The sequence below is a fragment of the Podarcis filfolensis genome (genome assembly GCF_964270895.1).
Source record: "Podarcis filfolensis genome assembly, chromosome: 16".
Taxonomy (NCBI): Eukaryota; Metazoa; Chordata; class Lepidosauria; order Squamata; family Lacertidae; genus Podarcis; species Podarcis filfolensis.
In genome coordinates, this window is record NC_139620.1 from 2612648 (window position 1) to 2736591 (window position 123944).

Sequence of the window (123944 nt, forward strand, 5' to 3'; positions counted from 1 at the left end):
GTATGGAAGTGAGAGCTGGACCATCAAGAAGGCTGATCGCCGAAGAATGGATGCTTTTGAATTCTGGTGCTGGAAGAGACTCTGGAGAGTCCCATGGACTGCAAGAAGATCAAACCTCTCCATTCCTAAGGAAATCAGCCCTGAGTGCTCACTGATCCTGAAGCTGAGGCTCCAAGACTTTGGCCACCTCATGCGAAGAGAAGACTCCCTGGAAAAGACCCTGATGTTGGGAAAGATGGAGGGCACAAGGAGAAGGGGACGGCAGAGGACGAGATGGTGGTTCTCGAAGCTACCAACATGAGTTTGACCAAACTGCGGGAGGCAGTGGAAGACAGGAGTGCCTGGCGTGCTCTGGTCCAGGGGGTCACGAGGAGGCGGACACGACTAAACGACTAAACAACAACAACAACAAGCCCACTCACCCCACAAACTTATAACAGTCACCTTTGAGTTCTTCTGTAATTTCTGGACTCTAGGCCTTTAAGATCATAAGTGTAGGAAGGAAATAAAGTGAGTCATTTACATTCCACTGCTGTGTGTGTGTTGATGTTTTCTTAGCATTCTTAAGTCTACTTCATAGTTCAGCAGAGCAGCCTGCAATGCTTTGAATGCTGGAAAGAAATTTAGCCCAGAGGCATTTGAAAGGAGCTCAAATTGAACTAGGAACTTAACTAGTCTGTTTCGTAAAGGGTCGAACGTGAACTGGGATCAGTACCTTTTGGGGCAAGTTGAACTTGAACTAGGATTCCCTAGCTGCTCCAGAGACCTTGTGTGTAGAATGGCAAAATGCAGAGTAGTGGGACACCTTGTGCCATAAAGGGGATTTCCACAAGCTTCCTTTAAAGAGAGGCGAGAGGCTGCTCAAGCGCTAAGATCAACCCTTTGCCTGTTCCCTAGCATGAACTTTGAATCACCAGGTGTCATAGGGGCCCTGCCCATCTGCTTTTTTAAAAAAGAAGACTCACAGTAGGTGGACTGGTTTTGGATCTGGCCCTCAGGTTAAAAGAAGTTCCCCACCCCTGATATTTTTGTTAAGGCACAGAACCAAAGGAAAATGGATTGGGAGGGAAGAGAAAGAAAGCAAACTCAAGCACAAGGTTCTTAGCTGCAATAAATTAGTATATGTAAATTTGTGGAAGATCATGGCCACTGGTCCCATCACCTCCTGGCAAATAGAAGGGGAAGAAATGGAGGCAGTGAGAGATTTTACTTTCTTGGGCTCCGTGATCACTGCAGATGGTGACAGCAGTCATGAAATTAAAAGACGCCTGCTTCTTGGGAGAAAAGCAATGACAAACCTGGACAGCATCTTAAAAAGCAGATACATCACCTTGCCAACAAAGGTCCGTATAGTTCAAGCTCTGGTTTTCCCCGTAGTGATGTATGGAAGTGAGAGCTGGACCATAAAGAAGGCTGATGGCCAAAGAATGGATGCTTTTGAATTCTGGTGCTGGAGGAGACTCTGGAGAGTCCCATGGACTGCAAGAAGATCAAACCGATCCATTCTGAAGGAAATCAGCCCTGAGTGCTCACTGGAAGGACAGATCCTGAAGCTGAGGCTCCAATACTTTGGCCACCTCATGAGAAGAGAAGACTCCCTGGAAAAGACCCTGATGTTGGGAAAGATGGAGGGCAAAGACAAGGAGAAGGGGACGACAGAGGACGAGATGGTGGGACAGTGTTCTGGAAGCTACCAGCATGAGTTTGACCAAACTGCGGGAGGCAGTGGAAGACAGGAGTACCTGGCGTGCTCTGGTCCAGGGGGTCACAAAGAGTCAGACACGACTAAACAACAAAATTTGTGGGGACATACTAAAAGGAATCAGGGAACACCTATTTGGGACGCCTTAAGCCCAGAGTGACTGGGCTGTTCTCCCGAAGAAATAACACCCATCTGGGCTGAAGCAATGTAGCTCAGCAACAGATCCGCCTTGCCCTCTGTCATTTTGTGGGGAAATTTATTCCAAGTACCCATAGCGACCAGAAATCAAAAGGAATTCCGGTGCCAAAAATGGCAGATCCCTGTTGACTGAAAGCTGTGCTGATGTAACATTGCTCATAATTTTCAGGCATTTCTGTAAATCACTCCAGCAAACGCTTTGCAAAATTATGGGGTTGTGTTATCTGACATTAATTCCACTCAGAGCAAACCAGATAACTCTGGTCCATCCATTTCAATGGGTCTCCTCTGAGTAGCTTTTGCCCTGAGCACAGCGCACACTGTTTAAGAGAGGAGAGAGGGGCAGCTTAATTCTGAATACAACCTAATACATTTTGTTCTAAAATTGACATGTTAATAGGCTTAGAATAAAAAAAATGTAAGCAATAACAAAAGAAAGAAAGAAGGAAGGAAAAATCAGAATTTAACAAAAATAATTTATTATAGAATGCAAGGGGAAAAGGTAGAAAGAAATATAAAGAAGTTGAATTGCTGTGGAGGGAAGTAGAGGGTGGGAGGTGGGTTTTATAATTAAGTGTATAATTATGCAGCTGTTGTAATTTAGGTATTATATTTTATGTGAGGGAATCATTGGGAATTCTGGTTATTATGTATATATGTTAAGTTTCAATAAAGATCTTTGAAAATTAAAAAAAAAAAATTCTGAATACAGCGTGCATATTTTTGCATAGTCACACACACCCGCACGCAAAAAAACCGGACATGACTTAGATCCATTCATTTCAATGGGTCTACTCTGAGCACTAGCGCTTACCTGCCCACCTTATTGCTGGGGAGGGCGGGGAAGATGGGCAGTTTGATCTCGGATGCAAAGCCCTTTTTTACGCACGCGTTAAGGAAATAAATAAAAGAAGCGCTTCCCCCCTCCGGCTCCCTTTAAAGACGCGTGACACAGCAACGTGGGATTTTATTTCTTCATTTTGGGTGCGCCAGGCGGCTGCAGAGCCCAGGCGCGACCAGAAGAGGGCGCCGCATCAGAGACGGTGGTGCTGATGTTGGTACCCAACCTGCTGTTCCCAGAAGCGATTAAGGTTTCAGGCACCAGGAATAGAGATGCTTTGGGAGGAGGAGATAGAGGAGGCCGGAGGCTTTCTGCTTGTGATGGGCAATACTAAATGGATGTCCTGCCGGCTCCGCTGCCTCCTGTTTCGCACGCCCCCCCCCAATTGATCTTAAAATGCTTTCCCTTTTTAGTTCAAGCTGTGCCAGAAGAGCATCTTCGCTCTCCAACTGGTGCGATGCTTCCTCTCCTCTGGCGAGACTCCAGCGGGCAGAGAGAGAGAGATATCAGGTCCGACTTCCCGCATTGAAGGGGCGGGGTTGGGATGGATGACCTCAGGGGTTCCCTTCCAGTCCTGCGATTCCTTTGGAAGGAGAGCTCACCAAAGGCTTCATTTCGCCTCCGGCGGGGAATTCGACCCACAGGGTCAAGGGGGTGGAGCGTCTCCCCTGTGAGTAAAAGCCTCTGGGATTTTTTTTTTACTTTGGAGGAAAAGCGATTTATTTATTTTTTGCACTTGATTTATTTATTATTAATGTTGCAATACATATATGAAATCTTTACATGTTGACACATATACATTATATTTGTAAATCCACACTTTCACATTTCATTATGTACCAGCATTTATCCATTTCTTATTTCTTGCCCTGTGTCTTCACCTGACCTTGTTATTATTTTGTAAGTTTATTATTGAGATTGTAATTTTGTATCTTAATAATTAAACATTCAATCTTCACAGAACTCTAGCCCAATGGTTGCCATCAATTTGATTTGAATTAATTTTATAATTAAATGATTTTAGAATGATGTATTATTTTATTGTTGTTAGCCACCCTGAGCCTGGCTTTGGCTGGGGAGGGCGGGATATAAATAAAAAATTATTATTATTACTATTATTATTATTATTATTATTATTATTAATCTGCTTAGCTTAGCAGATAAACTTTGTGAAATCTGTCTATACATATCAACAAATTCTTGTTGGAGCATCTTTTGGTCATGTATTATTCTACACATAGGAAAAGCGATTAAAAAAAAAAACATAAGGGGAGTTTACAAAATGATGCTTGACCTGGAGGAAGCAGGCGGAGGAAAGCTCTTCCTCCTCTCTCATAAGACTAGGGAATGTGGACATTCAGCAAAGCGAAGATCCAGCACAGTCCTTCATAGCTGGACTATGGAACTCCCTGCCACATGAGGCAGTGATGGCTTTAAAAGAGAATTCTTGGTGGCATTGTAGGAGATGATATTGACAGATGGGGTTGTAAGCTGTTTTTATATGCAAGAATATTATTGGCACAAAAATGGAAGCAAGAAGAACTACCGACGAAAGAAGAATGGAGGATGAAATTGATGGACTATGCAGAATTAGATAAATTAACAGGAAGGATTTGAAACCTGCGGGATCAGAGATTCTTAGAGGACTGGAGTAAATATATGAACTATCTGAAAAGTAATTGTGATGAACAGATTATGCTAGTAGGACTGCAAGAAGTTGTGTAAGGTGGGTTTTCTTGAAATATTACAAGAAAGACTATGAAAAGAATTAAGGACAACTAAATGCAATATAAAAATTAAGAAATGCAGAATAAGTGATAAAGAACGGAAAATCATCAGAGGTGTTGACGGAAGTCTAAAACATTGTATAAGATGAGAAGATATGTTGTATGACTGTTGGGACTGATATGTTAAAAAATCAATAAAAAATTATAATAAAAAAATAAAAGAGTATTCTTGGAGAAGAGGGCTTTTGATGGCACGATGGCTGTTCAGCCTCCGCAGGTGCAGGCAGAAATGCTTCTGAACATCGTTGTTGTTGTTGTTTAGTCGTTTAGTCGTGTCCGCCTCTACGTGACCCCCTGGACCAGAGCACGCCAGGCACTCCTGTCTTCCACTGCCTCCCGCAGTTTGGTCAAACTCATGCTGGTAGCTTCGAGAACACTGTCCCACCATCTCGTCCTCTGTCATCCCCTTCTCCTTGTGCCCTCCATCTTTCCCAACATCAGGGTCTTTTCCAGGGAGTCTTCTCTTCTCAGGAGGTGGCCAAAGTCTTGGAGCCTCAGCTTCAGGATCTGCCCTTCCAGTGAGCACTCAGGGCTGATTTCCTTAAGGATGGAGAGGTTTGATCTTCTTGCAGTCCATGGGACTCTCCAGAGTCTCCTCCAGCATTCTGAATATTGGTTGCTGGAAACCACAGGAGGGGAGAGAGAGATCTTGTCTTGGGGTGCTGCTTGCAGGCTCCCCGTGGAGGAATCTGTTTTGAGAAAAGGACAATGCACTCTAGGAGCCTGCCTTTAATCTGACTGAACGGCCAGACGCTTGTTATGTCCACTCAGTGCTTTTTTTCCTTGTGGGGACGCAGGGGTACGCACACCCCTAAACATTTTGTGAATCTAAGTTTGGCCTCATCGGAGGGCAGTATTTCAATAGGAGTAGGGAAGTGAGAGTACCCCTAAACTTTTTTTTAGGGGAGAAGAAAAAGCACTGTGTTCACTTATGCAACTACTGTACAAAAGCTCCCTACTTGCCCTGCGTGGGAAATTTTTATTATCTTGTTCTGAGCCAGGACACGCCAATCATTGGTGTCCTGGGAGCACTTATACCTGTGCTAACGGAACAGAGTGTCCACGTTTTATTTATTTATTTCATAAAGCTTATACGCCGCTGGGTTGTTTATATACGTATTAAAAAAAAAACCTCAATGCAAAAAAAAAAAAAGATAAAGCAATAAGATTTGCCGCTAGGGAAAATTAACAGCAGGAGTGAAAGCCCTTAGGAAATAACAATAGATTTAAAAGCAGGTGAAGACCTGCATTAACTTTCTAAATGTCTGGTAGGCTGATCTCCCTGGCTTCAGTTGCCCGTGCTCTGATGACCTCCTGCTTGGACTGCTGTAATGTGCTGTATGTGGGGCTACCCTTGAAGACTGTCCAGAGGCTGAAGCTCGTATGGGACTCGGCTGCTGGGCTGTTAAAGGGGCAGGCGCATGCTCTCCAAAGTAAGGCTTTCCAAAGTAAGCATGAAGGTTTTCAGAGAGATTGCTGCCATTGCAGTCCAGGCAAAACACTCAGTGCTTCTTCTTAAGTTTCCAGCTCATGGTTTGCCTAGAGGAGACAAACCATGAACCTGGGCTGAGACGACACACTAAATCATGGCATGCTCAGAGCAGCAGCAGCAGCACCAGAGAAGGACAGCTGTCAGTTTTCTCTCCAGGAACTCTCTAAGGCATGGTTTGGCTTATTGTCATGTCAACCAGCTCACTCCAAGTAGTAACTGATATATAAAGGTAAAGGTAAAGGGACCCCTGACTGTTAGGTCCAGTCGTGGCCGACTCTGGGGTTGCGGCGCTCATCTCGCTTTGTTGGCCGAGGGAGCCGGCGTACAGCTTCCGGGTCATGTGGCCAGCAGGACTAAGCCATTTCTGGCGAACCAGAGCAGTGCATGGAAACGCCGTTTACCTTCCCACTGGAGTGGTACCTATTTATCTATTTGCACCTTGACGTGCTTTTGAACTGCTAGGTTGGCAGGAGCAGGGACCGAGCAACGGGAGCTCACCTTGTCGCGGGGATTTGAACCGCCGACCTTCTGATCAGCAAGTCCTAGGCTCAGTGGTTTAACCCACAGCCCCACTGATATATAAACTGATACATAAATGAGCGTTTATCCCATGAACACAACCCCTTCACTCTTCCCCCTTTGTGTCATTAAAGCAGGGAGTCTTTAATTAATTAACCGTCATTGAAAATAGCCAGGATATTGTACATTGCAGCAGCCTTTGGCTATGTGCAATAAAACTGACCGACTGACTGACAAGGTGTCCATTGTAAGCCATGCACTAAGGGCCACCTCTGCCCATCACTCAACAACAGAGCCGGCTCTGAAAGCCTCCCACCCCTTTCTGAGCTGGCCATTTCCCTGCAGGGACATTCCCTGAGCGACCAAATTGGATTTCTCCCCATTTTCCTTCCGCCACCTTGCAAATCTCTTTGCTGTGCAGTTCTCTTTCGCCTGCGACTTAAAACAAGGGGCAGGGCAGACAGTGATGGTTGGTCATGGTTCTCCCCCTCTCTCTCCTCGAGGAAGCTATGCTGACGTTTGTTTCTCCTCTGCCGGGTTGGTGGGGATGTAGTTATTTATTTATTTTGAAGGGGCTATAAATTAGGATAGCGAGAGCTGGGAGGAGGAGTGCACTCAGCTCTTGACAGAAGCCAGAGGAAAAACAGCGCCTGTGGAGTTTTCCTTGCTGCAGACATCCATCCTTGGGAAGCAGACATTCTCTCTTCCTCCCCACACAGGCAACCCCCTTCCAAACAAAGATGAGAGGCCTCTGTTTTTACCTGCTCTCCATCCTCTGCCTCGCCTCCTCCCAAAAGGTGCCCAGGCTGAAGCTCAATCTGCAAGGTTTGTGAGACGACTATTTTTTTATTATAATAGTGTTTGCAATTTCTTTTTTTTAAAAAAAAAAGCCAATCTTGCATTCATCTTAGATGATCTAACCAGAAACATTCCCTCCCCTCAAAGAAAAGGGGGGTGTATATATAATAGCTTTTAAATTTATTTAATGCATGGTAGTTGCGGGAGATTGGAAATAAGAACAGGTTAGAATTGCCTCTGTTCATCTTTCTGCATGAGAAACTATTTGCAGATTTGCAGAGAGGAGTTCAGGACATCCTAGGTGGTCACTCTGCGTTTGTTGGGGAGTCAGGAGGGGCTCACCCCACCAGCCTGAAAATTGGGGGTCTGTTGATCCTTTCATGGTCAGGGTCCATTTGTGGGTGTCGTCCCCCCAACCCAGCTTTGAGATACTCGGTAGAAAAACAGATATATAACCTAAGATGTTATGCATTCCTTTTGCACAGAGGCATGTTGGAGGAGGAGGAGGCGGTTGCCACGGAAACCTGTTTATCATTAAGCACATTTTGGAGAGGACCAGGTCTGGCTCAGTCACTCTGAGCCGACCAAGCTGCTTGTTTTCATCTCTCGATCTCAAGTCTGACAGGGAGGGATTTCACTTGTGGGCAGGATGGGCACCCCCATCTACTCAGAGTAGACCCATTGAAAGGATTGGTTTCGTTGGGTCCACTCTGAGGACGCCTAGCGCCGGAGACAACACATGAGAAGCTGCCTTTTACCAAGACAGGCTCATTGGTCTCTGGAGCGCAGCATGGCCAACACTGACTGGCAGCTGCTCTCCCGGGTTCCAGACCAGAAGTCTTTCCCAGCCCTGCCGGGGGATGATGCCTCTGGGGACTGCATGCCTTCTGCATGCCAGGCAAGTGTCCTGCCAACAAGCCGACTCAGAACTTCGATACCCCACGCCCTGTTGCCAGACAAAAGTCTCTTTTGAATGAAGCCAGCCGGCAACTTCCAAGGAAAGCAGTCAGGTCACAGGGTAGGGCAGCAAAGGCAAATATTATTATTATTATTATTATTATTATTATTATTATTATTATCCTTCTTTTGCTGGCTACAGCCTGACACAGCAAAGTGCATTCCAAGCACACCCCTCCCAAGGCAATTATAATACAATCTGCCCGTTCCTTTGGGTCAAGACGTTTTGTTTTGCCAGACCTGGCAGTGCACATCTTTCTCGCTGGAACCAAATCTTGCTTGCCGTGCAATGCAGATGTCTGGGGAGGGGGACAGATGTGGCTTCCAGGCAGATAATCCCGCTGCCAGATCAGAGATGGAAGGCTGGCGATGTGCCTGTGTCACTAGACAGCACTGGGTGGGGGGGTTTTCCTTTTGCACCGGAGCTTCCTGAGCAGCCGCAGTCTATCTGAGCAGCTAGAATCCTGGTTTTCCGAAGCAGCACGGAGAGGGAGGCCCAACAGGCTTCAAATATTGTTGTTGTTGTTTAGTTGATTAGTTGTGCCCAACTCTTTGTGCCCCCCTGGACCAGAACACGCCAGGCACTCCTGTCTTCCACTGCCTCCTGCAGTTGGGTCAAACTCATGCTGGTAGCTTCGAGAACAATGTCCCACCATCTCGTCCTCTGTCGTCCCCTTCTCCTTGCGCCCTCCATCTTTCCCAACATCAGGGTCTTTTCCAGGGAGTCTTCTCTTCTCATGAAGTGGCCAAAGTCTTGGAACCTCAGCTTCAGGATCTGTCCTTCCAGTGAGCACTCAGGGCTGATTTCCTTCAGAATGGAGAGGTTGGATCTTCTTGCAGTCCATGGGACTCTCAAGAGTCTCCTCCAGCACCAGAATTCAAAAGCATCAATTCTTCGGCGATCAGCCTTCTTTATGGTCCAGCTTTCACTTCCATACATGCTTCAAATATTACATAAGATAATGACAGGTTTTTTAAAAACATATCTAGGGTTGGTTGGAAGATTTGGAGCGAACGCCTTCCTTAAATCACTTTTGCAGCTTTCAGGTGTGGTCCTTGCTAGTCTGTAGCAGGGAAGGCACATTACTTGGTGGTAGGGCATCTGCCTGGCTTGCAGAAGGTCCCGGGTTCAAGTCCTGGCATCTCTAGATAGGGCTTGGAAAGATCCCACCTTCACCCGTGCCTGAAACCCTGGAGAGCTGCTGCCAGTCAGTGTAGGCACTTCTGAGCTCAATGAAGCTCTGTCTGGGTATAAGGCAGCTTCCTCTGATCCTATACTGAGCCATGAGCTCAGTGGCAAAAGCCTGAAGGAGCCTGAACATCATGAGACGTAGTGATGAGTGCTTTGAACTCTGTAAATCGGTGGTGATAGGCAATCAGGGATGCTGCAGTGCAAACAATTAGGGACCAAACTCGTTTGTGAGCTTCTCTGAGTGATCCTAGGATTAAGCATCACCATTGGGTGGGACGAAGTCAACCTCCACACCCTAAATTTAAATCACACGACTTCCCACCACTCGGGAATCCTGGGAGCTGTGGGTGACTGCTCACCAAACTGCAATTCCCTGCACCCTTAAACTACAGTTCCCAGCATTGGGCTCTAAATATAGGGTGTGTCCGAAGCTGAATTGCTTGTTTATGAAATGCCATTGTCGCCTTTCAAGACGCATACACCTTCCTAATGTACTGTGCATTTTATAATCGTGAAAACATCCATATTCGCAATTAAAAGCATTTAAACTTCAGAGGCAGGAGTCTCTTTCATTTCAGAGAAGGGAGAGGGCTGTGTCATCGTGAGATCGGCTTCCACTTCTGCGGAATGATTTCAGCAGAACTTGCTGGGGAAACAGTAGTTCAGGGGTAGAGCATCAGCAGAAGAGTCCAAGTTCAGTCCCCGGGATTTAAAAATAAAAATAAAAACCAGGTTAGCAGATGAAAGTGGATTTGGTTTCCCCCCAGCCTCAGATCCTGGAAAGATGCCGTCACTCAGAGCTGACACGCCTGCTCCAGATAGACAAACAGCCTGATCTGTGAGGAGCTGGGTTTCCTACATCCCTAATCCAAGACCCCCACAATTTTTCCTGGACCCATAGACATCTGGGGCGGGTGGCAAACGGCCTCTTGGCTTATCTCACCCTTGTGATTCACAGATGTGTGATTTGGAGAGGCGAATGCATCTTCCAGCTGCAGATCAAGAAGTTTCCATCTTGATGTTGTTGGGCAGAGCAGCGGCTCTGGGGCAGAACATCTGCTTCGCCCCACTTTCAATGGCCACCCCTCTCCCTCTGAAAACCCAAAGAGCTGCTACCAGTCAGTGCAGGGAATACTGAACTGGATGGAACCTGGCTTGCACAAGGCTGCTCTCTGCGTTCCTCTTTACACAAGCATGAGGACTGGGACCTTAGTTGTTGTTTTTAGGGGAAAGAAGCGGCCCAGCTCAGCGGCTAGCGCGATCTGCTTCGCTTGCAGACGGACCCGGGTTCAATAGCCGGGAGAGACCCTCTGTCTGAAACCCCGGAGAGGCGCTGCCAGTCAGTGTGGGCAATACTAAGCTAGATAGACCAAGGACATAAGGCCAGCTTCCTGAGGGCCCCGTGACACTAAATAGGCCATTTCGGCAGCGAATGAATCAGCTTAGCAACCCTTTAATAGAGGGGCGAGACAAATCCATGGAAGAGAAGCCTATCGTTCGCTACTATCCACACTGATTATGTTCTCCGTCCTCGGTTGGACTCTGGAGGCCAGTCACTGAGAAACACAAACGGACAGAGGTGTTCTTGCGCTCGGATCCTGCTGGGGGGCTTCTCATTGGGGCACCTGGTTGGCTGCTGTGAAAACAGGATGCTGGATTAGATGGGCCCCTCTGGGTATGATCCAGCAACCAGGCTCTTTTGGGGTTCTTGTGGAACCTCCAGGTCCAGAGGCAGTCTATCTGGACTTCTAGGTAACCGGGGGCATTTGGCTGCTGTGAGAGGCTGGACGTGGGGCCTGCCCAACATTTTCACTCTGGCTGGGTTGTTGTTTTGTTTTATTCTGGGGCTAAGGCCTCGAATGCAAGAACGCTTTGGCTTTTATTTATTTCTTGCTATTGCGTTCATGTTCCACCTTTTTCCTCTAGGGAGCTCAAAGTGGCGCACGTGGTTCTCCTCCTCATTCAATGCCCACAACAGTCCTGCGAGGTAGGATAGGCTGAGAGGCAGTGACTGGCCCCCAAGTGGACAAGTGGAGATTTGAACCCCGGCCTCTCCCAGGTCCTAGTCTGACACTCCAGCGACTACACCACATGGGGTCTTTTGGGGGGACGGGGATGGACATAAGGACAGCCCCGATGTGTCAGACGAAGGGAAGCCCACACATGAGGTCTGAAACCACCAGCTCTCTTCCTTTACGCTGCAAGGCGAGGCTCTCCCTGTGCCCTAATGAAGGGAGTAGACTGCCTTTGTAAATGGAGGTTCCATTCTGAACGACCACGGCTAGCAGGAAGAACCCTCTGGAGCGGGGTCCATCTGAGGGGGTCTGGTCTAGACCAGTTCCCCACAACGGCCATTCAGACGCTCCTGTGAAGCCCTCTGGTAGGCCCCAATGGCAACAGCCTTCTCCTGTTGCATTGATACAGGTAGACTGCCTCTGCATCTGGAGGCTCCATGGGGGTCTTCATGGGTAACTACAGCTGTTAAAACCCCCTATGCTGCCTCTCTCTCCCCCAGCTTTCCTGGCTTTTGCCAAATCATGCCTCCAAAATCCATAGCCATCTAGGAACTGGCACAACTGGGGTCTAGACCCTACTGCCCCATCCTGCCCCCTGGGATCTGAGCAATGTCTAGTAGGTAGGAAAAAATGGCCTTTGAAGAGGCCAAGCAGCTGTTTGTCCCCTTTACTGCAGAAAGATGCACTCTGCACATCCTCAGAGAATCTCTGCACATCGGGTTTTTCTCAACGCTTTGTAGAAGGTAGGAAAGGCACTCTGCACCTCCTCAGGCGATCCCTGCACACTCGGAGGTTTCCCAGACCAGATAGTGCTGCTTTCAGGCATACCTAAGGACCTGGGCATCTCTTTCCCCTTGGCACCAGAGGCAGTGCCACGCCTGAGATTGGATTGCAGGGCCTGGCTGGGAGCCAGCAAGACAGCCGCTCTCTTCCAAAAACAGGAGGCTTTTTTTTGCAGAGAAACAGAGGAGGAGGAGATTTTATAGACTGGGTCAGGCTAGACTTGGCACTCTCTGCAGTGCGGATAAAAAGAGAGCTGCGAGCTCCGAGAGGAGGGGAGGCAGGGAACACAAAAACAACGCCCCAGATTCGTTCTCCGATACGCGGTTGCCACCCGCAGGGCTCCCCCTCGCAGACCCAAATTGCACGCTGCTCCTCATCACGACACAATTGTTGGGAAAGCCCCCAGAGAAGACAGCCTGTGGATTGAACCAGCATTTCTGCAACAACAGAGACAGACAGAGAGAGAGAGAGAGAGAGAGAGAGAGAGAGAGAGAGAGAGAGAGAGAGAGAGAGAGTCTCTCAGGGACCAGGTGGGATGCTTTGGTTTCCTGCCCTTTGAATGCCCATTCTGGCTTCCCAGTTCAACGCCCCCATTTGCGGATGACAGACAGTTTCTAGCCAAGAGTGACCTATGGGGAATTTCCCCATAAATGCTCTCCCCGCTCCTCAACCCCACTGCAATGTTGTTGTTCAGTTGTTTAGTCGTGTCTGCCTCTTCGTGACCCCCTGGACCAGAGCACACCAGGCACTCCTGTCTTCCACGGCCTCCCGCAGTTTGGTCAGACTCACGCTGGTAGCTTCGAGAACACTCTCCAACCATCTCGTCCTCCATCGTCCCCTTCTCCTTGCGCCCTCCATCTTTCCCAACATCAGGGTCTTTTCCAGGGAGTCTTCTCTTCTCATGAGGTGGCCAAAGTCTTGGAGCCTCAGCTTCAGGATCTGTCCTTCCAGTGAGCACTCAGGGCTGATTTCCTTCAGAATGGAGAGGTTTGTTCTCCTTGCAGTCCATGGGACTCTCAAGAGTCTCTGCAATGTTAGCACAGGGCAAAGGAGCTAGGGAGGTTTGAAGCATAGGATTGCAAAATTGCAGACCTGGAAAGGATCCAGAAGGATCTAGTCCAAACCACGGCATTGCAAGAATCAGTGGTCCCCAAACCTTTGCTCCATAAGGTAAAAAGGTAAAGGGACCCCTGACCATTAAGTCCAGTCGTGGCCGACTCTGGGGTTGGAGCGCTCATCTCGCTTTCCTGGCCGAGGGAGCCGGTGTACAGCTTCCAGGTCATGTGGCCAGCATGACTAAGCTGCTTCTGGCGAACCAGAGCAGCGCACGGAAACGCCGTTTACCTTCCTGCCGGAGTGGTACCTATTTATCTTCTTGCACTTTGACGTGCTTTCGAATTGCTAGGTGGGCAGGAGCAGGGACCGAGCAATGGGAGCTCACCCCGTCATTGCGGGGATTCGAACCGCCGACCTTCTGATCGGCAAGCCCTAGGCTCTGTGGTTTAACCCACAGCGCCAACCCACCCCTAATGTCCCTTTCCACCTATAAAAAAGCATTATTCAGAATAGCAGTTTGCACGATAAAAACACGATCACATTCGAAACAGTAACGGTTAATTGCAAATGTAATCAAAACTGTTCAGATTAATTCATTCAATGAACGTGTTCTGGTGATGCCAGCTTTCCGGAGTCTGGTGGTCATTTACACCCCCAGTGGCCCCCCCCCACCGCCTCTTGGCACCCCCTAGGTAATTTCACCACCCTCCAGGGGGCGCTACCACTGACTTTGGGGAACCCCTCATTTAAATGTTGAGCAGGGCAGTTTGCTAGGGACTTGGAAAGGATGTTCTGAGTATGCCAGTGGAGAGGCTGGTCCATCAGGGTGAACGGCGCAGGGTCCCACTGGCCTCACTCTGCTCTCAGGCAGCTCCCTACCGGCCGGCCTGCTCACAACCGGTCCGGGGGAGAGGAACCATTAGGGGCCTTCCTCCTCCTCCTCCTCATCTCCCCCAGCATTGCACTTTTCAGAAGGAGGAGGAGAGATGCAAAACTAGAATTAGTGAGTTCCTGCCTGCCATTGGCTCTCTGGCGCCACCTACTGCCGGGCTCCTTGCCTTCCACCCAACCTGCCCCAATGGGCACCATAGATCAGGCACACCCAAACTCGGCTCTCCAGCTGTTTTGGGACTACAACTCCCATCATCCCTAGCTAACAGGAGCAGCGGTCGGGATGATGGGAGTTGTAGTCCCAAAACAGCTGGCGGGCCAAGTTTCGGGGTGCCTGGAGTAGTATTTTGTACATACAAGACAACGGCAAGAATCCACCAACGGCGTACGAATCAATATGGCTATCCTGATCCAAAACACACACCCTGCTCACACATGAAAATAAAATTCACCACAGCCAAACACAAACAAACAACCACACCCTAAACCAGGCATAGGCAAACTCGGCCCTCCAGCTGTTTTGGGACTACAACTCCCATCATCCCTAGCTAACAGGACCAGCAGTCAGGGATGATGGGAGTTGTAGTCCCAAAACAGCTGGAGGGCTGAGTTTGGGGGATGCCTGCCATAGATGGGTGGATAAGATATACGATCAATCCATGATGGGGAATTTCAGGTTCAGAGCCAAGGGTGGCCCTCCAGGTCCTATTCTCCAGCCCTGCTCACGGGGTGTAATTAAAACAGGGCAGGTTTATTTTTAATTCTATATTTTTGTAAAGAGCCCACAGACGCTCTTGGTTTCTGCGCCACCACCCACTGTTCAGTGTTCTCCTCTACCCTTTCCCCTCCTGATTTTATTTTTTAAGCCCATGTATTATGCATTAACCGCATTAATATCGCCGCCGTGGAAGAGGAGCTCTCTGGACAGATGAGGCAGCAGAATGGAGCTTGTTCCATTGTACGCGCGCTTAAGTGGAAGCCAGTTCCCGTTTTCTCTCTCCGAAGAGAGAAAGCAGAACCTTTTTTCCAGTCTGAGGGCCATGATCCCTTCTCAGCAGCCTATTTGGGGGCCACAGAGAAGGCAAATCTTCCCTCTATGCAATCATACAGCTCCTCTACAGCACGCCCCCTACCTCCAAGGAGACCTCAGGGCCCAGATCCATTCAGGCTCCAAACCGCCGTGCTGGTGCGGACAGGACGTTAACATTTCGAAAGACGGCTTTATCCCTTGCACGCCCAGCAGGTTGCTGAGGTTCGTGGGAGAGTCTCTCCGGCAAGTCGCAAAGATCTCCGAAGCCTGCTCTGTAGGAACACTGAAACCGAATAATCAGAAATCTTATAAATCTCTGAAAGTCACTAAATAATAACTTTATGATCACTCACACCTCCACCACATATGTACAGTGGTACTTCAGGTTAAGTACTTAATTCGGTTAAGAACAGTTTCAGGTTAAGAACGGACCTCCAGAACGAATTAAGTTCTTAACCCGAGGTACCACTGTAATTATACAACCTTTAGAAGACATCTGAAAGCAGCCCTATACAGTGGTACCTCGGGTTAAGTACTTAATTCGTTCTGGAGGTCCGTTCTTAACCTGAAACTGTTCTTAACTTGAAGCACCACTTTAGCTAATGGGGCCTCCCTCTGCTGCTGCGCCGCTGGAGCACGATTTCTGTTCTCATCCTGAAGCAAAGTTCTTAACCTGAAGCACTATTTCTGGGTTAGCGGAGTCTGTAACCTGAAGCGTATGTAACCTGAAGCATCTGTAACCCGAGGTACCACTGTATTGTTGTTCCTATTTCTCCACCGCATCTCCAACAAAGACCAATACGACCCCCTCTCCTTTCAGATGCCCAGAGGTTCAATTTCGGTGAACGTGAGAGACCGGCGGCCATGTTCCACGAGCCCGGCTCCAACCAAGTCCTCGTCGGAGGCCGGGGGAAGCTGTTGCTCTTGACGTTTACGGACTCCGAAGTCACTCCGAAAGAGGTACAGAGCTTCAGGTGGCGCAGTTAATCTGTGGAACTCGCTTCCACCGGAGGAACAGATTGCCAGCAATCGGAATGGTTTTAAAAGAGGGTTACACAAATTCATGGAGGAGAGGCGCATTGGTGGCTGCTAGGCCTGATCGCTGGGCTCTGGAAGCAGTGATGTTTCTAATGCCAGTTGCTGGAAAACTGCAGCTAGGGAAGAGTTGCTCTTGAGTTCGAATCCTGGTTTCCCTTTGGGGCAGCTGGCTGGCCACTGTGAGAACAGGATGCTGGACGAGACGGGCCATTGGCCTGATCCACCAAAGCTCTGTATGTTCTGAGGTCAAGGCTCAGAAGGGCTTGGGTTACTAGGGAGCACGTTTCTCCCTAGGAGGTGTCCGTGGTGCTGAAATGAACAACCAGGGAAGGGATGCACCGGTAGCTCAACTGTAGAGTTCTTGCTTTGGTTGCAGAACGTCACAAGTTCAAACCCTGGCTTCCCCAGGCAGGGCTGGGAATCTCCCTTTTCCGAAACCCTGGAGAGATGTTCCCAGTCATTGTAGATAATTACTTATTTATTTTTATTTATTATTTATACCCCACCCATCTGCCTGGCTTTCCCCAGCCACTCTGGGTGGCTTCCAACAAAATATTAAAAATACATGAAAACGTCAGTCATTAAAAACTTCCCTAAACAGGGCTGCCTTCAGATGTCTTCTAAACGTCAGATAGTTATTTATTTCCTTGACATCTGATGGGGAGCGTGTTCCACAGAGAAGGCCCTCTGCCTGGTTCCCTGTAACTTGGCTTCTCGCAGGGAGGGAACCACCAGCAGGCCCTCGGAGCTGGACCTCGGTGTCCAGGGTGAAGGATGGGGGTGGAGATGCTCCTTCAGGTATACTGGGCCATTTAGGGCTTTAAAGGTCAACCCCAACACTTTGAATTGCGCTTGGAAACGTACTGGGAGCCAATGTCGGTCTTTCAGGTGTTATGTGGTCTCCTCCCAGTCACCAGTCTGAGAAAACGTCCGGCTCAGTAGAAGGCAAATTCCTGGGTTCCTATCCTGATGTCCTCTTTCTTGTGAGCTGCATCCCGGGACCAGCGTGGAGCGAAATAGCCTCCTAGTTTTCGCGGGGGGGCATAGGGTTGGTGCCCCCCAGTTTCCTCACCAGGGTCTCTCTCCTTGCTCCAGGTCCCCCTGAAGGCTGATGAGAAGGCAGAAAAGGACTGTAAAAGCAAGCCCAGAGCAGCGTGGGTAAGGAGTTGTGGGGACCTGGATCAGTGAACTACAAAATGTTTCCTAAGTAAGAGGGGACAATGGTGGGGGGCGTGTCTCAACTTCCTGCCCCACTTGTGCTGCAGCGCCGCCAGTGGCTGGAGGGGGTACCGCAGCGCCAGCAGGGATCACGTGACGATGCAAGGAGCCAATAGGATCCCAGCTGGCCGAATTAAGCTACCGCTGACTCGGGTCTCAGTCTGCGCAATGCATCTTTTAGGGGCCACCCTGACAGAACTCCCAGCCTCCATGTTTGTTGAGGACCCTTCACAGATGTTAAGCCAACAGCTGGCACAGACCATTGTGTAAATCTCCTGGGATCAGCACCTCCGCAGCCAATTTGGGCGTCTGTTTTTGGGATGCATTTTGCTGTATAACCCACCCAACCCTTAGGGCTAGAAAGGCTGCATTAAATCACCGTGTTTTTCGCTCTATAAGACGCACCAGACCACAAGACGCACCTAGTTTTTGGAGGAGGAAAACAAGAAAAAAAATATTCTGAATCTCATAAGCCAGAACAGCAAGAGGGATCGCTGCGCAGTGAAAGCAGCAATCCCTCTTGCTGTTCTGGCTTCTGGGATAGCTGTGCAGCCTGCATTCGCTCCATAAGATGCACACACATTTCCCCTTACTTTTTAGGAGGGAAAAAGTGAGTCCTATAGAGCAAAAAATACGGTAAACAGTTGGCGCCCCCCAGTGGCAAGGAGGGCATGGTTAATCAACTCATGCTCTCTAGAAATATATTATTTTACACACACACCCATATATACCGTATATATACCTTTATTTCTTCTCTGTTTTCTGTATCCCCCTCCCCTGTTTTTTTATTTTAAAAAATGCATTTATTGCACTGAAAATGTTAAATGTAAATATTTCAAATGTGTGTGTGCATATGCAAAATGCAAACTCATGTTTTCCAGCAGCATGAGGTTATCAATGGCAAGGGGGTGGTGGCTTGAGGAACAAAGGTATTTCCCTACAACTTCCCCCCAAGAGGAACAGCGGCAATTTTAAAATTCACACTGGAGCACAGATCACTTTTTAACAGAGTAGAACTGTCCCCTACTCTAACAAATATACATTGCTGCTTTTATTGTGGTTTGTAGTGTTGCTGTTGTTGTTTTACAAATATCGATGGATTGATTATATTGAAGCCATCTTGAAGGATAATAATAATAATAATAATAATAATAATAATAATAATAATTATTATTATTATTATTATTATTATTTATTTATTTATTTATACTCCGCCCATCTGGCTGAGTTTCCCCAGCCACTCTGGGCGGCTCCCAATCAAGTGTTAAAAACAATACAGCATTAAATATTAAAAACTTCCCTAAGCAGGACTGCCTTCAGATGTCTTTTAAAGATAGGATAGCTGCTTATTTCCTTCACTTCTGGTGGGAGGGCATTCCACAGGGTGGGCGCCACTACCAAGAAGGCCCTCTGCCTGGTTCCCTGTAATTTGGCTTCTCGCAGGGAGGGAACCGCCAGAAGGCCCTCGGAGCTGGACCTCAGTGTCCGGGCAGAACGATGGGGGTGGAGAAGCTCCTTCAGATATGCTGGACCGAGGCCATTTAGGGCTTTCAAGGTCAGCACCAACCCTTTGAATTCTGCTCAGAAACGTACTGGGAGCCAATGCAGATCTCTCAGGGCTGGTGTTATGTGGTCTCGGCAGCCGCTCCCAGTCACCAGTCTAGTTGCCGCATTCTGGATTAATTGCAGTTTCCAGATGCCATGGAAGTGTAGGTCATAAATGTTAAAATAAATAAATATGCTTCTGTGTTTTTCCTCTCCCCTCCCCATCACCTTTCCTCATAGGAGGACTGTGACAATTTCATCCAAGTGATTGAGAAACTGGACAACAAAATGATGGTCTGTGGAACCAACGCGGCTTCTCCGAAGTGCTGGTTTCTGGTGAGCTTGAGAAATATCAGAGTGGTGGATGGAATCTGCAGGTGTTTTGCCTATTTTCATTTCATAAAAATTACCGTATTTTTCGCTCTATAAGACGCACCAGACCACAAGACACACCTAGTTTTTGGAGGAGGAAAACAAGAAAAAAAATATTCTGAATCTCAGAAGCCAGAACAGCAAGAAGGGATCGCTGCACAGTGAAAGCAGCAATCCCTCTTGCTGTTCTGGCTTCTGGGATAGCAGCGCAGCCTGCATTCGCTCCATATTTCCCCTTTCTTTTTAGGAGGGAAAAAGTGAGTATTATAGAGCAAAAAATACGGTATATGTTGTTTGATTCGAGGTGGGGAAATCTACCCTCAGAGCAGTTTAAAAAAGAATAAAGCAATGAAATTATCTGTAAAAACAATTTTTAAAAAACGTGGCAGGAAGGAACATGAAAATCAAGAGGCCACGAGTTCAGTTGATATGTTAAAATGCATTCATTTTTCTTTTTTGTCTCTTTACTCCAAGGTCAACACCACAACCTTCCAAACGGACAAGCAAGGCCGGAATATCACCGCTTCAGGGGAAAACATCTCACCAGCATCACCATCCCAGAACGCCGTGGTCATCACTGTAGGTACGGAGTAAGGAAAGGCACAGAGGGGTCTCCCTGGCTGGTTTTGTTCTGCTCAGATTTTGGGTTTCAAATGTTCAAACGGCAAAATGTCTTTGTTAAGTTGTGGGTGAACATATCAGACGACACAGCGATTCTTCAAACAGCTCTTGTTTATTCACAGGCCAGAACAGAACTGAACTGAAGGGTTCAGCCAGCCTGCTTATATAGAGCTCCACTAGAACGCAACAGTAACCATTTTCTGTAACTATCCAATCACTGAACGTCACTTTTGATCCCTTATTTGCATATGTGGACCTGAGTGAAAACTATCTACAGTATCCCCCTTCTGGCCCAGGGTGAGAACTTCAGTACATAACAGTCTTGGTTCACAAAGGCAGGGCCAGATTTAGGTTTGATGAGGCCCTAAGCTACCGAAGGTAATGGGGCCCTTTATATGTCCAGCTGTCCTTTGTCAACAACCAATTGTCGCTGTTTTTTTTTTTGTGTTGAATATATGCTACAGTCATACCTCAGGTTGAAGTAGCTTCGGGATAAGTATTTTCGGGTTGCGCGCCGCGGCGACCTGGAAGTAATGGAGCGTGTTACTTCCGGGTTTCGCCACTCGCGCATGCGCAGACGGTCAAAATGACATCACGCGCATGCGCGGAAGCGGCAAATCGCGACCTGTGCAAGAGCAGACGCGGGTTGCGTTCGCTTCTGGATGCGAATGGGGCTCCGGAACAGATCCCGTTCACGTCCAGAGGTACCACTGTATATGGTAATTGATGGACCTAATAGGTACCTCAAGCCATTTGCGCATGTGGCCCTGCAACCAGTCCATGCAGAATGTAGGCACCCTATAAACAGAAAGGAGCAAACCAGTGATATTTAGGGAGCAGGCTAGCAGGCAGGGCCCATGACTTACATCACAGGAGCCTACACAATACAAAACACTGTTGCTGTATGTAGGTTTTATTTTATTTGCTTTTTATCTTATATTTTGGAAATGTACATCCAGGTGTGTTTTTTCCTTTAAATTTTTGGGGGCCCCCAAGAAGAGAAGAAGAAGAGTTTGGATCTGATTTCCCGCTTTATCACTACCCTAAGGAGTCCCAAGGGTTGCGGGTGGCGCTGTGGGTTAAACCACAAAGCCTAGGACTTGCCGATCAGAAGGTTGGCGGTTCGAATCCCCGCGACTAGGTTAGCTCCCATTGCTCAGTCCCTGCTCCTGCCAACCTAACAGTTCAAAAGCATGTCAAAGTGCAAGTAGATAAATAGGTACCACTCCTGCAGGAAGGTAAATGGCGTTTCCGTGCGCTGCTCTGGTTCGCCAGAAGCGGCTTAGTCATGCTGGCCACATGACCCGAAAGCTGTACGCCGGCTCCCTCGGCTAGGAAAGCAAGATGAGCGCCACAACCCCAGAGTCGTTCGCGACTGGACCTAATGGTCAGGGGTCCCTTTACCTTTAAGGAGTCTCAAAGCGGCTAACAATCTCTTTTCCCTTCCTCTCCCACAACAAACACTCTGTGAGGTGAGTGAGGCTGAGACTTCAGAGAAGTGTGACTGGCCGAAGGTCACCCAGCAGCTGCATGTGGAGGAGCGGGGAAGCGAACCCGGTTCACCAGATTACGAGTCTACCGCTCTTAACCACTACACCACACTGGCTCCCAAGAGAGTGGGGCCCTAAGCTATAGCTTGTTTAGCTCATATGTAAATCCGACACTATACAAAGGGCTCTTGTCCGTCCCACTAATTCTTCATGGAGTCAATTGCACTGATATAAAATTCTAGCCCTCATGGTGGAAGAAATATGTAAGTTTGTTAGTGTGATCACAGGCACTGGGAGTCAGGAAGAAGGCAGTGTAGGTTTCGGCTCTCATAATTTCGAAGTTTGCAATGGGCGACTCACATTTTTTTCTTCCCCGGCATGTTCCAATTTCAGAAGACAACCTTTATTCTGCATTGTCTGGAGAAAAAAGCAGCATCCAGAGAAGCTATGGGAAGAAGAAGGGGCTGAAGACAGAAAACAGCTGGCTGCCCCGTAAGAACCTCTCTCTCTCTTCCATCCCTTTGTATATGTCTTAAAACTCCTGGTTTTCATTTATATTTTTGTTGGTTTTGGATCAACCAGGGGCAGCTTACAGACCATGCATTTAAAGCATGTGACTTCCCCCAAAGAATTCTGGGAACTGTAGTATGTTAAGGGTGCCGGGAAGCATAGCTCTGTGAGGGGCAAACTATAGTTCTCACAACTCTTCTGCACAGGAGATGCCATACGCGTCAAATGGCTTGTTTTTGAACAGTTGCTTTCACTGGCATTTTTAGGAATATTTTAGAGAAACGGCTCGGAGGTTTCGGGTCATTGGGCGGTATGGAAAACCCGTGAAATAAATACATTAAAATAAATAGAACATCGTCTGCAAGTAACAAAGGCTGGGAGTGGTTAAGGAAAACACCATTGGGGTCTCTGGCCTTTTGTAATTCTGAGGAAGTGCTGCGAGTGCAAAACACAAAATGGTTGCCGTGGAGTCTCGACGTAGCACAAAACGGCTGCCCTGTTTAAGAGGGCAGGAAATGGGCATGGCCACAAAATGGCACCCATCAACCACCCTGTAATAAACAAAAATCTGCCCTTATTCCCTTATGGGGAACACAAGAGCCCTTGTAGAGTCCTTTGCAGGTTCTCCATCGGTTGGAGAAAATAACAGAGGCCAACCAGAAAATATTGAGAAGCAAAGCAGCTAGTAAAGGTAAAGGTAAAGGTACCCCTGCCCGTACGGGCCAGTCTTGCCAGACTCTAGGGTTGTGTGCTCATCTCACTCTAGAGGCCGGGAGCCAGCGCTGTCCGCGGACACTTCCGGGTCACGTGGCCAGCTGCATCTGGCGAGCCAGCGCAGCACACGGAATGCCATTTACCTTCCCACTGGTAAGCGGGCCCTATTTATCTACTTGCACCCGGGGGTGCTTTCGAACTGCTAGGTTGGCAGGCGCTGGGACCGAGCGACGGGAGCGCACCCCACCGCGGGGATTCGAACCCCCGACCTTTCGATTGGCAAGTCCTAGGCGCTGAGGCTTTTACCCACAGCGCCACCCGCGTCCCTAAAGCAGCTAGTAAGCCTGATCTTTATTGATCTGTTGCAACAGGGTGCTCCCCTCACATGCAGGAGAAGGAGAAGGAGAAGGATCCAGAACCCAGGTGTGCCTGCCCTTATAGAGACATTTTAAATTGCCCGCACTGGAGCTCAAGACCACCCCCTCCACCAGAAACATCATACCTACATCACAGAAAGGGCAGTCTACAACAGAAATCTGAGTGCGTTGTTTATCTCGTCTGGCAGGTTACCTGTTAATGGTCACTTGATTGGATACCCTGGGGAGCCTGGCCAGTCTTTTGTAATGATAAATACTTAGTTCCTGAGCCAAGTCATAGGCTCACCCTATTCATACACAGACAAACCCTTCAGACAGGATTTGTGAAGGAAAAGACAATGGGGAGGTTTTTCCATTTGCCTTTGACCTTGCAGAGAAAACATTTGGTCAGTTTGGGAATCAAAATGGTTTCAGGGCTCTTTTCCTGTGCTGCTTCAGACATGTGGTTTATATATTTATGTACATGTTTGCTTGGTACATTTATGAACGTTTCTTATATATATAAGACCTTAATTTTTTTATTTCAGCCCCATCAATGGGGGAAAGGCACCTACATCAGCCATCGGCCGTGATTGCTCATAAAGCTAATGTCTTTGCAGCTCTCCTCTGAAATGCTTCTTCCCCCGCCATTTTGAGAACCACATTTGTTTGCAGGTATATGTCCTGGTCAGTGGCGTAGCGTGGGGGGTGCAGGGGGGGCCGGCCGCACCGGGCGCAACATCTCGGGGTTAGGGTTAGGGGGCGCAAATCCACGGTTAGGGGGCGCAAATCCACGGGTTAGGGGGCGCAAATTACTTGCCTTGCCCCGGATGCTGACAACCCACGCTACGCCACTGGTCCTGGTCCACAGGCCCAAGGACAAACATGAATGGTACCACCCTTTTCCCATCTCTCTGTCTCTCTTCCTAACACCTCCTTTTTGCTAGTCTGTTCCTTCCTGTCCCACTGGCTCTTAGGGGAAGTACAGGGGTACCTTGGTTTACAACCATAATCCATTCCGGAGGTCCATTTGTAAACCAAAACAGGTTGTAACTGTTAAGTTGTGGGTGAACATATCAGACAACGCAGCAATTCTAAAACAGCTCTTGTTTATTCACAGGCCAGGACAGAACTGAACTGAAGGGTTCAGCCAGCCTGCTTATATAGAGCTCCACTACAACGCAACAGTAACCATTTTCTGTAACTATCCAATCACTAAACGTCACTTTCAATCCCTTATTTGCATATGTGGACCTGAACTATCTACAGTATCCCCCTGCTGGCCCAGGGTGAGAACTTCAGTCCATAACAGTAACCCAAGGCGCGCTTTCGCCAATGGGGCGTCCCCAAAAAAATTGTTCGTAATCCAAAAAAAAAAAGGGTTGTGATCCAAAAAAAGTTTGCAAACCGGGACATGCACTTCCAGGTTTGACGTGTTTGTAATCCAAAACATACGCAAACCAGACTGTTTGCAAACCAAGGTACCACTGTGGTGATTGCTCTTGCTTATGAACGGAGAGCTTGCAGAGGACTTTTGGAATCTGGTTAGATACATGGTCAACAGGAATAATCGCTCGCAATACACGGCTGCCCATCAGCGGTTGGCTGCAATAATGGGGCCTCCATGTGTAGATCCAGTCTATCCCTTGAGAAGGGCTCCTCTTGTGTTTGTTTTTCCCGAGCACAGGTCTTAAATACCAGCCGTACCATTTCAATTCTCTCCCGCCCCAGCAGGAGCGGAGTTTGTTGGCGCCGCCCTGCTGGCGGAGAAGGACCAGAGCAAAGACGAAATCTTCTTCTTCTACAATGAGGTCAACCAGTCGGCCGGGCTGGACGAGGAGCCTTACAAAGCTGGGCTCGGGCGTGTCTGCAAGGTTAGAGCGAGGCAGCGACGTCTGGGAAGAGGTTTCCATGTGGAGGGATGGGGCGGGGACAAAGTTACACGGCCCGTGGGCAGGGGCTTGGGGGAGTTGTAGTCCCAGGAGCACCCGGAAGGCCGCTTAGACGTGTGCCGAGAGCAGGTCAGTAATAACTCAAGGAGTCAGTGAAGCTCTTTATTCAGAGACAAGACAGCTCAGGAAGCGAGGCCTAGTGAGCACAGCAACTTGTCACAGTAGAACTTGCCCCTATGAGGCAGTTGCGAGGACTAAAGGTCCCTAAAAGGTAAAGGTAAAGGACCCCTGACAGTAAAGTCCAGTCGCGGACGACTCTGGGGTTGCTGCGCTCATCTCGCTTTACTGGCCGAGGGAGCTGGTGTTTGTCCACAGTTTTTCCAGGTCATGTGGCCAGCATGACTAAGCCGCTTCTGGCGAACCAGAGCAGCGCACGGAAACGCCGTTTACCTTCCCGCCGGAGCGGTACCTATTTATCTACTTGCACTTTGACGTGCTTTCGAATTGCTAGGTGGGCAGGAGCAGGGACCGAGCAACGGGAGCTCACCCCGTCGCAGGGATTCGAACCGCCGACCTTTCGATCGGCAAGCCCTAGGCTCAGTGGTTTAGACCACAGCGCCACCCGCGTCCCAAGTAAAGATCCCTGCCTTCCCACAATTGCATAAGTCTGTTCCTACCCCTGGGTCCTTCTCAAGCAATCTGAGACTTCCTTGCCTTGTCTGTCTCTGCTCCACTTCATCCCTCTTCTGGGAGAACTGGTCACAGCAGGAGGGGGAGAGTCCTTGGCATACCCTCCAAACATTTCTCCGATGAAAATGGAGACATTCTATTCCGTACCCTTCAGCATTTCTCTGGTGAAAATAGGGACATCCTCATCCATACCCTCCAACATTTATCTGATGAAAATAGGGACATTCTATTCTGTACCCTCCAGCATTTTTCTGATGAAAATGGGGACAGTCTTTTCCATACTCTCCAACATTTCTCTGATGAAAACAGGGAACCAAACAGAGGGTCTTCTCGGTGGTGGCGCCCGCCCTGTGGAACGCCCTCCCATCAGATGTCAAGGAAATAAGCAGCTAACCTATTTTTAAAAGACATCTGAAGGCAGCCCTGTTTAGGGAGGTTTTTAATATCTAATGCTGTATTTTTTTTTAACACTCGATTGGGAGCCGCCCAGAGTGGCTGGGGAAACTCAGCCAGGTGGGCGGGGTATAAATATATTATTATTATTATTATTATTATTATTATTATTATTATTATTATTATTTCCTCTTCCATACCTTACAACATTTCTCCGATGAAAATAGGGATGTCTTATTCCATACCCTCCAACATTTCTCCAATGAAAATAGAGACGTCCTATTCCATAGCCTCCAACATCTCTCCAATGAAAATAGGCATTTCCTAAGGAAAAACGGGACATTACAGGATCAAATCAGAAACCAGGATTCTGTAAATCCCGGACTGTCCCTGGAAGATAGAGACACTTGGAGGGTCTGCCCTTGCTTCTTCACCAGCTGGGCTCCTCTCTGTCTCCTGGCCCCACTCCCCTCCAGCCTCCGCTTCTGCCTCGGAGTCTGGGCTGCTCTCTGCCACAGCCTCCTCCTGCTCACCAAACCCTGTTACCTCGTCCACCTCCTCCTAGTCTGCTCCCTGTGACCACCCGTTGTTGTTCCACCACCACTCCCTGAGCTCTTTCTTCTCCAGCTGGTGCCTCCCTCCTCTCCTCTGGATGCATCCAGCCCACCCATGACATCAGGTCTTCTGCCCTTCCAGGTGGACCAAGGCGGCAGGCCTGTCATGGCGGATTCCTGGAGCACCTTCCTCAAGGCGAGGCTGGTGTGTGGACACCCCACCGAGCCCATGCGCTTCCACCGCCTCCAGGACGCCTTCGTCTCCAGGAAAGAGGGCGGCAAGGGCGAGACGGTGCTGTACGGCGTCTTCTCCAGTGCGTGGTGAGTTAAGGGCAGGGCAGGATTCAACCCAGCTCCCATATCAAGGCCAGCCTATCTTAGTCGCATTAAGTGCACTACAGTCATACCTCATGTTACGTCCGCTTCATGTTACGTTTTTTTGGGTTACATCCCACGGCGACCCAGAAGTACTGGAAAGGGTTACGTCCAGGTTTCACCACTCACGTGTGCGCAGATGCACAAAATGACATCACGCGCATGCACAGAAGCGTTGAATCACAACCCGCGCGTGTGCAGACGTGCCGCTGCAGGTTGCGCTCTTTTCGTGTTGCGAACGGGCCTCCAGAACGGATCCTGTTCGCAACCAGAGGAACCACTGTATAAGGTTTCTACCCTCCGAGAGCCTGTGCAACAGAGTTGGCAAAGTTCCCTTATAAAGCCAGGAAGACAGGTAATAAAAAATTCAATAATACATCTAACTTGTTATAACTTGTTATAAGATGTTTGTTTCTTCAGCTTGCAAACCGCCTTGAGTATTGTAAGATAGAAAGGCAGCATACAAATTAAAAATGATGATGATGAAGATGATGATAATAAAGGCAAGGGCATGCAAAACCTAAACATATTGAATGATAACACCCAATCTAAAATCATGACATCCATATTTCCGTAGCCAGCATACACCTGTACATCTGAAACTAAACTATACGGAATAAAATACCACCACAACTGGGTAAAAATGGCCTGAATCTTCCTGTCCTTTAGAGACCCATAATTTGTGTGCTACTTTTTCCTGAAATAAATAAATTCCAGATTTCTTTTAATGCCACAATAATTGAGTCTGGTTTTTTAATGCCATTTCCACTGTTGTGCTTCAGCCAGCAGCATCTATGTCAGAAGCTGCTTTTGACAAAATGTCTTCGTCGCATCCATTCACAAACGTGCTAGGAGTATTCACTGCAGAGAAAAGCCGATTTTCAGTTTGTGATTTTGTGCTTCCTGGAATGGTCAGTCGGCTGTAAGACTGACATCATACCAGTGTTTTTGGTTTTTCCCCCTTTAGGGGTTCATCTGCTGTCTGTTCGTACTCGATGAACCGGATCAGCAACGTTTTCAAGACTTCGAAGTTCAAAGGGGTCACCGGCCCCATCCCTGTGCCCAGACCCGGCATGGTAAGGTCATGACTGGCCCTCTGGGTTTTTTAAAAAGCAGGAACCTTACTAAACATCTTCCAAGACTATAATGTCCAATTGCACCACAAAGAACTCATAACCCACATGTTAAGTTGTGGGTGAACATATCAGACGACACAGCGATTCTTCAAACAGCTCTTGTTTATTCACAGGCCAGAACAGAACTGAACTGAAGGGTTCAGCCAGCCTGCTTATATAGAGCTCCACTAGAACGCAACAGTAACCATTTTCTGTAACTATCCAATCACCGAACGTCACTTTCAATCCCTTATTTGCATATGTGGACCTGAGTGAAAACTATCTACCGTATCCCCCTGCTGGCCCAGGGTGAGAACTTCAGTACATAACACCACCTACTTTCAGCAGCCAGAAACATCATAGCCAGACACTGGAGAGACCTGTCAGGAGTAAGCATGGACCAATGGTACCAAATAGTATGGGAAACAGCCTTACTAGAAAAATTAACCGATAAACTGAAACTGACACGGGGACAAATAGAAGAAGACGCCTTCACCCCGGTATGGCTCCCCTTTATCACATACACAGCCCAACAAGACAACGACAAGAATCCACCAACAGCATACAAATCAATATGGCTAACCTGATCCAAAACACCCACCCACCCCACTCACACACGAAAACAAAGACCACCACAGCCAACCACAAATGAACAGCCACACTTTGTCCAACCCCAACCTCTCTCACCACCAAAGGAACACAAGTGAACAGCAGAGAAGCTGCACAAGCAACGCTGACACCAAACCCCACATATAGTACGTAAAATAGAAGCATCGCCACCCGACCCCGACCCCACCCATCTTTCCCCCTTTTCTTCCTAAAGTCTCCACAAAAGAAACTGATTTGTAAAAAATGTTACATGGGGGGAAAAATACCAGAGAGGGACATTGCACACACTTTTGTAAATCGAGAAAATCTTTAATAAAGATAAACAACCAAAAAGCAGGAATCTTTATTTATTTATTTTTGTACAAAATGTTCATTTCTCCTACACATGCGCTGACTTATCCCCGTCTACCTTTCTCTCCTCCTGCTCAGTGTGTGCCACCAGATGGTCACCCTCCGTTGCCCAAATCTACCCTGACCTTCATTAAGGACCACCCCGAAATCGACTCGGTCATCTACCCGGATGAAGAGCACCCCCTCTACATCCTCCAGAACAACGACACGTACACCCAGGTGGTGGTGGATAGCGTGCAGGATGCTGCCGGCATCTCCCGCGATGTCCTCTTCCTGGGAACAGGTGAGCTTGGCTGGTGGCCACGGAGGGGAGACCAGCCTTCCGGCACCACACTCTTGCTCTGTGGAACGGCTTGTCCGTGGGGATCATCGTGCTATAAGAAAAAACTTCTCCCTTTCCCTTATGAGGTGTTGCAAACAAAAATCTGCCCCTTTTCCCCTTATGGGGTACCCAAGAGCCCATACAGAGTCCTTACGTAGGTTCCCTATTGGTAGGAGAAGATAACAGAGGCCAACCAGAGAATATTGAGAAGCAAAGCAGCTCGTAAGCCTGATCTTTATTGATCTGTTGCAACAGGGTCCTCACTCACCACACGAAGGAGGGAGGAGGAGGAACCCAGAACAAAAGTGTGCCTGCCCTTATACAGTGGTACCTCGGGTTACATACGCTTCAGGTTACAGACGCTTCAGGTTACAGACTCCACTAACCCAGAAATAGTGCTTCAGTTTAAGAACTTTGCTTCAGGATGAGAACAGAAATTGTGCTCCGGCGGTGCGGCGGCAGCGGGAGGCCCCATTAGCTAAAGTGGTGCTTCAGGTTAAGAACAGTTTCAGGTTAAGAACAGACCTCCGGAACGAATTAAGTACTTAACCTGAGGTACCACTGTACAGTATTGCAGTGCTTTAAATGCACAGAGTGAATGTGGTCTAATGCGGAGGAAGAGGAAAATCGACAACTCTCCGTGTCGCAGCGCCTGACGTGTTAAGGTCCGAAATTCAATCCCTGGCATTTCCAGGTAAGGCAGGGAGAAATTCCTGGCTGGAATCCGCAGAGGGCCACACTAATGATCAATGTAGACAGGACTGAGGTAGATGGACCAATGATCTGACTCAATATTTAAGGCAGCTTCCCATGAACACAACTTCGCCTCTCCTTCTCTCGGTGCCGCAGCAAAAGGGAAGATCCACAAGGTGCTGAGAAGCACAGACCAGACGGTGATTGTTGCTGAGCTGAGTCCCTTCAAGAAGGAAGCCCCTGTTTCTTCTATGATCTTGGACGACGATTCGGTAAGAGTGCATATAAACGGCATAGTTGGGCAAGTGCAAGAATGTTTTCTCCCCTCCTAAAAGAACAGCCAGGCAGGGTTGCTTTTTCCAAAAAAAGAAAATTTAAAAAATCCCTTTCTCAGTGATCCATCTTAGTTTCCCAAACTAGGGGGACATCTTATGGTCCTCTCTTCCTTGCAATGGGTGGGGTCCCCTTCAGACAGCTCTTTTTCCTTCCTTTCTCCCGCCCTTGGCAGGTTAGGCTGGCCTCAACTAGAGCCAGGGCCTTTTCGGCTGTGGCTCCAATCTGGTGGAACACTCTGTCACAAGAGACTAGGGCCCTGCGGGACTTGACATCTTTCCGCAGGGCCTGCAAGATGGAGCTGTTCTGCCAGGCCTTTGGTCGGGGTCCGGTCTGACTCCCTCTCCCCTTTCATAAGAACTTGCATGAAAGTGGCCTCCCAATTTTTCTCACAGGCCCATATAAGTTCAGCACAAACAGTTGGGCCTGGTGAGCATTTAAGGTCCCCAACCCTAATCTACGGGTTGCCATCTGATTGGATTTTATTCTGATCCTGATCTGATTTGAGGATGTATTTTAATTGATTGTCTGATTTTATGTTAATGTGTTATACATTTGATGTTAGCCGCTCTGAGCCCGGCTTCGGCTGGGGAGGGCGGGATATAAATAAAATTTATTATTATTATTATTATTAATCCATCTTCTCTCCGGCAGGGCCACCTGTACGCCAGCACCGAGTTCGAGGTGGTGCGCCTGCTGTTGGCCGACTGCGACCAGTACAAGGAAAACTGCTGGAAGTGTATCCTGGCCCGTGACCCATATTGTGGGTGGGACGGGGAACAGAAGACCTGCTCCATTGTCTCCCAGGACAGTAACTCCACTGGCAGGTCTGGCCCAGAATCAAAAGGGGAAAGGAAATTTGGGGTGGCTGATCCTGATAAATCAACTTTCCAAAGCACCTCCTCCCCATACTTCGCATGTTGCTTCAGTCTAATTGCCTCATTTTCCTGTGACGTTGTATCCAATTGGACGCGGGTGGCGCTGTGGGTTAAACCACAGAGCCTAGGGCTTGCCGATCGGAAGGTCGGTGGTTCGAATCCCTGCGACGGGGTGAGCTCCCGTTGCTCGGTCCTTGCTCCTGCCCACCTAGCAGTTCGAAAGCACGTCAAAGTGCAAGTAGATAAATAGGTACCGCTCTGGCGGGAAGGTAAACAGCATTTCCGTGCGCTGCTCTGGTTCGCCAGAAGCGGCTTAGTCATGCTGGCCACATGACCCGGAAGCTGTACGCCGGCTGCCTCGGCTAATAAGCGAGATGAGCGCGGCAACCCCAGAGTCGGCCACGACTGGACCTAATGGTCAGGGGTCCCTTTACCTTTACCGTTACCTTTACCTGCATCCAATTAAGTGATACTCAAAGTTGATCTATTGAAACTGATGGCCCCTCCAGACTAGTGGAAGGTGGGGAGGGTGTTTGCAAGGGTGTTTGGCAAAATTGCATCCCAAAAACGTGTACATTAGGAAGAATTTGCACTGGAACCCTGCTAAATTTTCATGAGGACTTTTTTTAAGAAAAGCACAAGCTGATATGGAAATGTGGAGAGCTGAACTACGGCGTGGAAAAGGGAGATATGAAAACAAAATTGACATATTTATCCATTCTAACTGCTGGTCCATTTGCACCTCTGAGTACCTAGTGCTTGGGACTAAGGAAACCCCAAAACACAAGGGTGGAGCTGTCGCCCTCATGTGCTGCTTTTATACTTCTTTGAAACATCTCTTTGGCCACTGTGGGGAACAGGATAATAGAAATCATAGAATTGTAGAGTTGGGGTGGATCTACACACAGGAAAAACCTGCTATAAATACATCCAAAATTAAACCAGTAAAACAAAAGGAGGGGAAACGCTATGTTATATATATATATATATATATATATATATATATATATATATGTGTGTGTGTGTGTGTGTGTATATATATATATGTATGTGTGTGTGTATATATATATATATATATATATATATATATATATATGCTCTCCAGCACCATCAGGGCTAGATCTAAACACATCAAAGAACTGTTTTAGTTAAACGCATTGCAAACTTTGTATGAGAAATCAGGTTGGCAAAAACAGAACTCCACAGCGCCATCTGGCGTCACAGTGTTAGAATGCATAAACAAAATATATAAAGCATTTTTTCTTTGCCAGTGTAGCTGAGTCCCTAGTCTTGCATGTTTATCATGCATTCAAAGCGTTGTTTTTTGACTAACATAGCTGACTCTCTGGGACCCAGTCCAACCCATTAGTTTGTTCCAGCTGGGCTCTTCTTACACCTGTATGTTTCCTTCAACAGCTTGCTTCAGAACCTAGACTCATCGAGCACAGCTTCCATGTGTGAAAACGCTGAAGGTAAGACGATGCAGCATAGAAACCTTTTAGGCCTGTGGATGCAAACGGCTGGGTTAGATTGTCTTTAAGGGTCACAGGTGATGGGGAAATGAAAAGTATGGGTTTCTTTTTCCAACCCTCATCTCCCTGAACCCTCAGATAATTCCAGCACAGGTTTGATTGGGCCAAGTACTGAAACAATTAACTACCAAAGACTTCTGTCTGCTGCTGATTCCAAAGGGCAGGACTAGGCCTAGGCTGTATTCAGAGGGAGAGAATACTGCATTAGTTTTCCTGATTACAATGCTAGTGCTTGTGTCCCATTTTCTAATGTTCCTTTTGCAGAGCATTCAGGTGTTGGACTAAACGACACTTCAGGTTTCTTTCAACTCTGCAGTTCTGTGATTCTACACAGTACCTGTTGCGTTATGGAACCGTGGCTTATTGACCAATATACCAGCATTTCATGCTAAATTGCATTCACACCAGTGGGTGTGATATGATACAATGAATGCCACTGAACAACACTATTACACTTGCATCCTTTCTGTTTCTCCATGGAAACCTCAGGAAAGAACTGAGTGCTAACATACTGCCCCACATTTGGTCACTTTACTCCTGCAATCTTCTGGGTCCAGTGGGTTGCAAAATGAGCTTTTTCTGGAATTAGAAAACAAGGAAATGAATGCTGAGCACGTGCTATATTCCATTAGGTTTCCATTAAGTGGCTTTTACATCACATGAAAGCTCAGATATAATGGGGAAATGGAATAAACTGCTGTTTCAGTGCAAGCCCATTGGCCTTAAGTGATGCGAGGCTTGGTTTCTGTTAAATGTCTTGATGATAAGTGACGTTCTACATGGGTGCCAATTCTCTAGAACAGGGGTTGAGAACCTTTATCCAACTGAAAGCTGCCTTCCTTTCAGATCAACTTTCTGAGGGCCTTCTGGAGGAAGAGCCTTAGTTGAACCTGCAAACAAACCTAAACATGGTTTCTCCTCTGTTTTTTTCTCTTTCTCTCTCTTTAAATGTTGACCCTTGAAGAAAAGTTAGCCCAGGAGGCTCTCAAGAAAGTGAGTGTAGATCCCACTGGCTACATCTACCTGCCGTGCCCTCTGCGGTCTCACCACGCCATCTACACCTGGGTCAAAGATGACAAGACGTACCCATGCTCCATGGACGAACAGTCTTGCACCCTCCGTTTCGGGGAGAGCACCCCGATGGACCAGGGGGTCTTTAAGTGCACCTCCAGAGAAGAAGGTTACCAAGAAGAAATCACAGCCTTCAAAGTCACCCTCAACAGTGGTCAGATCCCAGAAGTCTCCGTGGCAGTCATGGCTATGGGTATCTTGTTCCTCACCATAACAATTCTCTTGCTATAGACCAGGCTGCAGATCTCTTCACACACTGCCAACTAATTGTCTGTCTGTCTTTGAAAACGAAACAAGGGGCACCAAATTATCCCGACCCACCTGCCCATTCTTGAGCATTGGGCAAATCGCACCCAATTCAACAAAAATGGCTCCATCATCCATCAACTTTCTCCAAGCCCACTATTTCATCCCACACACACAAAAAGAGAATTAATTCCCCGGCTCCTAATTCCAGAATAGCCTTTCACTAGGAAATGCTGAGAGTCAGAGGAGAATCAAGGAAGGCAAGACTTGTCATTGATTGTTTGATCTGTCCATTCCAGTATGATTAGCAATGAAAGAATATTTATTGAACCATCCTGGACTAAACTCTGGCTCAATCCAACCCCGCAAACCATTTTGTTTTCCCAGTGGCCCTTCCCAACTTGGGTAGGGTTTACCCAGAGTTTATTTCATTTTTTTAAGCAAACCATTTTCCAGTAATGAAAAGAAATGCACTCCACACTTTATTGTTACATTTCTGTTCTAGATTCTGGACATAATAACCCAAGGCTTTGTCTTGTTGCATGAGCTACACAGTCTGTGAAATCTTTACTGCTAGAAGGCATGGGACTGATTTGGGTTCCATGCCCAACTCTTAAGAATTGGGACTTCTATGTAGCGAAACAGCTTCTGGGCCTGGGCTGCCATTTTGGAGCAAATGTTGGCCAAACTTCTGCCTTACTTCATAAGCTGGATGCCAAAACAGCTGTCAACATCTGCCAGAACTCAACTGCCTGTGTGTTTGAATTCACCCGGAAGCGGATTATCTCAAAAAGATCAGAGTTGGACGCTTTTTTGCCGTCGTACCCTCACGCCAATGATTCCTAGCTTCTTTTTCCAGTTTGTCAGTGTGCAAGGCCCAGCCTATATAATGTTTACAATCCTAACAGTGCATGCAGTTAGTGCATTTTATAGATATATATAAAAATCAGCGGGAAGGTTCTGTAAAGGAGTGAGAGGAAGGATCCAGTTATGAAGGAACGCAACCGTAGGTTGATGACCAGCTGAAAGTGGAGAAGGGGTTTTGGGTTTCATAATGCATAATGAACTGAACCAAACACAAGAGGGGCGAAGGCTGCATTTGGGTGGTGTTGATCACGGCATGCTCTTTCCCAAAAAAACTTGGGAATTGAAAGAGAGGAACCAGGAAGCTTCTAAGATAACTGTGCCTCTGCCCCAGCGGCGGAGCGTATGCCCGCGATGCCCAGGGTGGGTGCATGGGGGTGCGCCCCCTTCACAAAATTGCAACTGGGGTGACAGACCCCACAGACCCTCCACGCTACGCCTCTGCTCTGCCCATAAGTTACTGGGAAAATTGGCTTTTAAAAAGTGATTGAGCAATTTATGGACAATTCCTATTGTGGGGTTCATATTTTAGGTTGAGAGGCGCCATGCATCTGAATACCAGTTGATGGGGGAGATGAGCGAGGATAGTCCTGTTTTTGGGATCTGGTCGGTTCACTGTGGGAAAACGGCATGGACGATGGTGTTAGGACAGACGCCAGAGATGCTATTTATTTTATTTAGCAAAATGTATCCGCCGCTTGATTGTAAATAGAACCTCTTAAGCGGTTTGCAGAAAAAATAAAGCGTTTAATATTGTCAAGAAAGTTTGAAAACGGTTTTTTTGAACAAAACAAACAAATGTTCCTGTGTTCCCAAGGTGGTGCAGTGGTTAGAGCGTCAGGAAAGACCCAAGGTTCGAATCACGCTTCAGTGAATGCAGTTCACTGGGCATGACATGGGGTGCCAACCTCACAGGGTCGTTGCACGGGGGAGAGAACCACAAACGCCACCTTGGGAAGAAAAAAGGGGGGCTGTAGATTTGATGAGTAAATAAATTGATTTAACGCTTGCTGTGGTTTTAACTCTTTATTTTTATTCTGCGCTGGGCATCCAGCCAGACTATATACTCAGGATAGACCTATTGAAATGAATGGGACCTTTAATTGCAATGGGAATTTTAAGTGTTGGGCACAGTCCTAATAATATTGATGAGCTCATTTCCTGCTCACACACCCTAATTCCAAAACCATTTGCTTTGTATATTCAGGTAGGTGGCCGTGTTGGTCTGAGGTAGGCGAAATTAAAAAAATAAAATATTGTCCAATAGCACCTTAGCTGGTCTCTAACGTGCTACTCGACAATTTTTTAATTTATTAATTTCACATGCTATGTGTGTAACCATGGCAACCCCGTAGGCCCAATTTTTCCCCGCAGTGCATTATGGGAAGCCAGAAACGGCAGCCTCAGCGCATCATTGGACCACTTCTGAGCCACCTGTGACGCTAAACAGTTACACCTGCGCGAGAGGACGACGGTTAGGGCTCTCTTCCCGCCCCTCTTCCCCTTCCACCCGCGGGATTGGCTGCCGTCTGGACTTCTCCCTTGCCTATTGGTCGGCTTTTAAGTCCCCCTCCTCAGGCACCTATCCCCACCCTCGCTCACAGCCCTACGCCTCGGGCGCTTTGCTTCTTCCTAATTGGCTGCTGGAATCTTTCTCCCTCCGCCCCCATAATAACTACGACCCCTCCTCCAGTTGCCTCAGAAACTCAGCACCGCTCTGCCTATTGGTCGAGGACTCGTCGGGAAGCTTGTGGGCGGGGCTTCTCCTCGCGACGCCCTCCGGCTCCTGGCGCCCAATGAAAATCTCCTCTCCTCCGCATGCGCCCAATTAAAATGGACTCCTCTCTTTACCCCCCTCCCTCTCTGAGGGGAGCGTCGAATTAGAATGGTTCATATCTTCCCGCCTCTCCCTCCCAGCATCTCGCCCAATGACAACTGTTTCTCCGCCCTACGGCTGTGGCCCCTCCCCTCGACCAATGAGGGACAAGGGGCGCGGCTAAGCAGCTGCTACGTAAGCGGGAGGGAGGAGCAGCCTGCGCTGGGCGTCGTCCTTCTCATTTGTATTCCGGCGCGGAGGAGAGCGGAGGCTCCGGGGAGGCGCTCTGGAAGGTCTCTGGGGGTGTCGTCGTGGGGAGGCCAGGGCCTCTGGCTTTGCTCATTTCACTGCCAGGTTTAATGTATTTTAACTCAAGGCAACGGGGAGGGCAAGCCTTGCATTGCATTATTTACAGGCACAGCTTTTAATTTACATTTTCATTCATTTTTCCTACCAGGCTTCTATGATCTTCTCAGAGCACAGGATTCTGCGTGGGCTTTCTATATTTTATGACCTTAAAAAAACCCAAATGAGAGATTAGGATTCTCTGCAGATGTGATTTTTTTTTATTTATAGCAAGCTAATGGGTTTTGCTTAGAGAAAGGACAAGGTTCTCCATCTGTATCTTATTCTTTATTTACTTGCTTACTAGGTCAGCTGGGAGAAATGGGAACGAACCAGGATGCTGCTCGAATTTCATTTCCGTTTTTCCGTTTTATTACCAGGTTTAGATTATTATCTCGGATTAAAAGCGGAGAGCAGGATTCTGTATGGGAGTATTCATTTCATTTTATTGTCAGGTTTATATGTCTTAACTGAGAGAAATAAGGATGACAGAGTTCTCTTTGTAGGCTTTTATTTTTTCATTCGTTTTCTTGTCGGGTTTATAGGATTTTCTCAGATAAAAACAGGTAGGCCAGGATTCTCTGTGGGTGTTACTTGCATTTTTAATTCATTTTATTACCAGGTTGATAAATTTTAAATGGAGAGAGAGAACCAAGGCCTTGTTTACATGTACTTTCAGTGTGTCTACTCTTGAGTATTTCCTTCATTGCCTATCACACTAAGAATAGCAGAGGAACACACCATAGATTTAAAGCACATGACTTCTTCCAAAGAATCCTGGGAACTGTAGTTTTCTCTGGACATAGTAAACTGCTCTTAACAAACTAAGGTTCCCAGCAGTCCTTGCTGAAACTCAGGTGCTTTGTATAGTGTCAATATCCCCACATGTGGGGAGGCTAAGATTCTGTGTGCATGTTGTCTATAATTTTAATTAATTTTATTGCCAAGTTAATAGGTTTTACAGCAGATACCTGTTGGTTCGCAGAAGGGAGCCTGTTTCATAGGCTTTACAGAAAGGCCCGCTGTCTGTTGCTGGGAGATGACTCTCTAGGCTGAGTGTCTTTAATTAATAGGTGCTATAAATTTTTTAAGTGTTTCTGGATACAAGCAGCGTATCAGACATTTTGAATAAAGTGGGACACAAATATTTTCTAACCTATGAAAAAGATCACATCATTTTTCTTCTTAAAAGCCCTACATTTTTATAATTACCTGAACCTAATTTTCTGCTCCAACAGAGCACGCCTTTCCAAGAAGCCCCCCAAATAGCTGCATTGAGGGGGGATATCAAAGCCCTCACAGGCTGTGGCTGAGAAGGGCTCTGTGTGGGGTTGGGGGGAAAGTTGTGTGTTGCTGAGCAAAGAGCAAATTACAAAAGGATAGAGATGTATGTCATGTATCTTGTGATTTCAACAAACGTTCCAAATGTTGGACCATGGCTTTTGTGTTGTTTTCAATCCCTCAGCTCTGGGGTCCTTTAAATAAAAAAGCAACAGCAGGCATTTGGGTTAATGACTGGTGTTTGCACAGAGGTTCAGAGCAATGGTGAGGCGGCAGCTGCAACCAGATGTTGCAGGGTTGCACCTCTCATTGCAACTGATGGGAGCTGTGTCACCAGTATATGGAGTTCCCAAAGGCCCACCCCCTTTTGTGATGCAGGGGCTTGCATGTAAAAAAAACAAAACCCTTCCTTGCCTTGCTAAAACATTACAGGGTGTTGGTAGTGACTCAGGGACACTGGTGGGCAGAAGGTCTGGAGCATATAGAAGAAAACGGGCTGCTGCGTAGGGTGTGTCCTGAGCTGTGGAACTCACTGCCACCAGATGTCGTGAGTGCCACAGACTTGGATGGCTTTAAAAGGCCATCAAGCCAATTCACTGCGGAGGGGAAATAATCAAGACATTGGTCATGAAGGCTAGGCAAAATGTCCACGTTCAGAGTGCTCGATATGTGAATTCCACTTGCTGGAATGAGGGGCAAAAACAGGGCTGTGCTTCACGCATTGCTTTTGCAGTTCCCAGGGTTATGTGGCCTGGCCATTGTGGGAGACAGAATTCAGTCCTTCATTCCAACCCTGCAGGGCTCTTTTGGTCTTTATGCTAGTTAGGAGTGGAACCTCCAGATACTGAGGCAGTATACCTGAGTGTTAGATGCTGGGGACATAGGAAGGAAGAAAGGAAGGCAATCCTCAACGTGTGTGTGTGTGTGTGTGAAGCTTCATGGGAACATGCTGCTGTGGGCGGGGGAAACCTGTGTTTCACCCTGAGGGCCACATTCCCCCTTCGGAAACATTCCAAGGGCCGCTTGCCAGTGGTGGGCAGAACTGGGTACGGGAACTGATGTAACTGGTTTCTGCACCCACTCAAGATGCCGCAATCCTTCATCCAGAGGCATGCTCAAGAGTTCAAGGGAACTTTAAAGTAAAGGTAAAGGGACCCCTGACCATTAGGTCCAGTCGTGGCCGGCTCTGGGGTTGTGGCGCTCATCTCGCTTTACTGGCTGAGGGAGAGGGCGTTCAGCTTCCGGGTCATGTGGCCAACAGGACTAAGCCGGCAAACCAGAGCAGCGCACGGAAACGCCGTTTACCTTCCTGCCGGAGTGGTACCTGTTTATCTACCTGCACTTTGACATGCTTTCGAACTGCTAGGTTGCCAGGAGCAGGGACCGAGCAGCAGGAGCTCACCCTGTCACAGGGATTCGAACCGCCGACCTTCTGATCGGCAAGTCCTAGGCTCTGTGGTTTAACCCACAGTGCCACCTGCGTCCCTTCAAGGGAACTTTACAGCCAGGCAAAAAGCAGAAAACCCTGGGTGCAAAACAGGGCCATAGAAGGGTGTGGCTTGGGGAAATTTATGAGGGCCAGATTCAGGGGTCCAGAGGGCCGCATTGGGTTCCCCAGGCCTGGTTAAATGGACTCTTGGCCTGTTCTGCCAGGAGTGGGTGGTGGAACTCAGCCCTGAAAGTGCATTTCTGAAACCACATTGATTCACACGCACCCTGGCTTGGCTCGGCCATCCTCTTTGAAACACAATACCTGGCACCTTCTCCGTTTCTTCCTTTCTCCCGATGTGGGGAGGGGAAACCTCTGCCCGGGACAGCAAGGTTGGCTGCAGGCAGCTCCAGGCAGCTGTCCAAACCCTTGAGAAGCAAAGTCATTTCTCAGGCGTCGGCCGGGTTGCTTCCACCGTGGCGCTGCGGTCCCTGTCTGGCGGATCCCGTCTGCTGCTGCTTCCCTGCGGGGCGATGTACTTGGTCGGCCTCTCCCGAGGGGAGATGCAGCTGAGGAAATTTTTCCCCTTCCCGTTTAGGGCGCCTCCGGCAGGGGCCATGGCATCGGAGAAGGGCTCCTGGAGCAATCTGACCACGCTGCAGAAGGTGGCCCTGGCACTTGGGGTCCCCGCCAGCGGGGCGATTCTGTACATCCTGTACCGCCGCTACCGGGAGAGCCAAGGTGGGTGTGCGCCCTGGGCCGGAGGGAAGCGCAGCTGTGCGGCCGGCATCTGCTCTGTGGGTGGCACTGGGCTGTGAACAATCGATCGCGCCTGCCTGCTGTACTCCTCTCCTGTCTGTGTGCGCCGCTCGTTCTGGGAAAGCTTCCAGAGCCTGCCCTCGAGCGTTCGCTTGACACTTGCTGTCATTTCGTACGCACATCCCATATTGACATCTTTCCGCTCTTGGGCTCAGGCAGAGGGCGGGGTCGTTGGTGAAACCCGATGGGTGGCAAATGCAGCTTTTAAGTGCTTTCATTTTTTTGTTGTTGACATACAAAATGCATACATATACATTTACACAATACACGTACACGAGACACTACTTTCATAACATAAAACATACCTACATTACTCTAGATAATACCTACCTATACTATACATATCAACGTACCTACACACCTACCGTCACACGGACACCCACCAAGTGACTTGACTTCCAGCCATTCTTTTTACGCTACTTTATTTTTCCAACTAGCTTAAACGCATTTCATTATTTCTTTAATCTCTTCTTTTATCTTAACTTTACTCTCCTTTCACTCTAATCATTTTCTGGATTCACTCAGTATCTGTCAGAAATTCTGCTTTTTCCACATGAATTTTGATGTATTCCTTAAAGATAACCCACTTCTTATTCACTTTTTGTACCATATCTCCTCTTATCCTCCCTGTTAGTTCGGCAATATGGAAGTATTCCATCATTTTAGATAACCAGTCTGTTTTAGTTGGGACGCTGCTGCTTTTCCAATTTTTGGCAATCAACAACCTTGCCGCCGTAGTTGCATACAGAAATATTTATGTAAGCTTTTAAGTGCTTTTAGCCTATTCTTGCTTGGAAGTTGAGTCCAGCTGTGTTCGGTGGAGCCTCCTGACTCGCCACATGGCACGTGTTGGGTCAGAACCAGGAATTCAAGGACCCCTTTTGAAATCCCGGAGAGAGCACGGGCTGCTTGGGTACTTGCTCTCTGCTCTTCCAACTTACTGGTCTCCTCTTCTCTCATCCCAGCAAGGAAAGTGCTGGGTCTCTATAGACAGGTTCATACAGAATTGGAGAGCTGGAAGAAACCCAAAGAGTCATTGCAATGCATAAGAGTTTGTTTTCTCCTCTCGAAAAGCACTATGCGGTGTCAAGGAGATGCTGTGATGGCTTGCAACAGAGGGAAAGCGCAGCCGCCGTGTGAATTATTAACAGTACTGTACTAATAAAAATTGGCCAGGTTCACCGTTCCCCATCCTTATTTTCTAGCCTGCTCCATGGGGGTAGCAGTGTTGGTCAAGAATATTACGGGAGCCCTTAATAATAATATTTTTTTATCTATACCCCGCCCTCCCCGGCCAGAGCCGGGCTCAGGGCGGCTAACACCAGTAAAATTACAATCAAAACATAATAGGGGGGGAAAGCAAATTTAAAATACAGGTGGATCAGGCCCATCTAGCCCACATCACAGGGGCCAACCTATAAGCAGGCCCTCAAAAGCAAGAGCAACCCCCCGCCATGGTTTATGTCCGTCGGTATTCAGGGGCCTTGCTGCTTCTGACCGTGGAGAACAGAGTATAACAGCCATGGCCAGCAGCCATTGATAGGGAATTCCTCTAGTTCTATAATATCTTGAGAAGATCAGGCCAAAGGGAGCCCTTTTGACCACGCATCCTGTTCTCAACACCGGCCGGCCAGATGCCCCCAAGGGAAACCCCCAAGCGGGACCCCCAGTACAGCAGCATATCTCCCCACTTGCTGTTCCCGGCAACGGGCAATCAGTGGCACCGTGCCTCCCGCAGCGGAGGTGGCACAGAGCCTTTGTGGCTAGTAGATGGGCAGGTCCCTGAGCTCTTGAGTGAGCAGGGAGGCCGGCCACCATCTCTTCCCTGGGGTGATGGCCTCACGGCTGCCGAGGAGAAACATCTGCCTCAAAAATGGGGGGGATGTTTTGGGTCCTCATCGCCCTGTGTGTCTGTTGTCTTTCTCCCTGGCTGGGGCTTCCAGAGGAGCGGGTGACGTTTGTGGGCGAGGAGGAGCTCCAGGTGGAGATGAAGGTCCCGAAGGATGCCGTGAAGCTGCTCATCGGGCGCCACGGAGCCAACGTCAAGCAGGTAGGTTTGCTGACTCCTGGAGCCGGGTGAATTCGGCGCTGCCCTCAGCTCAACGCTTCAACGGGGAGGGAGAAAACAGCGCCTCGGGCCTGACCCCCGCATCTCTGGGTTAAAGCCAGGGGTCCCCAACCTGCGGCCCATGGGCCGGAAGTGGCCCACAGAGGCTGTTTAACTGGCCCACGAGCCACCTCCGAACTGAGCTGCCCGCTTGGTGAGTCCTTGCAAACTGCGCTAAACTGGCGCAGAGCGGGGACTCTCTTCCGTGGCCCCAGAAATTGCTTCTGCACATGCCCAGATGCTGGAAATTGTGTCTGCGTGTGTCCGTGGTGCCAGAAATTACTTCTGCACATGCCCAGATGCCGGAAATTGTGTCTCCGTGTGTCCGTGGTGCCAGAAATTACTTCTGCACATGCCCAGACACCGGAAATTGTGTCTGCGTGTGTCTGTGGTGCCAGAAGTTACTTCTGCGCAAGCGCGATTTTCAGCATCTGGGCATGCGCAGGCGTGATTTCCGGCATCGCGCTGCGCTGGTCCGGCCCATGGACGATCTCTGGGGGGGTGATTCAGCCCATGCCCAGTAACCCTTGCTGACCCCTGGTTAAGGCCCTCACCGGGTTACAGTTCCCCAGAGTCACCCAAAAAGAGGGGATCTGTAGTGGCAGGAAAAGGTAGCTATATGAGGGGAGCAGTGGGGGGTCTCCTAACAGCTCGCTTAACTAACTGCGGCCCCCCAGGATTCTTTTGAGGTAAGGCACGACTGCTTAAATTGGTATCGTGGTGCTTTAAATGTTTGGTGTGAATGCAGCCTTCGTCTCTGCATCGCCTTGCAGAAATCAGGGAAGAGGACATCAGGACCAGGCTAGAATTATTAAGGGTAGAATTAGTTAACCAAAGAATTCTGGGAGCTGTAGTTTCAGGGTGCTGAGGGAAGTCAGGAGGCGCCCTATTACACCTTCACAGAGCCGCAGTTCCCAGAGGGCTTTAACAACCCGTCCGTCTTCTGGGAATCGTAGCTCTGGGAAGGAAATGGAGGGGTGTCCCCTAACAACACATACCACTCTGAACAACCAACAGCTCCCAGAATCCTTTGAGGGAAGCGGCGACCGTTTAATCCTCACGCTGGTGTGATTGGGACCTCTGCCGCCATCTATAAAATGGATGAGGCCCCCGCCATAGAGGCTGCTGGGAACCGGGCGCACTCCGACCCGACCCGGCCATCACTGTTTTGGAGATTGCCGAGGCTGAAGAGCCCCTGTCCCCTCTCTCCGCAGCTGCGGAAGGAGACCCAGGCCCGCATTGACGTCGACGTGGAGGATTCTGGCGAGGAGCGCCTGATCCGCATCTGTGGCTCCGCCGTCCAGGTGTGCAAGGCCAAAGCCGCCATCCACCAGATCCTGGAGGAGAACATGGCCGTGACGGAAAAGATCCTCGTGCCCCAGCGTGCCGTGGGGCGCATCATTGGTAATCCCTGTTCTGCGTCCTCTAAATCCCTCAAAACTTTCTTGCGCTTTGTTTTGATTGGGTGGCGGGAAGCCTGCACGCTTGGCGCCTTTCCTGGGCTCATAAACCAACAGGAAGGGAACTTCAGGTGCCATTGCTGTTGGGGGTCGGTGTGGCCTAGTGGTTAGAGTCTTGGACTCGGACCTGGGAGATAAGGGTTCAAGACCTAGTGGAGGACAGGGTCAGGTTTAAGGTGCTGGTTTTGACCTTTAAATTGCTACGCGGCCTAGGACCCATGTACCTACAGGGCCGCCTCTCCTGGTATGCCCTGTGGAGGACCTTAAGGTCCACAGATGACAACACTTTGGAGGTTCCAGGTCACAAGGTGGTTAGATTGGTCTCAACTAGGGCCAGGGCCTTTTCAGTACTGGCCCCAACTTGGTGGAACGCTCTGTCCATGAGACTAGGGCCCTGCGGGATTTGACATCTTTCCGCAGGGCCTGCAAGACAGAGCAGTTCCGCCTGGCCTTTGGTTTAGACTCAGTCTGACCCTTATGTTTCCCTCCCCTTACGGTTTTGATTTATGGGCTAATTTTAAAATGAGGCTGCATTTTAAATTGCATTTTAACCTGTATTTTAAATTGGTTTTTTTCCCTATTACGTTTTTATTGTAATTTTACTGGTGTTAGCCACCCTGAGCCCGGCTCTGGCCGAGGAGGGCAGGGTATAAATAAATTTATTAGCCATGAAGCTCACTTGGTGACACTGAGCCAGTCACGGTCCCTCATCCTAATGTGCCTTGCTGCGTTGTGAGGGTAAAATGCAGGGCGAGGACCATCTATATTATTATTTCATAGAAACAGAGAATTGTAGAGTTGGAAAAGGGATCCCAGGGGCCATCTAGTCCAGCCCTCTCCAAAGTAAGAAGCACTCCTGAAGTATCCCTGACAGGTGGCCACCCGACTCTGTTTAGCAACCTCCCCTAGGGGAGAGTCCTCTACCTTCCAAAGCCATCTCTTCCCCTATTGAATGGCTCTTGCCCTCAGAAAGTTCTTCCTGAACTTTAGCCGCAATCTCCTTTCTTGAATCCATTGCTTTGGGTCCTGCCCTCCGGGGCAGCAGGAAACCAGCTTGTTCCACATGACAGCCCTTTAGATATTCAAATATTACTTTTAAATTTTATCACCTGCCGGGTCAGCTGTGTCCGCAAAACCCCAGGCTCTGCAAACTCTGATCAGCCACTTGCTGGACTCTGCCTTTGCCCCCCATGTCAGGGCTTGCACACTCATCAGCCTAGGAGGAAACGAGCAGAAAGTAGATTAGTCTCTCTGGGCCTATATAGTTATTATTTATTTGGAGCATCTGGTGCCCTCCGCTTCAGGCATAAAGACTCCAGGACTGGTTTACATACGGTCAAAAGAAGACAGTCCCTACCTCCGAGCTTGCGATCTTTTTTTAAAAACAAAAAACAAAGTACAGCACACGAGGGAAGAGGAACTGGGAGGGTAGGTAGAGGAAAACAAAAGCCCAACACTCAGGCACTAATTTCTTTCTTTTTTTAAGAAGATATTTATTAAGATTTTCCATTTTATACAAACAAAGAAAAAAAGGAAAAAAATTAAAAAGAAAAAATATTAAAAACACATAAATTTCATAACTTATTTTTCAATAACATATTTCCCTGACCTCCTCATGCCTCCCCTTCTTGTATTCCAGTTCAAATTGTTCATCCAGCAAATCCTTATCTCATAGCATTACAGCTAAAAGCCTTATTTTCTATCCATCTTCTTAAATTATTGTAACTTATACTTTTACTTATATACAAAAAAAGAACTATTTTTTCATATTCTTTTATACCATTACAGCTGATAACCCCTTAATTTCAATCCAACATCACTCAATATTCCTTAATATTACAATATTTTTGCAAATAGTCTTTGAATTTCTTCCATTCTTCTTCTGCCGATTCTTCTCCCTGGTCACGGATTCTGCCAGTCAATTCTGCCAATCCCATAAAGTCAATCAACTTCGTCTGCCATTCTTCCAGAGTGGGTAGATCTTGTGTCTTCCAATACTTTGCGATGAGTATTCTTGCTGCTGTTGTAGCATACATAAAGTTCTATCCTTTTTTAACACCAGTTGGCCGACCATGCCCAAGAGAAAGGCCTCTGGTTTCTTCACAAAGGTATATTTAAATACCTTTTTCAATTCATTATAAATCATTTCCCAGAAAGCCTTAATCCTAGGGCACGTCCACCAAAGGTGAAAAAATGTACCTTCATTTTCTTTACATTTCCAACATTTATTATCGGGCAAATGGTAAATTTTTGCAAGCTTGACGGGGGTCATGTACCACCTGTATATCATTTTCATAATATTTTCTCTTAAGGCATTACATTACACTCAGGCACTGATTTCTAAACAGCTGCTCCAATAACCAAAGGGGCCTCCGGCGAAGCTGATGGAGGGAGCCTTCCTCTTCCAAGCTCTCCCAGTGCTGCAATGGAGGGGCCCTCAGAGGAGAGTGGAGGGGACAGGACACGATCCTTGCGGTTTCTGCTAACCTTTTCTCGTCCCCCAGGCAGGGGCGGGGAGACAGTGCGAGCCATCCACCAGAGCACGGGGGCCAAGATCGATTGCGACCGCGAAGGGAGTTTTTCGCTCACCCGCCAGATCACGCTCTCTGGGACTCGCAAGGAGGTGTTGGCAGCTAAGGTGAGCCCCTGCCCTGCTCCCCAGCTGCCGGCGTTGTTCTGTGAGGTTGTGGTGGGCGACCCCGATTAAATCTCGCCATGTGCTGGGATCCTGGCCCCAAGGAGGCCTGCCTTACACCCTCTGAAGCTGCAGGCATAACCTCCTTTCTAAGCAGGGTGCCCAACACCCCCCTCCAAAGAATCCTGGGAAGTGCAGTTTAAGGGTGCTGGGAGTTGTAGTTCTGTGAGGGTTAAACTACAGTTTTGGGATGCTAGAGGTAAATATGTGGTGTCTATGCCAGTTCTGTTTCAGAAAGTGGTGCTGTTGGATTTTTAGTTTTTATGGGGGGGGCGAGAAGCTTCACTGTGAAACTCATTTCCTTTTTTATAATTATTCTTATTAGTTTTCAATTTTATTAGTTTTATTAGTCAGTTGTAATTATAATTAAGTGCAACTTATTTCCAAGGCTGGGTTTTATTGTTAAGCCTGGCTGCTACTATACTGGGCTCCTTGTTCCTGTATTTTTAAGATTTTTGGTTCCTTGTATGGCAGAGGTGAGGAAGTTTCATTCATTCCCTCCTCTCTCCCTCTCCTCTCTCTCTCTCTCTCTCTCTCTCTCTCTCTCTCTCACACACACACACACACACACACACACACAAAATAATAATAAGAATAAGAATAATTTATTTTTACCCCACCCATCTGGCTGGGTTTCCCCAGCCAATCTGGGCAGCTTCCAACAAAAGTTTAAAAATACATTAAAACCTCAATCATTAACTTCCCTAAACAGGGCTGCCTTCAGATGTCAGACAGTTGTTTATTTCTTTGACATCTGATGGGAGGGCGTTCCACAGGGCGGGTGCCACCACCGAGAAGGCCCTCTGCCTCATCCCCTGTAGCTTTGCTTCTCACAGGGAGGGAACTGCCAGAAGGCCCTCGGAGCTGGACCTTCTGATCAGCAAGTCCTAGGCCTCTGCAGTGGTGCAATTCCTTGGCCCAGCCAGGCTGCAAGCTGAATCGGGACCCCTGAAATATGTTGGGAGTCAGTTCCGACTGCAGCCTGCCCTAGACAAAGGGAACTCGCACCCGGCCCATCAGCATCCTTTGCTACTCTTCCAAATCTCCCCTAGAAACTGATCGCGGAGAAGGTTTCAGAGGATGAGGCCTTCCACAAGAAACTCTCGCACGCGGCTTTGGCCCGGTCCCAGCGGAAGCAGCCTCTGGGCACGAGGAAGGAGGACGCTGGCGGCAGCGGCGATCGGAGGGGAGATCCTCTTTGCACCGGAGAAGCTTTCCGTCAGCCGCTGGGGACCCCACGCCCGGAAGGAGCTGCTGGGAAGTTCCCAGAATATCCCCCTGAGGAACCCCAGGAGCTGAGGAGCGAAGGCGGCTCCTCCGAGGAGTCCTTATCAGAAACCTCTTGCCTGAGCTATGCTTTTGAAGGTAAGCGGAACGAGGCAGCCTTTATATCTCTCTTTTAAAAAATAATAATTTCCCCTTCCCCTCCTGCGCTGTCGTCCAGCAAGCCCATTCAGAGGTAGGCTGCCTCTGGAGCTGGAGGTTCCATTTAATTATCAGCTGTTGGTCGGCTTCTCTGTCAGCTTGTCTGATCTCTTCCTCAAGGCTTTAGAAGCTGTCTTAAGATGATGGCAGCCCCATAGGTAGTGGCGCTGAGTTAATTCAGTTGTGGGGACTAGAAACCTTCCCCACGCCCAATATAATTTTTATTGCGTTTCCATTTTTTTTTACAAATTAGCTTCAAATTAAAGAATCAGAAATCAGGAAGACCTAAATTTTAATAAGGAATGGGGGGAATTTATATCTCAAAGACCACTGTAAACAGTTGAAATCGTTGGATTAGAATATTCCTTGTAGTTTAATGGTGAATTTTGGATACAATGGAGAGACCAAAGATTTGGATTGCAGTCGTGCCTCAGAAGTCAAACGGAATCCGTTCCGGAAGTCTGTTCGGATTCCAAAACATTCAGGAACTAAGGCATGGCTTCCGATTGGCTGCAGGAAGTTCCTACAGCCAATCAGAAGTCACAGAAGCCCCGTCGGATGTTCGGCTTCCAAAAGAACGTTCGAAAACTAGAACACTCACTTCTGGGATTTGAGCGTTTGGGAGCCAAAACATTCAAGACACAAGGCATTTGAGCGACTTCCGAGGTACAACAGTATTCTAAAAGAAGCAGGAGAAAATTATTAACAATAGGACCCACAAAGGGTAGGAGGGAAGTTCCAGAGATTCCTTGGAATCTTGTTTTTATGTTGTTTGCTGGACATGTGACTAAAATTTAATCTGAAAAACCAAATAATGTTTTTTTAAAAAAACAACAAATTAAACAGTTACATTGTTTCATGTATTGACTTCCCACCTGGGAATGATGATGATGATGGTGATGATTGTATTTCTATAACTGCCTAGTCCAGGCATAGGCAAACTCAGCCCTCCAGACGTTTTGGGACCACAACTCCCATCATCCCTAGCTAATAGGAACAAAACATCTGGAGGTCCGAATTTGCCTGTGCCTGGCCTAGTTGTTAGACTGGTGCGTGCAGATATCTACAACTGCAGAAGCGACTGTTACCTTTGACGATAAATAGTTGACTCTCTGCCGTGTGCTAACTCTCTTCCAGGAGGTAATCATGTGGACTAGTGCCTTTTGTTTTTTTGTAGGATAGGTTGAAATAGATTTCCCACAGCTGCAATCTTATCTGATGCTGGGGCTCCTGCGGAGGTGCCATCAGGTGTTGTCTAGGGAGGAAGAGATGGAGGGGAGCTACGAGTCAGACCCTGACCACTCCAGCCATCCGTTTAGACTCGCAGCGGTTCTCAACCTGTGGGTCGTCCCCCCCGATGTTGTTGGACTACAACTCCCGTCATCCCTGAGCTCTGGCCTTGCTAGCTAGGTGTGATGGGAGTTGTAGTCCAACAACATCTGGGGACCCACAGGTTGAGAAAGGCTGGTTTAGAGAGAGGGCTGGCCTCTGCTCCTCACTCTTCGCCTTCTGGGTCTTCAGTCCCCAGTCCGGACTTCAGCTTCCACGCCAATGAGCACCTGGAGGTCTATGTCTCGGCCTCCGAGAGCCCGAACCACTTCTGGATCCAGATTATCGGCTCGCGCACCTTCCAGCTGGACAAGCTCACCCGCGAAATGACACAGTACTACGACAGCGGCCTTTCGGTGAGGCTTTGTGCGGTGGGGGAGGCCCCTGGCGTGGAGTGAGAGGAGGGCACCCCCTTCGTTCCCTCGCCCGCCCGGTCTGAACTCCAGGTCCTTTTGCAGTGCTAGTGTGTGGGTGTGCGAGGGTCCCCTCCTAGTGCCTCTGTTCCTCATGTAGGCTTCTTAGACTTTACCGAGTGGTGGGGTCTGCATTGCTCCTGGGAGGGAGAGAGGAAGTCAAATGACACAGAGGTTGCTTCAGAGAAAGAGTTTGTTCTGCTCTCCGGATAGCAGAAGGCACTTGCGTGGTCAGTTCACAGCAAGTCCAAAGAAATGAGAGATTCCATGCAGTATATATATCCTCCAGGCACCCTCTCCCCCCTTCCCCAGGAATCCAGCCACATAAGCTTATACGCGTAAGTTGGCATCGCAGATGTTCCTGCTCCTGTACTCTTAACCATAAAAGGGTGTTCCTGTTCCTGTATTCCTTATCTTGGGGTAAGAAGGTCACCAACTCTAAGAGCACTCCTGGCGCCTTTCCCGGAGGGCTGACAAGGTCTGTGCGTCAGTGTGGTCAGGATGTAAGATAAGACCCAGATGTGTCATCCCTGCTCCACTTTGGAACTGACAAGGCCATTCATTAGGCGTCACGGACTGGTAGAGGAGAGAGCTCTGTTTATACAGCTGGGTTCCTGTTACACATTTGCTCAAGAGCTCAAGTTAATGGTTTTTAGCTAATGCTCCCTTGGCGAAGGGAGAATGGGATTTTGGGGCCCGTTTCAGACTGACTGCACAGTCAGATTTTAGATTTGGGAAACCCATTCCTTCACTCAGGCTCCCCAGCCGGAACCCCTGAAGGTGAACGTGGGGGACATCGTGGCCGCCCCGTACCCCGAAGACCGCGCCTGGTACAGAGCCAGAGTCCTTGGCACCTTGGCCAATGGAAACATGGACCTCTACTACGTGGACTTTGGTGACAACGGAGAGGCCCCTTTGGAGAAGCTGCAGCCGTTACGGTGAGGGAGGAAAGAGGCTGACACCTCTAATCTGCGTCCCGATTCCTGGGTGTTCGGATGCTCCTTTTAAAAAAGAGGATTTAATCAACTGACCTGTTGGATATTATCTGTCGAGGATTTTTTTTTTTTTAAAGCACACTCATTTCTGTGTAAAGCAGGCTTCCTCAACCTCGGCCCTCCAGATGTTTTTGGCCTACAACTCCCATGATTCCTAGCTAGCAGGACCAGTGGTCAGGGATGATGGGAATTGTAGTCTTGAAACATCTGGAGGGCCGAGGTTGAGGAAACCTGGTGTTAAAGCATTATTATCCTGCTTTTTAGGCTCCCCAGAGCGCGTTGTGAAAACCCGACTGCAAGAGACATCTGCCCCGTGCATTTAACACACCCTTGCACCACTTTGAACATGAAATTTATTACTGTCAGAGACCAGCTTGAGAAACACAAATGGAACTACAATCCCAATAGCAAAACAAACATACAACAATGGATTTTAAGTTTAAAAGTGTGATAGGCATATAAAAAAGGACCACTGCTAGGTTGGCAGGAGCAGGGACCGAGCAACGGGAGCTCACCCTGTTGCAGGGATTAGAACCGCTGACCTTCTGATCGGCAAGTCCTAGGCTCTGTGGTTTAACCCACAGTTCCACCCGTGTCCCAGCGATAGGCATATAAACACATAAAAACTACCTTAGAGAAATGACCCAAAGTCGCCCGTGGATCCGGGTTTGGGAATTTTCTTAACAAACTAGATTGAATCGGGTGATTGTCTGTGCCTACAGATCTGGCGACAATCCGGGTTGTCTTGTGGTCTTTGCCTAACAGGAGGAGAATTTTTGCTTTACTGGGAGGTCAGCAAGCCTCACCAGCAGGGCTACGTGCCTCAACCCTTGCACCACTTTTAAGAATTGTGCCTTTCCCCCTAAGAGCCCCAGGGACTGTAGCTTGTTAAAGGTGTGGTTCTGTGTTGGAGTTCCCCTAACGACACTGGGCAACCTTTGCAAACTGGGAAGGGTCTGGAGAGCGCTTTAAATGTCTAGTGTGGATGCATTTGTGGTCAGTCATCTGTAGTCTGCAGAGGAGGAGAAACGGAAGGGGAGGGAAGAAGAAGAAGGCAAGCTCAGACCCCGGTTCTTAAGGGGAAACAATTCCAGGTAGCCTGATGGAACAGCGGCTGCGAGGCAACTGATCTGTCTGTGTCAAAAGCCAGATTGGCATCTCTTGGGAGCCGAGCGGGGAGGAATTTCTCCTTCCCTAGTGCCAGCAGTGGCAATTTTAATCTGAAATCTTAGCTGCAGTGCTGTACCCGGAGCTCAGAAACTGCTCCTGCTAATGGAATTCCCTGGTGGCTAAGTATTGGAAAGGGAATCATTTACCCACTAGGGGAGAGTGGTTATGTAAGCTTTTAGAATTAGCCAAATTGACAGATATAATACGACAAAAACGAAAAAGTGAAGTGAAAAAGGAACGGGAGTGTCTAAATGAATACCTTAAAAGCCAAGGTTCGAGGACAGAAATCTGGCTGAGTCTGGAATAACCTTGTGAAGTGAAAGGATAAGAAAGAGGGATTTGTATCTGGATGCTAGGATAGAGATAATCAGGAAAACAGGAAGACATAATGAGAGATAAAGGAGGTGCTGTGGGACTGGTGGAAGCCAATGTTTTTCTTTTTAGTGTTTATATTATTAAGTTGTAAGATGGATTTGGTTTTTGTTTGTTCTTTTGAATGTTGGTTTTTGTGTTTTGTGTACTGTTATTTTTCGATATTTTTCGTGTTGTGGTGGTTGTGTGGAAAAGACTAATAAAATTTATAATAATTTTTTTTTTAAAAAAATGGAATTCCCTGTCACAAAATGTGCCTAGAGCAGTGGGAGTTTCGACCACTGCCTTTGTGGCAGCGGCAGCCAGTCCTTTGGCAGGCTGTGCATTTAGCCTCCCCCCTCCTCTCTCGGTACCCCCAAAGAGGAAGAAACTGGTCCCCTTCTGAAGGTTAAGTCCTTTCTCTGCTGCTGTTGGCTGTCTTTAAAACCGTGCGCCAAGGCGTCTGGGAGGGCGGTTGTTCCCTGGAAGTTCCCTGAAGCATAAGCCCCTGTTTAAGGCCATGGTGGTTAAGGCCTATTCCCCATCTTCTTTTCTCCCAGGAGTGACTTCCTCAGCCTCCCCTTCCAAGCGATAGAGTGTGGCCTTGCCGGAATCGCTCCAGTGGGTGAGTTGCATGCTCAGGAACCACCAGCTTGATTCTTCGTAGGCTCAGGCACATCCACAGAGGATAAAGAAACCCAGAAACTCCAGCGGGTGCAGAATACTCCTTATGGAGTCCTTGCCGCGGGATCACATTCATCCAGTACTTTACCAACTGCACTGGCTCCCGGTGGAGTACAGAGTCAGGTTTAAGGTGCTGGTTTTCACCTTTAAAGCTCTATGCGGCCTAGGACCCACGTACCTACGGGACCACCTCTCCTGGTATGCCCCACAGAGGACCTTAAGGTCCACAAATGACAACACTTTGGAGGTCCCAGGTCGCAAGATGGTTAGATTGGTCTCAACTAGAGCCAGGGCCTTTTCAGCACTGGCCCCGACTTGGTGGAACACTCGTGTCAAAATAGACCAGGGCCCTGAGGGACTTGATGTCTTTCCACAGGGCCTGCAAGACAGAGCTGTTCCACCTGGCCTTCGATTTAGACTCAGTCTGACCCTTATGTTGCCCTCCCCTTATGGTCTTGATCTATCGGCTACTTTTAAAATAAGGCTACATTTTAAATTGCATTTTAATCTGTATTTTAAATTGGTCCCCGCCCTTCCCCCCCCCCCATTATGTTTTTACTGTGCTTTTACTGGTGTTAGCCGCCCTGAGCCCGGCTCTGGCTGGGGAGGGCGGGGTATAAATAAAATTTATTATTATTATTATCATCATTATTATTATTAAAGCCACCAAAGCCTGCTAGCCGCAATGTTCTCCCTCCACTCTCAGAGGTGAATCGCAAGTGGGGAGCGTTGCTGCCACGCTTGGGTCCTGTTTGCGGGATTCCCAGAAGAGGGATCTGTTTGGCTGCTGTAAGAATAGGGTGCTGGATTGGGTGGGCCTGATCCAGCTCAGATGCTCTTATGTTCTTAACCAAGTTGCCCTGCAAAGCAGGCCATGGAATCGGGATATACAAGTGAAACTCGAAAAATTAGAATATCGTGGGAAAGTTCATTTATTTCAGTAATGCAACTTAAAAGGTGAAACTAATATATGAGATAGACTCATGACATGCAAAGCGAGATACGTCAAGCCTTTATTTGTTATAATTGTGATGATTATGGCATACAGCTGATGAAAACCCCAAATTAACAATCTCGGAAATTTAGAATATTAAATGAAATCAGCAGAACAAGGATTGCAAATAGAGCAATATTGGACCTCTGAGAAGTAGGAGCATGCATATGTACTCAGTACTTGGTTTGGGCCCCTTTTGCATCAATTACTGCCTCAGTGCGGCGTGGCATGGATACTATCAGCCTGTGGCACTGCTGAGGTGTTATGGAAGACCAGGATGCTTCAATAGCAGCCTTCACCTTTTAAGCTGAATTACTGAAATAAATGAACTTTTCCACGATATTCTAATTTTTCAAGTTTCACCAGCAACATGCTGTTGATAAAGACAAGTCCAGTCCACCCTACTAAAAGGTGTCACTGCCCCTAGGAAGTGACAGTCGGAACTTTTAGCCGATAAAGATCTACAAATTACATGCCTGGTAGTCAGATTTGCTCTGGCAGCTAAGAAGCTCCATTCCAGTTCTGTTGCTGCTTTCTTCCGTTCTGTTGATGCTTTCTCATTTTAAAACTTTATGCTGCGAATTTTTAATGCTGTAAAATTCCATAGGCTATGCTGTGTGATTTCAGAAGAAAGCCTTCCTCTTGCCCTCTGCCGTTCATTGTAAAGGCCTCCGGCTATACACTTTTTAAAATCAATAGAAAGACTAAAAGTTGAGCAGCGCGGGAGAAGGAAACTTGATTGCCAAAGGCCTGAGTTAAAAGGCCGCAGACTGGCAAGGATCTCCCCAAAGAGAGCATTCCTAGGGCACGAAGGTCCCACCACCAAGAATGCCCCGTTCTCGTGTTGCCACCCTCCACGCACCGCTTGGTTTTGGGGGCGCACAGTTTTAATCTGGCAGGGATCCCCCTTCCGGGGGAGACGCGCTTAGGATGGGGCTGCTTGACCTTGATGTCTTTTTGCTTCCGTGTCTTGAACAGGAGAGTCCTGGTCCGAAGCCGCGTTGGACGCGTTTGACTGCCTCACACACTGCGCCAAGTGGAAGCCGGTGCTGGCGAAGATCTCCAGCTACCTGCCTGCTGGGAGCAGCACCTGGCCTCACGTCAGATTGTACAATACCACCAGCGGGCAGGTAGGGCACGGTTTGTGTGGCGCCGTTCCGTGGTTTGAGCGTTAAGATCTTGTAAAGGTAAAGGGACCCCTGACCATTAGGTCCAGCTGTGACCGACTCTGGGGTTGCGACGCTCATCTCGCTCTATAGGCTGAGGGAGCCGGCGTTTGTCCGCAGACAGCTTCTGGGTCATGTGGCCAGCATGACTAAGCCACTTCTGGCGAACCAGAGCAGTGCACGGAAACACCATTTACCTTCCCGCCGGAGCGGTCTCTATTTATCTACTTACACTTTGACGTGCTTTCGAACTGCTAGGTTGGCAGGAGCAGGGACCGAGCAACGGGAGCTCACCCTGTCGCAGGGATTCAAACCGCTGACCTTCAGATAAGCAAAGGTACCCCTGACCATTAGGTCCAGTCGTGGCCAACTCTGGGGTTGACGCGCTCATCTCGGTTTACTGGCCGAGGGAGCCGGCGTACAGCTTCCGGGTCATGTGGCCAGCAGGACTAAGCCGCTTCTGGTGAACCAGAGCAGCGCACAGAAACGCCGTTTCCCGCTGAAGTGCTACCTCTTTATCTACTTGCACTCTGACGTGCTTTCGAACTGCTAGGTTGGCAGGAGCAGGGACCGAGCAACAGGAGCTCACCCCGTCGCGGGGATTCGAACCGCCGACCTTCTGATCGGCAAGTCCTAGGCTCTGTGGTTTATCCCACAGCGCCACCCACGTCCCTCTTAAGATCTTACAACAACTAAAAATCTCGGCCCAATATGGATACACAGCCCAGGTTCGCTAGCACCCTATTTAAGGGGCAAGGAGGATCAAGTTTGTTCAGGAGTGGGGAACTGGGTCCTTCACACAAACCACAAGCCCCTCTTTCCCCTTCCGATTTCAGGACATTGACGTCGGTGCAGAGCTGGTGCGGTTGGGCTACGCGGTGCAGTGCCCGCAGGATGGAGATGGCGGGGCTGGAGATGGGCCCGATCCGTTGGACAAAGGTGCCCAGCACAGAAGCCTGGTGAGTAATGGGGTCGGTTGATGTGCCCTCCCTTGTTTTGAATAGGTTGGGCCAGTGGCTCTGGGCTGTGGGCCAGCTCCAAATGCTGGGAAACAAGATGGTAGTCCTCATGATTGCAACCCAAATCTTTGCTCTTGGGCTCTGGGCTCCAGGCAGGCTAGCAAGTGATAAGAGCACAAGATTCTAGTCCTTAGGATGGCAGCTGAAACTCTTGCTTGAAACGGGGAGTGGGGTGGGGGGCAGGATGTTGGGGGTGGTGCCGTTTGCTGCGTCCCAAAGTCTTTTCTCTCTCTTTTTTCTAAAATTTATTTATTGATTTTCACATATTATATTACATTACAATACAGATGTACCAAAGCCAACACCATTTCCTCATCTCCCCATACATTTACATTTCCTCAATCCATCATATTATTCTTTTCTCCTTCCTCCCACTTCCCTCCGCCCCCACTCGATTACCTCCACATTATACAATTTACAATAATCTTTGCATTCTGCAGTCTTCTCAGATCATCTGTATATTCTTACTATCTTTCCTTACTAATTTTTCTTCCATCCAGTACTTCACATTTTAATCTAGGCATATTAGCATATATATATATATATTTAGCAATATTTTGCCATATATTCATCAAAACATTTCCACTCCTTTTTTTAATTTTTGATTCGACTGATTTCTTATTAGAGCAGTTAATTATGCCAAAATTAAATATTCATTTAGTTTACAAATCCATTCCTCCTTTGTGGGTATGGTTTGTGACTTCCACCTGTGCTGTATCCCAACGTCTTGGCTGCGTCCATCCATGTTGGCCGTGCTCTGTCTCCACGTTCAGAGGCAGAAACACTTCTGAATACCAGTTGGTGGAGGGGGCAGAGAGTTCTTGCGCTCTGGTTCTGCTCGCAGAGAGGCGTCTTATCAGCCACTGCGAGAACAGGATGCCGGACTCCTGAGCCATTGGCCTTACCCAGCAGGCTGTTTTTATGAGACGTTTTGACATCGCAGGGGGTTGGCCTAGATGACCGTCTGGGTCCCTTCCGACTCTCCAATTCCATATGGCTTTATGAATCTGGAAGAAGCACCAAACTCTGTAAGCCGTATTTCCAGGGGGTAAAGAGAGACAGGAAGAAGCCGCCAGGGCCAAACGTTTTCTCATTCTGCATGTGCCTTGACAGCCCTTGTTTCGGCCCCTAGGGAGACACGACGGGGGTGTCCCTGGAGAGCCTTCTGTCAGACACGCAGAAGACCCCCGACGAGATGCCCCTCACTCTGTCTTGCCTCAGCCTTTCCGGTAAGCTCCTCTGTCCCACCACGTGGGTTTGTGCACCGGTGTGCCCTGGTCACTTCCAAAAACAGGAACACGAGGACACCAGAAGCCGCCTAAAGCAGACTTCTGGGCGCTTGGTCTGTGAGCCCCATAGAGGCTCTCCATGTAATAATAATAATAAATTTTTATTTATACCCCGCCCTTCCCGGTTCAAAAACCAGGCTCACAGCAGCTAACAACAAATTTAAAGCACTTAATTGTAAAAGCAGCATAAAATACAGTATAAAAACATGAATAACAATAAAATTCAGAAATCAATTTAGGGGAAATAAGCATTGGATAATCCCCAGGGCTAGCTGGCTGAATTGGTCCTACTTGGGCCAGCGAGGAGACCAGGGGAGAAATAGCTGTGGGGTCTCAGAGCGGGTGATCTTCATAAAAGGGGAGGGGGAGGGAAGAGAAAGGAAATAAAAGATCAGGCTGAATTCAAATTAAAGGCCAGGCGGAATAGCTGTATCTTGCAGGCCCGACGGAAGGAGGTTAAATCCTGCAGGGCCCTGGTCTCATGGGACAGAGCATTCCACCAGGTCAGAGCCATCACTGAGAAGGCCCTGGCCTGGTGGAGGATAATCTGACTTCCTTAGGGCCCAGGACCTCTAAGCTATGGTTATTCATGGACCTTAAGGTCCTCTACGGGGCAGACCAGGAGAGACGGTCCCATAAATACGAGGGGCTTTTCACAGCTCTGCCAGTCCCTGCTTTCGCACTTGAGCCTCCTCAGTTTCCAGACAAAAAAGTTTTCAGCAGGTGTGGAAAAGAGCACAGCGAAGGGCCTCAATAGGCGGGGAGTTCCCACGATGGATTCTCACAAACGTAGAGCGGGGGCTTTATTTTATTGACTGAAAACAGCACCTTGAACCTGGCCTGGTAGCAAATCAGCAACTGGTGTATTCGCTACTGACATTTGTATCCAAGTTTCTCAAAATGACATTCAGCATTCTTCCTCTACCACAACCCCATCCTTTTTATCCCCACAACAAGGTAGGTTTGTCCGAGAGACAGTGACACCCAGTCAGCTTTCTATCCCTAGTGGGGATGTGAGCCCTGGCCTAACCCACTAACCATTAAGCCACACTTCCATTATATATAAATAAATCGCACCACCATTTTCTTTTGTCTTTGCCGCATTTAGTATGAACATCTTTGGACGGTAGTTTTCCTATCAAATCTTCTGCACTATGGGGAGAGTCATTTATATTTTGCTCAGTATTCAGCTCAATAGCTGCGCTAACGCAGGGGTCAGTGTGACTCCCCTTCCCCTCTCTCCCAAAAATGTGTGTCTCTTGTTTCCCCCAAATCTGCTCCAGCAGTTTGGGGGGAACTTGGGACCGTTTAGGAGAGAGGAAGAACGTTCCTGGAACAATTTTATTAGTGCTGCATTGAATACAACCCCTTCCCTATCCTGCACCTTGAATAACTCCTGACACAGTGTAAATGGAGTGGGTTTGGGGTTTTTTTTTACAGAGGGAATTAAAGCAAGAGACAGGCTTTGGCTGATTCCCTTAGAAAGTGTCCTGTCTACAGCTTTGAGTCTTAGCAGCCCTTTGCAAAGGACGGCTGCTTCCGGTGCGTGTTTAACGGTGCCAGGTTCAAGGAGTTACTACTAGTGAATAAAGCCCTTAACAACTCGGGACCAGCTTACCAACGAGATAGCCTTACCCCATGGGTGCCCTGGCAGAATCGGCACTTCTACAAGTGCCATCTACCACCCATTCCGCCCTTGGAAGAACTCAACATTTTAGCGTGGCAGCAGCTGCACTTTGGAACTCCCTGCCGATTGAGAAGCCAAGCGCCTTCGCTGTACTCTTTTTTGCCACCTGCTTAAAAACACGTGCGTTTAGACAAGCTCTTGTTTTTACTATGTACCGTACTTTTCGCTCTACAAGACGCACCAGACCATAAGACGCACCTAGTTTTTGGAGGAGGAAAACAAGAAAAAAAATATTCTGAATCTCAGAAGCCAGAACAACAAGAGGGATCACTGCACAGTGAAAGCAGCGATCCCTCTTGCTGTTCTGGCTTCTGGGATAGCTGCGCATCCTGCATTTGCTCCATAAGACGCACACACATTTCCCCTTACTTTTTAGGAAGGAAAAAGTGAGTCTTATAGAGCAAAAAATACGGTATTTTGTGGGGTTTTTATATTGTATTTTTATGTTGTGAACCGCCCTGAGAGCTACGGGTATAGGGCAGTACGCAAGTTATTATTTATTAGTATTATTTATTGAATTTATATATCGCCCTATACCGGGGCAGTTCACAGAATAAAATCAAGATATAAAGCCACAAAATACATAATAAAAATAAAACCAACAACCCAGTAGCCCCCCTAATCTTTTAATACTTATTTTATGAATAAGCGTACTGGGAAGTTGATGCGAGTTTTAATCTGTCTTTAAGTCTATTTTTAAAAAAGCTCTTTGGAATTCTTAAATTATTGTTTCGTACCAGTTTTTTTGTAAACAGCATTGAGTTTTTTTGCAACCAGGCAGTGTGTGTCTTTTTGTGTGTGTGAAATGAACTCAGCGCTTTTGACTTGCATCAGATGAGCCTGTTGAAGGACCTCGGGACGAGACAGAGCCCCCCCACTGCTTGGCATCCACCCTGGAAGGTCTCCCCCCCTCGCTGGAGTCCCTGCAGCTCTCCCTCCCCTTTGCTACCCCCTTGGAGTGTTTCCCCTCCACACCTCGCCCCTGTGAAACAGGGGGCGGCAGTGGGCGCTCCCATTCGAACCCGCCTCCAGAAACGCCCGCTCAGGCAGAGGCGGCGATGGAGTTGACCCCTCTGCCGGACGTTGAGCTGTGGGCGGCCAAAGCGGATCAGGCGTCCACCCCCAGCGGTCTTGGCCAACCCGGAGAGGGGACCTCGTCTCCCTGGCTCTCGAGCGAAGGCTCCCCCGGCGTGGAGGACCTGTCAATCAGCCAGGCGGACAGCAGCACCTACTCTCCCCGGGGCTACTTCTACTACTACCTCTCCTCGTCCGGGGACACTTGCGATTCCTCGGTCTTCTACTGCAAAGGGTCCCCCTCTCTCGACGACGAGTCTAGTGGCACGTCCTGCAGCCCCTCCAGCCCCGTTTCTGAAGGCAGCGGGGGGGAAGGTACAGTCCTCCGCGCTTGAAGCGGCACTCCTGGAGGTGTCGAAGGGGGAGCACTGCGCTTGAGCCGGGGGCCACTGGGCACACTGCCTGCCACACATGGGATGCCAGCTTTGGTTGCCTTGATCACCTCTGCTTTGGGACGGCGGTTGTGTTCTGGAGAGCTCTGGGGGTGGAGGGGAAACATCCCTAGGTAGCAGACCATGGGGCCCCCACCAGACTTTTAAGTGTCAGCCCTTTTATTCAGAACAATGAGGACTGGGACCTTAGGTTTTGGGGGAAAGCCGCTACTTTTTATGCGTAGATTAATCGACTTTCATTTAAGTTGGTTGACCCCTGAAGGCTAATGGGAGCCATCGAGACTGGAAGTTGACACACAACCTCCTGTTAGGATTCTTGCTCTGTGTTCGCAGTCATGGGATTGTTTTATATCACATGACGGTGTGTGTTTTCATACCAGAGTGTGGGAAGTGACGGAGACGGGATGTTTTGGTATTACTGTGTTCTGTGAAGTGGGACTATTTTCCTTTGTTCTTCTCTTTGCTGTTTGATGAGAAAGAGGAAGGAGCTAAGGCAGAATGCTCCGAGATTATATGTAAATAAAGTAGATTAGCCAAAATGCTGAGTTGCTGAGGTCTGTCACGTGAACTGTGCAAACTCTGCAGATCCCTAAGTGTGCTGATGTCTGTTGGCATCAGTTGCTGCGATGCTGCGACGCTGGAGAAAGCTTTTGAAGCTCCCGAATGACCCACCAGGAGGGAGAGAACATGCCAGTCGGGCATGTGTCTCTGCCAAGGTCCTACACGAGAGTAGGACGATCCTAACACCTCCTTCAGGTTTTCCTAGATCTACCGTACTCCATGAAAGGGACCTTTCCGCAGGCTGTAGCTTTCTTTCATGATTTGCTGAGCTATTGCCTTGTCCTCAGCATCTTGGAAAAGCCGCCCGTTTTATATGCGATCAGCTAAAAATGACAAGCGTGGCTGCCCGTCCTCTTTGTTGCCCATTACAGCAGCACCCACTCAGACCTTTGGGGTCCGCTTTGCTGAAAGATCTCCCATCCTCTGGTAGCACCGGGCAGAATATGATGTAACAGCACGGGTCTCCAAGTCGGTGGTTGTCGGGCTCAAATCCCGGGTTTCATCCTGCCTCTTGTGGGGTTTAACGCACTCGCTCGAAGGGGCTTGCACTCCTGGGGTGATTTCTGAGCACATCTATACTCCCTGTGGCACGCTGTTGCTGTTAACGGTAGCGCGAAACCCCCCCAGCAAACCTCGTCCTAACACTCAATTTTTCTCAACTCTGCAGAAGTTGCCTCCGTCTCGGAGGCCGGTGAGCTCCTTCCATTGGACAGTGGCTCCTTGACCCCTTGAGCTGCGCAGGTGGGGAGCCCCGCTGTGAAGCCGGTGAGTTTCTAGGGGTGCTGAGTCCCTGGGGGGCCCTTCCGGAGAGAGGAAGGATCGTGAGCGAGCAAGACCCTCGATGCCCAATCGATTGGCCTGATCCAACAGGCTCTTCTCAAGTTCTCGCCTGCTCACTTTTGAGGGGCTTTAAATTTGCACGCTTAACATTTCTACGTACCTGGCAAGTCTCCCAAACGTGGAGAAACCATTTGGGGAGAAATGGGCAGCTGCTGTGCTGGGCAAACGCTTGGCACAAAAGCAGCCGATTTGGGTATTAGAAGGAACGGGTGGCAGCTGTTTGTAAATCACAGGGAATTTGATCTCTCCTTCTCTTGTCCCCACTTTTGCTTCCAGATTTTCTGCCTGGAATTGAGCAACACAGGGAATCGCCTGTTCCTCCAGCTTTGCTCAGTGACTCGGGAACATCCCGACTTCTTGACCGGCCGGGGGAAGTTGACGCTTTCGGCGTGTTGCCACGTCCGAGGGGAAGGGGACGCCTGTTGGCTGTAGCCGCGAAGAGCCTTATTTTTTTAAAAAAAGACTTTTGCTCCTTCTCAAAGCTTGCAAAACTGTAAGACTTCGGCAGGCCCAGAGCTGTGTTCTGTTCCGCGTGGTCACGGCTTTCCCAAAGGGGTTTCCGAGAAGGATCCGCATGTGCTGCTGTTGTTTATTTGCAAAGTTTTGTTAGCGCCGTTGCGGGGAAGCGTCACGCGCTCCGTTGAGGATCTTGCCAACGCACAGATGCCCACCTGTGGGTTGAGACTCTGTCCTCTTGATCTTCGGCCGGTACTAGCAGCTGGGAGGCGAGCACAGCTACTAGAGTCATCGTCTTTTTTTCTGCGGGTCAGCTGGCCTCAGCAGAGGAACATTGCAAACCTTATTCTAAGTTCTGTTGGCTTCGCTAACTGTGCCTCTTTCCTCTGTCGCAGGGTGGGTAGGGAACCAACTGCAGCGACCTTCGTTCATCCGGTCTCTGTGGGTCACGTGTTTCCAGGGCCGCACCATTTTTCGGCTTGCCCGGGGCGGGGGGGGAACGGTGCGAATGCTCCCACCACACCCAGTCCAAATTCAATGCTTCCTTATCATATTGCGGAGCGGGCAGAGGAGTTCTCTATCCTAGCGTTGTTGCATTTGAAATGGAGGGGATTGTCCGCAAAGGGCTCTCCTGTCCCCCAGCCATATCCTTAAATACTACAGCCCAGCAGGATTGCATCAGGTGACTTTTGTTGCATGTGTTCATGGGCTGCAAGACCCATCGATTAAGCCAGGCTCAATGGAGGCAAACCATCGTTAAGATGTCAGGCTGAACGACAGCCGTCCTCTCACAAGGGTGGTTGTAAATGGCAGTGGCGATGGGCAGCTAGACATTTCAGATATGGAAAAGGGGTCAGGGAGGGAGGCTGAGTCCAGCTTAGAGCAAGGCGGGGGGGCCCTTTGTGCATCCAGATGTTCCCAAACTACAACACCCATCATCCATGGCCACTGGCGTGGATGATGGGAATTGTAGTCCGGCAACCTCTAGAGGCACAGAGGTGCCCCATGCCTGATCTAGAGGGTGGTTAGGAGCAGCAACCTGCCTCTGGTCATTTTGGCCCAGGGGTGGTGAGAGAGAAGGGGTGCCAGCAACATCTAGCCCTACTGTGACACAAGTCTTAAAAACCTTAGGTTGAGCCCTATTCTTTTGTTGTTAAAAGGGGGTTGGCCTTTTCTCAGAAGCAAGAAGATTGTGTTGTCCAAAAGAGACCACATTGCCTCCTGCTCCCATTATTTTTTAAAAGCATCCTAGTTTTGGACATGGTGGGAGTTCGCATGTCTGCGTCTGGGGGGGGACAGACAAGATAAAAGTTGGAAGCGCCTTTGTCCGCCTCTTACCCCCACAAACAAAATGCGGTGTTTGAACTCGATGTGCATTACATGCATTATTACATTGATTCTTGTTTTCCTCTTTAAATAAAGGCTCGTTTTTGGATTGTTCTCGAGTTCTTGTCAGGAAGAAACTAGTGCTGAGCACGGCGCATAGGTAAACCATGGGATTGCCTCAAGAGCAGGGCATATGGAGGGCTTTAAAAGAGGTTTAGAAAAATGGATAGAGGATAGTAATAATAATAATTTATTATTCATAGCCCGCCCATCTGGCTGGGTTTCCCCAGCCACTCTGGGCGGCTTCCAACAGAATATTAAAAGACAATAACCTATTAAACATTAAAAGCTTCCCTAAGCAGGGCTGCCTTCAGATGCCTTCTAAAAGTCTGGTAGTAGTTGTTCTCTTTGACATCTGGTGGGAGGGCGTTCCACAGGGTGGGTGCCACCACCGAGAAGGCCCTCTGCTTGGTTCCCTGTAACCTCACTTCTTGCAGTGAGGGAACTGCCAGAAGGCCCTCGGCGCTGGACCTCAACTGACCCTCCTCATGCAGATGTGGTACCATGACCAGAGGAACAAAGGACACCTGTTCCATCTTAACATAACAGGGATTTATGAGATGGGGAGCAGAAAGAGGGAGACCCAAACCACGCTTGCCATCAGCTGACTCGGGAACTAGTCACTGGTTGGGGGCCCTGTGGGAAGGTAAATGGCGTTTCCGTGCGCTGCTCTCGTTCGCCAGAAGCGGCTTAGTCATGCTGGCCACATGACCAGGAAGCTGTACGCTGGCTCCCTCGGCCAGTAAAGCGAGATGAGCGCCACAACCCCAGAGTCGGCCACGACAGGACCTAATGGTCAGGGGTCCCTTTACCTTTAAACAAACAAACCAACAGGATGCTGTGAGCTGTGGTGCCAGTTTAATGCCACCCTCTGGGGGAATCGGTGATCTGCTCATTCAGGGAGCCTGTCCGCCAAGAACAGCCCCATCCTGCCTCCCAGATGGGTCTGGTTTCCGGGTCCTCCACTTCTCATCCTCCTCCGCTTGGCAAAGTTCTCGTTCCATGGGGTAAGCCATGAAGATGACGTCCTCCCAGGGAGGAAGGGAAGGGTGATCTGGCCGCAGGAGCGTGAAACCCAAGAAGCCAAAGGCTCGTAGCAAGTCTCCTTCGAGCGAGGGGAGAAAAAGAAGAGGATTAGGAAACCAGGGGCAAGAATATCTTTCCTCATCTTTCCTCTGGTTTATCCCATTTATCCGCATGTTTGTCCACGCTTCCCTTAAGAGCAGTAGAAACATCGATTGGTGCTGGCTGGTAAAAATAAAACTGCATGGCAGAGGCCTGTCAGATTAACAGACATCAAAAGCAAAGCAGGGATTATTCCTGCCCAACCTCTAGTGGCAAGGAGTTCCGCAGGGCACAGACCCGCAAGGAGTTCCGCAGGGCCACAGAGCTGACTGAACCTCAAGAGGTGCGCAAGCAACCTCTGAAAGCGCCTCGCCAGAGGACCATGGCGGAGCGTAAAGGATCAGGCAGTATTTGGACACCAAGCTGTTACAGGGCTTTGTGAATGAATATGATAGTCTTGAGACTGGTACAGAAGCAAACTGGTTTTCACTCTGCCTTCCACCTCACACTCTAAAGAAAGGTAGATTCCGGTCCTATCTGGAGATGGCGTTGGACATTGAACCTGGGACCCCCTTGGAATAAAGTGAAGGTTCCAGTACTCATCGCGGGTGGCGCTGTGGGTAAAACCTCAGCGCCTAGGGCTTGCCGATCGCATGGTCGGCGGTTCGAATCCCCGCGGCGGGTTGAGCTCCCGTCATTCGGTCCCAGCTCCTGCCCACCTAGCAGTTCGAAAGCACCCCTAAAGTGCAAGTAGATAAATAGGTACCGCTTTATGGCGGGAAGGTAAACAGCGTTTCCGTGTGCTGCGCTGGTGCTGGCTCGCCAGAGCAGCTTCGTCACGCTGGCCACGTGACCCGGAAGTGTCTCCGGACAGCGCTGTCCCTCGGCCTCTTAATTGAGATGGGCACACAACCCTAGAGTCAGACACAACTGGCCCGTACGGGCAGGGGTACCTTTACCTTTTTATCCAGTCCTCATGGTTCTGAAAAAAACGTGGCTTTGAATCGGAACATAGGAAGCTGCCTTAGAGTGAGCCAGACCATTCATCCAGCTAAGTCAGGACTGTCTGCACTGACCGGCAGCATCTCTGCGGTTTCAAGCAAAGTTCTGTCCTGGACCTACCTGGTGACCGAATTGGATGACGCTCAACCAAAATGTTCTGGCCCTTTTTAATGCTTTTTTATGGTGGTTTTTTTCTGGCATAATAAAAGCCCAAATTTGGAACTGGGATCCTTCCCCCCTCTTTGCCCTTTTCTATATCATTTCCAGATTTCTGGCATGTGGAATTCAGGACCCAAAACCCATATTCTGTTAGCAAGGGGAACCTTTTTCTTTCCTTACCCCTGTCCCGTCGAGACTTGTGGAAGTTAACAAGCACCTGGTCCGCCTCTGTATTTTCTTCCACGTATTCCAGCGTTGCAGTCAGGCTAGGAGCAGAAACGGCCACAGGGTCCACATTGAGCGTTTATTCTTACTAAGGGTGCTGTTCTCTTGCAAGCAGGGCTTGCAAAGGGACTAGTCCTCAGTAAGGCGTTCAGGTTGTGTGTGGCCCATACCACTGAAATGTGGGTGAGAGCTCCCATGAGTGTATCCATCCAAAGAATTCCCTGAACCTAGGAAACCAGACTGTCACAGAAAAGGCTACTCTTCTCCTTGACATGTTAGATTTCTACATACAGAGAAAGGTGGTGTGTATTTTTTCCCCATTTAAAATTGGAGGTCCAGTCATAAGTGCCCCAGTCTGACCCCACTCCCTTTGCATGCACCCCACAATTATTTACGGAGCCAAAGCATAGTGCCAAGTTTGCTAGCGGTTCAAATCGGCCATTTTGGGAGGTGGAAATCTATTTATGTTAGCTGCAGCAAAAAAAATGCAGCGCAAGGAGCTCTTGTTGAAGATACCATATTTTTCGCTCTTTAAGATGCACCAGACCACAAGACTCACCTAGTTTTTGGAGGAGGAAAACAAGAAAAAAAAATTCTGAATCTCAGAAGCCAGAACAGCAAGAGGGATCGCTGCGCAGTGAAAGCAGCAATCCCTCTTGCTGTTCTGGCTTCTGGGATAGCTGCGCAGCCTGCATTCGCCCCATAAGATGCACACACATTTCCCCTTACTTTTTAGGAGGGAAAAAGTCTTATAGAGCAAAAAATCCAGTACTCTATTCCATTTCCTCCCTCCCTCTGGCTCTTCCATTACACATGCAAAAATTAGCAACCCATTATCACTGAGCACGCTCAGAACACTCTGGGCTGTTTCTGAAGTTCAACCCGAACCCATCAACTTTTTTCCTACTTCTGTAAATCTTAGGTTCCCACAGTCAGGTGCAGGCGACAGCACCAAGAGCATCTCTGCCCATAAATAAATCCCCAGTGCCTTGGGTTTGGGTTCCATTGGTTCCGAACTATTGCCTCCCTCGCTTTGCTTCTAATATATCCCCCCACAAGAGCTGGAGTGGGGGTGAGTGGTGGTCTCTAAACTGCTGGAAAAACGCTGGGCTGTTTCCAACGTTAGTCCTACTCAGAGCAGACATCTTGAAAAAGAACGGGTACGGCCAATGTAGGCACATTCAGTGGGTCTACTCTGCGCGCAATGACAAAGCCGCTCACTTCTCACACCCAGTTGCAGCGGAGAATCGCTCTCACCTTTCACGGCTGTTGCAGTCCAGGGCAAGGTGAGGCGTGTCGAGGAAAACCGTGCGTGCCTGGAGTAGGCCGTGCCAGTGACTGACCCCCTGGCTGCCGCGGGCAAAATGGAAGTCCAACTGAACCGGCTGGTCGGGACGTTGGCGCTCGCCGGCGAAAACAGTGAGATTCCTAGCCTGGGCAGTTATTGGGTGAAACGTTTGCAACTACTGGTTAGAAAACACCTTAACAAAATCCCCCTTCTTTCCAACCTTCAGGTGAAGAGTGCTGGTGATTGACTGACTGACTGACTGACTGACTGACTGATTGATTGATTGATTTGCTAAAATGCCTCCATCCCTGTGCAAGTGGGAGATGTCAGCTGGTTTGCACAAGTGCTGAGTTATGGCAATATTTCATTAGAAAATTGTAGCGTTAGGAAGAAGGACCCCAGAGGGCAATATATAGCCCAATCCCATGCAATATATTTAAACCAGTTGAAGGAAGGAAACTAGCAAAACAATGAGTCCACAACCTTTCCCCCCCCTAACTCAGTTTGTGAAATCGACACTCTTTGGAGAGACCTGCTGGAGACTCCTTTGAAACTTAGAGTATCTATTTGCAAAGCATGTGTAATTCAATATCCACTGAGGGATGATATTCCCATCCAACTACTGAGATGGTTTCAGACTATTTAGTTGAGATTTTTTTCAAAGTCTCATTTAAAACTACTTAATGGTGGCTACTGAGTCTTTTATATGTGTTCAGTAGGTCTGTATTGCAAATATTTTATGTTCCCACCCACACCTCTTCTTGTGATTTTTATTGTCTCTAAATTGTGTCAGTAAAGGCTGAATGAAAATTCTCCCCGGAGAAATCTGCCTTGTATTGAGCCAGACCATGAGTCCATCAAACCCAGTGTTGTCTACACAAACTGGCAGCAGCTGTTCAGGACTTCAGGCAGAGGGTATTTCCCTGAGGTTGGGGGGTAGGGGCAAACTGTGTATACTACCTTCAACTCCTTGCAGAAAAAAGGTGGGGTAGATATATAATGGGGGTGGGAGCCCTGTTGTCAGATTTCAGACTGTAAGCTCACTGGGGCTGAGACCCTTTCTGTGCACTTTTGTACAGCATCATGAAAGCAGATGGTGGTCTATTATAACACAAAGGGCGGCAAATATGTTCCAGCAGTCTTAAGGGTTTTCAAAATCCATTTCCCAACTCCTGTACGCTGCAAATGTCTGGCATAATGGGGACCTGCCTAAGTTATAGATGGCTTTCAGGCAAAATTTCTCCGATCTCTGCTGCAGGTACCCAACTGTGTCCCCAACTCCATACTGCTGTTAGAAACTAGTGAATGCCCAATTTCAACTAAAGCATAATGGGCTGCCCTAAAACATTGGCTCAGGATTTCAGTGTTTGATCTAGGGAAGGGTTTGTACCAACACCTGACCAATGAGGAGTTTGTCAGCAACTGGCAGAAAACCATGGCTAAAAAAGCCACCTCTATTGGTCTGTCTCCCCCCCAACTGTATTACCTGGGTTATGAAGGCGCCCAAAAGATTTTAAAGCAAAGATTATGGGATAATGCACACAGTGACTTGCGATCTCAATCACACGCAGTCTGTAGTCCGCTGGCAGTAGGAGTACAATATGTAACATCTTACATTAAAAACCTGACAGTACCAAACTATCGAAGGCTTTTCACCAAAGCCAGACTAAACGTCTTTCCTTCTGCAGTGTTGGATGGCAGGTGGAGAGGAGTTCCCTACCAGGACAGACTTTGCTCATGTGCCCAAGACATCGATTCTATAAAGCATATTTTGCTGCACTGTGTGAAGTATGAGCAAGCCAGGGCTGAACTGATATTACCTTTGCTGGTACCTTTCCCGGGAAAATCAGAGGCTCACTATGTCAGGTTCCTATTGGAACACCGGACAAATGCTAGAACCCTAGCAGTGGTGAAGTTTTTATTGGTGGTTGCAAGAACCAATGATCCCTATCTTTAAGTCTGAACAAAATGCTTGTTTAGCCTGGAGGCTGTCTGAATTGTGCATTGCTTTGTAAGGATTTGTTGGGTCCCTGGACCGTAATAAAATTTCTAATAATAATAATTACTGATCCGATGCAAGGCCGGAAAGGCCCGAGGCAGAAGAAGCCTACCTTATATACCTCTTTAAGGCTCGCTTGGTCTCCTTCGAGGCTCCTTCTCCTGTCTGGGCAGCCGCCCACGAACTCAGGAGCACTGCAGGCAGTAGCGGGGCTGGATACTCAAGCTCTCACGTTGGGTAAGGGTTGAGCTGTGCCGCAGAACGGAGATAAGAAATTAGACGGCATGGATAAGCCCGGGAAGCAGGTTCTGAAATTGGCAGGTATCTTGAACACAAGGGACTGGAAACTTGACATTAGGCCCCCTAGTTCTGAATAATAATGTGTAAAGTATAATGGCTCAATTCACACTGAAATGAAAAATGCCCGAAGGCTTTAACATGGGAGATTTTCCTCTGAGGTCCTCAATGGGTTGGAAATTACGGTAACTGTTACTGTTATCTGGTAGTTCTGACAATGTGTTTAACTTTAGATCACACGGGAAGTATTGGGTTGCAAATCCTCATCTTGAAAGGGAGATGTCTTTACTGTGGTACCTCTGGATGTAAACGGGATCAGTTCCAGAGCCCCGTTTGCATCCTTAGTAAAACGTAAGACGCGACTGCGTGTGTGCAGTTCGCGTTTTGCCGCTTTCGCACATGCGCGTAATGTCATTTTTAGCATCTGTCCGTGAGCGAGCGGCGAAACCCGGAAGTAATGTGCTCCGTTACTTCCAGGTCGCCGCGGAGCGTAACTTGAAAACGCTCAACCTGAAGCACATCTAACCCGAGGTATTACTGTTGTCTTTTGTTCCCAGAGGAGTGGAAGCAAGGTGCGGCAAGGAAGCTCTCCAGGAGCCCGCAGTCTCAGGCTGGAATGGGGGACAGAGAAGAGTTTTGATCTCAATCCTGTTCAAAGTTATTTTTAAGATAACTTTTAAGCCTGTGCTAGACACGCACAAGATAAGTGCATGGAATTATCTGGATGTATCTCTGATGTTTTTGTTCTGTTTTGAAGAAAAGGTAAAGCTCAAATCAAACCTATAGGTCTGGACAACAAGGAGTCAGTTTGTATGCTTCCACTTGCTTCAAGCTGTGCAATATTAATATCTGCAGTATAATGGGCTGAATTAAATAGGAAAATAGGAAGCGAGCGGATTGAAACGGAATCAGAACATCGGTCCATCTTGCTCAATATTGTCTACACAGGCCGGCAGCAGCGTAACAGCATTTCAGAGGGGGGTCTCCTCCAGCCCTACCTGGAAATAGGCAATGAACCTGGGACCTTCTGCTTGCAAGGCAGATTCTCTACCCTTGAGATCTGTCCTTTTCAAAAATGAAGCAAGATCCCAGTCCTCATCGTTCTGAAAACATGTCTCTGACACAGCGCTGCCTGGAGAAGCCGGGCCTTGAACCCGGGGCCTTCTGTATGACAAGCAGCTGTGCCACCACTGAACTATGGTGCTTCTTCATCTCCAGGCAGCTGTCCCAACAAAATCTGGGGGTCCAAAAGTTCCCAGTCCTGGGTTGGGGGACATGCAGCCGCTCCCATAGTCTCTGATCCTTGGCCGTGCGCGCTATATGTGCCTAGCAATATATGGGTGGCACGTCCTCCAAGGTGGCATGCGTGGCCACCTCTTACCTCTTGCCACTGGGCGTCATTTTCCGCCGATATCTAAGGCGGCGCTTGCTGATGGCGCAGAAAGAGGGGCTGGAGAATGAGAGCGGAGAAAGGCAGTTCCGTATCCCCCCCTTCTTGGTCCAAGAAAGGGTGTTTTTGGGTGCCCGGTTCCACCGCGTTTTGCTGGGCAGTGCCTCCCGGCCCCGGGCAAAGTGGGTCCTAGGTGGCAGGGCCCCTGCCTTAAGTACCCGAGGGACCCCTATTGTGACCCGCGTGAGCTTCTGCCCCATGGCAACTCGGCTGTGTCACAAGCATCATTGTGAGAGGCCACGCCCCCTCCTGGCCACACCCAGCCGAAGCTCCTCCCACTCCTGGGTACCACAGCATCCTCTCCCTCATAAGCACACCTGGCTCTGGGTCCGCACCATACGGGATGCATTTAAAGCACATCCAACACACACATATCCGGCACACGGCTTCCCCAGGAGGATCATGGGAGCTGTAGTTTCCCTCCCTTGCAGAATCCTTGGCAAACTACCGTTCCCAGCATTCCTTGGGGGAAGTCATGAGTTTGAAATGTGCATGGGTGTGCTTTAAATTTCGTGGCTGCCCATAGTATTGTCCACACTGACTGGCAGCTGCTCTCCAGGGTTTCAGGCAGGGGTCTAAGAAATGCTGGAGACCAAGTCTGGGACCGTCTGCATTAATAATAATAATAATAATAATAATAATAATAAGAATAATAATAATATATTTATATCCCGCCCTCCCCAGCCGAAGCCGGGCTCTGAGCGGCTAAAAACAGTAAAATGATACAACATTCTAAAATCATTTCATTTTTTTCTATGCATTTCTTTAAAAAAAAAAACCACTGAATTATCTTCAGGGGCGCACTCTGCGCACACTCAGAGACACGTTGCCCTTCCTTTTTGAAGAGACTCAGTTCTGTGGGGGTTGTTGGTGAGAGAAAGGCACAGCGTGCTTGTGGTCAGGCCCTGTGTCCTTACGACTTTTAAAATAAATTTTAAAATCACCTTTCTGCTGTACTTGTAGAAAGGAAAGGAGAAACACACTCGGTGCATGCTCAGAGGCCATTGAGAGCACCCTGCTAATTTGTGACTTCCTGCTCCACCAACGTGGATGGATGCAGTCAAGACTTTGGGACGCAGCAAACGGCACCTCCCCCAACATCCTGCCCCCCACCCCACTCCCCGTTTCAAGCAAGAGTTTCAGCTGCCATCCTAAGGACTAGAATCTTGTGCTCTTATCGCTTGCTAGCCTGCCTGGAGCCCAGAGCCCAAGAGCAAATCTTTCGGCTGCAATCATGAGGACTAGGATCTTGTTTCCCAGCATTTGGAGCCGGCCCACAGCCCAGAGCCACTGGCCCAACCTATTCAAAGCAAGGGAGGGCACATCAACAGACCCCATTACTCACCAGGCTTCTGTGCTGGGCACCTTTGTCCAACGGATCGGGCCCATCTCCAGCCCCGCCGTCTCCATCCTGCGGGCACTGCACCGCGTAGCCCAACCGCACCAGCTCTGCACCGACGTCAATGTCCTGAAATCAGAAGGGGAAAGAGGGGCTCGTGGTTGTATGCAACAACAGCAGCAAGAATACTTATTGCAAAGTATTGGAAGACACAAGATTTACCCACCCTGGAAGAGTGGCAGATGAAGGTGACGGATTATATGGAATTGGCGGAAATGACTGGCAGAATCCGAGACCTGGGAGAAGAGTTGGTGGAAGAAGACTGGAAGAAATTTAAAGACTATCTTCAGAAATACTGTAAAATTAATGAATGTTAAAATGATGTTGGATTGAAAATAAGTGGCATTAGCAACAAAGTTAATAAGAATATGCAAAAATGAATTGATAATGGATGAAAATATAGAGTTATAATATGTTAAGATACAGAGTTAAGATAAACGAAAGAGGGTAAGGATTTGCTGATTTGATTATTTAAATGGGAATACAAAAAGGGGAGGTGTGAGGAGGCCAAGGAAATAAGTTAATGAGTTCAAAGTTACAAAAAAAGGATTTGTTTTTAATTCTTTTTTAGCTATTTGTCTTTTGCATTTTGTATTTCTATTCCTTTTTTTTTCTTTTTCATGTATTTTTCTATGTTCTTTTTCTGGTATCTCTTTCTTTTTATATGACCTTTTTTCATTTTGTAAACTTATGTTTTTGTAAAACTTTAATAAATATCTTTAAAAAAAAAAGAAAAAGAGGGGCTCCTGGTTGGTGTGAAGGACCCAGTTCCCCACCCCTGAACAAACTCGATCCTCTTTGCCCGTTAAATAGGGTGCCAGCGAACCTGGGCTGTGTATCCATATTGGGCTGAGATTTTTAGTTGTTGTAAGATCTTAACAGGGACGCGGGTGGCGCTGTGGGATAAACCACAGAGCCTAGGACTTGCCGATCAGAAGGTCGGCGGTTCGAATCCCCGCGATGGGGTGAGCTCCCGTTGCTCGGTCCCTGCTCCTGCCCACCTAGCAGTTCGAAAGCACGTCCAAGTGCAAGTAGATAAATAGGTACCGCTCCGGCAGGAAGGTAAATGGCGTTTCCATGCGCTGCTCTGGTTCGCCAGAAGCGCCTTAGTCCTGCTGGCCACATGACCCGGAAGCTGTCTGTGGACAAACCTGCCTGGAGCCCAGAGCCCAACAGCAAAGCTTTCGGCTGCAATCATGAGGACTAGGATCTTGTTTCCCAGTATTTGGAGCCGGCCCACAGCCCAGAGCCACTGGTCCAGCCTATTCAAAGCAAGGGAGATCATTACCCCATTACTCACCAGGCTTCCGCACTGGGCCCCACTTGCTGCCCCCTTTGACCATCCTGCGGGCACCATGCAGCCCAACCGCACCGGCGTCCAGGGCATCAGTAAATAAATTTAACGATGATCATGGTGGCAATAGAAATATGAATAATAATAATATTAATAATTTTTATTTATACCCTGCCCTCCCCAGCCAAGCCCGGGCGGCTAAAACCAGGTATAAAAACAATGGATTAAGACATTGACTTCCAAGACATTGAATGTCTTGTTGTTGTTGTTTTAGTGTTTATAATATTAACTTGTAAGATATGGATTTGTTTGTTTGTTTTGGTTTGGTTTTGGTTGTTTTTTTTGTTTAGTTTTCGAATGTTGATTTTTGTGTGTTGTGTAGTTATTTTTTGCTATCTTTCGTGTTGTTGTTGTGTGGAAAATACTAATAAAATTCATTTTAAAAAAACAATGGATTAAAATACAATTTAAGATTAAAACACAACATTAAAATGCAGTAAAAACTCAAATCAAAAACTTTTTTGGGATAACTAGTGAATATAAATTGATTACTCAGCCTTCGCCCTAGGCGAGTTGCAGCAAAGGGCTCCTATTTGCAAAATTAATTTTTGCACTCTGCGTATGCTCAGTGGCACTCTTGACACGCTTTTATTTTGGGGGCGGCGGGGGAGGTGGGTTTTTGCTACCGTGTCACGATAGCCGAGAGAGAGAGAGAGAAAAGGAGTAAATAAATCCTGGGGGAAGAAAGAGTGCCGGGTGTCCCGTCCCCTCGCCGGCTCCTCCCTCCCGCTCTGCCCGCCCCGCGGTCGACCCACCCCGGCGGGCGGAGCCAGGCGAGGCCGAGGCTTCTGCGGGGCCTGCGCGAGGAGAGGGGCGTGAGGAGAAGGGCGATGCTGGCGGCGGCGGCGAGGGGCCTGATCCTGGCAAGGGCCTCCCCGGGGGTCCCGCTCGTATGTAGGGGGCTTCGCCTCTCGGCCCCCCTGGTGAGGAAGGAGGGGGGTAAAATGTATGGGGGGAGAGAGGGGGGTGGGGGGTGGGTGGGTCTTTGGGGAGAAATATTTTAAAATATTAGATTTTGGGAGAAATATAGGGGGTGGGGGGTCTTTGGGGAGACTGCTAAGGGGGCACACACACACAGTGGTACCTCGGGTTACATACACTTCAGGTTACAGACGCTTCAGGTTACAGACTCTGCTAACCCAGAAATAGTACCTCGGATTAAGAACTTTGCTTCAGGATGAGAACAGAAATCATGCGGCAGCAGCCAGAGGCCCCATTAGCAAAAGTGGTGCTTCAGGTTAAGAACAGTTTCAGGTTAAGAATGGACCTCCGGAACAAATTAAGTACTTAACCCGAGGTACCACTGTATATGTAGATGTATATATATGTATATGTGTATATATATGTGTGTGTGTCCCCAGTGCTTTTCTTCTAAAAAAATGTTTAGGGGTACTCTCATTTTTACTCAAGAAAATCACCATTTTTCACAGGTAAACAAATTGCCTCTTCGCAAAGTAAAAAATGATTACAGACAACCAAAATATGAGATTAGAGAACCTGTACAGTGGTCGAAGGAAGTCAACCTTTTTTCTCTCCTTTCCTTTCCTTTCCTTTCCTTTCCTTTCCTTCCTTCCTTTCCTTCCCTTCCCTTTCCTTCCTTCCTTCCTTCCTTCCTTCCTTCCTTTCTTTCTTTCTTTCTTTCTTTCTTTCTTTCTTTCTTTCTTTCTTGTATATCCTTATTCTTTTTATTTTATTTTTCCACTTTGTATTTCTGGAATTTTTGTATGGTTTGGGGTTTTTTTTGTATTTTTGGAATTTTAATTTTATAATTTATGTAATTGTATTCCTTTCTGTATGTATGTAATAAGTATATAGCAAATAATTTTTTTTAAAAAAAGGAACTTGCTTTCGGCTCAAGGCAGCTCCCGGTTCTTGTCTTTGAACCATGAGGACTAGAACCTTTGTTTTTAGAGAGGGGGCCTCCTAACAGGGAGTGGCGAGGAGGCAGTCCGAGCGGCTGTGTCAGAGCGGAGGTGTTGGTGACTTATCCCAAGTTCTCTGTCTCCGCTGTTCAGGAAACGTGCATCGTGGAGCGTTGGTGGAAGGTGCCTTTGAGCAAGGTGGGCCAGGAGCCTCGGATTAAGCACCGCCGGTATAAGGTCTACCGCTTGGTGGAGGACACCAAACACAAACCCAAGGAGCCTCTGGAGCTCATCCTCACCCAAACCGTGGACGGTACGTAGCTCCTCATCTTACTTGCACATCCGGTGCCGTTCTGCAGAAGACGCAGAAGCCCATGCTAATCCGAATTTACCGTATTTTTCGCTCCATAAGACTCACCGAGTTTTTAGAGGAGGAAAACAAGAAAAAAAATATTCTGAACGAAACAGTGGACGTATGGTTTTTGTGGTGCAGGCTGTAGCCCATGGACATGCTGTATGAGCTGATGGTGAATTTGGGGTGACCCAATGCAAAAATCCTGAGGATCCATGGGCTTTTACCTCCCCGCTCCTAGGCAGCCTCCTTTATCTCTAGCGTCCCTTATCTCCCTCCCTGATCGCTTGCCGATCAGCTGCTTCCTTTCAACACCCACTTCTCTCTTTCAAAAAAAAAAAAAAGCATGATCTGCTTTTTGCCCCTGGGTAATTCGGCTCTAGGGACCACGCATTCGCTCCACAAGACGCACAGATATTTCCCCTTCCTTTTTAGGAAGAAAAAAGTTTGTCTTGTGGAGCGAAAAATACGGTGAGCTTGGGCCAGGCCTCCTTTTGTGTGAACACTTAAGTCGGATTATGGTGTGCCTTTGCCCCTGGTTCATTTTTAAGGAGTAAGGAATTAACGCGGGGGGGCAGCCCTTTTTTGCACTAGTGGGAATATGCTGAAGTTGGAGAGAGGGTGCTGGAGGCGGCAGTCCCAAAATGGGTGTTTGGGGGACTATAGCATAATACAAAACGGCTTCCACGTAGACAGCCGCTCCCAAAAACCTCATGCTCACCATAGGAAGTCAGCTGTGGTCCTGCTAGTCCTCATTGTGGCAATCTCACAATAATGATTTTGCACACACACAAGAGCAGACGTTGTTGCTGTCTAATAGCAGCAGGCAGCATTCCTCAGCACCGGGAAAAATAGACACACTTGCGGTCATTTCACAAAAATCACTTGGAAGCTACTTGCCCATGTTGCTCCATAATTTTCTACATGCTTTTTTCCTTTAAAGAACACAAGAATATATGACGCTGCTGCGTCAGGCTGGAGGCAGAGCACAGCCATGCTGGCTAGTAATTAATTAATTGATTGATTCATTTTTTATTTATATCCCGCCCTTCCCGGGTCAGAAAACCGGGCTCAGGGCGGCTAACAACAAATTTAAAACACTTAATTGATGCAACAAAAACAGCATAAAATACAGTATAAAACGGGAGTAACAATAAATTCAGAATTCAAAAATCAATTTAGGGGGGAAATCCATCCAATAAACATTAGATGATCACCAGGTAGTAGCAATGGATAGCTTTATATTCCACGAATTTGCCCCATCTTCTTAAAAAGCCACCCAAATTGTAGCAGCAGGTTTCCTAGTTTATTCGTTATAGAATCATAGAATCATAGAGTTGGAAGAGACCACAAAGGCCATCAAGTCCAACCCCCTGCCAAGCAGGAAACACCATCAGAGCACTCCTGACATATGGTTGTCAAGCCTCTCTCTCTCTCTCTCGCGCGCGCGCACGCGCACGCGCACACACATAATAATAATAATAATAATAATAATAATAATAATAATATAATATAGGCAGCAAAGGCATAGATTTAAATGCAGATTAATGCAGCCCCACACCTGCCCCCTGAGACTCCCCTCCCCAAAAAGCGACCCCCAGAGACACCCCCGCCCTGTAATTTCTCTGAAATGACCCCCAACCTCCGTCGCCCCCCAAAGAGCCTCGTTTTAAAGGCCGCCATTTAGATAGGCTGCCCCCTTTCGCCCCCTTAGCAGTCTCCCCAAAGACCCCCCACCCCCTATATTTCTCCCAAAATCTAATATTTTAAAATATTTCTCCCCAGAGACCCACCCAGCCACCCCCCTCTCCCCCCCATACATTTTACCCCCCTCCTTCCTCACCAGGGGGGCCGAGAGGCGAAGCCCCCTACATACGAGCGGGACCCCCAGGGAGGCCCCTGCCAGGATCAGGCCCCTCGCCGCCGCCGCCGCCAGCATCGCCCTTCCCCTCACGCGCCTCGCCTCGCGCAGGCCCCGCAGAAGCCTCGGCCTCGCCTGGCTCCGCCCGCCGGGGTGGGTCGACTGCGGGGCGGGCAGAGCGGGAGGGAGGAGCCGGCGAGGGGACGGGACACCCGGCACTCTTTCTTCCCCCAGGGTTAATTTACCACTCCTTTTTCTCTCTCTCTTTCTTGCCTGTCGTGACACGGTAGCAAAAACCCACCTCCCCCCCCCCCGCAACCCCAAATAAAAGCATGTCAAGAGTGCCACTGAGCATACGCAGAGTGCAAAAATTATTTTTTTTGCAAAGAGGTAGAATCATAGAGTCATAGAGTTGGAAGAGACCACAAGGGCCATCGAGTCCAACCCCCTGCCAAGCAGGAAACACCATCAGAGCACTCCTGACATATGGTTGTCAAGCCTCTGCTTAAAGACCTCCAAAGAAGGAGACTCCACCACACTCCTTGGCAGCAAATTCCACTGTCAAACAGCTCTTACTGTCAGGAAGTTCTTCCTAATGTTTAGGTGGAATCTTCTTTCTTGTAGTTTGGATCCATTGCTCCGTGTCCGCTTCTCTGGAGCAGCAGAAAACAACCTTTCTCCCTCCTCTATGTGACATCCTTTTATATATTTGAACATGGCTATCATATCACCCCTTAACCTCCTCTTCTCCAGGCTAAACATGCCCAGCTCCCTTAGCCGTTCCTCATAAGGCATCGTTTCCAGGCCTTTGACCATTTTGGTTGCCCTCCTCTGGACACGTTCCAGTTTGTCAGTGTCCTTCTTGAACTGTGGTGCCCAGAACTGGACACAGTACTCCAGGTGAGGTCTGACCAGAGCAGAATACAGTGGCACTATTAGTTCCCTTGATCTAGATGCTATACTCCTATTGATGCAGCCCAGAATTGCATTGGCTTTTTTAGCTGCCACGTCACACTTTTATGCACTGCATAAAAGTAGCCTGTCCCTCTTTTTGGGGCCTGAATCTTCCAACACTCAGCTTTCTTGGATGTCCCTGAGTGGTACAGGGCAGGCACATGAGGACTCAGGTGTTCACACCTGAAGGAACATGGGAATTTGGGAGTGGGTGCTTTGCGGTCCACACTCGGCCACTGGGCTATGCTGCAGTTTTGACCGTATACATAAAATAACAGCGTCTTCTCCTCCTGCCTCCCTCTCCTTCCTGCTGACTTCCTTGTGCTGATTTCTAGATTGTTGCTTCCCTCCAAAAAGGCAAGGACTTACCCTCTCATTCCTTACAAAGCATCCAATGTAAATAAATACGTTTCTAAGTTGATTTTCCTTCATTAGGGTCCAGGGCTTTCTGTGGACTTTGTGCTTTATATTAAAAGAAAAATAGCTCCAATATATTTATTTGTTCGTGTTTTCTAAATCCGGCCCGCGGACGGTCTGGGAATCAACATGTTTTTACATGAGTAGAATGTGTGCTTTTATTTAAAATGCATCTCTGGGTTATTTGTGGGGCATGGGAATTCGTTCATTATTTTTTTTCAAAATATAGTCTGGAAGGAATTGCACACCGGGTGTGTTTTGTAAAGGGAGCATATTCTCTCTCTCTCTGTTGCCCTGTGTTTTGGGAGAGCGCTTTAGTTCCTACCCCACTTTGCAGGTGAAAACATTCCACGTTTCTCGTTCGCAGATGTGGGGAGCCGAGGCGACACGGTCCTGGTACCCAAATCTTTCGGCCGCAGCCGTCTCCTCAACCAGAACAAAGCCGTTTACGCCTCTCCCGAAAACAAGAAGATATTTGAGGAGGAAAACCGGGTGAGTGCCATAAGAACACTGGAAGACCTTGGCTGCTGGATCAGGCCGGGGGGGGGGGGGCTCATCATAGTCCAGCATCCTGTTCTCACAACAGCCAAATGCCCCATATAATCTAGAAATCTAGATAGACTCTTCCGGGTTAGCGCAATCGCTGAATGGCGGATCTCTCCCGGAGCTCCGGGAGAGATCTGCTTCGCGGGTTCGGGTCTTGTTGCTCACGGCGGAGCAAGGACCCTCAAAAGTCACAGGCGCGTAGCCTGTGAACCGGAGACTCGGCGGGCACCTTTGCCCCCCTCCCGACGTCGTGAAATAGCCTTTTTAAAGGCTACAGATCAGCCGAGGGTGCGGGGAGCGGTGCTGAGAGTCGCTCACACCCAGCCTGCGAAGCGAAGCCGCGTCGCCAACAGCGGAGAGCGCTGACTTCTTCCGAAGATTTTGGATTAAAAAAGAGCAACTTTCCGTGAGTAGGATTGAGTTTGCATCATAAATTGGACGTTAAAATTTACGAATTTGGGCACCGAGACGGATAAGTACTAAAAAGGAAGTCTGCTTACCGTCCTGCAGCAAGATTAAAGCGGAAGACAGTGAAGCTGTAACTTTTGACAGGAGCTTTTTACGAGCTAAGAAACCCAACACCAAGTAAAGAACTCCCCCCCAAAAGGCAGGGGAGGGGGGGAAGAAGACTTTAAAGGGATTTCCTGCCTAAATTAAAGGAGATTGAACTGATTACCGCTGTTTATCTACCTGGGGGTCGGACTGCCAAAAAGAGGAAAGACACCGACTAAGGACGGCTGTTACAAATAAGGTTAAAAAGTAACTGATATATAAACTCTGGTTACTCTCAACTTGAAACATCGTATTTGGTTACATAGTAAGTCATTTGCAGGACATTTTCAATTTGGATCTTTTACAAAGTAAGGGATTTGGAGGGCTTTTGCTTTTTGGAAGTGTGGGAACAATTTAAAGTTCAGAAACTGATTTGGCGCCCTCTAGAGGATTTGGTTGTTTCAGCAACTAAGTGGAAGTTAAAACCTGAGAACTCTTTATTGTTGACAGCTTAAGAGTGTGGGAATGACCTTGAATGAAAGACTTTGTTATGGCAGATGGTAAACAGAGAGAAGATTCACAAGAAACAACTCTGAGATCTGGTAGACAATACAAAGTGGACTCTTCTATGCAAAGAAGGGCCTCTGTATCAGGGGCCCCGGCAACTGCAGCTGCGACAAAGGCAAGAGTGAAAACAATGTCTTCAGAAGATGCGTTTACAAAGGCCTTGGGAAAAATAAGTGACTCTTTAGAGGAATTAAAGAAGCAAGGTGCGGAAACAAATAAGAAAATTGAAGAAATCTCTGGGAAAATTGATCTGAATACAAAAAGTATAACTGACCTTGGAAATAAAGTGAACTCTAATGCAGAAGCAATTGGGAAACTATTGGAAGATTCATCTACAACGCGAAAGATAGCTGAAGAAGCGAAGGAAATTGCTACGGCTGTGGAAGGGAAACTTCCACCGGTGTACAGGAAACTGGACGAGTATGAACTGACACTCTCGATGCAGGATATGCAACGTAAGGAGAAAAACCTAAGGATTAGACTTGTGCCGGAAAAAGAAGGAGACAACTTGGTGGATTATTTGACAAAAGAGTTTTCTGACTTTTGGAAGCAAGATTTGAAAGAAGAAGAATTTAAAATAGAGAGCGCATTCAGGTTGGGAACAAGGCAGAAGAAGAATAGACCTAGAGATTGCTTGATAACTCTAAGATCCAAAGAAGAGAGGGATAAAATATTGAACCTGCATTATCAAACAACCCTTCGGATTGAGGATTTTTATATTGAGATTTTTAAAGACATCCCTAAAAGCATCTTGGATGCAAGAGGCCCTTACAAGGATTTGGTGACACTACTGAAGAGGAACTACATACTATTCAGGTGGGAGTTTCCCCAAGGCTTGTCTTTTAAGTACAAAGGAAAGAAAAGAAGAATAAAAACAGTGAGTGATAAAGACAAGTTCTTGGGAGAACACGAGGAAGACCTACAGAAAGAGACCCATCCAGGAGAAGGACATCCTTCAAGATTAGATAAAGACACAGAACCATCGACAAAGGACGAATAACAATTGGGAGCTGTAGGAGGAATTAAATAACCCCATCATGGCTTTGCAACTTCTAACTTGGAATTGTAATGGTCTAAATAACCCTCGAAAAAGAAAAAATATATTTCATGCTTTAAAGAAAGATAATTTGGACTTGATTTGTCTACAAGAGACCCATGTGACAAGAGCACATAGAAAATTGTTAATAAACAAGAGACTGGGACAAGAATTTATATCTTCAGACAAAGTAAAAAAGAGAGGAGTGGTGATCTATGTAAAGGAAAATTTGCAGCCGAAACAAATCTTTAAAGATGACCAAGGAAGATATTTGGCAATTGAAATTCAATTTCAAGGAGAAAAATTTTTGATAGTTGGGGTATATGCACCAAATGAAGGGAAAACAGAATTTTTTAAGAAGTTGCATGAGACTTTAACGGACTATATGGACTATAAATTGATCATGATGGGAGACATGAATGGAGTAGTTTCAACAAATATGGACAAAGCACAAAGACAGGTAGTCACAAAAGATGGAAGACTACCAAAAACCTTTTTTGAAATGACTGACAATATGGATTTGATTGACATTTGGAGAACAAAACACCCATTAGAGAGAGAGGGAACCTTCTTTTCTGAAGCCAAAATGACATGGACTAGGATTGACCAAATTTGGGTGACTAGCGGTGTGGCGTCGAATATAAAGAAAGTGGAAATCTGCCCAAAAACTCTCTCCGACCATAATGCAGTAAAGATGGTGATGAAGCAAACAACAACTGGCTCTTTTAGATGGAGAATGAATGACACTCTATTTAGAGACGAGGAGATCTGTAAAAAGGCCCAAAGAACTTTGAAAGATTATTTTGAAATTAACCTAAGGTCTAAAGTAGAAAAAAGAATAGTATGGGATGCAAGCAAAGCCGTGATGAGAGGGTTTTTGATACAACAAAATACATTAAAGAGAAGAAAGCAAAATGAGAGGAAAGAGAAAATCTTGGATAAGATAAAAGAAGGGGAAAGGAAATTAAGATTGAAGCCAAAGTCGCAAGAGATTCTAAGAGAAATCAAATTGTACCAAACACAATACACGGAACTGATGAATCAAGAAATAGAATGGAAAATTAAACAAATGAGACAAAAGACTTTTGAATCTGCAGATAAATGTGGCAAGTTATTGGCTTGGCAAATAAAGAAGAGACAAAAACTCAACACGGTAATAAACTTAGAAGTGGATGGAAAGAACATATGTAACCCAGTGGAAATTAGGAATTGTTTCCAGAGCTACTTTAGACAATTGTATACACAAGGGCCGCAGAATGAAACAGATATACAACAATTCCTCGAGAAAAATGGGCTGAAAAAGATTTCGCAGGAAAGCAAGACAATTTTGAATCAGGAGATATCAACACAGGAAATAGAAGATGCCATTCAAAACATGACGTTGGGCAAATCACCTGGACCAGATGGACTGACTTCCAAATATTACAAAGTCTTGAAGGAAGGGCTTATACAACCTTTGAAGGAAGTCTGCAACGAGATTATGAAGGGGAAAAGGGCACCCGATACGTGGAGAGAGGCCTACATTACACTTATACCAAAGACAGAGACTGAAAAGACCCAACTTAAGAACTACCGACCCATCTCCTTACTAAATGTGGATTACAAAATATTTGCTGATGTTTTAGCAAAGAGACTGAAAAGAGTTTTGATGGAGGAGATTCATGGGGACCAAGCGGGCTTTCTCCCGAAAAGGCATTTGTCGGATAATGTAAGGAATATAATTGACATTTTGGAGAAGTTGGAAGTGAATATAAACACTAAGGCTGTTTTGATATTTGTGGATGCCGAGAAAGCCTTTGACAACATTTCTTGGAGTTTTATGTTGAAGAACCTCCGGGGGATGGGGGTAGGCCAAGGGTTTGAAAATGGTATAGGTGCAATATACTCTGAACAGAAAGCAAAATTAATTGTAAATAATGTGATAACAGAAGAGTTCAAGATTGAAAAAGGGACACGACAGGGGTGCCCTATTTCCCCATTACTTTTTATATCGGTCCTGGAGGTTTTGCTTAATATGATCAGGAGGGACCAGTTGGTTAAAGGGATTCAGGTCGGAGTTAAACAATACAAATTGAGAGCATTTGCAGATGACCTGGTACTTACATTACAGGAGCCAGAAGCTAGTACGAAAAGAGTTTTGGAAATAATCCAAGAGTTTGGTCAATTGGCAGGATTTAAATTGAATAAGTTAAAGACTAAGGTATTGGAGAAAAATTTAACACAGACTGAAAAAGAAAGGTTTCAGAATGAGACGGGGTTGACTGTAGTTAAAAAAGTGAAATATCTGGGTGTGAATATGACAGCCAAGAATGTGAATTTATTTAAAGACAATTATGAAAAAACTTGGACAGAAGTGAAAAAAGACCTAGAGACATGGTCAAACTTGAAGCTTTCCTTGTTAGGTCGAATTGCAGTTATAAAAATGAATGTATTGCCAAGAATGTTGTTTTTGTTTCAAGCATTGCAGATAATGGATAAAATGGACTGTTTCAAGAAGTGGCAGAAAGATATATCTAAATTTGTCTGGCAGGGCAAGAAGCCCAGAATAAAATTTAAGATATTAACGGATTCAAAGGAAAGAGGGGGGTTTGCCCTGCCAGACTTTAAATTGTACTATGAAGCGGCAGCTTTCTGCTGGCTTAAAGAATGGCTGCTTCTTGAAAACACAGACATTTTGGATTTGGAAGGATTTAATAACATTTTTGGGTGGCATGCATATTTGTGGTATGACAAGGTTAAAGCGCATAAAAGTTTCAAAAACCATATTGTCAGAAAAGCACTGCTGAATGTCTGGGTTAGATATAAGGACTTGTTGGAAAATAAGACTCCAAGATGGCTATCACCAATGGAAGCTAAGGCAGTTAAAAAGCTAAATATGGAGTCGAAATGGCCAAGATACTGGGAAATCTTGGAAAAGGAAGGGGATAAACTGAGATTGCAGAGTTTCGAAAAACTAAAAGAGAAGGTGAGAGATTGGTTACATTACCATCAAATAAATGAAGTGTTTAAATTAGACAGAAAAATAGGTTTCCAGGTGGAAAAGTCAAAACTAGAGACTGAACTGTTAGAATCCAGCACTAAGAACTTGTCAAAAATGTATAATCTGCTGCTGAAATGGAACACACAAGATGAAACGGTTAAATCAACTATGATTACATGGGCTCAGGACATTGGTCATAACATCATGTTTGTTGACTGGGAAAAGTTGTGGACCACTGGGTTGAAGTTTACGGCGTGTAACGCCTTAAGAGAAAACATAATGAAAATGATTTATAGGTGGTACATAACCCCAGTCAAACTTGCAAAGATCTACCATTTGCCTGATAATAAATGTTGGAAATGTAAGGAAAAGGAAGGCACATTCTTTCACCTCTGGTGGACATGCCCGAAGATTAAGGCATTCTGGGAAATGATTTATAATGAACTGAAAAAGGTATTTAAATATACTTTCCCTAAGAAACCAGAGGCCTTTCTCTTGGGTATTGTCGGCCAGGGGGTGCTAAAGACAGATACAACCTTCTTAATGTATGCTACAACAGCAGCTAGAATACTCATCGCAAAGTACTGGAAGACACAGGATCTACCCACACTGGAAGAATGGCAGATGAAGGTGATGGACTATATGAGCCTGGCAGAGATGACGAGCAGAATCCGAGACCAGGGAAGAGAAGCGGCGGAAGAAGAATGGAAAAAGTTTAAGGACTATTTAAAGAAATATTATAAAATTGGAGACAGTTAGAATGATGTTGGACTAAAATAAATGGTTACTATTAGTAATGATTATGACAAAGAGAATAAGGGTGATTAGCATAAATTTATAATAAAATAAGGTAAGATTTCGCTGAAAAACTGTAAGAATTTGGAATACAGAAACGGGAAGTAAGAGGAGGTCGAGGAAGAAAGGTTTAGAAATTGGGTTATGAAGTGGTACGTGTTTTTTTGTTTTATTATTGTTGAATGTTTGTTTATGTACGTCTTGTTTCTGTTATATAAAAAATTGTTTAATAAAAATATCTTAAAAAAAAAAAAATAGAAATCTAGATAGACTGCCTCTGGTCTTGGAGGTTCCATAAGAACCTCACAAGAGCCTGGTTGCTGGATCAGGCCAAAGGGGACCCATCTAGTCCAGCCTCCTGTTTTCACAGCAGCCAACCAGGCACCCCAGATGCCCCACAATCACAACAGCAGCACCTTCTGCAGTTTCTGACAGTGACAGCAGAGCAGAGCCATTGATAGGCTTCACCTCCAAGGAGTTGTCCAGTTCTCTCCTGAAGCCTTCCAAGTTGGGGGCCTTCAATGCCCCTCGTGGGATTGATTGTCACAATTTAACCACACTGTGTGAAGAGATCTTTCCCTTTGCCTGGACTGAATCTCTGAAGCTCAGTATGTTTCCGAGCACAATTCAAAGTGTTGGTGCTGACCGTGAAAGCCCTAAACGGCCTTGGTCCTGTATACCTGAAGGAGCGTCTCCACGCCCATCGTTCAGCCTGGACACTGAGGTCCAGCTCCGAGGACCTTCTGGCGGTTCCCTCATTGCGAGAAGCGAAGTTACAGGGAACCAGGCAGAGGGCCTTCTCGGTAGTGGCACCCGCCCTGTGACATGCCCTCCCACCAGATGTCAAAGAGAAGAACAACTACCAGACTTTTAGAAGACATCTGAAGGCAGCCCTCTTTAGGGAAGCTTTTAATGTCTGACGCTGTATTGTTTTTGTTATTTGGTTGGAAGCCACCCAGAGTGGCTGGGGAGACCCAGCCAGATGGGCAGGGTATAAATAAATTATTATTATTATTATTATTATTATTATTATTATTATTATTATTATCATTGGATGTCCCCAACTTCTAGTTATGATAAGAGAGTGAGAGAAACCTCTATGTCTCTACAGATTGCAAAAACAAAACAAAAATGCCTGTTGGCCAGAATTGTGTACAAAAAGGTGGATTTGAGGATGATGCATGCCTGCGAAGCTAACAAAATCGGTGGACATCAACATATTCTCTGTGGCAGCATCATTTAATTATTTGCTGTATGAAAAAGTGCATTGTTCTGCCCTGAATCTTCGTTATCTGGCTTCATTGCACGGCCCCGTGCTCTCGTATTATATGCAAGGGAGAAAAGATTATCTGCTTTCTCCTGAAAGTGCATGATTTTATTTTACACCCCTCCTCAATATTGATATGGGTATGCCTGTAGCCTCGGTCCACCTGGGCTGAGTGGGACAATATGGATGCTGTCTCGCTCGTCCTTGATCTCTCTTCTGTTTTTCCGCCCCTTAGTTACGTCAGGAAGGGAAACTGCCGAGGCTGCAGACCCACACTGGCGAAAAGGTAAACTGATGCAGATCTGCGGCGTATGTGTAAATGCAGTTTTCTGGTAGGACAATGCCCTAGTGGGAAACCTGAAAGCAGGAACGGAGCACAAAAATCTAATGCTGGGAAGTGAAGTTTACTAAAACTCTTCCAAGTTCCCTACCTGGCACAAGAGGGAGAACCTGGCAGTACCAGATCAATGGCAACATGTGTCCGAGTGCTTGCCGCTTTTGTGAACGTTGCAAATCTTGTGAGAGCTCCTAAATCATGGATTCCTGGGCGGGGGTGCGGGGTGGGAAAGCTGGAGATAGCCTTAACCTCCCCTTGTACATTGAAACATCTTGTACATGGAGTACAACAGTGAATTTGTACTGCGTTCATACATTGTTGTACACTGTTGTGGCCCACCGGGAGGCCTTGTGGCGTAGAGTGAGCAATACGTCTCATAATAATAATAAAAATAGCAACCACTTGGTAGTGTGGTCAATGCCTGTGGGGCTTGCAGAGAACTCTCATAATTCAGTATTTAGGTAGCGTTGTATATTCTCCCTTGCAGTTCTCTCTTTGGCCGGGCAGGGGCGGCAGCAGGCCATCTCTCCCCTTCCTGGCCAGGAAACCCCACCTCACATTTAAATATGCAAAAGCCCAGTCAAATGGTACAAGCAGGAGGACCCAGCGCTATGAGGAAGAGGGAACAGACTGCCTGTGCACCTAGTTCAGTCTCGTCTACTCTGTTTGACAGTGGCTCTCCAGGGGTTCAGACTGGGGAGTCTCCCCTAGCCCTACCTGGAGTTGTCGGGGATTGAACCTGGCGCCTTCTGCTCTGTCCGCTGAGCTAAGCCTTTCCCCTGAAAGAAAAGCAGGAGTCTAGTCCTCATTGTTCTGAATGAAGGGCTGATAAATAGGAACAGAGGAAGTTGCACGAGCCCAGACCACTGGCCTATCCAGCTCTGCATTTACACTGATGGGCAGAAGCTCTCCAGGGGTTTTTATTTGGGGGGGGGGTTTCCTCCCCCAGCCCCAGATGCTGGGATTGAACTTGGGACCTTCTGCATTCAAAGCAGGTGTTCTGCCATGGGCGAAAGACGATCTTCCGGGTGTAGTTTTTTGGAGGGCTTCTTTTCTTAAGGCTTTCTGTTGTTCCTCTCCCGGTTTTCAGACCGTCCGGTTCCTGCGCAAGTGCACCCTGGAAGTCGGAGTGAACGACTGCGAGCAGTTTGAGCTGACCCACGAGATCGTGGCACGGCACTTCCTGAGAAACGTGAGACCCGCCTGCGCGGCCCTTGGCGTCCTGCCTTCCTGGCGTGGGGAATGGAGGGGATCTGGCGGGGTCCTCTCAACACAGTCCTGGGCTGGCTGATGGGAGCTGTAGTACAAAAATGGCCGTCCTGGCAGGGGCTGATGGGAATCGTCGGCCAAAATGGCCATGCTGCACATTAGATTTGCTCAATAAGCACACAAGACGTAACCGGCTGTACATTTGAAAAAAATAATATCTTCTGATATTTGATTACATTTTTGTATGAGTTGCATTACTGTTTATAACATCTGAGCATGGATTAAGTTTGTTTTACTTCTGCTGTGCCATATGGGTCACTTTTAAGAAATAAATTTTGTATCTGTTGATTGCCAACACCTGTTACTCGAATCAGTATTGTCCTTGTCCATATAACTCCACTCCGTAAAAGTTGCTGTTTACATCAGCTACTACTATGCTATAAGATCCACTGTCCTGTGATATCATATATGGTATGTATGGTTGTTGACGGTTTTTATATTATTTTTGCTGTAAAAAGGTGTGATATTACGATATTGTATTTATTTGCATTGCCTAGAGTTTATACTACTGATGAAGCCCAAGACGGCGATTTAAGGCTAATATTCCGGAAATCCTTGTCTCAGACTCTGTGAAAGGATTCTGTGGAACTGCAACAACCTTTTGTGTGGATTGTTGGACTCCATGAACAGACAGGTGGAATAGACACTTTCACATATATGGACCTTATGCATAAACCGATTAGAGAATGAACTGATCCACTGGGTCTTCTACTTTTTTTGGTGAACTTTGAGCTACTTCTGTTGTAATCTACAATTTAATACAATGAATAGTACATATTATTTTTTTTCAAACGTACAGCCAGTTATGTCTTGTGTGCTTATTGAATGTTTCGCCTAACCAGAGGTTTGTTGTTGTTTTGCCCATTAGATTTGTGACAGCGTTTTTCCATTTGCAAAAAAAGAAAGGCAAGGATGTTTGGGTGAGAGCCCTAAAGAGTTATGGGGTGGTGAGGTATAGCAACGGAGGGTTTTAAGAGCATTTCGTTGAGTTGATCTCTACCTGATAAGGGTGGGCTCTTGGCGGCATATATCCTTGCAGGTAGGGTTGAGGGGAGAGGAGGTGTTTTCCTAGGGGATGCGGAGGTCTCAGACAACGTGCCCCTGCCCCGCTTGAAGTGGGTTGCTCTGATAACGCTGTGCCCTGGTCCTTCCAGCTCGGGGTCGTGGTTCTGCCGCATACCTTGAAGCTTCCGGATGAGCCCATCACAGAATTGGGGGAATATTGGTGCGAAGTTACGGTAAGTTTGCCTCCTGTACATTGGCGCAGGTCAATGTTTGGGATATTTGTAATAGAAAAATTGTGCCCTCTTTTTCTCCAAAATGCCAGGGTAGATGATGCATGTATTGTGTAAAATACGTTTGTTTGTTTCTTTGTTTATTCAGGGTTTTTTGCCCACTCTTCACCACAAGGTCCCAGCAATTTAAGAAGTACAATATGAAAGCCAGTTCAAAACAAGTTATGGGAGCAAGATTAGGGTGGATCTTAAAAAATATATATCTCAGGTATTGGAGGAAAGAGGCGTGTCTTCTGCATACAACAGAAGCTCTATATTGAAGGTGCCAGAAGAGGAAATTTCACAGGTTAGGGGGTTGCCACAGAGAAGACTCCCTCCCCAGACTGAGGCACACTCCCCAAAATTTCTGAGGGTGTTGGAACTGCCAAGAGGGACCTCTCGACTGATCCTAGCACCCGAGAGTGTCTGTGGGGTACAGGGAGATGATATTTCAAATATTTGGGGCCCAAGTCATTTAGGGCTTTCAAACTCTAAAGTGAGCACCTTGATTTGGGCCTGGAAACAAACTGGCAGCCCAGGCAGCTGTTTTAAAATGGTGGCGTCATATGAGACTAAGAGATTAATTAAGATTAAATTAAGACTAAGAGAGCTGAGTGGGGGGTGCTCGTGTAATCTCACTGTATACAAGTTGTACAAGTGACAATAAAGTATTTCATTTCATTTCATCTAAATGAAACCCCAGCTAGTAATGTGGGCACTGTGTTTGGGACCTGTTGAAGTTTCTGAATTATCTCCAAGGGCAGCCCCACATAGAGCACATGGCAGTAATAATGAAAGCTTAAGAAGAGCCTGCTGGATGAGGCCATCACTGCCTCCTGCAGGGGCGATAGTCCAGCCTGGAAGTTAGAGTCCTGTGGCCGAGCCGTCTGCCGGAAAGGGACCATAGCTGGCCAGCTGGCCAGGGATGGGGAAAGGCAGTCGTAGTCTCAGCAGGGGAGCTTAAACGTCCTCCCCATTTCCTCTTTTGATTGACCGTTGTCGTCGTCTTGGCTCTGGGGGACACACCCGGGCCCCCTGTCCCACTTCTGCCCTCCTTTTGCAGGTGAACGACCTCGATACCGTCCGGGTCCCTCTTTCTGTGGTGCGGTTTGCAGAACCCAAGCCCGAAAGCTACAGGGTCTGGCTGGCTCAGCCAGAAGACGCTCCTCAGCAATATCACTGAAGTCTGCCCCACCCCAGGAGGAGAAGGGAGCAGCGGGGGCTCTCAAAACAAGCGATGGAAACTGGGGAGCACCCAGCTTGCCTGCGCAGCTCAGGAGATCCAGGGAGCTTCGTCAGATCGGGTTTGGACAAGATCATCGTCAGATTGGTGGGAGGTTTTTTTGGGGGGTGTACCCCTGTCCTAAACGTTCAAAGGCATCTCTGACGGACGTGTTTCTCTCGAGTAAGAAGATAACACCAAGTAGAGTTCTATGATTTCTCTCCTCTCCTGAGGAGCAACAGAATGTCGAGTCTCTTACGAATAAAAACGTTTCCAAATCAGAAATTCTTCCTGGTTGCAGTGAGTAAGCTCAGTCAAGATCCCTGTTCTGTGGACCGGGAGGGAGAGTTGGAGAGAGAATGGCCACTGAGGCAATCTGTGTCTCCTCTCTTAATGTCGGAGGGCATCTGGATAGTAAAGCACTGAAAGGGTTTTGTGATGGCGATGGAGGACTTGGCCTCCACTGATTGCCTCGGTCGCGGGGTGTGGAGACGGAAGGGAGCCGCTGATCTGCCATTGGCCGAGCCTTGCTTTGACCCTAAAGGTTACAGATTTGCCTTTGGCTGTTCTTGCCCTGACGCTGCGGCAGTTGTCAATTGCCATTGGCTGAGTTTCCCCCGGTTTCCTCTAGAGGGGCGGGGCTGGCAGAATATCCCAGCAAAGAGGTGGAAGAAGGCTTGAATGGGAAGGTTTGAAGAGGGAGAGGTCCCAGGGAAAACAGGGAGACGGTCAGGAGGAGAACGAGTTGCGAGGGCAGAAACCCAGGAAAAGGAGCAGGCTAGAGGAGGGGTGCTTTGGTCTAAACCACAGAGCCTAGGGCTTGCCGATCAGAAGGTTGGCAGTTCGAATCCCCGCGATGGGGTGAGCTCCTTTTGCTCGGTCCCTGCTCCTGCCAACCTAGCAGTTCGAAAGCACACCAGTGTAACTAGATAAGTAGGTACCGCTCCGGTGGGAAGGTAAAAGGCATTTCCGTGCATTGCTCTGCTTTGCCAGAAGCGGCTTAGTCCTGCTGGCCACATGACCCGGAAAAACTGTCTGCGGACAAACGCCAGCTCGCTTGGCCAGTAAAGCGAGATGAGCGCCTCAACCCCAGAGTCGTTCGCAACGGGACTTAACTGTCAGGGGTCCCTTTACCTTTTAGAGAAGAGGCGCTTGTGGATTGGAGAAACCCATGCATCATCAGAATCATGTTTCCAGAGTTGTGAGAATTGGGATCTTGCTTTATTTTTAAAGGAAGCACCGTCGCTCAGTGCATACAGAAGGTGCTAGGGTCATTGTGTAATGATACCTCCCGATAGGACTGGGATCCTTGCCTGAGACGCTGGAGAGCTGCTGGCAGTCTGTGTGGGTTGAGCTGTGCCCCAGCTGAAGTTTCGAACGTTTCAAGAACAGAACTCTTGGAAGGACTTGCGGCAGCGACCCATCTTCCTCTGCGGTGTGTCCCGCCACTAAGGAGACTTTGCCGCCTTGGCGACCCCTTCCCCGGGTCGTGCAAAAGGAGACGGAACCGATGGCTCCATCCTGGACAACACCTGGCAGCCCAGCCTGTGGACTTTCGCCTGTTTGGGTCTGCGTCTCTCCTTCTCCACAGCCATTAATTACAGCATTGCGCACCTTCGGCATGAACAATGGCATTTGAAGCGCGCCCTGGAATAATTCACGCCTGGGGCGGTGTGCCTTCGGAGCCAGCCCTTCAGATGATGGATGGGGCCCTCTGCCTCCTCCTTTTTAAAAAAAACCACCCTCCCTCCCGAGAGGGGAAGCACAAGCTTTCGCTCACTTTAGCCGCGAAGCGCTTGGAGCGGCCCGGGCAGGAAGAAAGTGTGGGCGTGCTGCTGCGTCCTCCCCGCGGGGAAGATAGCTGGGAAAGCTTTTTATTTCGTCCTCCCCTCCTCCCTCTTAAAAGCAAAGCAGGGGAAGCTGCCAAAAGTGTCATTAAGGCCCTTACGTGGGCCGGCGGAGGGGCTCTCTCTGCCGGTGGGAGACGGAACACAGCCATGAATATTCACAGAGGCGCTCGGCCCTTTGCCGCAGAAGGCCCATCAGTTATGGCGAGGCTGACGTCCCACCTCGTCAAGGTGACTCCCGAGATAATGTCAGAGGATGATTCTTCCAAGCTAGGGAGGGGAAGGCGGCTCAGAGGATGGGGGGGGGCTGGTGGAGGGAGAGGGTGTGGCGCACTGACCCCTGTCTCGTCCTTTAATGGGACGGATGTGGGAAGTTGATCTCCCAACTGGGATGCAAATATCTGGCCATCCGCTAGCGAGTCCGTAAAGACACACACACACACACTGGTTTTGCTGTGAAGCGCAGTCGGTCAGCGTGGTGCCATCCAGATGTGGTTGGACCCCCCAGTTCCGTCGCTCTTGCTGGGAGTTGGGAATCCTAACAGCACCTGGAAGGTCATAGAATGGTAGAGTTGGGAGGTGTGATGGACTCAGAGCCAGAGGAGTCTTAGTCCGCACCAGATCCTTTGCCTCAGGCGGCAGCTGAACCAAGTCTGGGGCCTGATTCTGAAGAGTCCCAGTCTGCACAGGTTCCCCTGCAACAGACAGCAACTGGGCCGAGTCAGGGGCCTGAGCCTGCCCTGGCTCCAGATGTGGGGATGACCTCGTTGCCTCCAGCTGGGCCATCACTTACAGCTACTCTACTACCGGTTGGGTCAGGAGAGGCTGAGGCAGCCTCTGGGTCTAGTAACCCACCGACGTCTCCCGAGCTGCAGAGACGAAGGTCTGAGAGAAGGAGAGACCTGAGTACTCGCAGGAGGATTGCTCGCCTTCAGGTGAAACAGGGAGGTGAGTCGCTGGGGGATCAGGACCGGCCGTTACCCCCGACAGAGATAAAAGGCTTCCGGACCTGCCCCAGGTTGCAGGAGCAACGTTGCTGTTTGCCAGAACCTGCCTGTGATCCTGTGCCTGACTTTGCCTGGTTTCCTGCCTTGGCCCTGCCGGACTGACTCCTCGCAGAACCCTTGGATTCGGGACCAGACCTGGACCTTGTTACCCAGGTTACCCCCGGGCACAGCACAGGAGGGACCTCAGGGGTCATCCAGTCCAACCCCCTTGCAGCCCAAGAATCCCTGACAGACGGCCTCCCAGCCTCTGCTGAAAAACGTCCAGCGAAGGAGAGTCAGCTGCCTTCTGAGAGAGTCCGCTCCACAGTCTAGACACCCGTCCTCAGCTAGCTCAGGGGTGCCTTAACCCTCGGTCCTCTACATCTTGCCGGACTCCCATCGCATAGGAACACAGGAGGAGCCTTCATGGATCAGGCCAATGGCCCATCTGGTCCAGCCTCCTGTTCTCACAGGGGCCAACCAGTCGCCTCAAAGGGAAGCGTGCAAACTCTCCCCTCCTGTGGTTTCCAGCAACCAATTTTCAGAAGCATTTTTGCCTCCGACTGGAGAGAAAGGGCACAGCCCTTGTGGCTAGCAGCATGCCTGACCATTGGCAACAATTTCTGGAAGAAGCCATGCTAGCTATCCCTGCAGTGTTCTCCTGCCATTGTGTGGCCTACTGCCTCTTCCCCATCCCCTGTAGATACTCCCCAGCCATTTAGCATTTATTTATTGAATTTCCTCCATATCTTCTTTTTCTCCAAGGAGCTCAAGGCGGCATATGCAGAGCTCTCCCCCTTCTCTGTAGTGCCCCCAACAACCCTGCAAGGTAGGTCAGGCTGAGACGAAGTGATAATGATAATAATTTATTATTTATACCCCACCCATCTGGCTGGGCTTCCCCAGCCACTCTGGGCGGCCTCCAACAAAACATTAAAGGCGCTGTGGGTTAAACCACAGAGCCTAGGACTTGCTGATCAGAAGGTCGGCGGTTCAAATCCCCGCCACGGGGTGAGCTCCCATTGCTCGGTCCCTGCTCCTGCCAACCTAGCAGTTCGAAAGCACGTCAAAGTGCAAGTAGATAAATAGGTATCACTCTGGCGGGAAGGTAAACGGCGTTTCCATGCGCTGCTCTGGTTCACCAGAATTGGCTTAATCATGCTGGCCACGTGACCCGGAAGCTGTACGCCGGCTCCCTCGGCCAATAAAGCGAGATGAGCGCCGCAACCCCAGAGTCGGTCATGACTGGACCTAATGGTCAGGGGTCCCTTTACCTTTACCTTTTTAATGCATCAAACATTCAGATGTCTTCTAAAAGTCTGGTAGTTGTTGTTCTCTTTGACATCTGATGGGGGAGCGTTCCACAGGGCGGGCGCCACCACCGAGAAGGCCCTCTGCCTGGTTCCCTGTAACTTGGTTTCTCGCAGCGAGGGAACCACCAGAGGGCCCTCAGCGCTGGACCGCAGTGTCTGGGCAGAACGATGGAGGTGGAGACGCTCCTTCAGATAGGGCCAAAGGCTTGCACACAGTGAACTTCATGGCCAAGTGCAGATTTGAACCCTCGTCACTCAGAGTCCTGGCCTGGCATTGCTACACTGCTACACCGGCTCTTCCAGAGGTTCACCAGTGGAACCAGAGGGGTGGCCACCAGTTCTTGGTCACCATTGCCCTCTCCCCTTTCTTAAATTCTGAGCAGCTTTGTTCCAATAGGAAAGCAGGATATACTGTATTTTTTGCTCTATAAGATGCACCTGACCCCAAGACACACCTAGTTTTTGGAGGAGGAAAACAAGAAAAAAAATATTCTGAATCCCAGAAGCCAGAACAGCAAGAGGGATTGCTACACAGCGAAAGCAGCGATCCCTCTTGCTGTTCTGGCTTCTGGGATAGCTGCGCAGCCTGCATTCGCCCCATAAGACGCACACACATTTCCCCTTAGTTTTTAGGAAGGCAAAAGTGAGTCTTATAGAGCAAAAAATACGGTAAATAATGAAACAAATGCCATCTGGGACCCTAGTGAGAGCTCAGGGCCTAGACACAAGAGTAGCTGGGGCAACCCAGCCAAATGGGGTATAAGTAATAAAATTATTATTATTATTATTATTATTATTATTATTATTATTATTATTATTATTTTCTTAGGAGTCTTGGAGAGCTGTGAGCAGAGGGGAAGGGCAATCTGCACTAATGAAGCAGAGATTCACCTCCCCTTTTTTGTTGGTGTTTGCCTCCTCACAGTTTGGCTGCTATTTTTATTCATTTTATAGCCCTGACAACGTAAATTTCCCCCCTCTTCCTGTTTGGCACCACCAGGTGGCAGCCGAATCACACCTCTGGGTGATTTACGAGGGCGTTCCCCTGTCTTGTCTGCCCTCATCCTGCCCTCGACTCCTCGAACCGCTAAGCGAATTCTGCCTCTCGCCACCCATTTCCCCAAACTACCTTGTTTTTGTAACTAACGTCCTTGTGGCGCAGGTATCCTGCAGGTATCCTAAAGGCCCTGCCTTCCCTGCCCATCTCTGGGCTGTCCCCTGAGCCTGATATCAAAGCACATCCCTCAAAGAACATGCGTCACAAATAGCAGAGGGTTCATTGGGTATCCAGGCACCAGCTAGATGAACCAAAGAGGAAACGAGAGGGGTTTTTTTTAACTCCGGATCCACGCTGGGCGAGAGTGAACTGAGCAGGGAACCAGCATGCAGCTTCGTTCTACAATTCCCAGAGTAGTTCTGGGAGTTGTAGCTCCGTGAGGTGAACTGGGGTCTCTGACTAGGGTGCAAAAGCAGCTCCCGGAATTTTTTGGGGGGTAGCCATGACAGTGGTATTGCTGTTTAAAGTGAATGTGGCCTTACTCCCGAGGAAGGCTACTTAGGATGGCATACTTCCTTTTACAAAGGTATACCTTCTAACCCATGGGTAGGCAAACTAAGGCCCGGGGGCCGGATCTGGCCCAATCGCCTTCTAAATCCGGCCCGTGGATGGTCCGGGAATCAGCGTGTTTTTACATGAGTAGAATGTGTGCTTTTATTTAAAATGCATCTCTGGGTTATTTGTGGGGCATAGGAATTCATTTATTCCCCCCCCCCCCTTCAAAATATAGTCCAGCCCCCCACAAGGTCTGAGGAACAGTGGAGCGGCCCCCTACTGAAAACGTTTGCTGACCCCTGTTCTAACCTTACACTCTGCCTTACACCTTTAATCCCCAAGCAAATAATTGTCGTGGCAAATGAAGTCAACATCACCCTTGTTTTGGAAGTCCAGTTTTATTCTCTCCCCTCCAGACCCGGAGGAGAAGAGGTTAAATTAAAACAGCAAAGAGTAAGAGAGTTGGGTTGTCCGCTCCACACTCCTGCTCTGAGGAGACCCACTGAAGTTGGTGGACGTTGGTTTCAGAGGTTCTCTTGAGCAGAAGCGAGTCGCAAACAACCCATTTCCAGGGGAAGGTCCGTTCATTTGTGATGGGAAGTCCAAAGGCGAAGAGTTTGCGTCCTCCTCCGAGAGGGGCCCGAGTGCGAGGCGTCGCTTAGACAGCCTCGTTGAGTTTCTCCATCATCTGCTGCTTGATCTTCTTGGGGAGTTCCGGGTTGGTGAAGTAGTCTGGGAGGAGAGAGTGAAGGAAGACGAGAAGGTTAGCCAAAGAGAGGGAAGCTGGGGCCGCTAACAGATTTATTGCATCTCCAAGGTGCACCAAGGACCTTCAAGGCGTCCTCAAGAATTCAAGGGCATATCCCAGCCAAGCAAAAGCGCTCCGGTCGTGTGCGGCTGTGGAAGGGAAGCGTTGCCTGGGGAGACTCTCAGGGGCCAGACGGAGAGGTCTGGAGGGCCGCATCTGGCTCCTGACGTTCCCCACCCTTGGCCCGAGAGGGCACATCCCAGCCAGAGAAAAACAAGCAAGGAATCTGTGGGGCAGGGCTGGTGAGGGACGTGGCCTGGCGAGAGCTCCCCAAGGGCCAGGGAGAGTGGTTTGGGGGCCGCATGGAGCCCCCAGGCACACCTGGTGCTGATCTGCCGGCCTCATCCATTCATGCTCCTCCATAAAAGCTCCAGGGCGCAGAGTAGAAAGGGACAGAAAGGCCTCGGCTTCAGTTGTGATGGCCTGGGATTCAGACTCGGAGGCTGAACCTGAGGAATCCCAGCCTGCACAGGATTCCCCGCCTCCAGAACCAGCTGCGCCGGGGCTGGGGGCTGAGCCTGAAGGGTCTTCACCTGTGCTGGGTCCTCAGTGCAGGATCCAGCTGAGTCTGCTCTGGCCCCTGAGGTGATGGAGGGCCTATTGCCTGCAGGTGCTCCACTCTCAGCCCCGTCAGGGGAAGAGGAGGTTGCCCCTGGGCCCGGTAACCCTCCAGCCTCTCCTGAGCTGCAGAGGCTCAGGGCAGAGAGGCAGAGGGAACTAAGTTCCCGCAGGAGGAGTGCTCGCCTCCAGGCCAGGAGAGGCAAGTCACCTGTGGACTGGGGCTGCCCTATGCCTCGGGGCAGATAAAAGCCAGCCAGTCCCAGTCCCAAGTTGTGGGAGCAATGTTCTTGGTGGCCAGTTCCTGCCTGCACCCTGTCCTGCTGGATCTCCTGACCTCACCCGACTCCCTGCCTTGGACCCAGCTTCAGCTTTGACGGACGGCCTCGACCTTGGACTGGACTCAGACTATGCCTCACGGAAACCCAGGGGACCAGCCCATCAGCCCTTGTTGGAATGAGTTCGGTTTATATTCCTTCTGCAAGCCGTGTCTCCCTCCTGATATTTGATTTCTGACGGGGCTCGGTTGTTAGTTGGGCGCCCCTTGCGCTTTGAGAGCCCCCTTCCTCTTTCAAAAAACTTGATTTTTCAGGTGGGTACTGCGTCGTCGTGAGGGAAAGGCACTCCAGGGGAAACTGTGGCTCCTGACCTGTTCTTGGGACTACAGTTTCCATCAGTCCTGTGGTTGGGACTGGTGGGAACTGGAATCCAGCAGCCTTCAGAGGGCCACGGGTTGGGTTCCCTGAAGGGAGAACAGTGCTGGTCACTCTTAGCTAAATTTCTCGAAAGGGAAAAGCAGGGATGCTGATTTACAAGGGACGGGAATCGGGAAGGTGGGACCCTCCTTGGTACACGGCAGAAGCTCAAGCGCACATCGTCTCCGCGCAGAAACATTCAGGTGCGCTTGGTTCTTGTCAGGTGTGCGTGCAGGAGCCGGGCCCTGTGACCAGGACTGGGGCCTTCCTAAGTTTGTTCTGGAGAGGCAAGGTGCGGCCGCACAGGTGAGGCCAATTAGTAACTCACAGCACCTGATGGCAAGTGCTGGGAAGGGATATAAGGTCAGCATTTCCCTTCGGCTCTTGGCCACAGCAACACATTCCCTGCCTTGCTGTGTTTGGTTCCTTGACTCCTTGATCCTCAGACCCTTGACTTCGTGACTCCTTGCTCCTTGATCCTCGGACCCCTGACTTTGTGACTCCTTGCTTCCTGACCCTCGGACTCCTGACTTTGTGACTCCTTGCTTCCTGACCCTTGAACCCTTGACTTCGTGACTCCCAGCTCTCTGACCCTCAGACTGTTGGCTTCCAACTCTTGGCTTCTGGACTCCCATTCCTGCTACCCCCCCAGCCATCTTGCCCCTGGTTCTGACGTCCCCAGCCAGGACTTCAATCGCCCATGAACCGGACCATGACAGTTCTCTCCCCTGCACAGTTGAAATGTCTGTGGGCGTTCCGTGACGCCCAGTGCCATCTCGCAGAAGCTGGTCCTGCCAGCTGTGGAGGTAATGGCCAGGGGTGGACTCCACAATCTTTTGCACGGGTGTTGCATGCATGAGGCCAGGGATGGGCGGAGGACACCTATGGGTGCCCAAGGGTGAGGGGGTGCTGGGAGTCCCAACAGCCTCCAGAGGGCTGCAGGTACCCCATCGCCAGACGCTCCTGTGCTACCTGCTCTTAATAGCATAGAAAGCATTTGCTGAGTGTCTCTCAGTGTGAGCTAGCTAGTGGCTAGCTCAGGATCAGGCCATCGGCCCTTCCGTTTGAACATCCTGTGCAACCCGATACCTGCAGGAAACCTGCGTGATTCAAGCACAAGAAAATACTCCCCTCCAGTTCCTTCCAACAACTGGTATGTGAAAAAGTAAAAATCTCTCAATATGTAAGGCTAGGAAATGAAACTCTTACCAGCAGCAAACTCCCGAATATTATTTGGTCTTTGCAGCAGAACTTCCCTGGAAACATGGAGAATGGGAGAGAGAGGTGGACAGGGAAAAAAAAGACTTTTAAAAGGGAGTTTTTTAAGCAGTTGATTGTGTCCCCCGCCCCCTTCTCCTCTCTGTTGATTTTGTAAGTCCTTGTCAAAGGTACGCAAGACAAATTGGTAAATCACTCTTTCCTTATTGGGAATCGATAAGCCAATTAGCAACCGGGGAGAAACGTTTTACATCTGCATTCACCTTTGGGTGTGTGTGTGTGATGGAGTTTTATATTAAAAACAAGGAACAAGAACGTACAACCGTCACAGGGCCGAGGAAATATTTATAACAATTAAGAAGACCTCGTCGTAATTACAACGGTTCCTTCATTGGGAATCGATAAAGCAATTAGCAAGGCAGCTAGGAAAGCGAGGTGGGGGGTGGGGGGAAATTGCCAAACTTTTTTTCCGTCAGGGTGAACTGCAGCCTCGCAAGAAATACCCTGGGCACCTTGTAAATTAAAAGAACTTTTTCAGTGAAATGGTGGGTCGCCAGCTGATTCTTCCAAGGCTGATCCACACCCCCCACCCCGCTGCCGCCGCCAATCATAGAAGTCGAAAAACTTACCTGAGAAATCCTGACAGCAGCATTTCCACTTCCTTGTGCGCACGAAGGTATTTCTCATTGGCGATCCTGGTGTTTATCTGGGGGGAGGAAAGGGTTGTGAAGAAGCTAAGATCTGAGCATCTAAGCACATTTGTCCTGACTTGGAGGCGAGGTTTTTCTCAGTTCCAAATCTTATTGCAGGCTATGGCTAAAAGCCTGGTAGCTGTTGAAGGAGACTGTTCACAAGCCATTTCTCGCAGGCCAGTGTTTCCCAGTTGTCGGTGTTTATACTACATTTTTAAAGATTTGCCTTGGGAGAGTCTTTGAGAAATATTTATTAAGATTTTACAAAAACAGATATACAAAAACACATAATAAAAAAAACCAAAAAAATAAGAATAAACACAGAGAAAAAATACAAAAAATTAAAAACAATTCTTTTTCATAACTTAAAACTCATTTGCTTGTTTATTTGACTTCCTCACACCTCCCCTTCTTGTATTCCCATTTAAATAATCAAATCAGCAAATCCTTACCCTCTTTCATTTATCTTATCTCTATAACTTAACATTTTATAACTCAGTATTTTCATCCATTATCAATTCATTTTTGCATATTCTTATTAACTTTGTTGCCAATACCACTTATTTCCAATTACCTAATTATACCCTTCTTCCATATTCTTAAAGCATTACAGCTGGAAACCACTTAATTTCTATCCAACATCATTCTAACATTCATTAATTTTGCAATATTTCTGTAAATAGTCTTTAAATTTCTTCCAATCTTCTTCTGCCGCCTCTTCTCCCTGGTCCCGGATTCTGCCAGTCATTTCTGCCAGTCCCATATAGTCCATCATCTTCATCATCTTCATAATCCAGAATGCGGCAGCTAGACTGGTGACTGGGGGCGGCCGCCGAGACCACATAACACCGGTCTTGAAAGACCTACATTGGCTCCCAGTACGTTTCCGAGCACAATTCAAAGTGCTGGTGTTGACCTTTAAAGCCCTAAACGGCCTCGGCCCAGTATACCTGAAGGAGCGTCTCCACCCCCATCGTTCTGCCCGGATGCTGAGGTCCAGCACCAAGGGCCTTCTGGCGGTTCCCTCATTGCGAGAAGCAAAGCTACAGGGAACCAGGCAGAGGGCCTTCTCGGTAGTGGCGCCTGCCCTGTGGAACGCCCTCCCATCGGATGTCAAAGCGATAAATAACTACCTGACATTCAGAAGACATCTTAAGGCAGCCCTGTTCAGGGAAGTTTTTAATCTGTGATATCTTAGTGTATTTTTGGTTTTCTATGGAAGCCGCCCAGAGTGGCTGGGGAAACCCAGCCAGATGGACGGGGTACAAATAATAAATTATTATTATTATTATTATCTGCCATTCTTCCAAAGTGGGTAAATCTTTGAACCTCTTTTGTTGACCACCAGCATTACGCTTTCCATTTTTAAGTTGGGAATAGAGTACTTGCTTTGGAAGACGATTATCAGGCCTCCGCATAACATGACCAGTCCAACGAAGTTGGTCTTGAAGAATCAGTGGGAGGTAACTTATTACAACCCCAAGCACGGCTAGCGGCCAAAGGGGTGTGAATTATAGTTCAGCAATCTTCTCTGACTCTGATGCCCATCAGACCCAGCCAGCACAGCCAATCAATGGTCAGGGACGATGGTGTTTGTAGTCCGCATGAGCCATTTTAGTAATACATTCCTTAAAGGGAAGAATATGGGTAGGGGATAGACTACCCAGAAAATCAGGACCTCAGGGATCTTCCCCACCCACTCCGATAATAATATAGACACCTTTAGCTTGCAGAGAGGCCCATTAAAATGTACAACAAAGATCCATGTGGCACCTTTAAAGACTAGCAGATTTATTGTGGCATAAACATTCGCGGACTGGATGCGCCTGATGTGCTGGGCTCCAGTCCATGAAACCGTCTGCCACAATAAATCTGTTTTGTCTTGATGGTGCCACGGCGCTCCTCTTTCCCCCCCCTGTTGGCTGTATCGAGACGTAACTCCAGGCTACCCTCTCCGGGACGTGTCACAGTTAAAATACGGCCTCGGTTAACTTTTATGGTGGTTGTGGTTGTTTTATTTTATTAAATTTATATCCCACCCTTCCTCCCAGAGGGGCCCAGGGCAGCAACTGCACAAACGAGAAAGCAATTAAAATATCTCAAAACAATCCCGATGCAGTTGCAAGCCGGGGAGGGCGTCTGCTTAAAAGGATGGCGATGATTTATTAATTTACGAATCTGCTTTTACATTCATGTCTCAAGGCGATTTGCCGTCGTATCGTTAAAAAAGAGAGAGAGAGAGAGAGAGTTTTGAAGATGGTAAGCAAAGAAAAGCCAAAGCAGAGATCTTTTTATCCAGTTTGGAAATAAAATAAAAATGTATTCAATTGTTTCCGGAAAGTACAGGTAACAGCTGCCTGTCATATCTCAGCAGCAGCCATGTAGCAGCACAGCCCAACCTGTAAAGATCACCACTAATTGCAGGCAAGTGTTTTGAGTGCAAAATAAGCATCCTGGAGCATGTGTAGAGTGCTGATGAGCGCTTGCAGCCACCCGCCCCCCCCCCGAGAGCTGTATCCTCTGTGAGCAGGCCTAGTCTTCTTTAAAAGCCATCCAAGTTTGCAGCCATCGCTAACGCCAGCCCCAGAGGCTCACCCAAAATGGACAAATACCCGAAGCTTTTGCACTGGAAAAATAAAGTCAATCCCACTCCAAATTGCGCCATCACATAAAAAAAGACAAAAGATGATATATAGATAGATAGATAGATAGATAGATAGATAGATAGATATGAGAAAGAGAGATACAGTGGTACCTCAGGTTACATACGCTTCAGGTTACAGACTCTGCTAACCCAGTAATAGTGCTTCAGGTTAAGAACTTTGCTTCAGGATAAGAACAGAAATCGGGCTCCAGCAGCGCAGCAACAGCAGCAGGAGGCCCCATTAGCTAAAGTGGTGCTTCAGGTTAAGAACAGTTTCAGGTTAAGAACGGACCTCCAGTACTTAACCCGAGGTACACTGTATTGGACATTAGACAGACAGACAGATAGATAAGGCAGAGAGATGATAGATTAGATGAGAGAGAGAGAGAGAGAGAGAGAGAGATATTAGACACAGAGAGAGAGAACAACAAAAAGAAGCCAACGCGAAGCAGGCAGTTATTTAAAACTTTGTTCTGAAAGAAACAGGTTTAATCATAGTAATCATAATCATAATCATAATCGCAATGTGATTATGCTAAGCAACTTCTCCAGGGGGCTGTGGCTTTTGCACACCCCAAAACTAAACCGCCCATTTCCCCCTGCTCCCCATCTTCGCGCCTTTCATCCTCTTTATCCCTATTTCTTGCCCATCCTCTCCAAACCCGCTTTGCCCCTCCCGAACCACAAGAGAAGCCCCTTTGCAGGGAGCGTGAACCAGACTCCCAGCATGCCTTGGGAAAGCGGAGCCACAGTGCTGAGCTTTGTGGGTCTTTTCTAAGGGACCCCCCCGTACACCCCCCCCTCTCCTCCCCTTGACCCACCTTGAAGTGGGAGAGCTTGATCTGCTGCTCTGGGTTGAGGGCCCCCCAGTCCTGGCCTTGCAGGCCAGAGTCCAAGTCCACCATGTCACGGAGCGCCATGCTCAGGCAGGCAGGCAGGCGGCTGGCGTTGCCATGGGGACAGAGACACACACAGACACATGCCAGGATCCTCGCCAGATTCCTCGGGAAGCAGGCTCTCTCTCTCTCTCTCTCTCTCTCTCTCTCTCTCTCTCTCTCTCTCCCTCCCTCCCTCCTTCTCCTCCTTCTCCTCCTTCCTTCCTTCCTTCCATCTCTCTCTCTCTCTCCCCTTCTCCTCCTCCTTCCTTCCTTCCTTCCATCTCTCTCTCTCTCTCCCCTTCTCCTCCTCCTTCCTTCCTTCCTTCCTTCCATCTCTCTCTCTCTCTCTCTCCCCTTCTCCTCCTTCCTTCCTTCCTTCCTTCCTTCCATCTCTCTCTCTCTCTCCCCTTCTCCTCCTCCTTCCTTCCTTCCTTCCTTCCATCTCTCTCTCTCTCTCCCCTTCTCCTCCTTCCTTCCTTCCTTCCTTCCATCTCTCTCTCTCTCTCCCCTTCTCCTCCTCCTTCCTTCCTTCCTTCCTTCCATCTCTCTCTCTCTCCCCCTTCTCCTCCTCCTTTCTTCCTTCCTTCCATCTCTCTCTCTCTCTCCCCTTCTCCTCCTCCTTTCTTTCTTACTTCCGTCTCTCTCTCTCTCCCTTTCTCCTTTTCCTTTCTTCCTTCCTTCAGGGTATGCGCTGTTTATACCTCAGGCAGTAAATGCAGTTTCAATAATATACCCTCTCTATATGGGAGAATCCACAAAAGAGAACCTAGAGAGAGAGAGAAAAATCCTAGACCCCAGATTTCCTGGGCTTCTTAACCACCAATTGATTGCAGACAGGGGAAATTATTCTTTATTTAGTAATATTTACCGTATTTTTTGCTCCATAAGACACACTTTTTGCTTCCTAAAAAGTAAGGGGAAGTGTCTGTGTGTCTTATGGAGCGAATGTGTGGTCCCTGGAGCTGAATTGCCCAGGGGCAAAAAGCAGATCATGCTCTCTTTTTTTGAAAGAGGGAAGTGGGTGTTGAAACAAAGCCGCTGATCGGCAAGCGATCGGGAGAGAGATAAGGGACGCTAGCAGAGGCTGCCTGGGAGGGGGTAGATAAAAACCCATGGATCCTCAGGATTTTTGCATTGGGTCACCCCAAATTCACCATCAGATCACATAGCATGTCCATGGCTACAGCCTGCACCAAAAAACCCACGCACCCACTGTTGCCTGGGGGCGCAATGGCGCAAAAACGTGGTTACAAATCACGGATCCACATGGATCCTCAGGATTATTGCATTGGGCTACCGCAAACTCACCGTCAAATCACATGTCTGTGGCCACAGCATGAACCACAAAAGTCATACATCCACTATTTCGTTCAGAATATTTTTTTTCTTGTTTTCCTCCTCTAAAAACTAGGTGCGTCTTATGGTCAGGTGCGTCTTACGGAGCGAAAAATATGGCATTTCATTTATATCCCACCTTTCTTCCAAGGAGCTCAAGGTGTGCCATACCTGGCTGTCTCTCCCACTTCCTTGCCCATTCTGCACTCGCACAACAACCCTGTGAGGCAGGTGAGATTGAGAGATGACGAAGGGTAAGAAAGTCGACAAATAAATAAGGTGAAGAAGTAAACATGATCAGCAGAGCTGGCACAAGCGCTGTGCCTTTAACACAGGCAGGAATTTTTCAGGTGCAGTTGGGGGGGGAGAGAACTTCACCAGTTGGATTTCTGCCTGAATGTGCAGCTGGGAAAGGCACGTGAGCCTCCTGGGTGTTGGGCAGGCACTGGCAGTTAGTGTTTTGACCCGTGAGTTTATCTTAAGCCTCCCCAGCCCTCAGGGCCTTGGCAGCCTCCCAGTCCTATCTGAAGCCTCTTTCGTTTCGCTGTGCGGTTGTATAAATAGATTTATTTATTTTCTCCGAGCGACCGCAAGTCCTCCCTTGAAAATGGCCAAGGAGCGGGAGTGCGGGGTGGAGGGGTGGAGGCAAAATGAGAAGAGAAACTTGCAGCAAAATGGTTTGATGGCGGCAGAAAGGTTAAAACCAACCTTCCAAAGTTCTCTCCCCACACCAAGGGCACGAAAATTGAACGGGATATCAGCGTTGGTTAATTAAGGAAAGCAAAACAAGACAGAAAGAGTGAGCAGAAAGAGAAATTGTGGTGCAGGCCAACCCAGCAACTCATTCTTGCCCTTTGGCACTCTGTCCATGCTCAGAAGCTTCCCTTCTCTATCGCATCACATCTTCTGACAGGCTTTTTGTTGGGGTTCATCATTCCCCAACAGGGGTTCGCTCCAAAGCCATGCCACCTACACGCCCTCTGCCCCTGAGCTGCCTTACTGCCCAGAGAGGAGACCGTAAGAGAGGAAACTGAGGCTGCGTTCTTGCAATGCTCCGAGCAGGGCAGGTAAAGAGGTAAGGACAGCACCAAGGCACTGCAGCAATAATAATAATAATAATAATAATAATAATAATAATAATAATAATAAATTTTTATTTTTTAAAAAACATGTTTATTAAGTTTCCCATTTTAACAATCCAATCAAATCACACTGAATGTTACAAATACGTTTCAAATAGTCCAAATATTCTGCCTAAATTATAATTTTTTTGTTGGGACTTCCCATGCTTCAAGTTTGGGGGGTTAGGGTTAATATAATAATAGTTAATAATAATTTATTTGTACCCCGCCCCTCTGGCTGGGTTTCCCCAGCCACTCTGGGCAGCTTCCAACAAAGATTAAAAATACATTCAAATGTCACACATTAAAAACTTCCCTGAACAGGGCTGCCTTCAGATGTCTTCTAAATGTCAGGTAGTTGTTTATCTCTTTGACATCTGGTGGGAGGGCGTTCCACAGGGCGGGCGCCACCACCGAGAAGGCCCTCTGCCTGGTTCCCTGTAGCAAGGCTAGGAGCTGGCAACGGCTGCCCCCTGGAGCCTCATGGGGTTTGGCAAGGGTGTGTAAGCAAGGCCTCCATCTAGTGAGTTTTCAAGAAGAAATTCTCACGAACCAGCCAGCATCTCTGGGCAGGTGGAGGTGGGAGGGGGGCGGTTTGGCCTTAGCAAGCATTGCCAAATTCACTCTCCTGGATATATTACCCCCCCCCTTGTGGTTTTTGTTTTTTTTAACCTGTAGGGAAGATTTTCTTTCAAGTGAATGTCAGATGGAGGAATGGGGAAGCGAAGAGAGAGGGATGGAGAGAGACGTTTCCCCTCCAGGTTCTAATTAAAAGAGGGAAAGTGGGAAAACGAGGAGGGCCCGAAATAGCTGCCTGCAAGAAGGCCACACACTCCAGAGTCGATATTTTGTGCCAAGATGACTTTTGGTTTGAGATTTCTGGATAGAGCCGCGACCTTTGGAAAAGAGGAAAGGAGAAACTGGCAGAGAGAGAGATGCTTTGAGTGCCAAGAGATGTGCTTTGTTGCACAAAGGACTAGTGGCAATGACTTGTGAGAACAGGATGCTGCGCTAGATGGGGAGCCCCTGGCCTGATTCTGCCAGGGTTGTTTTATAAAACCTCCAGCTCCAGGGGGAGTCTATCTAGATTCCTAGATTTTTAGGGATATTTGGCCACTGTAGGACCAGGTTGCTGGACTAGATGGGCCTTTGGTCCAATCCGGGGGTCAGTGAACTTTTTCAGCAGGGGGCCAGTCCACTGTCCCTCAGACCTTGTGGGGGCCGGACTATATTTTTGAAGAAAAAAATAAATGAACTAATTCCTGTGCCCCACAAATAACCCAGAGATGCGTTTTAAATAAAAAGGACACATTCTACTCATGAAAACACACTGAGTCCGTGGGCCGGATTGAGAAGGCGAGTGGGCCAGATCCAGCCCCCGGGCTTTAGTTTGCCTACCCCTGGTCTAATGTAACAGTCTCCACTTAGATTCTCATGAGCATGGCAACTGGAAACGGATCTGTCGGCTGCCTTGGTGCAAATTAAGCCCTGCCAATTGAGAGGACGGGCTCTCCTCTCCTCGCCGCCTCCCATCACTTCACAGAGGCTGCTGCGCACGGCGCTGCCAGTGGTGGGAAGCTGGCCTGGCAGGATAATTACAATTATCTCCTGACGAGCGGAGGCGGCCGTGGCATCGCTAAACACAGTCGTTTGCACATTTGCTCCTTGAAGGGCAATCAGCAGCCCACGGGCCTCTTTCTGCAACCTGGCAAAGCACCGGGCAATCAATCTGATGTTACACACACACACACACACACACACACACATCCTTTTTGGCTGGATTTGATTGTTTACAATGTCCCTTATGTGGGGCTGCCCTTGAAGACTGCTCAGGAACCTCAGCTGGTCCAAAATGCAGCAGGCAGCTTTCCTGGCTTGGGTCCTTCCAAATCTCATATTGTTGTTGTTTAGTGGTGTCCGACTCTTCGTGACCCCCTGGACCAGAGCACGCCAGGCACTCCTGTCTTCCACTGCCTCCCTCATGCTGGTAGCTTCGAGAACACTGTCCCACCATCTCGTCCTCTGTTGTCCCCTTCTCCTTGTGCCCTCCATCTTTCCCAACATCAGGGTCTTTTCCAGGGAGTCTTCTCTTCTCATGAGGTGGCCAAAGTCTTCGAGCCTCAGCTTCAGGATCTGTCCTTCCAGTGAGCACTCAGGGCTGATTTCCTTCAGAATGGAGAGGTTGGATCTTCTTGCAGTCCATGGGACTCTCAAGAGTCTCCTCCAAATGTAGGGGTCAGCAAACTTTTTCATGAAACCAAGCCGAAGAAGCAAGTCTACAAGCCTATGAATAGGCCCAACTGCAAAACTGCCAGTTGTAGCTCAAAGTCTCCTATCACCCCATATGACCTCATGCCTCAAAATATAGTTTCGGGTGGGGTGTCAATCCCCATATTCAGCTGCCAGTCAAGAAGGATCACTACTAAGCATTACTTACTCTGTTTCTTAAACATTTGAATTTTGGTATTAAAAACAAATTGAAACACATCATAGTCACAAGAAGAGGGCAGGGTCATACGAATATACATCTTCAAGCATCAGAGGCCAGAGCAAAGAGATGCGTCTTCAGCCCATGACATAAATTATACAATAAAGGTGCCAGGCACACCTCTGCGAGGAGGAAATTTCACATGCTGGGGGGACGACACTAAGAAGGCCCTCTCTCAGGCCAGTACCATAGCACCCAGCATTTCAGACCCAAAACTGGGATGCTCGTCTTCTGGGTGACTCACGTGACCAACACCTCCAAGACTTTGGCCACCTCATGAGAAGAGGAGACTCCCTGGAAAAGACCCTGATGTTGGGAAAGATAGAGGGCACAAGGAGAAGGGGACGACAGAGGACGAGATGGTGGGACAGTGTTCTCGAAGCTACCAGCATGAGTTTGACCCAACTGCGGGAGGCAGTGGAAGACAGGAGTGCCTGGCGTGCTCTGGTCCAGGGGGTCACGAAGAGGCGGACACAACTAAACGACTAAACAACAACAACAACATTTAGACAATATCTCAGGTTCATAGAATCATAGAATCCTAGAGTTGGAAGAGACCACAAGGGCCATCGAGTCCAACCCCCTGCCAAGCAGGAAACACCATCAGAGCACTCCTGACATATGGTTGTCAAGCCTCTGCTTAAAGACCTCCAAAGAAGGAGACTCCACCACACTCCTTGGCAGCAAATTCCACTGTCGAACAGCTCTTACTGTCAGGAAGTTCTTCCTAATGTTTAGGTGGAATCTTCTTTCTTGTCATTTGGTTCAATCCCCAGCATCTCCTGGCAGAACTGGGAGGGGGGATGGAGGGGGACACACTCCTGCCTGAAACCCTGGAGAGCGGCTACCAGTCAGTATGGACAATGCTAGGCTTCGATGGACCAGGGCCTGACTCGATTCTCAATTGAAATCCAACCCTTTCTTCAGAACCACGAGGACTGGAATGTTATGAAAATTTTAAAAATCAGTGCAGTTTGGAAAGGTCTGGTATGCCATATTGGTTCAACAGTATCTGAAGCTAGGTCGCACCCACACCGTGCTCTTAAACCACTATTGTGCTGTTTCAAACCGTCATGGCTTCCCCCAAGGAATCCTGGGAAATGTAGGCTGCTAAGGGAGCCTCCCCCCTCACAGAGCTACCCTTTCCCAGTGCCATTAACAGTTCTTCCATTCCAGGGAAAGAGCACCCAGTTTGCACGCAGAGGGTCGACCCCTGGCAACTCCAGGCAGGGCTGGGGAAGCCCCCCAGGTAAGACTGAGAGGCAGTGGCTGGCCAAAGTCACACCCAGGGAGCTCCATGGCTGTGCGAGGATTCGAACCCCAGCCTCCCAGGTCCTAGTCCAACACTCTAACCATTATAGCACGCTGCCTCTTATATAGTCGCTTTCTCTGTCGCTGTGAAGGCGACCAGGCAGCGGGTGGGTGAGGAGGGTCGGCCACGGGCATATTGGGAAACGGGAGCCCTGTGGCCGCCTTTAGAAAGGAGCCGGTTCTGCTGTCTTTCTCATTGGTGTTAGTGGTGCGTTGTGCCAGGGCGCCGGCCTCTGAGGGGCACCCCAGCGAGAGGGGAAGCTGCGCGGCTTTGCTGGCAGACTCCCCTTTCCCTGCACGTCTGCCAGCTGCGCCCCGCCAACTACCGTATTTTTCGCTCCATAAGACGCACTTTTCCCCTCTTAAAATCTAAGGGGAAATGTCTGTGCGTCTTATGGAGCGAATGTATGGTCCCTGGGGCTGGGAGGGGGGACCTGGGCTTCCCTCGCCAGCCCCACAAGCGCGGGGAGCAACGGAAAGGCTGCTCCCCGGCTTGTGGGGCTGGCGGTGGGGGAAAGCCACACTTCCCCCACCGCCAGCCCTGGGGAGCAGCGGAAAGGCTTCATCCTGCTGCCCTGGGAAGGCTTCGTGCGGCTGTCCCTGGCTTTTGTGAAAGGTGGGGGAAGGGACAGAGTGAGGCTCTCTCACTTTCCCCACCTCCCACAAAAGCCCCCAAGAGCTGCATTTTTTTTCTTGAATCCCCCCCCAAAAAAGTAGGTGCGCCTTATGGAGCGAAAAATACGGTATATGGCAGGCAGGCGGGCAGCTTCCTTCCCAAGCCTCCTCGGGAGGAGAGCGATCCCTCCCAAGTCTCTGCATCTGCTAAAGATGGCCCTGATCCCAGTCATCATTGTCCTCCTGCTTCCTGGCAAAAGGTGGCGCGCAGCCTTCCTGGGTGCCCTGACGCCAGACAGCATGTCCGCCAGCACGTTTTCCTGCTCGATCGCCGCCACCACGCCAGGGATTGTGGCGGTGGGGGAGGCAGAGGACATTTTCCACCCCCCACCCCCTTGTTCTGGAGTTGCTGGGGGGGGGGGTGCATCAGAGGGATCTTTGCACCACGGCGCCGGATATGCTTAATACGGCCCAGGCCTTCCCAGAAGTCACTGGAGCTGTATCGGCCCGGTTCCCTTTCTGCAAGAGATGACGTGTTCAGGGCCCCCCGCTGGGAAGGCAGCATCTCCCATCCACCCCCACCCACTCCGCAGCTTTTCAGACAGGTCCCTTCTGTAGCCCTGCCTCTGTGCCCCCCCTTCTCCTCCTTCCTCCCCTCTCTCTGTGGGGAGCAGATAATAGACGTGAAGAAAGCCGCTACCCGCGGTCCTTCCATGTTTCGCCGTAGGAGGTGCCCCAGCTGCTCTCCCTCGTCCCAGCAGGAGGGAAGGAGGCAGCTGGCAAGAGCACTCCAGGTCAGGCCGAGCTTGGCGAGGGAGGCATTGGTTAGGGGTGCAAAGTCAGGAGGGGGCAGGTCGTGGTTTTTCCTTGCTTGGAAAGGCAAAGCCAGGGGCTGAATGCGACCGTCAAGTCCTCTCTCTAAAAGCCCAGGCTGCACTCTTCTGCAACCCTGCATTGCACCCTCTCCTGGAGTGTTTTTGCCCGGTCGGATTGGGCCCACGGTCTCCAGCCGTGCTCCTTCCTTCCTTGGGTAGAGAGGAGCACATGTAGAAATCTGACTCGGGTTGTTGCCAGTGTTGGTCCTACTCTGAGTAGACCCATTAAGGTTAAGGGATTTGGCTAACTTGGGCCCATTGTCTGGAATGTGGCCCTCAAGCTGGAAATGGTTCTTCCTCAACCCTGAGCTCAGCTGTTTACCGTATTTTTTGCTCCATAAGTCGCACATGACCATAAGACACACCTAGTTTTTAGAGGAGGAAATCAAGGGGGAAATATTCTGAATGCAACAGTGGATATATGATTTTTGTGGTTCAAGCTGTGGCCACAGACATGTGATCTGATGGTGAATTTGGGGTGACCCAATGCAAGAATCCTGAGGATCCATGTGGATCCATGCTTTGTAACCACATTTTTGCACCACTGCATCCCCAGGAAACAGTGGGTATGTGATTTTTTTGGTGCAGGCTGTAGTCATGGACATGCTATGTGATCTGATGGTGAATTTGGGGTGACCCAATGTAAAAACCCTAAGGATCCATGGGCTTTTACCTCCCCCCTCCCAGGCAGCCTCCTTTATCTCTAGAGTCCCTTATCTCTCTCCCGATCCCACCGATCAGCAGTTTCCTTTCAGCACTCCCTTCGCTCTTGTTTAGGTAAAGGGACCCCTGACCAGTCTCAGACCACTCTAGGGTTGCGGTGCTCATCTCACTTTACTGGCCGAGGGAGCCGGCGTACAGCTTCTGGGTCATGTGGCCAGCATGAGTAAGCCGCTTCTGGCGAACCAGAGCAGCGCACGGAAACGCCGTTTACCTTCCCGCCAGAGCGGTACCTATTTATCTACTTGCACTAGCGTGCTTTCAAACTGCTAGGTTGGCAGGAGCAGGGACTGAGCAATGGGAGCTCACCCTGTCGCGGGGATTCGAACCGCCGACCTTCTGATCAGCAAGTCCTAGGCTCTGTGGTTTAACCCACAGCGCCACCTGCGTCCCCTTTGGGATAGGATAAGGATGAGCAAATACTGTCAATTCCAGTTTCTCATTTTTCCACAGTCTTAAGTTCCGTTCACATGCTCAAGCTTCCAGGTTCAACCCCCAACGTCTCCCAATACAAGGCCAAGAAAGACCTGAATAATAATAATAATAATAATAATAATAATAATAATAATAATAATTTATTACTTATACCCCGCCCATCTGGCTGGGCCTCCCCAGCCACTCTGGGGGCTTCCAAAAAAATATTAAAATGCTGTAATACATCAAACATTAAAAGCTTCCCTAAACAGGGCTGCCTTCAGGTGTCTTCTAAAAGTCTGGTAGTTGTTGTTCTCTTTGACATCTGGTGGGAGGGCGTTCCACAGGGAGGGCGCCACCACCGAGAAGGCCCTCTGCCTGGTTCCCTGTAACTTGGCTTCTCGCAGGGAGGGAACCGCCAGAAGGTCCTTGGATCTGGACCTCAGTGTCCAGGCAGAACGATGGGGGTGGAGACACTCCTTCAGGTATACAGGACCAAGGTTGTTTAGGGTTTTCAAGTTCAGCACCAACACTTTGAATTGTGCTTGGAAACGTACTGGGAGCCAATGTAGGTCTTTCAAGACCGGTGTTATGTGGTCTCGGTGGCCGCTCCCAGTCACCAGTCTAGCTGCCGCATTCTGGATTAGTTGTAGCTTCCGGGTCACCTTCAAAGGTAGCCCCACATAGAGCGCATTGCAGTAGTCCAAGCAAGAAATAACCAGAGCATGCACCACTCTGGCGAGACAGTCTGTGGGCAGGTAGGGTCTCATCCTGCGTACCAGATGGAGCTGGGAGACAGCTGCCCTGGACACAGAATTGACCTGCGCCTCCATGGACAGCTGTGAGTCCAATATGACTCCCAGGCTGCGCACCCGGTCCTTCAGGGGCACAGTTACCCCATTCTGGACCAGGGAGTCCCCCACACCCACCCGCCCCCTGTCCCCCAAGAACAGTACTTCTGTCTTGTCAGGATTCAACCTCAATCTGTTAGCCGCCATCCATCCCCCAAACGCCTCCAGACACTCACACAGGACCTTCACCGCCTTCACTGGTTCCGATTTGAAAGAGAGGAAGAGCCTGAACAGCTTCTGCCAGTCAGTGTCTGAAGCACTAAGCTAGATGGATCTATGGCCTAACCGAACACAAGCCAGTTCCTTGTGTTCCCTGTTATCTGTGACTGTATAAAAGCTGGTTTAAGTCTTGGGGTGCAGAGACGTCTTATCACCCCTCACGGTCAGAAATCAGCTGGGGAAACCTGTCGGCTCATCCAGGAAAGGGCAGGCCATTCCCAGCAGCTTCCTCCCCCCCAACTCTAGCCAAGACTCACCTTGGCAGGTCTCCAAATCAGGATGGAGGGACACCCCCTCCGCTCTCGCCCCTCCGCCAAACCTGCCTTTTGCCCTCCTCCGTCTCCAGCAGCTGTTCCGTCTCTCTAAGCCACGGGCTGCCTCCTGACCCACTTTCTCTCCTCCTTCCCCTCCACCCCCTGGCATGGAGGGCTCAAGCTGTTCAGGCTCGCCCCCCTGCATGTTCCTTCCATCCAACCAGCTCCCCCCCACCCCCACCCATTTGGTACAAAGCTGACTGATAACAAAGCTGTCGAGGAAAGCACATTCCGCACCCCTTCCCAGGTTTAAACGGGCTCTCAAAACCAAAACTATTAGAGCAGGTTTTGGGGATGTGGCCCCCAGCCCTGTCTTTCTGGCCCTTAGGATTTTCCCACATTCATTTTGTTACTATTATTCCTAGCTAGAATGGGTTTTTAATAATAATAATAACTACAACTAATCCAGAATGCGGCAGCTAGACTGGGGACTGGGGGTGGCCACCGAGACCATATAACACCGGTCTTGAAAGACCTACACTGGCTCCCAGTACATTTCTGAGCACAATTCAAAGTGTTAGTGCTGACCTTTAAAGCCCTAAACGGCCTCAGTCCAGTATGCCTGAAGGAGCGTCTCCACCCCCATCATTCTGCCCAGACACTGAGGTCCAGAGCCAAGGGTCTTCTGGCAGTTTAGGGGCAAAATCCATCCAATAAACATTAGATGATCATCAGGGCTAGCTGGCTAAATTAGTCCTATTTGGGCCAGCGAGGAGACCAGGGGAGAATTAGCTGTGGGATCCCAGAGCGGGGAATCTTCATAAAAAGGGAAGGAAGGGGAAGAAAAGATCAGGCTAATTTCAAATTGAAAGCCAGGCGGAATAGCTCTGTCTTACAGGCCCTGCGGAAGGAGGTTAAATCCTGCAAGGCCCTGGTCTCCTGGGACAGAGCATTCTACCAGGTTGGAGCCACCACTGAGAAGGCCCTGGCCCTGGTGGACGATAGTCTGACGTCTAAGGCCTTTGACTGATGGGAGCTGGGAGTTCAACAGCACCTGAAGCCCAGGTAAGGTTACCAGATTTTTTCCCCAATGAATCTAGGGACACTTTAAATATATAAGTAAAGACTACACGTTGAGCAGCAGCCCCATCCCAACTCCTACTTGTGTGCAAGCAGGAGGGGGCAGGGATCTCTCAGGCAGCGCGATGGGAACCTCCCTTCCCATCGGAGCAGCCCCAATCCTATTCCTACTTGCGTGCAAGCAGGAGGTGGTGGGGATCCCTCAGCTGGGAAGGGAGGCTTCCCATTGCCTAACTGAGAGATCCCTGCCCCCTCCTGCTTGCACGCAAGCTCTGATTGGCAGCATGAAGCCTCCCTTCACAGCTGAGTTGCTGGGGTCAGGGAAGGTGGAGGCAGCCCGGAAGCTGCATCTTTGAGCCCCTTCACCACCATCATATGGGGACTTCCCAGTAGCTCCTGAAGCCAGCCAGAGCCAACTGCTCCGGGCTGCTCAGACTGCCGCTGCTGCGTTTCCCGGGGACATTAGATGAAATCCGGGGACATTCCGTGGATGGAATTTGTCCAGGGACTTATTCGCAAATCCAGAGACTGTCCCCGGGGAACGGGGACATCTGGTAACCCTACCTGAAGGGCACCTTTTGCCCCTGACTTATAACCTGCTTTTGGACTAAAATGCTCTAGAATTAAATCATCACCCACCTGAACAAGCTTTGGTCAGGCTGCATTGGAGTTAACTGAGCAGCACCAGACCCCACTGCCTTGCCTGGAGAATACTTTTCCTGCAAATCTAATTCTACCCCCACCGAATGGTACACAGCCCTTTTTGCTTAGAGCTCTCCAGCGATGGACCTTTCTGGTACAAGGCATCACCCCTGGAAAATGTAGCCATGCTTTTGCAAGAGAACTTCTGTCAGGGATTCTTTAGGGAATCTGTCAGGGATTCTTCAGGGAAGCTTTTAATATGTGACATTAAATGTATTTTTAATCTTTGTTGGAAGCCGCCCAGAGTGGCTGGGGAAACCCACCCAGATGGGCAGGGTACAAATAATTTTTTATTATTATTATTATTATTATTATTATTATTATTATTATTATTATTATGATTATTAAGTTGTGGTTCCTGCTTTGCAAGGGGGGGTTGGACTAGATGATCCTTGAGGGTCCCTTCCAACTCTGGCTCCCTGAGAGTCTTGAGGGCTGTCAGCCTGCCTCCCTTTTTAAGCACACCTTTTCCTGCGCTCTAGATCTACTGCCTCTCCGCTTGATTTGATCCACCGCAATCCAGGTCAAAACGAATTACAGCTGAGCAAAACGCCGTTCGTTTTGAAAAATTAAATACTGGCCTCTGGGAGGGTGGGGAGTATCTCGGAAGCAGGCTGCAAGCATAAGACGAATGGTGTGTGTGTGTGTGTTACACAGACAGAGGGAAAGAGAGGCAAAGAGGAGAGTTCATTCTTCTGCCACCCCCCCTCCCCAAGCATGAATGAGATCATCATGGAAACGAGCAAATTCTTAAATCATCTTGTCATCTCCAATATCAACAAACAGTGCACGCTCCTCGACAGATGCCAATATATATTACACGGGCGGGCATCTCGCCCGTCCCCACGCCGAGGCGCTGAGGGCCTCTTACGAGAGAGGAGGGTCCGCAAGTCTAACACTTTGGAGGTGGCGGCGCTGAGGCTATTAGCCATGGGGTGGGGTGGGGTGAGGGGGTGAGATGGGAAGGGAATCACAGGCCTCGGAAGGCAGCAGGGAGTAGCAGCAGCGTGGGGCATTAGCTGAGACCTGCGTGTGGCAGAGGGGCACTGCCCATCTCTTGGGCCTTGTCTGTGCTGTGGCTGCTCTGATTGCTCCTCCTTTGCAACAACAAAAATGCCCCAAACCCTCCTCTATCCTGCTGGACACTGGTACAGATTAGGCAGAGAGACAGACAAACACAGGCAGACAGACAGACAGACAGACAGACAGACAGACAGACAGACAGGAGCAAAGGGGGACTCTTGCTCTGGGGGTGCTCCCCCCTCAAACCTAGAGCCATTGCAAAAAGGTGGCATGCACTGGAAAGTATGCTAATAATAATAAATAAGCTCTGGTTTTCCCAGTAGTGATGTATGGAAGTGAGAGCTGGACCATCAAGAAGGCTGATCGCCGAAGAATGGATGCTTTTGAATTCTGGTGCTGGAGGAGACTCTTGAGAGTCCCATGGACTGCAAGAAGATCAAACCTCTCCATTCTGAAGGAAATCAGCCCTGAGTGCTCACTGGAAGGACAGATCCTGAAGCTGAGGCTCCAAGACTTTGGCCACCTCATGACAAGAGAAGACTCCCTGGAAAAGACCCTGATGTTGGGAAAGATGGAGGGCACAAGGAGAAGGGGAGGACAGAGGACGAGATGGTGGGACAGTGTTCTCGAAGCTACCAGCATGAGTTTGACGAAACTGCGGGAGGCAGTGGAAGACAGGAGTGCCTGGTGTGCTCTGGCCCAGGGGGTCACAAAGAGGCGGACACGACTAAACCACTAAACAACAACAGATTTATTATTTGTACCCCACCCACCCGGCTGATTTCCCCAGCCACTCTGGGCAGCTCCCAATCGAGTGTTAAAAACAATACAGCATTAAACATTAAAAACTTCCCTAAACAGGGCTGCCTTCAGGTGTCTTTGAAAAATAAGATAGCTGCTTATTTCCTTGACATCTGGTGGGAGGGTGTTCCACAGGGCAGGCGCCACTACCAAGAAGGCCCTCTGCCTGGTTCTCTGTAACCTCACTTCTCACAATGAGGGAACCGCCAGAAGGCCCTCGGCACATCCTGTTCCTCTTGTGGCCTTCCCAGAGATTTTCTGGCTGTCCACTGCTGGAAGCAGGAAGCTGGTACCGGAGGTGGCTACCTGTTCTGATTAAGCAGGTCTCTCCTTCTTCTCTTATTGGCGTGATATTTAGGAACAGAACACCTATGTATAGGTGCAGTGTGCCCCTGTAATTCAAGTGCCAGGGGGCAGCTCAGGCCTTCTGCCCTGCTTGAGGGCTCAGCTAGAGGCATCTCCTGATATGCCCCACGGAGGACCTTAATGTCCATAAATAGCAACACCCTAGAGGTCCCGGGCCCTAAGGAAGTCAGATTAGCCTCAACCAGAGCCAGGGCCTTTTCAACACTGGCCCCGGCCTGGTGGAACGCTCTGTCTCATGAGACCAGGGCCCTGTGGGATCTGATTTCTTTCCGCAGGGCCTGTAAGACAGAGTTGTTCCACCTGGCCTTTGGCTTGGAGCCAATTTGATTCCCTCCCCTCTTTCCTTTTTCCTTTCTCCTTCTGTGATGGAACTCCTATTTGGGGACTTCCCCGGCTTTTTTCTGGCCCATGTAGGACCAGTCTGGATTGTTAGCCTTGGTAACTTCCTTCCTAACTTCCTTAAGGCCCGGGACCTCTAGGGTGTTGCTATTTATGGACCTTAAGGTCCTCCGTGGGGCATACCGGAAGAGGCGGTCCCGTAGCTACAAGGGTCCTAGGCCATGAAGGGCTTGAAAGGTCAAAACCAGCACCTTAAATCTGACCCTGTCCTCCACCGGGAGCCAGTGCAACTGGAAAAGCACTGGGTGAATATGCTCCCATGGCAGGGACCCTGTGAGGAGCCTCGCTGCAGCATTCTGCACCCGCTGGAGTTTCTGGGCCACAGGGAGCTGTTTTGGTTTTATGTCTCCAGACCAAAAATATATTGGGTTCTCTCGTATATCTGTACATCCCCACCATCACCCAAGACCCAAAGGCTTTTGCAGAAAAGGTGCAGCCAAGTCTTCTGATCTTTGAGATGTACAACAGGCAGGTCAGTGGCCTACCTTCCATGGTGGTTTTCAAATTAGAGGCCTGGGGAGTCGTGCAAGCATGAAATGCCACAGAGAAATCCTTATACAAGGAGACGGCAACTGAGAACAATGCTTGGAAATATTTTCTAAAAGAAAAAGAGGTGTCAGGACTTGTAAAAGTCACACTAACTGTGCCACCAAATTTTTAAAAACAATAAAAAAGGTAAAGGGACCCCTGACCATTAGGTCCAGTCGTGGCCGACTCTGGGGTTGCGGCGCTCATCTCGCTTTACTGGCCAAGGGAGCCGGCGTACAGCTTCCGGGTCATGTGGCCAGCATGACTAAGCTGCTTCTGACGAACCAGAGCAGTGCACGGAAACGCCGTTTACCTTCCCGCCGCAGCAGTACCTATTTATCTACTTGCGCCAGTGTGCTTTCAAACTGCTAGGTTGACAGGAGCAGGGACCAAGCAACGGGAGCTCACCCTGTTGCAGGGATTCAAAGGGATGTTGATTTTCTGATCGGCAAGCCCAAGGCTCAGTGGTTTAGACCACAGCGCCACCCGCATCCCTTAAAAACAATATGTAAGCTTTTAAGCACCCCACAACTCTTCCACCATTCTGGACTGAGAGAAGAACTCTGAAATACCCAGAAACTTGCTCATAATTTTCTAAAGTATTGCCTTAATATAGATTTTGGATTTCTTCTGGCTGATTTATTGTTGTTGTTGTCGTTGTTCTTTGTGTGACTGGCTGCCTTGAAAACCTACCTTAGGAACCACAGAATCTGCCTCTGTACTGGGTCAGCCATTGGGGTCCATGTAGCTCAGTATGGTCAGCACAAATTGAAACTTTTCATTCTGTATATGGGTCGGTTTTTTTATTGTTCTCATTCTACTAGAGTTTAATTACTTTATAATTATCCTTTTTTTATTTTGTCTATGCTTTCATCTGTGCAAGCTGCCTTGAGACCCTGTCTGGGGGAAAGGTGGGATATTATTGTTATTCTGTTATCATCATTTGGCAGCAGCTCTCCTGGGTTTAAGGCAGGGGTCTCTCCAACCCTTCCAGATCCCTGAATCACAAGGCTGGCTGCATATGCTCAGAGGCACTCTCTTTGTACATATATCCTGGGGGTGGGGGAAGGTTCCAGGGTGAGCGCAGGAGCCAGTTACGCCCCAAGCCTCGTGCCAGTGCGAATGGGTAGGCTAGAATCGTATGCATATGAGAGAGAAGAGGTGGGTAGAGGTTTGGCTGCTGGCACAGCCTTCTCTCCCCCTCCCTCCGCCCCTCTTTCTCCTTCTCTCCCTCCCTCCCTCCCTCCATGGCGAGCGAGGGGGGTGGGTTGCTCGAAGCCTCCCTCCCCCCGGTCCATTTCCTGCCCGTCCTCCCCAAGGTAGGCCTTTCTTCTAATTGTGATCTGGCCAGCTGTGTTTCAGCACCGAGGACAGCTCCATAGCCGAACAATGGGGCAGCGCGAGGGAGGCTGGCTTAGGGATGCTCAACAAATTCCTAGCCGGAAGCAAAGGAGAAGAAAACTCTAGGCAAGTCAGTTGAATGCAGGGCGGGGTAGGAAGAGAGGGGGGGCGCTTTCTCCCTCTTCCTGGCGTGGGTCTGGCTGTCCATGTCCGGGCTTCCTCCAGGGACTGAAGGGAAATGGGCCTTGTGCTGAAGCTTACAGTGCTACCTCGGGTTACATACGCTTCAGGTTACATACGCTTCAGGTTACAGACTCCGCTAACCCAGAAATAGTACCTCAGGTTAAGAACTTTGCTTCAGGCTGAGAACAGAAATCGTGCGGCGGCAGCGCAGCAGCAGCAGGAGGCCCCATTAGCTAAAGTGGTGCTTCAGGTTAAGAACAGTTTCAGGTTAAGAACGAACCTCCAGAACTAATTAAGTACTTAACCCGAGGTACCACTGTATTTATTATATACCTGCCCACAGACTGTCTTGCCAGAGTGGTGCATGCTCTGGTTATCTCCCACTTGGACTACTGCAATGCACTCTACATGGCGCTACCTTTGAAGGTGACTTGGAAACTACAACTATTCCAGAATGCGGCAGCTAGACTGGTGACTGGGGGCAGCCACCGAGACCATATAACACCAGTCCTGAAAGACCTACATTGGCTCCCAGTACATTTCCGAGCACAATTCAAAGTGTTGGTGCTGACCTTTAAAGCCCTAAATGGCCTCAGTCCAGTATACCTGAAGGAGCGTCTCCACCTCCATTGTTCTGCCCGGACACTGAGGTCCAGCGCTGAGGGCCTTCTGGCGGTTCCCTCATTGCGAGAAGTGAGGTTACAGGGAATCAGGCAGAGGGCCTTCTCGGTGGTGGCACCCGCCCTGTGGAACGCCCTCCCACCAGATGTCAAAGAGAAAAACAACTACCTGACATTTAGAAGACATCTGAAGGGAAGTTTTTAATGTGTGACATTTTAATGTGTTTTTAATCTTTGTTGGAAGCCGCCCAGAGTGGCTGGGGAAACCCGGCCAGATGGGTGGGTTACAAATAATAAATTACTTACTTATTATTATTTTTATTTCTAGTCCACCTTTTTCTTCAAGGGGCTTGAGGCGGTGCACATGGTTGTATGCCTACAGAGCATAGTTGAACTCGCTGCCACAGGGAGCAGTTCTACATGGTTCCAAATATCAGAAAACGGCAGGAGTGGAAAGTGTTGCTGTGCTCAAATTCTCCCATGGGGGCATCTGCTTGGCCAGTGTGAGAACAGGGATGCTGGACTAGATGGGCTATTAGCCTGACCCAGCCAGCTCTTCTAAAATTTTTCATTTATTCTCCACAGCAACCCTGTGAGGTAGTTACAGGTAGGTAGCCGTGTTGGTCTGCCATAGTTGAAACAAAATAAAAAAATTCCTTCTGGTAGCACCTTCTTGTTGTTGTTTAGTCATGTCCGCCTCTTCATGACCCCCTGGACCAGAGCACACCAGGCACTCCTGTCTTCCACTGCCTCCCGCAGTTTGGTCAAACTCATGTTGGTAGCTTCGAGAACACTGTCCCACCATCTCGTCCTCTGTCGTCCCCTTCTCCTTGTGCGCTCCATCTTTCCCAACATCAGGGTCTTTTCCAGGGAGTCTTCTCTTCTCATGAGGGGGCCAAAGTCTTGGAGCCTCAGCTTCAGGATCTGTCCTTCCAGTGAGCACTCAGGGCTGATTTCCTTCAGAATGGATAGGTTGGATCTTCTTGCAGTCCATGGGACTCTCAAGAGTCTCCTCCAGCACCAGAATTCAAAAGCATCAATTCTTCAGCGATCAGCCTTCTTTATGGTCCAGCTCTCACTTCCATACATCACGACTGGGAAAACCAGAGCTTTAACTATACGGACCTTTGCATACCAATAACTTAGTTGGTCTCTAAGGTACTACTGGAAGGATTTTTTTTATCCTGTGAGGTAAGTTAGGCTGAGAGGCAAGGACTGGCCCAAAGTCACACCCGGTGATCTTCATGGATTCGAGTGTGGATTTGAACCCTGTTCTTTCCCGGGTCCTAGTCCAGCTCTCTCACCACTTAACCACACTGGCTCTATAGCCTTATCTTCCATGAATTTGTCCAGTCCCCATTTAAAGCCATCCAAGATGGTGGCCATGAATGTCTCATGCGGAAGTGAGTTCCACAGTAGACGCTGTGCGAAAAAGTACTTTATCACATTGTGGATCAAGTTTGCACTGTCTATGCACAGATTCACCTATTTGGTTCTGAATTTCTATGATGGGTTCTTTTCCCCTGCAGTGTATTTGATTGCCCCCATTGTCTTATAATATTGGGACGCGGGTGGCGCTGTGGGTTAAACCACAGAACCTAGGACTTGCCGATCAGAAGGTTGGCGGTTCGAATCCCCACGACAGGGTGAGCTCCCGTTGCTCGGTCCCTGCTCCTGCCAACCTAGCAGTTCGAAAGCACGTCAAAGTGCAAGTAGATAAATAGGTATTGCTCCGGTGGGAAGGTAAACGGCGTTTCCGTGCGCTGCTCTGGTTTCACCAGAAGCGGCTTAGTCATGCTGGCCACATGACCC

General features: G+C 48.6%; 6 protein-coding genes across 10 annotated transcripts; 4 read left to right on the forward strand and 2 right to left on the reverse strand.

Annotated features, from left to right (window-relative positions):
- The first annotated feature begins 6927 nt into the window (after positions 1-6927).
- Positions 6928-36052, forward strand: LOC310751694 (semaphorin-7A-like). 3 transcript variants are annotated; one of them, XM_083591184.1, is made up of 14 exons: positions 6928-7364; positions 16082-16221; positions 17395-17457; positions 19303-19398; positions 19909-20017; positions 21939-22037; positions 24857-24999; positions 26797-26975; positions 27997-28105; positions 29183-29387; positions 30276-30391; positions 31107-31279; positions 32747-32802; positions 33827-36052. In XM_083591184.1, exons 1-14 carry the CDS (start codon positions 7280-7282, stop codon positions 34162-34164), a joined length of 1911 nt encoding a protein of 636 aa, XP_083447310.1. In that variant the 5' UTR covers positions 6928-7279; the 3' UTR covers positions 34165-36052. The 3 variants fall into 3 exon arrangements, with proteins under 3 accessions (XP_083447310.1, XP_083447312.1, XP_083447311.1); XM_083591186.1 differs by having other exon boundaries at positions 6929-7364; positions 24860-24999; XM_083591185.1 differs by having other exon boundaries at positions 6929-7364; positions 19306-19398.
- Positions 36053-36777: 725 nt separating this feature from the next.
- TDRKH (tudor and KH domain containing) lies at positions 36778-64283 on the forward strand. Of its 3 annotated transcripts, none has more exons than XM_083591172.1 (14): positions 36778-37152; positions 40513-40655; positions 42677-42783; positions 44055-44244; positions 46805-46938; positions 48048-48360; positions 49942-50105; positions 50919-51100; positions 53239-53303; positions 55335-55486; positions 56359-56481; positions 57674-57770; positions 62212-62309; positions 62661-64283. In XM_083591172.1, exons 1-13 carry the CDS (start codon positions 36929-36931, stop codon positions 62274-62276), a joined length of 1959 nt encoding a protein of 652 aa, XP_083447298.1. In that variant the 5' UTR covers positions 36778-36928; the 3' UTR covers positions 62277-62309; positions 62661-64283. The 3 variants fall into 3 exon arrangements, with proteins under 3 accessions (XP_083447298.1, XP_083447300.1, XP_083447299.1); XM_083591174.1 differs by having other exon boundaries at positions 37104-39630; XM_083591173.1 differs by having other exon boundaries at positions 37116-37213.
- On the forward strand, positions 60345-62196 carry LOC310750911 (uncharacterized protein; the record flags this gene model as incomplete). The annotated part of the gene is made up of 1 exon (XM_083589310.1): positions 60345-62196. A coding segment is annotated over one exon (582 nt), but the record flags the coding sequence as incomplete, so codon positions are not given.
- Positions 64284-65065: 782 nt separating the features above from the next.
- OAZ3 (ornithine decarboxylase antizyme 3) lies at positions 65066-71911 on the reverse strand (the record flags this gene model as incomplete). Its single annotated transcript, XM_083589311.1, is given in 6 exon segments — positions 65066-65331; positions 66633-66718; positions 67935-68110; positions 70077-70151; positions 70153-70213; positions 71643-71911. Coding segments are annotated over 6 exon segments (876 nt in total). The 3' UTR covers positions 65066-65122.
- Positions 71912-75255: 3344 nt separating this feature from the next.
- Positions 75256-91980, forward strand: MRPL9 (mitochondrial ribosomal protein L9). The gene is made up of 7 exons (XM_083591568.1): positions 75256-75387; positions 76480-76639; positions 80278-80402; positions 87829-87879; positions 89021-89122; positions 90354-90437; positions 91537-91980. Exons 1-7 carry the CDS (start codon positions 75295-75297, stop codon positions 91654-91656), a joined length of 735 nt encoding a protein of 244 aa, XP_083447694.1. The 5' UTR covers positions 75256-75294; the 3' UTR covers positions 91657-91980.
- A 5792-nt stretch (positions 91981-97772) lies between these two features.
- Positions 97773-104982, reverse strand: RIIAD1 (regulatory subunit of type II PKA R-subunit domain containing 1). Its single transcript, XM_083590804.1, has 4 exons — positions 104830-104982; positions 101302-101378; positions 100664-100710; positions 97773-98125 (listed from the first exon to the last, which is right to left on the reverse strand). Exons 1-4 carry the CDS (start codon positions 104926-104928, stop codon positions 98052-98054), a joined length of 297 nt encoding a protein of 98 aa, XP_083446930.1. The 5' UTR covers positions 104929-104982; the 3' UTR covers positions 97773-98051.
- Positions 104983-123944: the final 18962 nt, after the last annotated feature.

What these genes read in the sequence shown, in the direction of transcription:
- TDRKH (XM_083591172.1), top strand. Translation starts at nt 36,929, where the DNA reads ATGGTTCATATCTTCCCGCCTCTCCCTCCCAGCATCTCGCCCAATGAC. An exon ending in CCGGGGAGGCGCTCTGGAAG is followed by an intron (nt 37,153 to 40,512) that starts GTCTCTGGGGGT and finishes CTTCCCGTTTAG; the next exon opens with GGCGCCTCCGGCAGGGGCCA. An exon ending in TGCCGTGGGGCGCATCATTG is followed by an intron (nt 44,245 to 46,804) that starts GTAATCCCTGTT and finishes CTCGTCCCCCAG; the next exon opens with GCAGGGGCGGGGAGACAGTG.
- MRPL9 (XM_083591568.1), top strand. Translation starts at nt 75,295, where the DNA reads ATGCTGGCGGCGGCGGCGAGGGGCCTGATCCTGGCAAGGGCCTCCCCG. An exon ending in AGACCCACACTGGCGAAAAG is followed by an intron (nt 87,880 to 89,020) that starts GTAAACTGATGC and finishes CCCGGTTTTCAG; the next exon opens with ACCGTCCGGTTCCTGCGCAA. An exon ending in AATATTGGTGCGAAGTTACG is followed by an intron (nt 90,438 to 91,536) that starts GTAAGTTTGCCT and finishes CTCCTTTTGCAG; the next exon opens with GTGAACGACCTCGATACCGT.
- LOC310751694 (XM_083591184.1), top strand. Translation starts at nt 7,280, where the DNA reads ATGAGAGGCCTCTGTTTTTACCTGCTCTCCATCCTCTGCCTCGCCTCC. An exon ending in CTCCGAAGTGCTGGTTTCTG is followed by an intron (nt 19,399 to 19,908) that starts GTGAGCTTGAGA and finishes CTTTACTCCAAG; the next exon opens with GTCAACACCACAACCTTCCA. An exon ending in TGTCCTCTTCCTGGGAACAG is followed by an intron (nt 29,388 to 30,275) that starts GTGAGCTTGGCT and finishes TCGGTGCCGCAG; the next exon opens with CAAAAGGGAAGATCCACAAG.
- RIIAD1 (XM_083590804.1), bottom strand. Translation starts at nt 104,928, where the DNA reads ATGGCGCTCCGTGACATGGTGGACTTGGACTCTGGCCTGCAAGGCCAG. An exon ending in TCAAGCTCTCCCACTTCAAG is followed by an intron (nt 101,379 to 104,829) that starts GTGGGTCAAGGG and finishes TCCTCCCCCCAG; the next exon opens with ATAAACACCAGGATCGCCAA. An exon ending in TATTCGGGAGTTTGCTGCTG is followed by an intron (nt 98,126 to 100,663) that starts GTAAGAGTTTCA and finishes CTCTCCTCCCAG; the next exon opens with ACTACTTCACCAACCCGGAA.